At 34.5% G+C, this 144,179-nt stretch overlaps 1 protein-coding gene across 3 annotated transcripts; it reads right to left on the bottom strand.

Moving 5' to 3' along the window:
- Nucleotides 1–43,272: 43,272 nt before the first annotated feature.
- LOC149571803 (hydroxyproline O-arabinosyltransferase 1-like) lies at nucleotides 43,273–132,223 on the bottom strand. 3 transcript variants are annotated; one of them, XR_016359877.1, is made up of 9 exons: nucleotides 131,563–132,223; nucleotides 111,694–111,761; nucleotides 111,245–111,446; nucleotides 110,893–110,990; nucleotides 110,710–110,779; nucleotides 110,398–110,469; nucleotides 110,080–110,190; nucleotides 58,998–59,101; nucleotides 43,273–43,762 (listed from the first exon to the last, which is right to left on the bottom strand). XR_016359877.1 is itself a non-coding variant. In XM_089813216.1 (9 exons), exons 1-9 carry the CDS (start codon nucleotides 131,920–131,922, stop codon nucleotides 43,697–43,699), a joined length of 1,092 nt encoding a protein of 363 aa, XP_089669342.1. In that variant the 5' UTR covers nucleotides 131,923–132,223; the 3' UTR covers nucleotides 43,273–43,696. The 3 variants fall into 3 exon arrangements, 2 of the variants coding, with proteins under 2 accessions (XP_089669342.1, XP_089669343.1); XM_089813216.1 differs by lacking the exon at nucleotides 58,998–59,101 and adding an exon at nucleotides 91,563–91,607; XM_089813217.1 differs by lacking the exon at nucleotides 58,998–59,101 and having other exon boundaries at nucleotides 131,563–132,220.
- Nucleotides 132,224–144,179: the final 11,956 nt, after the last annotated feature.

The raw sequence follows: 144,179 nt of genomic DNA, 5'->3' as shown, positions 1-144,179 counted from the left end.
TACAAAGAAAATTACACAAAACATAACACTAGTATTTTTCTCTTGAGGAAAACATGATTAAGAGAAAAACCCTAGTGGGCATCAAACCAAAAAGATGATGTACTAGCACATATAAAACATTTTTAGAGGTATAGTGGGGAATGCACATGCATTCAGACACTCTCCTAGAGTTTAGTTCTCTAATACAACAAGGGAAATAATCGTTATTGGATAACAGTCCCATTACAATAAGTGAAACAACCCACAAAGTGAACAAAAATTCACTATGGACAACAATCCACTTACATGAACTAAATGAAAGCATCAACTATTGAAGTTGATGAAAGATCAACCCCACATCTCCCAAGAATCACTTGCATGCAAACACCTTTCACATGGAAAGAGAGAAGCAAAAAGCTATGGAGGCTGGAATTGCCAAATCCATAAATGAGACATTCTTGATGAGAAAAAAGAGAGAAATTGTTATTATCAAAAGTGAATTGTCTCAATAATTACAAAGAGAGATCATCCTTATAAAGGAGATCAAAACCCTAAAAGGCTCTAACCTAGGTTGCATAATAATAATTAATAAAAGAATTTATAATAAAGATCAACACCACAACTCCCAAGAATCGTCTGCATGCAAACACCTCTCACAAAGAAAGAGAGAAAAAAAAAGCTATGGAGGTTGGAATTGCCAAATCCATAGATGAGACATTCTTGATGAGAAAAAAGAGAAATTGTTATTATCAAAAGTCAATTGTCTCAATAATTACAAAGAGAGATCATCCTTATAAAAGAGATCAAAACCATAAAAGGCTCTAACTATACTACTATGATGAGCTCGGAACCAACTTTTTGGTGATATCTTGTTTTCGGAAAATGGAGTCTATATGCCTGAGATATGAGCAAAAATGTGAAGCTAGGTCCAAAAAAGCCTTGAAGAGGTGACAAGGTATGCAGTGCTAATGTGGTGTTGACATCAGCAAGTGACAAGCCCAAATTTGATGTTCAAATGGTCATCGAGACAAACAAAAAAATGCCTTCAAAATGTCCCCTGATGTCAAAAAAAAATCTAGTCTACCGAAAAAAAAAATTCGAAAAATAAAGAGTCGGTGCCAGATTAAAAACTAGTGGCCAATAAAATAGGTCATGTGTTAAAAAACAACACCATCATTTCCCATAAATCGGCATGTGATAGAAAGAACTTCATCTCACAAATCCACCCTCAAAAATTTATAAAGTCCACCTAAATGCTTGTAAGACCAAGAGGTTGTGTAGATGAGTAGCATCCCAAGAAGTGGAGGACATGGAAAGCAAGGCCATCTATTGCCTTTGAAAAGTGTGGGCCCAGTAAAAAACATTAACTATATCGTGATGTGAATATCAGAATTTAACTGTGTGATTTTTGAGTCAAACTCGATGACCCATGTTTCATGAGTAGTGATTCAACATGAATCCATCTCTCATGAGAATAAATGGAACACTTAGCACTCATTGGATCTAGGTGATGCTCACAGGAGTTTGACTCAAAAATCACACAGTTAAATCCTGATATTCACATCACAATTTGACTAGCTGTGGAAATCATGTCCTACTTATTAACTATATCATCAGACTTGGAGACCATTTTTATTGCATGAAAACATCTCAGATTTGAGACTAAACCGCCCAAAAAAGAAGAAGAAACCAATCAATAACTACTCCAAAGGGTACCCAAAGCGTAGGAACAAAGTTGCGTAGAGCCCCACGTCGTCTCAACTTTGAGAAGTTTGAAACCACCCACAGAGGGCCTAATCCGCCAAACGCATGCTAAAAATGCAGACTGTTCCTCCAAAAAACACATGTGAAAAAGATTTTTTGTAGCCAAAGAGAAGCCACATGGCGGATCCCATGATTTGCGCGAGTGGCAAAAAGAAGCAGCATGGACATAGGCGTAGGGAAAGTCAGACAAGCAACACACATAGAAAATTCCACTTTGAACGAACAAGCGATTGGCGCAAGCGCATGAGTGGCACCAATATTCAAGGTAGTGTCCAAGTCCCAAACAAAAAATTGCTCCTAATCTAGAATATGTTCCCATAAACATTCAATGAAAAATTTGCTCCAAAGGACTAACATGCCAAGGTGGTTGGAAGAAGGAAATGTGTGATTTGCGGCCTCAAAACTGGCACTAAAAATAGCGTAGTCCCAAACTAGTACATGGGTATGCCGAAAAACAATGCACGAGAATAAACACACCCGAAACACCAAAAATAAAAGGTGCTTCCACCAATGAATGATAGTCTACACAAGATCGCAAAGCAATTATGGGTGTTCAACCATAATGCGGGGGCCAATTGACGTCCTCCAAGGTGTGTTCCAATCTTTTCAAGTCAAATCATAGGTAGAGGTCCCTTAGGGGAAGTTTTCAATCATGCCTCTTCTCTAATTACTTCTTTGATCCAAACTCGTATCCACAGTCTCCCATCCTCTCACCCATATGCATCATTGAATTCATAAATGAATTCACTTACCTATACAACTCTCAAACACTTATTAGGTAGAGGCCTAATAAAAAATAAATTTCATTTGCTAATACAACTCTATAAGTATCAACTAGGACACATATAGAATACCTTACAATAATCATTAACATGCTAATATTCAACTAGATAATCCAAATAACATGTTTCCTCACTGAGTTGGCTAAGAATTAAATTCTCTTTTTTTGTCCAATGAGAAAATTGACTTCCACACAAATAATCCTCAAGAAAATCTATAGAAACATAAGAATGCATGTCTCCATGAAGTATCTTGAATTACATATCATAAACCTACTCCACCAAAACTTTATGAACCAAAATTGAACCACTGTCTCAAATAATCTCTACTAAATATTGGCAGTAACCAATCTTCATCAAATCTTTAGTAACTCAACTAAAATAGCTCACCACCTACTGTGATGGAAAACATAGAATGTAGAACACTCTAACCATCATCCCATTACATTTGCAAACACACATGAATCAAAATATGTCTCCACCAAACCAATATTTGCACTATATAATAATAGGCACACTGTCTGATACATACATATATATATATATATATATATATATATATATATATATATATATATATATATATATATATATATATATATATATATATATATTTGCATTAATGACAAAAGATTAATGTTAAACATAACCAAAAATAATTACAACAATCCAATAATCTCTAAATAATCTCCCCAATAATCATAACCTCTAACAATCTTCTCCTTTACCATTGATGGAAATATATGATGTGAAAAAACTTCAATCCACAAATTAATATCTCTCCCAATATTTCTCTTGTAAAATCTGATTCACTCTCTCCAAACTAGTTTTCACATGATTCTTGATCCCCCTTTGACATCAATGAAAAAGGGCCAACATGCCCTTCACATAGCTCAACAATACTCAATCCTTCAATTGCACAACTAATCCCCCTTAGGATATTCTCTTGAAATATCAAGTGTAGGAAAATTAATTAAGATTACTTGATTGATGTTATCCGCATCATTCAATTTTTAAAAGGAGGGGCCATTTTCCCCACAATACCTCTAGGTTATTCAAATGCATCCTTTGGTAAGGGCTTTGTAAAAATGTTTGTTATTTGTTCCTTAGTATCCACATACTCTAACTTTACTTCTTTCTCATTCCCCTTCTCTCTCAAGAAGTGATAATTGATTGAAATATGTTTAGTCATTGAAAGTAACTCTGGGCTCTTTGAGATATTGAAAATACTTGAATTGTCACAATGTATAGTAATAAATTCATTATAAATAACTCTTATATCTTTCAAAATTTTCTTCATCCAAATAATTTGTGTACAATGAAGAACAACAGAACATATACATATTTGGTAATAGATTTTAAAGTACAATCTTTCCTTTTACTCAACCATAAAATTAATATTTTTCCCAAAAGAATGCTCCTTCACTAGCAGTTTTCTTGTCATCAACATTACTAACCCAATCTATATCAATGTAAACATGAAGTGTGATATCATCAGCTCTATCATACCATAATCCTTAATCCATTATTCCTTATAGATATCTAAATATTCTTTTGATAGAACCCACATTAGATTCCTTCATATCAACTTGATATCTAGCAATAATACCAACTATATTAGATATATCAGGTCTAGTGTGAGTAAGATGTTGTAAACCTAAAATAATAGGTTTGTATCTAGTATGATTAATTCTTTTAGATTCATCAATCTTTCTCAACTTACAACTTGTAACCATCGATGTTCCAACTGGATTTGAGTCTTCTATCCCAAACTTATTCAATAGTTCCTATACATACTTGCTTTGTGATATTAAAAAATTGGTCTCAGTTTGAGTAATTTGCAAACCAAGAAAGAACTTCATCTCACATGTCATAAACATCTCAAATTCCTTCTATATCTCATTATAAAAGCCTCAACTCATCTCATCATTATAACCAAAAATAATATTGTCCATAAAGACTTCAATAGTTAAAATATTCTACGAATTAATTTTGAAGTGGAAATTATTGTATGTAGTGTCTTTACTCAAACCAAGCTTCAATAAATATTTATCCAATCTTGCATACCAAGCTCTAGGGGCTTGTTTCAATCCATATAAATGATGTCCTCTTAATTATCAAGAGTAAATCCATCTACTTTCTCAACATAGACTTCTTCCTCAAGATCTTCATCTGATATACCTTGAAATTCTTATAGGAAACAAAGAAAGAAATAATCTAATAGCTTCAATTCTCCAATACAGCAAATGTCTAGTCAAAATCTATACCTTCCTTTTTTTGTGAACATCCTTTGCAAACCAATCTAGCTTTTTTTTTTTACCACTTCAACATTCTCATTCAGTTTATTCCCAAAAACTCATTTACTTCCACTAACATTTTTATCTTTAAGTCTGGGAATTAAAATCCATGCCTTGTTCTTCTCAATCTAATCAAGTTGTTCTTTTATAGCTTTAATATAGTTATCATCTTTGCAAGCTTCATTAACATTTTAAGTATCAAACTCTAAAATGAAACAAATTTCATCTCTATTAATATTTTCTCTAGTCATAACTCCTTGCTTTCTATCACCAATGATATGGTATTCAGTATGATTAAGCTTTACATACCTTGGAGTCTCCAAACAATGGAGTTCTTCAATCTCAATACCATTATCAATCTCTTCAACCAATCCTTCCTTACTTGTATTTTCCTTTTAATTTTGTTCTTATACGATCTATTACTAATTAACTTCATCATCATCTAAATCATTATTGCACATCCTTTCATGTATCTGAAATCTTTCATCAACTTTCAAATTAGCACTCTCAATAATTTTCTTTAATCTGTAATTATAGCATCATTAGGCTCTTCTATTAGTAGAATAACCAAGAAAAATTCATTCATCACTTTTAGGATCAAGCTTTCCTATGTCTTCATCTCTCCTGATGTAACATTTTCTTCCCAAATTCTAAAATATTTAACTGTAGGCATATGGTCATACCATAACTCATAAGGTGTCTTACAAATACCATGTCTCAACTGAACTCAATTAAATGTATAAACTACAATAGAAATGGATTCTCTCCAATATATATGTGGTGCTTTTCCTTCCAACATCATACTCTTGGTAGTATCAATAATTGTTAAATTCATTTTCTTTTCTATCCTATTTTGTTGAGGGGTTCATAGGGAAAACATTTGTCTCATTATTCCATTTTCTTCACAATAAGCAATGAATTCTCCTGAAGTACATTCTCGACCATGATCTCATATCAAGCATCTTAGCTTCATTCATGTCTTAGTCTCAACTTTATCTTTAATTATCTTGAATTTTTCAAAATCTTCTAGTTCTTCCTTCAAAAATACAAACCACATCATTCCAGAATAATCATCAATGAAAAAAATGAGATATCTCTCACCATACCATGTCTTAGTCAGATGATATAGATCTATATGAACCAAGTCTAAAATTCTACTAGTATAATATATCTTGTTTTTGAAAGTATCTCTAGTTTTCTTTGCCATAGTAAATTCCTTACATAGTATGTTATTAAGGTTTTTCAACTTTAGAGAATATCTCATAGCATTAGCAGAACTAATCTTCACAATGTTATCAAAATCTACATTACAAAATATCTTATACTACAACCAACTCTCAATAATATTTTCAACCAAAAAATCTTTTCTCTAATGCAATGAAATTGGTCTTTGTTCCAGATGCAATCTCAATTCTCGAATTAGTTGTGATAGTGCACATTACATCCTTGAATTGTAAATTGTAACCTTTGTCAACTAATTATCCAATACTCAACCTCTTATGCTTTAGTCCATCACCAAATAAGACATCATCAGTGTCATTTTTACCATCAAGAGTAATTGAACATCTTCCTTTGATCAAACAAGTATCGTCACTGAATCTAACAATACTACCATCATACTTGTCAACTTCAAAAATTTATTCACATCACCAATCATATGATACAAACATCCACTGCCTATCATCCATTCATCCTCCTTTTATATTCAAGTAACATGGACTTTTTATTCAATTGTAAGATTTTCATCTTTTATAGCAATAAAGAAAATCGTATCCTCTCTAGATTTGAATTCACTATCAATGGCACCTTCACTAGCAACATAACAACATTTCTTTTGATATCTAGACTTAAATTTCCTTGGCTTATGTTTAGGAATTATTTCCAAACATCTAGATGCAAAATAACCAAATTTATTATATGCAAATCATTTCAAAGAATTGTTTCTTTAATACTTAACTTCAACTCTCAATAATCTTCTAATATCTTCTAAAATATTTTGCTTCCTTTCTTCTTCCTCATTTTCTTCCCATTCATTAGCATAGCTACAAAATCTTGTAGAACTTTTAGAAACATCATGATCAATCTTATTCTTCCCCTTATAAATAGTAGCTTTAAATGTTGATTCTTCATTAGGTAAAAAATCTCTTAAATTATTCATTTCAAAATAAAATAACTTACCAAATGATTCTCTTTTAACATCTTAAATGGTTTTGATCTCCTCAATTGCAACAACCTTGGTGTCATAGAAAATATGGAAAGGATCTAAGAATCTTTGACTCAATATCATCTTTGGTAATGGTTCCACTAGTAGCTTTGATTCCACAAGAAACTTATGTTATGTTCTACACATATGTCATGATGTTTTTATGTTTACATATTCTCATAGATCCCAACTCTCCTTTCAAACTTTGTAACCTCACTTGTTGTACAAACTTATCTCCTTCATAAATTGATTGCAATTTTACCCAAATCTCATAAGTGGTCTCATGTTCCATCACATATGTATATTCAGTATCTTCTAGGGTGCTAAATAAGGCTTCTTTGACAACCATGTTATAGTAGAATTTATTTTTCTTGTCTCCATCTTTTATTTTAAGATCTAGAATTTAATAAACATCCTTAATAATGTTTTATAACCATGTAAATCAAGTGTGTAAACATCCTTCATTTTCAAATTACATAGTTAGTTCCATAAAACGTTGGACTATCCTTCTTAAAGGCCATAGTAGATCTCATCAAGTGGTCAAGCTTCAAAAAGAGAACCAAAGAACTCTGACACCATTTGTTAGGAATAACAAAGCACCACACACATGTGAGGGGCGAGAGTGGGAAGGGTGAATCAATTACGAGAAGCTTAGAAATTTGAACCATCCACAACATATCACATCTGAAACATATAAAGCAATGAAAAGAAAATTGCAAAACACATAACACCAGTATCATTTTCACGAGGAAAACCTAGTTAAGGAAAAAACCCCAATGGGGATCAAACTCACAAGATGATGTACTAGAAGATATAAACATGTGTTAGAGGTACAATGGGGAATGCACGTGCATTTAGGAACTTTCTTGGAGCTCACTACTCTAATACAACAAGGGAAGAAACCCTTCTTGGATAACAATCCAATTATGATTAAGGCAACAACCCAAAGATTGAACAACAATTCACTATGGAAAATAATCCACTTACATGAACTAAGAGCATAAACTATTCCAATACAATTCCTTTGAATCACAACATTAGATTCCACTCATACCTTTTCTATTATTACTGCTTTGATCCAAACTGGCATCTACTATCTTGCATCCTCTCATCCATATTCATCATTGAATTCAGAAAAGAATTCACTTACTTATATAATTCTCAAACTTATATTAGGTTAGCTTAATATGAGACCCAACAAATGATAACTAGAACACATATATAATGCCTTACAATAATCATCCAAGTGCTAACACTCAAATAGATAATTCAAATAATCAAAACAACATGTTTTATGACTGGATCGGCCAAGATATAAATTTCCTTTCTCTATCCTACAAGAAATTTGACATTAAAGTAAATAATCCTCAAGAAAATTTGCAGAAACATAAGAATATATATCTCTATGAAGTATCATGAGTTGCAAATTGCAAACCTGCTCCACTAAAACTTTCCAAACCAAAAATTGAACCACTACATTTCAAACACTCACAGTAAACATTCTTCATCAAATCTTTAGCAACTCAACTAAAATAGCTCACTGCCATATGTGATGGAAAACATAGATTGTAGACACTCTAACCATCATCTCATAGAATCTATAAACAAAGGTGAATCAAACTGTCTCCATCAAACCAATCTCTACACTAGATAATACCAAATACATTTTCTGATAAATAGATATGTTGACATCAATGACAAAACATTAATGTCAAATATAACTAGCAATAATTCTTGCAATCCAACAGTCTCTATAAATCTCCCCTATAATTACAATCTCTAACAAATCTATGGTGGCTACAAAAGAGAATGACTTCCTAAACTTTGGGACCAAGTATCCTTGATGGTTATAAAATACTTTACCTTGAAGCTAGGTTTAGGGCTTATTACTTCTATCATATGTTTGTGCTTAATCCTTTTTGTTATTGTAGTCTTATTTATTTTCCCTTTTCTTTGGAGGATCTTGAGAAAGAGTGATAGGATAGTGCTAGAAGTCAGGGTAAAACACCTATATCCCTTCACTAAGGGCTGATTTTCCATCTCTACCTTTTCGACATGGCCTTATGCCAGGATAAACAGGCCACCCCACCCTCTATAGTCTTATATATGGATGGTGTTGTCGCAAGAAAAAAGTAATGTATTAAGAATTTGGGACTAAAACTTGACCTAAATAGATTGTGATCTAGGAAGACCCCAGTTTTTCCACCTTGCCCTCTACAATCTTATATATATGGATGCCCCTAGCCCAAGAAAAAAAGGATGTATTGAGAATCTAGGACTAAAACTTGCTTCTTGTCATGGTGCTCTTAAAATCCCCAAAAATTCTGCTAATAAGTTGGAAATTGCTGACCATAAAAGGAAAACCCTACCCTTGTCAAAATAAGTGTAAATCCTTTATAAAAGGGGGGAAAAAATCATTATATACGATTTTTTTTCTAAAATGTGGAAGAAACTAATGCCGCTAGAAGATCCAATAGATTGGCTACTTGTTCTACTAATAAAGGAAAAAAGAAAAAATGGTGGACTCAAACACTAAGGAGGAAGAGAGTCAAGGGATTGAGTAGAATGAAGAAAAAAATAGAGATAAAGATGATGAAAAAGAGGGGTATGTTGAGCTTGAAGGAAGCCAAAATACTACTAATAGTTATGAAATTCTTGAGATGAGACCCATTGATCTAAAAAATGACATGATGTCTAAGGAGGAAGATGTAAGTAAATTGAGTACTACTATGACCTATAAGGACATGTAGATAGGGACTTGTGTTAAGTGCATAAAATGGCAAATGAACTAGAAAATATCAAAGTTAGGGGGTTGCGCTTGGAAGGAAAATTGGTAGGATTTGCAAGTTTAGTTGCAAGTAATGCATAGCTCCACCACCTCCTTGTGCCTCTTACAAAAGAAAATTATTGGTGTCGATGAGAGTGACAATGATAACTACAAGGAATTGTTCAACATTTTACATAGAATTGGTCTAATTTCTATAACAAGAGTGGTGCAAATTCAAAGGAGATTGAAAAGGATAGGACCCCTTTTTTATATTTTTATTCTTAGTAGTCATGTTTGTCATTATGTTAGGACTTTTAAAGTTTTTTATGCTTTTAGCTCTCGTTATGGTTTTTGTTAAGGATGGCCCTATGTGGCTTTTTTATAAGACTTATGGTAGCATAGATGGTTTTTCTAGGTAAGTACTTTGTATATAGGTTATTTGATGATGTTGTAGATAGTTTTGGTTAGTTGTTGTTGTTATTCCCATTGTGTTGTTAACTTGTGGTTACTATCTTTTATGCTAATTGTTTACCATGTGAGTTATTTTATAAAGGGACAACACTCGAGGTTTAGTTGTTTTTATTATAAATAATCAATGTTCCAAGATCTTTTATTTGGATAACACTTTTTCCAATATAAATTGTACATATAATTATTAGGACCATGTAGCACACGCAACTAACTTTGACATGAGAAATTAAATTCTTGTAAGGCTTTTTTTTTAATATAAAGCCCATATCTAGGACATTCTCTAACAATATTTTATTGTAGATAGCAAGAAATATTTCCTAGATGCATACACGTAGTGCCTACAAAGGTCTAACTTCTTTAATCTATGATGCAAATTTAATGATCCGAATGTAGTTCATACCCTAATATGAATCAATTTGCTTCTTGATTTTTACAAACAACTTGAAAATAAGTAATTTAACATTAACTTTCTTGAGTACAATTTATTTGATCAACATCTCAAATTATAGTAGCCCCTACAAATTTATTTCGTCATAAAATTCTCAAATAACATAATAGATTTTTTTTCAAACGAGTAATTGATACCCTCACCTTCTCAATTTGCAATTAAAATGTTCATTCAACTATACATTTAATTTTGGATTTGAGACAATTTTATTTAACAACCTAAATTAATTTCCTTCCTATATTTCTAGTTGTAGTGGGTCAACAAGCCCTAAAATCCTCTCTTTCACTAACCAATCCATCACAATCAAGTAAAACGCCAATTTTCTACTTCCCATTCCTTCTTGCATATCCTTACTAGCTATCTAGTTCAGCACAAAATACCCATGGGAATGAATATTGAAACCTCGTGCCCTTGATATCAATCACTTTGATAGATCGGTATACAACCAAATTTTGTAGAGGGACATTGCACCAAATTCCACAATTGGATTGAAGTTTACTTGATCGCACCATGTGCTGGAGCCACTTGATTTCTTTATCCAATAATCAACCCTCAATATTCCTCGACCTCCTCATATCTGATCAATCAATAGTGAATCTCCATTAGCAAACCTTGAGAATAGTGTGAGCTCTTGGAACAAGACTAATTGATGGAGCAAAAGTGTTTGGTGATATCATGGCCCATTTATTTTTCTGTTACCAATGGCATAGCTCCTTGGAACTTCCTTCTCGGAATCTATTTAAAACTTGTGCACCATAATTGAGAATCGATTTATCCTAATCTTATAGCTCGAAGTCATGATGATGTAGGTCCAAAGAGAGTAACAATTCTTATGTTATCCTTTTCTAGAAAGTGATGTTTCATCAATATGGATTTTGTCAATGACCTCTGGAATTTTACGTTAGTCAATAAATGGAATGGTGCAAGCTCTTAGATTCGAAGTTTATCAACAATTGTCACTATTCTTATGGTAGGGACTTCGTGGTATAGCAATAGATGAACTACATATCCACCAAGTTGGTCCACCAATGCACAAAGAGCAGATAAAATAGTCAAAGTTACCAGTCATCAATGAAATATAACAAGAGGGAATAGGCTAAAGTAAATTTTTCAGCTACTTTACATGGGCACTAGAACTATCTGCCATGAATGCAAACTACAAATTCGCTCAAGACATCAAAGAATAAATTTCACAAAGGCGTATGATTTTGTTGCTAGATGTGTTTCCTCTCATGACTATATTCAACTTATTGAAAAATTCATGGCCAGATTAACTTTAACCAATGCAACTAACATGGAATTGAAGACAAAGCAAGGAACAAATCACATGGATGTAAGGCATGAGAATTAACAAGGCAACCCATAAGACAATAATAAACTCATCTCAGATTAGGTGTCAAAACAATGTTGACTCTGTTGATCAAAACCATATTAATCCAAAAACACCATAATCCATCTTCAGGCATCAATTAGGAAAGATTTGCTTATAAAAAGGGTCTTAACTAGCTAAAAAACAAGAGAAAAAATAGTGAACATGTTGGAGCACTCAGGGTTGCTAAAAGAACATCCACACCCATAGGTAACAAATCTCACAAAACAAGATGTCCATTGCTAGATATTATTGTGATCATTAACACTGAAGAGATCATGTATGATCTTCAATCCCATTTGCTAGCTATTATTGTGCATTGAAAAGATTGTGTATGATCTTCAATCCTATTTTGAGTCTTTTGAATTTGAAAAGGGAGGAACTTTATTCTCAATAATTCCCAAGTTAGAAATTGATTGTATGTCCATCTTTAAGTTGAGGTCCTATAGCAGATAAAATAGTCACAGTTACCAGTCATCAATGAAATATAACAAGAGGGAATAGGCTAAAGTAAATTTTTCAGCTACTTTACATGGGCACTAGAACTATCTGCCATGAATGCAAACTACAAACTCGCTCAAAACATCAAAGAATAAATTTCACAAAGGCGTATGATTTTGTTGCTAGATGTGTTTCCTCTCATGACTATATTCAACTTATTGAAAAATTCATGGCCAGATTAACTTTAACCAATGCAACTAACATGGAATTGAAGACAAAGCAAGGAACAAATCACATGGATGTAAGGCATGAGAATTAACAGGGCAACCCATAAGACAATAATAAACTCATCTCAGATTAGGTGTCAAAACAATGTTGACTCTGTTGATCAAAACCATATTAATCCAAAAACACCATAATCCATCTTCAGGCATCAATTAGGAAAGATTTTCTTATAAAAAGGGTCTTAACTAGCTAAAAAACAAGAGAAAAAATAGTGAACATGTTGGAGCACTCAGGGTTGCTAAAAGAACATCCACACCCATATGTAACAAATCTCACAAAACAAGATGTCCATTGCTAGATATTATTGTGATCATTAACACTGAAGAGATCATGTATGATCTTCAATCCCATTTGCTAGCTATTATTGTGCATTGAAAAGATTGTGTATGATCTTCAATCCTATTTTGAGTCTTTTGAATTTGAAAAGGGAGGAACTTTATTCTCAATAATTCCCAAGTTAGAAATTGATTGTATGTCCATCTTTAAGTTGAGGTCCTATAGCAAATAAAATAGTCACAGTTACCAGTCATCAATGAAATATAACAAGAGGGAATAGGCTAAAGTAAATTTTTCAGCTACTTTACATGGGCACTAGAACTATCTGCCATGAATGCAAACTACAAACTCGCTCAAAACATTAAAGAATAAATTTCACAAAGGCATATGATTTTGTTGCTAGATGTGTTTCCTCTCATGACTATATTCAACTTATTGAAAAATTCATGGCTAGATTAACTTTAACCAATGCAACTAACATGGAATTGAAGACAAAGCAAGGAACAAATCACATGGATGTAAGGCATGAGAATTAACAAGGCAACCCATAAGACAATAATAAACTCATCTCAGATTAGGTGTCAAAACAATGTTGACTCTGTTGATCAAAACCATATTAATCCAAAAACACCATAATCCATCTTCAAGCATCAATTAGGAAAGATTTGCTTATAAAAAGGGTCTTAACTAGCTAAAAAACAAGAGAAAAAATAGTGAACATGTTGGAGCACTCAGGGTTGCTAAAAGAACATCCACACCCATAGGTAACAAATCTCACAAAACAAGATGTCCATTGCTAGATATTATTGTGATCATTAACACTAAAGAGATCATGTATGATCTTCTATCCCATTTGCTAGCTATTATTGTGCATTGAAAAGATTGTGTATGATCTTCAATCCTATTTTGAGTCTTTTGAATTTGAAAAGGGAGGAACTTTATTCTCAGTAATTCCCAAGTTAGAAATTGATTGTATGTCCATCTTTAAGTTGAGGTCCTATAGCAAATAAAATAGTCACAGTTACCAGTCATCAATGAAATATAACAAGAGGGAATAGGCTAAAGTAAATTTTTCAGCTACTTTACATGGGCACTAGAACTATCTGCCATGAATGCAAACTACAAACTCGCTCAAAACATCAAAGAATAAATTTCACAAAGGTGTATGATTTTGTTGCTAGATGTGTTTCCTCTCATGACTATATTCAACTTATTGAAAAATTCATGGCCAGATTAACTTTAACCAATGCAACTAACATGGAATTGAAGACAAAGCAAGGAACAAATCACATGGATGTAAGGCATGAGAATTAACAAGGCAACCCATAAGACAATAATAAACTCATCTCAGATTAGGTGTCAAAACAATGTTGACTCTGTTGATCAAAACCATATTAATCCAAAAACACCATAATCCATCTTCAGGCATCAATTAGGAAAGATTTGCTTATAAAAAGGGTCTTAACTAGCTAAAAAACAAGAGAAAAAATAGTGAACATGTTGGACACTCAGGGTTGCTAAAAGAACATCCACACTCATAGGTAACAAATCTCACAAAACAAGATGTCCATTGCTAGATATTATTGTGATCATTAACACTGAAGAGATCATGTATGATCTTCAATCCCATTTGCTAGCTATTATTGTGCATTGAAAAGATTGTGTATGATCTTCAATCCTATTTTGAGTCTTTTGAATTTGAAAAGGGAGGAACTTTATTCTCAGTAATTCTCAAGTTAGAAATTGATTGTATGTCCATCTTTAAGTTGAGGTCCTATGTGTTGAAGTATAGCATTAGTCGAAGTGATATATTCATTATATTGAGTATTTGTATTCATGATTTATATGAACATTGTTTTATGTCTTATATTATTGATAAGAATAATATATATTATATATGTAATATAATATATATTATATATATTATACGTTATATAATAATATATTACATATATGGTTAATATATTAATATTGCATATATATTTAAAGGTGAGTTATACATATAGTTATTTATTAACTAATGATGATTAACTATAGGGACATGACATGTCTCCTCTTCTCATATTTATATGAGATCGAAATCTACATTTGGAAAGCATCAATCACATTGGCAATGTTACTACGTTTGTAGAAACGGTCCTAGAAAAACAACATGGTATCAGAGCCTACCTGCAAATGTAGAAATGGAAAGAGGCACATATTATGTGTATGTAACATCAAATAAGAGAAGGAAGAGGACAAGAGATTGATCCAATACGTGATCCTGGAGAAGCAATAAATTTCACGTCAGAAAAGATCACGCAATAGCAATAGCAAGCATCCATTCTAGGTGGATATATATATATTACCACCTCTAATACGAAGACCATTGTTGGAGATTTGGGAGTATCATAGATAAACTAAAGCCAACAATAAGATTACAATACCATTGTGAGGACCACATGTCATGAAGTGATGAGCAAGCACACACTATATTCCATACAAACATCGTATGTGGTGAGAGAATAATTTTGTGAAGCATCTAGAGTTATCGAGTCCCACGTTAATTACTAAGGTATGATTAGTATAAAGAATCTTCCCTTATATAATGATATGATTATACTACCATTAGTTTTAGTTTTATATTTATTTATTTATTTATTTATTATGTATTATGTATTATGTATTATGTATTATGTATTATGTATTATGTATTATGTATTATGTATTATGTATTATGTATTATGTATTATGTATTATGTATTATGTATTTTTTAATATGAATTGTATATTGGAGAAAAGATTAAAATAGAAAGACCTAAATTGATCCAAGATAATCTTGGTGGAGAGTGTTAAGTTAAATATATAAATTCATAAACTAGTTGAAGGTCTAATAGCCTCTTAAGGGTTATATATATTTACATATATTGGTTAGTATAAATACTTGGACGTATTTCATAGTGGATTATAGAAAACAGGAATGGTTGTAATCTATATTAAAATCTTAATTACTAAGCGAAGGATGGCAACATGGATGAAAGGTGAGTATAGTGTATGTTCTTGATATTATTATTGAATAATATACACATATATATTTTATTAGATGTTCTTCTACATTATTAAGTTAATGAATATATGATATGCTTTGTATTGAATATTATAAAATGTATATGTATGTATGTATGTATATATATCTATATATATATTCAAAATGATATTTTATAAATCAATATAATGTTTGATAACCATAAAAGAGATTCATTATGAGAATACAAAAGGTAAAGATGAAGTACATTTATATTCTAACTTCTATACATCACTAAGTATTTTTGTTATGGCATGAGTTAAAATACTTTCTTATTTGTATTTCTATATGTACTATTAGAATTATTTTCCTTGATCTTTTCCTCTGAGAATATTATTACAAGAGGAAGGAGATTGAGATTAAGAGGGAGTTGGACAGTTGACATTTCATCAATTGCAACCTTGAAAGAGAGGGAGCAAATAGAGGATATGGTTTCATCAACCTCTAGTGAACTCGATCATATTGATTCAGAGGGAGTAAACCATGTTGTGGTGGAATCTTCAATGATCAATAAATTGTAACAATCAAGAGGACTATAATTCATGCAACTATGTGATTTTAATGAGCCTACCCCTTGTGTGCATCATATGAAAGTGGTGACTTAAATTGAACCATCTACAATAAATGATAAATGATACTTGATATATGAGTTGTAGAGTCATTCAAGTGACACAATCATACTCAATCAAGATATTGGTGTATTGTGGATGAGCATGTGTTAGCTTCTACTATTAAGCTTAATGAATGTTTGGAGCTTCAATGGATGAAAAGAGCAAGTTGGAACTTTGAAAGAAGTTGTCATATTTGATGTGATGTAAAAGTGTTCAATGATATAAGAGTAGGAATTTTACATTGTGGGGGGGAAATAATAGGCAATTTTTCATTCCCACTTGAACCATCCTTAGAAAAGGAGATATTCTATGATCCTCATGGGTAGATAAGTACTTGTATCTTTTACATTTATCATTCATTTATTTGTAATTATATACATACTATAAGGGTTATTTGCTTTGATATTTTTCTATATGTTTGAGGATATTCTTATAGGAAAAGAAGGTTGGTACTTTACATATGCTACCAAATATTGTCCAAACTAAATCTAATGATAGTAGTTCCAAAGACCCTAATGATTAAGATGGAAAAAGTGAGGCTCTTGAAGAAAACATCCTTGATGATTAAGATTGTGAGATCCTTCTACATTAAGAAGAAGTATGGCACTTATTTGAAGGCAATGTGGGAGCTTGAAAGATTGATACTCAGAGGGAGTCTAGAAATACATGTGGGTGACTGCATGATGTTTATGGGCCTATTCCTATGTATATCATAAGGGAGTGATTAGTTATTAGTTTGACAGACATCCTTGGGTAAAGAGAGTTTTTGAGGAAGTAACTAGAGGACCTAACTTCCCAAGATCAATGATCAAAGGGAGAAATTTTGAGATACAATCATTTGTGGATGATATCTTCTCTTTAAGGAGAAGTTCTAAGAGAAATTCTTTATAATGTACTCTTCTCTATGAGAGAGAAGAATGAGGTGAAAACCCTTTGTACCACCCTCTGACTGGGTTCATAATGGTTATTATTTCACATATGATATGTAATGAAAGGTGATGATATTTTATTGACATATGTAAATAGAAGGTAACCATTATAATATGACGATCTTATAAATGGTAGACCTGTTATCATGGTTCTTTGGGCCAAATTTTTTCGGACACCATGGTAACAAATAGAAAGAAGGTAATCTTTGTAAGATGAGGATCTTGCAAATAATAGCCTATTATTATGACAGTTCTTGTTTCAGATACGTCGGAAGTCATTGATAAAAAAAGCATTATGATTACTCTAGATATTGTTTTAGACAATTAGAAATCATAATATAAGTTATGATAGTGTTCATAACATTGTGATTGTAGCTATTTGACAAGTCATTATTTCAAAGTGTTAAAGTCAGATAATATGTTGTCAATAGATATCCTTGATACTGATATCTCATAAAATGTTGTCATCACTTCTCCCTTGCTAAGAGGGAGTGTTGAAGTATAGCATCAACCGAAGTGATATAATCATTACATTAAGTATTTGTATTCATGATTTATATGAACATTGTTTTATGTCTTATATTATTGATAAGAATAATTTATATATTATATATATTATATATATTATATATGTAATATAATATATATTATATATATTATACATTATATAATAATTTATTACACATATGGTTAATATATTAATATTACATATATGGTTAATAAATTAATATTACATATATGCTTAAAGGTGAGTTATGCATATAGTTATTTATAAACTAATGATGATTAACTATAGGGACATGTCTCTTGAAGAGACATGTCTCCTCTTCTCATATTTATATAAGATCCAAATCTGCATTTGGAAAGCATCAATCACATTGGCAATGTTACTACATTTGTTGAAACGGTCCTAGAAAAACAACATTATGGAGGATCGCTTCCTTAAAAATAGAGTGAGTGTGTGTTGAGACATTTTATGAATATTTAAAGTTGAGTAGTCTTATGTTGCACCCTTAATAATGGTGTATATAGGGTTATGAATAGTCAACTTGTAGCTATCTTAATCCTTAATTAAGTCATGTTATCATTATTATATTATTATTTAGGTAGGTAGGTTGGCCTAGGTGTTATGTAGGGTTGTGTTTGTTCAACCTAAGCATAATTAGGTATATATAGGAGGTTGTGAGTCTTATTTCAAGAGGATATTGTGAATTATGTTCACATTGGAGATATTTGGACATTGCCCCCTCGAAGTGGCCTATTACTCTCAGTTATTATCAAGTTATTATATAATATTTCATAGTATTTTTTCTATTGTGCAAGTTATTTCATTACAAGTGGTATCAAAGCATGATCTTAGCACCATAGAGGCAAGATTTTTTCTCAACATTTAGGTGATTTTGGGAAGAGCATAACTTTTAGATTTTAGCAAAATTTTCAAAAAAATTTAAAGGGTTTTTGAAGACCATATTAAAGAAGATATGGTCCAAAATTTAGAGAAATTAGAGAAAATTTGAGAAAATCATTGCAGAATTACTATTTTTATACAATTTATTGAGATCTTCATATCTCTCGCATCCTGCCGAATTGGAGTCTAACTTGTATTGGGTTTTTGAATACATAGTAGAGGAGCCTAAATTCAAAGCTTGGAGAAATTGAAAAAAAATAAGAAAGATATTACAAAATTAGGAAAATTCTATCTCAAGGCAGCAAATTTGCTAAATTTTTTTGGGGATTTTTTTCGAGTAAGGGTATCTTAGCCCTCATAGGTTACAATAATAAATAAATGAATGAATCAGAGAATTTACATTTCATTTGTTTAATTTATTTCAAAAATATTGGTTTCCATCATGAAGGGGCCTTCAACAAGAGGCAAAAACAATGCTACCACACCAGGGAAATCCTCTTATCAAGATTGGAAAGAAACAAAGGATAGTAATCCCAACGAGGTACTTAGTAAGTTCAAGGAAGAGGTTAAGAGGGATATGTGTGACCTATGGGGAGATATATCAAATATATGAAGCATGTTAAGCACCTATATAAATGAAACAAGGAAGGAGCTCTCAAGCAATCAAGGTGAAACCTTTAAGTCAACTAATAATGACACAAATTTTATTAATCCTATGGGATTTAGGAAATATTTTTCCAAAGGTGGATATGCGCAAATTTGATGGCAAGGATCCTCTAACATGGATAAATCAAATGGAGAATTTTTTTGAAGTACATCAAATCCCATATGGACAAAAGGTCATGATGGCTTCCTTGTATCTAGAACCATATCAATTCATTTAGTATCATTGGCTTTGTACTCATAGGAGGAAAAAGGGTCTCGTTGTATCATGGTTAATTTTTGCAAAAGAACTCCAAGCACAAAATAGAAATAGTGTGACAAAAAACTTATTTAGCCAACTTGCTCAGCTTCAACAGACAAGATTAGTTAAGGATTATTTTCAAAAATTCCAAAATCTATCCTTAAGAGTGTATACAATTACAGAGGAGAACTTGAATGATTTATTCTTGGGTGGTCTCAAGGATCACATTTAACATGGCATACGCATGTTTTGTCCCAGCTCAGTAAATGAGTCTTTTATATTGGCACGTAGGGTAGAAGAGAATTTCTTGATTCCTATAAAGCAAGGGGCTGATGTGACAAGAGAAAAAGGATATTCAACACCTTCTCTTCCTCAACCTATTAGGTTGACTCCAAAAAAATTTGAGGATAAAAGAGAAAAGGGGTTTTGTTCCAATTGTGATAGCAAATATAGTTGAGGACATAAATGTAGTGAAAATAAATTGTTCTATATTGAAGGTCCAAGTGAGGAAGAATAGGATGAGCCCATTTCAGAGGAGGATAGGGAGTCAGGTGAGGAATCACATGGTTCTCAACCAATCATTTCTTATCATGCACTTTCAGGTTTTAGGGCACCACAAACTCTCAAGGTAGTGGGTTTCTTAAAGAAGTAGAAAGTAACAGTCATGATTGACTCATGTAGTACTCATAATTTCATCAACAAAAAGTTGGCAACTCTTCTAAATTGTTTTATATATCCATCCCCAAAAGTTTTAGGTTTTGATTGCAGATGGGGGCACATTGTTCAAGGAAGTGTCATAGCATCAAATTATCCATGGGAGATTATCAACTTGATACCCCAATGTATGTGATATCCATGGGTATAGCGAATATTGTTTTGGGAGTACAATGGCTTACTATATTGGGAACAATTTAGATAAACTTCCAAGAACTATTCATGTGATTTCAATCAAAAGGAAAGGTAGTGGAGTTAAGGGGATTGAAGGCAAAATCCCCATAGATGGTAAGCTCTCATCAAATGCAAAATTTTCTTAAGAAAGGTTGGATGAATTTGTGGCCTAGCTATGTTCATTAGAAGTCTCTCAATCTAATGTTCTTACTCATCCAAATTTACCAGCAATAATTGATCATCACTAAGTGATTCTTGGGGATATGCCTAAAGGACTTCCTCCTAGGAGGGATCATGACTATGCCATACAACTAGTTCGAGGGAGCCAGCCACCAAACATTAGCCCTTGTAGGTACCCACACATATAGAAAAGTTAGATAGAAAAAATTGCTAAGGAAATGCTAGAGGCAGGAATTATCGGGCATAACCAAAGTGCTTACTCCTCACCGGTTGTGATGGTGTGTAAGAAGGGTGAAACTTGGTGCATGTGTCTAGATTATAGAGTGCTCAAAAAGTACATCATTAAAGATAAGTTTCATATTCCATCCATCGATGATCTTCTAGATGAATTAAATGGAGTTATGTATTTTACCAAGTTAGATCTTATATCAGGTTATCACAAATTCAATTAAGGAGAAAGATATTTGGAAGATAGCATTTCAAACTCATAAGGGTCATTATGAATTTTTGGTGATGTCATTCGCTCTTACCAATGCACCATCTATATTCCAAAGTTTAATGAATTCCATTTTTAAGAAGTTCTTGAGAAAGTTTGTGTTAGTGTTTTTTGATGATATATTAATTTATAGAAATACTTGGGAAGAACATTTGCAACATGTAGATCAAGCATTACAATTATTCAAAGATCATCAATTCTATGCTAAGCCATCCAAGTGTGTTTTTTATCTTAAGGAGGTGGAGTATTTGGGACACATAGTTTCACATGAAGGATTAAAGGTGGACCCTAAAAAAATTAAGGCTATCATGGAATGGCCTATTCCAAAAAATATTAAGAAGTTGAGGGGTTTTTTGGGATTGACAGGATATTATAGAAGATTTGTAAAGAATTATGATCATATAGAACACCCCTTACCACTCTATTGAAGAAGGACTTTTTGTTGGATACAATTGTTCAATTATGTATTGTCTTTGATGTCACACAAATGTCATATCAGTCATCAGATAAAGTCTCCCGAGCTTAGAAGGTCAGCAAGGAAAAGGACAATGTCTATCGAGCTTAGAAGGTCAGCAAGGCAAACGTCAATGTCTACCAAGCTCAGAAGGTCAGCAAGGCAAAAGGACAGAATCTACCAAGCCCAGGAAGTTAGTAAAGAAAACTTGCAGTATCTACCGAGTAAACAGTTCTTATCGAGCTCACTCGGTCATCAAAGGAAATGTGGGAGAAACAGTTCTTACCGAGCTCACTCGGTCATCAAAGGAAATGTGGCAAAAGTAGTTCTTACCGAGCTCTCATGAAGGAATTCAATTCTTATCGAGTAAACTCGGAAACCAAAGGATTTTATGGATATTACAATGTTAACTGAGTTAAGAAGGTTAACTTAGGAAATTCCTGGAAGCAGTATTTACCAAGTAGGGTCGGCTAGTAAAGGATTTCATTGTTTTATGAAATAGCATTTATTTGTTTAGCATAATATTTGTAGCTGACTGATGTATGGTTTATTGGTAAAAGTAACATGTAAATGGGCCGACTTGACAATCTGAATGGTATAATTAAGAGGTCAAGTTACGAAATCTAAGTGTGAAATGGAAGTGTGGAATTAGTGTGATATGAAGACTGATTATTGTGGAAGCGAATGATCATATATCATTGAGGAGAAAAAAAGCTATACTTGATCAAGGAGGATCTAATGATGCTGAACAGAGACCTGTAGTCAGCAAATTCAGTTGTATCATGTTCAGGTCAATTCATTGTTGCTTTCTAACCATTGTAGCAGTGATTTCAAATCTCTTAATAGAATTGGTTTAACAACCATTTTGTAAATCCTCTAACAAGGTGACAGTTTAGTTGAATTGTTCTAAAGACCTCTAGCAAGGCCACTCCTAACAGGGTGATTAAATCCTCTAACAGGTCACACCTAACAGTGTGTATTGTAACCTTTAACAGGGTTGGCTCCTAACAGGGCTCACTTTAGAAGAGTGAAAAATTGGTGACTAGTTACTTGGTGGTTTTTCCCATATTGGGTTTCCACGTTAAATCTAGTTTCTCTTGTGTTCATTTTGTTTTCAATTGCATGCATGTTTGCTTGAAGATAAGTAATAGTTTAATTTACCAAGTTACAATATTTTTGTTATGTTTACCGAGTATCAGCAGTAATTGGATCTTTAAGACATCTAAGGGATTTGTGGATTAATTTTTGTAAGTAACTGATTCACCCCCCCTCTCAGTTACTCTACCTTTAATTCCAACACTCTTTTCATTAGAATGAATATGCTAATATATCATTTGAGCAATTAAGGAAGGTTAGTGTACAACTCCAGTGTTTTCCACTCCAGACTTCACCAAGGAATTCATTATGGAATGTGATGCTTCTAGAAATGGAATAGGAGTGGTTCTCATGCAAGAAGGTCGACCAATTGCTTTTGAGAGTCATCAATTAAAAGGTAAAAATCAACTCAAACCTATTTATGAGAAGGAAATGCTAGCAATCCTTCATGCAATTAAAAAATGGAGGCCTTATTTAATGATTCGACACTTCAAGTTAAGGCATATCATGATAGCCTAAAATATTTTTTGGAGCAAAGACTATCATCAGAAGAGCAACAAAAATGGATCACTAAGATGTTGGTATATGACTTTGAAATTGTACACGAGAAAGGGAAGGAAAATATTGTGCTCAATGCACTTTCTAAGAAGGATGAAAAAGATGGAGCCTTATTGTGTGCCCTTTCAATATTACAAGAAAATTGGGTGGTAGAAGCCAAAGAAGAGTGGCAAAATGATGTTGCAACAAGTAATTTCATCTAGCAAATAAAAAGTGACCCTAGCAATTCAGATAAGTTTGGTTTAAAGGGGGATATTCTTTAGTGTAAAGAGTTCTTGTATCTTTGCAAGAATTCCACTCTTAAACACAAGATTCTCAAAGAACTACATGAGTTCTCAATTGGTGGTCATTCAGGGTTTTTGAAGACATATCATTAAGTCAAGAAAGATTTTCTTTGGGAAGGGCTAAAAGGTGATGTTCAAAAATTTGTGGCTGAATGTTTGGTTTGTCAAAGAAATAAGGGGGAAACAATTAAGACACCAGGTCTCTTGCAGCCTTTATCTACTCCTAGCCAATGTTGGGAAGAGGTATCCATGGACTTCATCACAGGGCTTCCCAAATCTAAAGGTCATAATGTCATCATGGTAGTAGTTGATCACCTCACTAAATATGCACATTTCATTGTATTATCACATCCTTTTACAACAAGTATAGTGGCAAAAGTTTTCTTGGAGAATATCCAAAAGCTACATAGTACACCTAAGGTTATTATTAGTGATTGTGATCCTATCTTTACTAGTCACTTTTGGAAAGATTTATTCTCATGTTTAGGTACTCAATTGGCCCATAGTTCTTCATACCATCCTTAATTATTTGGGAAAATTGAGGTTGTTAATAAATGTTTGGAAGGATATCTACATTGTTTCACTTCAGAAAAGTAATCTCAATAGGTGGATTGGCTACCTCTTGCAGAATGGTGGTACAATACTTCTTTTCATAGCTCATCAAAAATGTCTCCATTTTTGGCACTTTATGGATATCATCCTTCTTCCATTACATCATCATTAAAGGTGTCACCAAGAGTTCAGGTAGTAGAGGACCACTTGCTTCATTAAAAATAGGTACTTTCAAGACTAAAGGAGAATTTAGCTACGGCACAAAATTGAATGAAACAACAAGTAGACCAACATCGTAGTGAAATAAATTTTGAAGTTGGGGACTGGGTCTTCTTGAGATTACAGCCTTATAAACAAATCTCAATGAAGAAACAAATAAAGTTGTCTCCAAAATATTATGGACCATACCACATCATGCACAAGATTGGTAGTGTTTCTTACAAGCTTGAGTTGCCACCAACAACAAAGATACATCCAGTTTTTCATGTTTCTTGTTTGAAGAAGGTAATTGGATAGAATATTCCTACTCAAACAGTACAACTAGAACTTGATGAAGAAGGAAGAATAATTATGGAACCATAGTGCATTCTTCAAGCATGCACAAAGAAGTTGAGGAACAAAATCTTGACTCAGTATCTCATCCAGTGGAAGAACTTACTAGTTGAAGAGGCCACATGGGAGGGTGAGGAGTTCATTCAAAAAAATCCACACTTGGTTAGCATTGAGGACAATGCTTCTTTCAAGAAAAGGGGCATGCCACACCCTTAATATTGGTGTATATAGAGTTATGAATAGTCAACTTGTGGCTATCTTAATTAAGTCATGTTATTATTATTATATATTATTTAGGTAGGTAGGTCGGCTTAGGTGTCATGTAGGGTTGTGTCTATTCAACCTAAGCATAATTAGGTATATATAGGAGGTTGTGAGTCTTATTTCAAGAGGATATTGTGAAGTGTGTTCTTATTGGAGATATTTGGTGGTTTCCCCCTCAGAGTGGCCTATTACTCTCAGTTATTATCAAGTATTCACATAATATTTCATATTATTTCTTCTATTGTGCAAGTTATTACATTACATCTTATGAATTTTATAATATCTTTTAGCCCCAAAATTTAAGGAAGTTGATGGCCCTATGAATTTTATATTGAAGATAAACAAACTTAATATTTTATGATGTCGTAACAATTATAATGGAACTCATTTAATTTTGGTGGAAAAAATGAGAAGATTAATTATTAACATGTAGCACAATTTTTTTCTAAGTTGGTGGGGCTATTACCAACCCTACCCTATCTCAAATTAGAAGAGTTAAAAAATAAGAACTCCTACATTGTAGGAAAAGATTCTAGATAAATGATCAACCCTCCAAAAAACTCTTATGACACCTCCCCTCCTCGAAAATAGAGCCCAAGCCCAAGATCCCTCCCTAAAACTCTTGTCTTAGTATCGTTCAAATGAGAAATTAATTTCTATTCAACCAAAATAGGAAGAGTTGAATTGAGACAATGTTTTGTTTGCACAAAGCCTCACAAAAATGCTAAGGATTTAGAGAACTTCTACACTCCTTAAACAACCCATCTGTGAGTAGCAAAGTTCCTACATTTGCAATTTTGAATTCCACTTAACACTTTTTTTAACTAAATAGAAATAGAATTTAAGAACTTCTTACAAGAGGTGATACATTGGTTGAGGTCATCCTATTTATTATATAACAACGATTTAGCTTGAACAAGAAATCATGAGTATATTTGCTAACAAGGCATTGAAAAAGTTTCATGCATCAATCACTACCAATAAACTCCTAATAATGTTGTCAATCTTACCAAGATCTACCTGAATGCCCATTTTACCCTTTCTTACTCACATTTTCTACTTGCTCACTCATGTTTTCTACCCTTATCATTCAATGTTCATGTACAGTTTTGGGTATAGCTCTAAAATTATACATCCATCCATTATTTGTGCATATTATTATTACTTTTTTATTATTAGTTGATACATTTTCTACTCACATCTGTTTTCTTCAAGATCCCTCTAGTTTTGTTTTATATATTCTAAGATAATTGTTTTTTAAAATTTCTTGTGGCCTATTTTCAAATTTAGGGTATATTAGGCTACATTTGTTTCTAGTCATCTCTAGGATTAGTAAAAGAGATATTTTGATCTCTTCGCTATAATATTAAATCTTTTCTTTGGATTCATGATATTTATTATGTAAACAGTTTTGGCCTATTGTTTAGGCTGGGGTTCAAAGGAGGTTTCTTTAAAAATAGAGTGGATGGATGCTGAGAGCTTTTAGGACTATTTAAAGTTGAGTGGTCTCGTGAATTTCTTTAGTTTGTCTCCTCTTTAAAATTTAAGCTCCTCAATTTAAGGAAGCTCATGAAAATCGCTATAAGAATTTCAATTTATGATATCATTATTTTATTACTATCATAATTTAATTTTTTAAATGATAAATAGATTGTTGACATGTGACAAAAAATCCCTAAGCGGGTGGAACTAATTCTAGCCCTGCCACATTTTTACCCACTCAAATTAAGGGGGCTAAAAAGTCGAAGCTCCTATTTTGTAGGAAAAGATTCCAAATAAACCTTTAGCCCCCCAATTTTTTCTGTCATGGAGCTACAAAAAAAATAGAGCCCAAGCGCCTCTCATGGGAACCCCTACTTATAATTTTAGCAAATGTAGTCATTATTTTCCTTTCCAAGTCATCATTAGTTATTTTGACAATGTCTAGCTAGATTAAGATGAAGCTTGTTAACCGTTTTCCTTTTCCAGTGCGTACCAAATTACCAATTTCCCTTATTTAGTAATTGTATGTTATCCTCCCTTGTAGCTTTGACCTTATTAAATAGTATTCACGTTTATTCACTAATTTGCATGAAGCATACAAATGTTTACCATGTGTATGTTAAGTCAATATTCTCATTACATAACTAATCAATATATTGATCTTATTACTCAATTTGTGAGTGCCATACAATGTGTCATTTGTAGAATGTAGAATCATCTTCTTGCATATTTAGGTATTGTATATGTGGACACCTAAATCTGATTACATCACTAGGTAATCATATTTAATCATCTCTTACGACATTACTAATTAAATATTTATTATTTAATTAATTACTTGTCATCCCCTAGTTAATTTATTTATTTAATTAAATATAGTTCAATTGATAAAATCAAATGATGACCCAAAATCAATTTATCAATTAAATACCTATTCCTCTATTAAGTTAAATAAATCCTCATATCTATTTAATTTAATCCCACATCCCTTAAATAAATCATTTAATAAACCATTCCTTACCCCTAAAACATCACTAAACCCTATCTTTACCCCTATTCCAAACCATTCACCCATACTAACCTCACTTAGCCTCCTAACTAACCCATCCCATCAAAGCTAAGTCACTTGCCCCCTAACCCCCTTTCTAAGCTAAGTCTAATCCCCCTCCTAAACATGTGCACAACTTTAAGCAAGGGTTAAGACTTGCTAACCCAAGCCAAATTCAACAAGTCTCCCTTGTCCTCTTCCATCCCTATCCAAGAGCATTAATGGCTCTTGCATCCCTCTTAATGCCTCTTACATCCCTCTTACACACGCATCCTCCCTCATTACTCCTCTGGACCCTCCCTTTTGACCACCCAATCCCCTTGTGACACTTGTCACAAGGCTATAGCCCTGAACAAGCACTATCCATGTGCTCCCTTTTCAAAGAATCCTAGCCTCCCTCAACATTCATCCATCCTTGCATCCTGACCTTCCATATCACTACCCCTTAGCCTATAAATAAAGCCCTTCCCTCTCACAATCCATCATCAAATTTCATGCAAACTTATAATGCTCCACTGACCACTACATCATAGTCATTTTACACCATCATAATGCTAATATCCATCCACACCTCCATTGTTAAAACCCTCACCCATCTACACACTTGGTAAAAACACCTACCCATTGAAAGCTTGAGCACACCGTGAGCATACATCCCATATCCATCAAGGACATATCTACGTTATCATACGTTACACCTAAGGAGCTTACAATTCTTGGTTTGCCTTCCTTTTGGTGATAACCTCGTTCTATCATAAGTGTTAACTATTTTAATTTTGTATATGTTTTTGTTAGCATTAGTAATCAATATTACACTACTAAATTAGGTGATACATTTTGGCACGCCCGGTGGAACCTCGCATTTGGGTTGATCTAATCATTTTTTTGCTATTATTTTGTTAAGTAACTAAACTGACATATTGTGATGGTTTCTATATGTAGTTGGTTTCTTAATATTGTTTGCAAGTACCAAAATCCCCAACTAAGAAGTGCACTCCCAGCCATCCAATCAAATTCTTGTTAAAACACCTTGCAAACACCCTGTATTTGTGATCTTGCAGCCACGAGATCGCGAACCCATAGTTGTGAAATCACGATCTTTTACTGGTGGGATTGCAATTTTTCAATAAAAACCCTCTCCATCATTCTCACTAACCAATCCTCTTGGGAGAAGACGAGTTTTTACTATTGGGATCGTTGTAAAATCTGTGAGAACGCTTGACCAAAATAGCTAAGCCCAAAAAACCAGTTTTATCCTTTCGCTCTCAATCCTGCAGATGCACTTGCTAGCAGGAACTCATGGCATCGTTGTTTTTATGTTTATTTTTATTTTAAAGAAAAGACAGTATAAATCAAATTTTGACTTTTGGTGGTTATGTAGGATAGGGGTTATTGTAGGCATTTTTATGCCTATGAAAAGAATTTAAAAAGTTTTTTAAAAAAATTCCCATAGTCAAGCTTCCGTTTTGAAATTTTTTTTTTGTGACTAATCACATTGATTTTTTTTGTAGCATTGCAAATTGGAGCATCTTGAAAACGTAACCATGTTTTTTGCAAGTTTTTCTTAGAATGAACTTGAATATTTAAAAAAATTTCATTGAATGAATGTTTCTAAAAGCAATCTTGAGTGTCATGGACTAAAATCAAGTTTTTCATTGGAAAGCATGATTAAAACAAAAAACACAATCTTGAATGCCAAGGATCAAATAATCATAGCTATACCTCACACTTCAACTTTGGGGCTTAAAAAGAAATCACTCAATCTTGAATGCATAAAGGAATTGCCTCATTCCTTATCAAATTTACTTATGTTGACAAATGCTTGATTTACTTATGTTGACAAACTCTCGACCTTTATCATGTTGATGAGATTGTCAAGTTGGAAAGAACATTGTATGTCATAAACACGCATGTCTTCAATAGTAGATTACAAAATCTAAATCATCAATTGGAAACAAACTGTAACGCCCTGCCAAGGGATCCAAAAGAATTAACCTAAAGTTTTACTAAGTTTGCTAAACATTTTTTTTTTTTAAAGTAAGAAAGTATAACATACACATCAAACACATAGTAGCGGAAGCAATAACATGTAATCATCGACAAACATACATTGTAAGTTACATTTCTTAAAGATCCCAAGACGTTGAGTCACGTTTAAATTTAATTAAATCTAAGTCTAACAACTATCACATACATATGAAAGAATAATCAGAAAGTCCCATGTCCATAATATTCATTTGTTCTGAATGCCTCTTGGCAAATTAATTCGGAATTCATCCACTGTACAAGTCACAGGGTATGAAAGGCTTAAAAGAATATACATATGTAAAAATAGAAATACATCAACCTCCATGAATCCATGATACAAAGTACAGTAAAGATATATACAAAACTATTCACCATACTTGATACGTCCATACATCCATAATGATAAAACATCTAACATAAAATCTGACCATCCATCATAATAATCCAAGGACATAGTGAAGGTAAATGCCAATCACAAAAACTCCAGCCACGGTGACCACGGAACGGATCTCAATGGTAAGAGTAAAAGCACTACCACCCGACCGTGTCGAACCTAAATGGTCCACTCCCACCGCGCTGAGGAGATAGTCTCAAGTCCCAAATAGGATAACAAAACCTATAATCATAAATACTCTCTAAGCCCAGGAAATCCTATAAGTATGCTAACTCAAGGGTTCCTAAAAAGATCGACATCTAAAACCCAGAGGTACCACAAGACACGTAGGAAACCTAATATGCAAGCGGGAAAGTGTCATCGCAAAAGTCATGTAGAAGTTACCCGAGCAATCCCTTAGGAATCCCGGGTCCCTACTGATCCTGCGGCCACTAGTATCCTCTCGTACTGACGAGGCCTACTATGGAATGCAAGGTCGTAACCAAGCGTTCTCTCTACCCCATCCTAGTCTGTACTAGCACTCAAGGCATAGGAGAGAACATACAATTATCTTGTTAGGTTCATTTTCTCTCATTTTGTGTAAATGTTTTCACTTATTAAAAATGACTTACAATGGGTTTCTCAAGGCAGCCTCTTAGGGCTCCGACCCCCATTGCAAGCCACTTCCCGACTCTACACATAGATAACCTACCCTAGGCTCATGAAATCATAAATCAAAGAATCATAATAAAACCACCTCAGTCCTATACAAGCAACTGAAAAACATCATAAAAGATAATCCACAAAATTACATCAGTTCTTCATGAGCAACAGATAATATCAATCAGTAATCATATGATCACGACAGTTCTCTATCAGCAACTGAAGGCATCAATGATAAATCACAAAATCCAATGGTTCTCCAATGAGCAACCAAAAAGTATCCCAATAGTAAATTACAATACTGATCGAAGACTCCAAAAATGGTCAAGTCAACACATGACATCATCAAGAACATAACAAACACTTCAGTCCTTTCAAGTGACCGAAAAGCAATCCAAGTATAACTGATCGAGACTCAAAAATGGTTATCAAATATAACTGATCGAGACTCGAAAATGGTTAAGTCAAGTATCTCAAATACGTACATCTCAGCTTCACACAAGGAAACTGGAAAGCAATAACAAACAGTAAACACAATCATGTCATAGAGCACTTCATCACATTACCATGGTCGGGTTAAGAAAGATCGAGACCAAATCATCATGACATCATATTCACAACCCCGAGCCTCTGGTAACAACCTAAACTGGTCAACGCTAAACCAACCCCAAAACATTCAAAGCACAAAGACAACATCAAAGTCTCAGAGATTGGATCTGAAAGTATATTATTTGAGTTAAGGTAAGGTTTATGTTTCAGTTTAATGTCGAATTTCAAGTAACTAAGTTTTCATAACTACCCCTTACGATTAACCCATTTCTATAATAACTTCCATTAAGTCAATATTTCAAATCTACCATTTAATCAATTAACATTCATTATTAATTAATTTTAATTAAACTAATTTTAATTAAATTAATCAATAATCATTTGTTCCAATTACTTATTTTAATCTATCCATTAATTGTTAATTTATTAATATTTAACCAACATTATTTATAAATTAATATTCACAAACTATGTTAAATGTATTATTATTTAACTAATCAATATTAATCAAGATTAACAATATTTATTAATTAAAATATATTAAAATATTATAAATTGAAAATTTTAAAAAGTAATAAAATTTATACATAATAAAAAAAAAGAATTTTAAAAAAAAACTTTTTTAAAAAAACGTTTTAAAGCTCGTTGGCTGAATAAGACCCTGCGGTCTGCTGCAGGCCTGCGGTCGCAAGGACTGCGGTGGTAGGTACTCTGTACCTGTCGTCGCAGTACCTGCAATGCAGGTACTGTCGACTCCGCCGACCGTGGGGGTGGGCACGGGATAATTCCCTCCCCCCCACTAATAGCATATGAATATTTTTTTTTTGTTTTATATATATATATATATATATATATATATATATATATATATATATATATATATATATATATATATATATATATATATATATATTTTAAAACAAAAGAATACCATTTCGTTATTAATAAGATTTTTATTAATAAACAAATTAATTAAGAATATATATATATATATATATATATATATATATATATATAATTTCTTTTAATAGATATATATATATATAAATAAAAGCATTCAAAAATTGGTTCCCTTCTTTAAATTGATATAGAAAATATAGTCAACCATTCGAACTTCTAATTTAGAATTTCGGTACTAGATTCAACCCTTCCCATTTAAATCTTATGTATACAGAAGTTTATTGACAAGCATCTGATAAATTCCAATATCGTAATGTTTTAACATTCATCACAGAGAATTCCAGATTTACAAACCCCAGACACGAAGAAGACAGGAAAGGATAATTGCGTATTTAATCGATAATCAAAAACACAAGACCCTACCTGAACCTGATGCTATTATGCAATCTCCAAGAACTGTAAGAGAATTTGCTCCTCTCAATAACCTTCTTTCGAGAATCTTCCTTTGGTATTAGCCTTCTAAAATTCGCTTCCAAAAGTTGTCTCCCCAAAAATTCTCGTCCAACTTCGTATATCTCAAAAATGAACCCCCAAAGTTGTGATAAGCAATTTCTCCTCAATTCGGGGCACTAATTGTGCGTTTACCCGAGAAGACTCTTTGCACAACTCAGTTAACTCCAAATTAACCTTTATTATCTTTTCTTATTCTTTTGCATTCAACTTTCATGCACATTAAGTTGAATTATTAAATAACTTTATTTAATATTCCACTTGACTTCTATTTTAAATTAATTTATTACTTTAATCTTATGTGCACTTTTAAGAAATTAAAATAACATTATTAATTTCTATAATTTAATCTTTTAATTTAATTCTCATATTTAAACTCATGCTTAGATCATGTGATCTAGAATTCTTAATAATTTAATATCTTTCAACTTTTAATTTATTTTAGAACTTAATTGATAACATATTTAATTAATTTAAATAACAATAATATTTAGCATTTATTTAAAAATGAACTCCAAATATATTATTATTAAATTAAATAAATATTATCCTGTTCTAAATTTATCTTTGAACTTTAATCTCCAAATTTAATTCTTTTATGTAATTAATTTCTCAATTAATTAAATATAAAGATATCATAATAATTCTCTATTAAATTAAATCATTAATTAATCTTTTTAATTAGACTTAATTAATAGAAAACACATCAAGGACTCATATAACAACATACGAAAACCCAACATAGAAAAGCATATACTAAATCAAAACAAAAAGGTTATAATCCCGAAATTACATCATTTGATGCATTCAGAGGGTACTTAACTCAGATACTTTTCCTAATTATCAATTAGGACAATTGGCTAAAGGGTTTAGGAATTGGACTTAAGAGTTTATCTCCCCTCTCTTACCATTGAGACAGTGCGATAGGGTACGCTCATCCTGACAATTCAGGGAAGTCGATACTCGATACCTGCAACCTGCATAAAAATCCACGCATGTACAAATGCAATATTCTAAGCTAAATAGACAATGGCAGGAAGTGGTGCATCGTGTAGATCCCGACTAGCAGGTGACTGCGACTCCCTTCCTTAACCACATCAGAAACACCATACATAAATAAAACAACACGCACACCATACACATGCAGTATGGGGTAAGTATCCATAAGAAGCACATGGAATAATAAACCATCTAACTAATCATCATCGATAACTGAAACCATTGAATAATCATCATACATGCATGAAATATAGAGTACCAAGTAATCTCATCATATAATAAACTGAGTGTAAAACAACATCTGATAATCTCTAAAATAATAATACTAATTATCAAACATAAATTGGCCTAAAAGAGTTTGGCAATGATATCAGAAATGTAGCTCAAAATGTAGACTAGGGCAGGCACTACACAAACAAGTGTCTTTTAAACCCAAGATCACTTATGTGGTCTTTCTTTACACTTTTTAGGAGGTCTTCTAGGACATTTCATCACCCCTTGGGATGAACTCAACTCTAGCATTTTGGTGGAGTATAAATAGTAGGAGGTGAATCGAAAGACACCTCTCTTGAAAGCATAATCTTGTTACTCTTGGCTAAGCCCCAAAGAACTTTATACTTTTGGGAAGTGAAGGTGGAGATTTGGGTTACCGTCTCCTCTTGGCTATGTGGCATTATTTTCTTTCATCTACAGATTTGGGCCTCACATACCTTATGTATATCAAGGAAGCCCCTAGCTGAGCTTGTATATCCTAGTAAAGCCTTATTCAGTTATTGATGTGTTTGACATGTTTGAGTGTTCCAAAACCCTCCCCACGTTTCAAAAAAAAATCAAGTCCTTTTGCTAAAGAGATCACTTATATGTCCTTTGAGACGATTGTTAGCAAGTCCATTCGCAACAACCCTAAGTCTAGTTTTCTCTGCCTTATCCATTGGTAAATCATTCAACCCAAATGAAAGGCTTACTTAACGTAGTCACTGCCTCATCAAAGATTCATCCAAACTTCCAAAAATATTGTCATCCTAATCACATCCTTTCTTACATCATTCTAGTCTTCCATTTAGTCTTCCTTATCCTAATCTAGCTCTATCTTCTTAGCCATTCTACACCCCATTTCCATATCCTCTAGAGTCAGTCTTTCCTTCTATCATGAGCCTAATCCACATCCAAATCCTAATCTGCATTTTTGTGTTCATCTATATTCATCCTTCATCTCCAAAACAACATGTCGCAATCCTATTATGATGAGTTTGGTCATCCCACCTTTTCTCCCAATGATGATGACAATCTTGTCGACTACAACAGGTATATTGAATACATTAGAGATATTGCTCCCAACATCCTCCAAAATCCAAACATTCCTCCCAACTACTCCATCATTTTTTTGTGCATACCCACTGGTACTCCTTAGCATGCCTTTGACAAGGGGAATCCATTATTGTCCTCATCCACACCTCCTTCCTATATTGTGTGCACATATTCCTCTTATGCATCAGTTATATCTCCATCTTCCTCCACCTTCATATCCCAATCTCCACCCTTCCAAAACAATGCTGGTAGCTACATCCCTAGTCCAAGCCCACCATCCCAACATCTTCCAAACCCATTTCCAAATCCTCCAACCAATCCTATTTATGCAATACATCACCCTAATCCCCTTACTCTTCCCAGTCTAACACACACATCTCCAAGGAATTTTACAAGGAAACCCAAAGAAAATCCATCTCCTCCACCCATCATTCCTCTTACATCATCCTATCGCTATCATCCTTATTTCATCCACCCCACTTATCAAACCCCTTCCATCTCCTACCTCCCATCCATAGAATCCCTCCAAATCCCATCCACATCTCCTCCTCCTAACATTACCCATATCTCATATAATGAACCCAATGAGTCCCTCCCCCATCAACTAATCCCCATTGAAGAATCTCCCACCCATCCATCTACCTCACTTAAAGAAACCATTCATACTTCTCCTACCATACCATCCACTCCAATCCAATCATGTCAAGATCTTGTCCAAAAGCATGTTGAAATATCCCATGACACAAACGAAGATCCCACCATCCCACTTATTCCCCTACATGATCCACTTTTACCATCCCCTCCATATCTGAATCCTACCATCTAACCTACTCCATCTCAAGATCCATTCCCATCAACCCATCCAAATCAAGATCCTATCCTTCTATCCCCTCTATTCCATGATTATACGTACCCTATAATCCATGATGATAGATCCATAGAAGAAGAACTATCATTTCCGAAGCTTCGACTCCTTTAGCTAGTAATGGACTCACATCTTGTGTTCCAAATAATGAAAATCATATTGAAGAAAGAAGTAAAAGTGTATCTTTGGATGTTGGTATCCCTTCTATCCCTACATGGTCATAAGTCCTTCCCTCTTCAACCCAAAGTTCCCATCCATCTTATTCTACATCTATTTTAGGCCCTTATCTTATTACTTCTTTCCAACCCTCCATTTTGGGTCCGTATATCCCTTATCTAAATCCCCCATCCCTTCCATCCATTTTGGATCCTTGTGTACCTAATATGAATCCTTTATCTCCTCCATCTATTTTGGGACCTACTCCTTCCTCGCTTCCATCTATTTTAGGCCCATTTCCTTCATTTCCTCCATCCATTTTGGGAAATTATATGCATCCATATCTTTTATTCCAATCCATCATTCCATCCCCTCAAATCCACAAGCTAGATCATCAAAGGTACTCATCCTTGAATCCCTTCCAACCTTGAAACTCTATCATTCCGTCCACAATCCCTCCATATCTTCCATGCTCTTGTTCCCATACCAAGGCTAATAAAAGCATATTCAATGCCAAAATTAAAAAGCATAAATCCAAAAATCCAAGTATCAACATGTCCCTTCTAAAATACATGTTCTAAAAGAGAAGAATTTGATCCAAATCAAAGAAAAAGTCAAGAGGCCACAAAGACCCAAGCTACAAAAATAAAAAAGCATGTGGATACCCAGGATGATCATAAAAGGAACAAGTCTCAAAGAAAAATCTCAATTGGCATCCATTCATGCTACTTAAAAAGCCTCATCCATTCATACTCTATCCAAATCTCAATATATACATCCTTCATTTCCCCAATCCACTTTTGCTCCCTATGCTTATTATCCTAAATTTCCCATTTTCTATCTTCCAACTTTACTTTTAGTCCTTATATTTCTCTTCCTCCATTTTCTCCTTAACCTCATTCAATACCATCTTTCTCGCTACTTCATCACCTCTCAAGGTGTGTGCCAATGATGATCTTTCCATTTTCGTCATCCATTTACCCACAAGTCTTATGTCTTCCCATCCATTATCTTCCAACTTCTGCCCACCATTCCACTCCTTTAATCCAATCTTTTTCCACCCATCCTACCAACATCTATGAGTAAAATGCATCGACCAAAAAAAAAAAAAAAAACTAAGCGCCCACTGGTGAAAACTTAGCAATTCAAGTGCCTTGAACAAGAACCATGATGAAAATTTGGCAAACAAGCGTCATGCATAATCCCTTTATCCACATGCTCTATATACTAGGGGGCAGGTTCCATCACCCACCATACCCATCTCATCCCACCATACCAACCCCATCTTATCCATTTCATCCGCCATCCTCCTTCAAATATTGATAAAAAAAAAGTCCACCACCAGATACATGTTTTTGGTAATCCTTTTGACATCCATTTCCCATCAAAGTTTGTCTCTACCCATCCTTTATCCACCCACTCTTCCTTCCATATGATACTTCCCCCTCCTCTTTTTCAAACCTCGTCCACTAACCATTACTGTCCCCTATCTTCCCTACTCATTCACCTTTCCTATCTAGCTTCCCTCTACCTCATTATTTCATTATCCTCCAACCCTCTATCCTATCACACCCCTTATAAAAAACTCCTAGCTTCCATCTATCTCCCTCATCCTCTTATTGACCAATCTTCCATCCTATCACATCCCTCATAAAACATCCTCTTGAATAACCTATGATAACTGTGGGCACTATATTCCTTGGAGATCGTGTTGTTTCCATCTTTCCATCCTCACCATTCTAGCTCTGTTTTCTTCTTGTCATCCCCAAAACCAATCATACTTTTACCTTCTATCCTTGCACTTCTCAGCATCTCTCCATCTTTCCATCACCCGGTGCGTCCCTTATCATTGGTATCTAGCTCTAGGCTATCCCCATATACCCCAATGTCATCCATTCATATCCTAATGCTCCTAGAAATCTACCATCCACTACACCATCCCATTGCACATCTTTTTAACTCATCCAATCACCTTCTTAATCTTCTACCCAACCTTGTTGCAAGCCTTGGTCACACCCCAATTATCATCATTGGGATGCATCCTTCCCACTCCTTGTATTTAGGCATATCATTCCCTTATCCACATCACCCTATCCACCCTCAATCCGCTATCTCCTCATCCCGAGCTTTTCATCTGCTATCTCCTCATCCTAAGTTTTTCATCCACTATCTCCTCATCCCAAGATTTTCATCTGCTATCTCCTTATCCCGAGCTTTTCATCTGCTATCTTCTCATCCCGAGTTTTTCATCTACTATCTCCTCGTCCTAAGCATTTCATCTGCTATCTCCTCATCTTGAGATTTTCATCTGCTATCTTCTCATCCTGAGGTTTTCATCCCCTTTATCTACTCATCCTGAGGTTTTCCTCTATCTCCTTACCTGAGCTTTTCATCCACTATCTTCTCATCCCAAGCTTTTTATTAGCTAATCTTCTCATTCCAAACCTTTCATCCACTATCTTCTCATCTTTATCTTTACTGATGCTATCCTATCATGTTGAGCTTTTGTATGGTAATCCCTTGTACATACTTTGGTCCATCAGTTGTATATTCCTTGTGTGTCAATTCTTTGCTTGGTACCATTGTATATCTCTCATTTCTTCATGTTCATTCATGCTTGATCACAAATTGCAGTTCTCTTGGTTAGGTGCTTTAGCGAATCCTCGTACGAGATCCCTTGTCATCAAAATGTTGTCCTAAAAATTTATGATTGCCCAGCTCATCCTAGTCCTCAATATTACCAATAGATCCTTGTAGGATGTATCCTTTCTCTCATCTAATCTTGGTCCGTCAATATCCAGTCCTATCGATCTCTTTGGCAAAAGGTTACTTTTTTTATGGATTCACATTTTCTTTCAATTTATTTTCTTTTTAAGATTTCAAGTTTGGTTCTTAAAGTATCTCTTCCAAGCAATTTGAGTTGTTCCCTCCTCAAAGTTGCCACAATCTTTTATATCATGGTGTGCTACGAATGGGGCAATTCGAGGGCAAGGTCTTGATCAGGTCTTTCAACTTTTCTTTTTTCTGCTTGTAAGTCAATCGGATATGACCCTTGCATATTACAGACATGTGACCACTTGTGGTTACATGGTGCACTTGGGAAATATCATTTGCTTGTGGGTTACCTAGTATCGTTTCCACCCCGATTCTTCCAAGATTCATACATGATGCTAGGGCAATCCTTGTGTGTTTGTTTCACATCAGTCCCATGTAATATTGGTACAAAGGCCTTGATGTTCTTTGTAACCTTGGCATATCCCCAATATTCCTATATTAAAATAAGTGCTCAACTATATGGTGGTGCTCCCCTTTGGAACACTCTCACGCTCAAGCTTCAGTGGATTCCTTCACACTTCCATCCTATCCAAGCATCCCATCCTATCAAAACATCTCATCCTATCCAAGCATCCCATCCAATCAATCCTACAATCATGATCCAGCCAATCTATCAATCATATAGTATCCAATCTTGTATCAATCATAATCATAGCTCCTGAATCAATCATAATCATAGCTCTTGCATCAATCATAATCTTAGTCATCACCAATCATAATCCTAGAATCATAATCTCCCCAATCCTACCATCTTCTGAATCACTTCCCTCGATTTAATGTAGAACAACCAATCACCCTCCCCCCTCCCCCTGTAACCAGTGTTCTTAACCATTTGTTATCCTTGCGCACAAGGTTTTCCTTTGTATCATTCTCCCATAGTGAGAGTATTCCTTAAACCCCCTCTCTTAGCCACTCTCAGTCCTCCTGCTCGCTCTAGATGCTTATACTTTTGAAGAAGCTATCAGGCCTCACCTTCTCTCCCTACCACCTTCTTGAGGGGGCATCACATAGTCCATTCTCTCCTCTTCCACTTGAAACTAGAGCAACCATGTTTCTTTAAAAATCTTCTTCGCGTGGTTTATATTCAAACTTCTTTGAAATAATGTTGTTCCAACATTATGTCAAAGAGCGGCAAACTGTAGACACCTAAATCTAATTACATCACTAGGTAATCATATTCAGTCATCTCCTAGGACATTACTAATTAAATATTTATTATTTAATTAATTAATCATCATCTCTTAATTTATTTATTTATTTAATTAACTATAGTTCAATTGATAAAATCAAATGATAACCAAAAATTAATTTATCAATTAAATTCCTATTCCTCTATTAAGTTAAATAAATCTTCAAATTTATTTAATTTAATCCCGCATCCCTTAAATAAATCATTTAATAAATCATTCCTAACCCTTGAAACATCTCTAAACCCTATCTTTACCTCTAATCCAAACCATTCACCCATACTAACCTCACTTAGCCTCATAACTAACCCATCCCATTAAAGCTAAGTCACTTGCCCCCTAACCCCCTTTCTAAACTAAGCCTAATCCCCCTCCTAAACATGTGCACAACTTTAAGCAAGGATTAAGACTTGCTAACCCAAGCCAAAGTCAACAAGTCTCTTTTGTCCTCTTCCATCCCTATCCAAGAGCATTAATGGCTCTTACATCCCTCTTAATGTCTCTTACACACTCATCCTCCCTCATTACTCCTCTTGACCCTCTCTTTTGACCACCCAATCCCCTTGTGACACTTGTCAGAAGGCTAGAGCCCTTAACAAGCACAATTCATGTGCTCCCCTTTCAAAGCATCCTAGCCCTCCCTCGCCATTCTTCCATCCTTGCATCCCGACCTTCCATATCACTACCCCTTAGCTTATAAATAAAACCCTTCCCTCTCACAATCCATCATCAACTTTCATTCAAACTTATAATGCTCCATTAACCACTACATTACAACCATTTTACACCATCATAATGCTAATATCCATCCACACCTCCATTGTTAAAACCCTCACCCATCTACACACTTGGTAAAAACACCTACCCATTGGAAGCTTGAGCACATTGTGAACATACATCCCCTATCCATCAGGAACATATCTACATCATCATAGTTTACACCTAAGGAACTTAACATTCTTGGTTTGTCTTCCTTTTGATAATAACCTCATCCTATCATAAGTGTTAACTATTTTAGTTTTGTGTATGCTTTTGTTAGTATTAGTATTCAATATTACACTACTAAATTAGGTGATATAGTATATATATTTACAATTTTCTTGTGTATTTAGCTACTGTACATACATTTTCAAATTTAAAAATGTCTTTCTTAATTACAAATAATGTTTGTTAAGGGAAGATATTCAGTAGTGGCTATAGCTAATTTTGCACGTTTAATTGAGATACCAAACTATCTCAAAAATAAAAACAAACAAAAAAATTGTTGTTCTCATATGTGACTAAATTGCTTAAATCTAAAGTTTCAACTTCTCACCAATAACGATGCACTCTATAGGAGACATTATGCACAAAAAGGTCAAAATGGTCCAAAAAAAATGCTCAGCAATACTTGACCCCATTGCACCAATAATGATTCACTCAATCATCAATAGTGACTCACAAAATGTTCACTAGTATTTCACAAATCTCCAATAGGGTTCATACATCACTAGTAGTAATGCACAAACCAATCATAGATAATAATAAAAAAGACCAAAAAAAATACGATCGGTATATAAATAGCCCATTTTTGGAAAATTCATTGTTTAAGAGTGACTGAATTTCTATTAGACCCCGACTCACTACTGGATATCTTCCTTTGGTACAGCCAAGTCACCGTGCTTGAAGAGTAACACAATTCTTAGATGTGAAATTCATTTTGCTTTCAAAATCAGCATCTTCGGATCCTTCCATTAACTTTAATCAGAGAGTTGAAAATGTCAAGACAATATGTGCAAAGCCGAAATAAATAGCAGTCTACACGTACGACACTTCATCTAAATTATTTCTTGTCCTTGTTACAACGTGGAATTGTAGTAGCAAGCCCATTCATTCAGAGTGACTTTATTGTTGCAAACTGTAACATGATTGAAAATATTAGAGGTTGGTGATTATTCCAAACGAAAAATTATGTACCCCATTTTTTAAAATGCTTCATTTATTTATTACTTACACAAAAATGTGCAAAAATTGTACCATATGTAGATATGCCTGAAGAATTGCATAATGATAAATTATTTCTTGTCCTTGTTACAATGTGGAATTGCAGTAGTAAGCCCATTCATTCAGAGTGACTTTCTTGTTGCAAACTGTAACATGATTGAAAATATTAGAGGTTAGTGATTACACCAAACGAAAAATTATGTACCCAATTTTTTAAAATGCTTCATTTATTTATTACTTACACAAAAATGTGCAAAATTGTACCATATGTAGATATGCCTGAAGAATTGCATAATGATAAATTATTTCTTGTCCTTGTTACAACGTGGATTTGTAGTAGTAAGCCCATTCATTTAGAGTGACTTTCTTGTTGCAAACTGTAACATGATTGAAAATATTAGAGGTTGGTAATACTACAAACGAAAAATTATGTACCCAATTTATTAAAATGCTTCATTTATTTATTACTTAACACAAAAATGTGCAAAATTGTACCATATGCAGATATGCCTGAAGAATTGCATAGTGATTTTTCCTTGCAATAAAAATTTGCCGATATTATATGAATTTGCATTTATCTCAATTTAAAGGGGTATGCAAGGCAAAGAAAACATTGTTGATTTCATCCTTTGACCAATCAAATGCATTTGCTAATGTTTTCCCCACAAATAAATAGCCACTTGCAATTAAACATATGAGAAGGATTCGAGAAAGAGGCATTGATCTTCTTCAAATATAGTACACCCACAACGCTTCTTGTCTTGGCCACATTGAAAAGTTGTAATCAATCAAGAATGACTTGCACTTCTGTTGATTAATTGTTAGTTCTCCAACAGGAACCCAAATAGGTTAATGATTATTAAATTCATGCTTCTTGTTTAAAAACAATTGAAATTCCTTAAAAGGTTAATGCACATCCTCCATGTCTTTATATTTCAAATTATTACAATTAAAGGACCATGTGATGATGCAGTTAAGCAGATTACTTTATTTTCCAGCAAACCTCGAATTTGCTTCTTAATATTACCAGCTTCCAAAGTAAACTGTCAATGGAGACCATGTACAGTATTACAAGCAATGATAAGTAGGTTTAATTTTATTTTCTCCAACAATAACATTCGCATAATTATCATCTGCCACTTAGACAGCATAACGAGATACAAATGTCTAGTTCTAAAATCTTTGTCCCCGTGAATTTGCATCAAATGAGTGTGTACTAAAAGTTGAAATCATTCAGTCCTGGGTACCTATCATTAACCAAAACCATTGACTTGAATAATTTTCCGCTAACCATGGATAAAAATTTCAAAACATTTATCTAGCAGAAAGACTGATTACGGCATAATTTACATCAGCACTGATACCAGTGACTTAACATTCGACTGATAACTTCCACTATCAGAAAGGCAATGAAAAAATGTCCACAGCAGAAACGATCCCATAATACAGCATTTGGCAAAGAAACCCATGTCAAAGAAGCATTTGAAATCAGTTACTCCCCTTCTTTCCAATTAGGAATATTAGACGTTGCTTCATTCACCATTTTTACCAAGGTCACCTGAAAAGATTGGACAACCCAGTCACAAACTTGTAGCTAATCAAATGGAAAGTCAAGTTCAACCAAACTTGTTGAGTACCACAAAAGAAAACTATTCCTTATAGACAGCACCAAATATGCATGAATGAACAACTGCAAAGGTAAATTACAAAGAAGAAAACAGCTTCCCTACCCTTGTAATTTCTATAGGTGAAGAAGATATATAGAAACACTTGAAACATTCTAAGGGAAGGGAAGAATCTTAAAATTATAGCCATAAACTCAAATATTGAAGTGCACGAGTCATTTTAGTTGTGTTACTGCTTATCACATTGAAAACCTGTCTGTTTGCCAAGCCACGTGGTTGACAAATTGACCATTCTATAAACTAAATCAATGAAATCTATAATTATTAGAAAAAAATTAATTCAAGAAAGATATTTTACGAAAACCTTGAAACCTGTGAAATGGCAAAATTTTTAATGAATACTGCAATCAAGGGACAATTTTAGCAGATGACTACAAACAACAGTTCACCAGTACATGCACAGAATGCTCAACCAATTGCAAACTTGCAGGGAATCAGGAGGTGGTGCATGAGCCAAAGGGAAATAATTTCTTGTCATAACACTACAATAAATACATTCTATAATTCATGTCATATATATAGTATTTACAAAAATTCAACCAGTACATAAAAAATAGACAAATAAATTTTTCAACATGCACACCACAAGGATCTTTCAATAAAATAAACAAGATTAGAATCATTAAAACTATTCAACTTTACTAGGGCTTCCATCAAAAGAGATAGTATGTTACTATTATTTTTCAGCTCGCTATTCATACTTCTATTTCGTGTCTACTTCATCATGGTTTAATTCTATCTTATATCCAAATGCAAGAATTTTGGTCAATACCATCAATAACCACAGTTCAATTTTGTGTCTACTTTTCTATTCCAAATGTCATCGTCATTCTACATTTTCTGCACAACTAAATTGTTATTGTAAAGATTGGTTGGTTATTTGGTCCAAAACATTTGATAGTCTATCTCTTTCTATAGTGGTAGCCCTGCAAATCAGTTCTATGGAAAGAAATAATTTGTACTGCTGGCCAAGGGGCTTGAATTTAATGCTAATGTAGGTTCTCCATTATATTATTGCTTTCCTTGCTGATTATGACAATGATATTGTTTCATTATTTTTACCTAGTCTTATTACTAGAAGTGAAGGGGTAATGTTATGTGTAGATCATCTTTGTCTTCTTAACAGTGTTACCCGGGTGCGTGCTGGGTCAAAACCCTGAGCACTGGGTGCACGTAAGTCCCCGGTGCGGGTGCATCGCACACCCGAGCACCTCCACCAAGTGAAAATCGCGGTCACACTGCACAAGCACACAAGTGGGATGCGGAGAACCAAGTGCATCACAGGTGCTGGGATGAGGTGGTATGCACGGGGTGCAGCCGGCACATTGACTTGAAAGTCAAAAAAAAAACTTTTTGCCATTTGTTTTTTATTTGCTAGGGAACCCTAATTGGGTATGGGTTCCATGTGGTCTATTTCAAGGCTTAATTAGGCCAATACACCTCATTTTCATTTCATTGTTTTGGAACAACAAGGAGCAAAGTGAGCAAAAGAGGTTGGAGGAGTTTGTGAGTGCTTAGTGGGTGATTTTGCAAGGGATTGCAAGATCAAAAGGAGCGAGAGGAGCAAGAAGATTTTATTTGGCAAGTGTCTCACCAAGTTCAAGGTAAGTTTTTTTTGTTTTACTTTTTTGTTTTAGAAATCAATTTATATTATATAATTTTCTTTTAGCTTTAAATTTTTGAATGTTTCATTCTTGAATCTTGTTGATAGTAGATAGTTGATAATTCTTAGATTCTATGATTTATCATTTTTATAATTTAATATTTATATTAGTTTTTTGCTACTAAAATAGGCTGAAAGGTATTTAGCTTACTTTTTTTTATATTTTATTATTTCTAAATAGTAAAGTTTTAAGTAGGCTGAAACTAGTGTTTTTATGTTATAATGATTTTTTAATAATTCTTAATTACTTGGGCTGAAAATTGAAATGTATCACAATTCATAATCATCTTTATTTTATGAAATGCAGTTTTATAAATGGCATCTAGATTCAGTCAAAGTGCAGAAGACATGGAAATTAATGAGAGAAGTGCACCTGATTATGAGCGTAAGCCTAAGAGAAGTGATCATGGAGCTAATATAGATGCCCAATCTGAGGAGGAGCCTCCTTATGTTGCACCAGGGGTGCCTTCTATTGATTGTCCTTCACAGATTTTGGCGCACCTTGCTAGGGGTCCTTATGATCCAAAGTCCCCTCTCAAACAATTTGCTACGAAAATTACATGCTCTACACCTACAGGTGGTGGCACATGTAAATGGAAATGTAATATATGTGGCGCACAATGGTTTGACAGCATTACGAGAGTTAATGCACACCTTTTTTGGATTGGTTATGGTGTGAACCCATGCATATTCTTGACAAATCCTAAAAATGTAAAAATACAGAACTGAAGTGAACAAACTATGGGGCATTTCTGATGATATTGAAGTCCCAGTGCCTAGATCTTTGGCTGTCAGGCAACAGGTACTGGGTATACAGTAGTTACTGGGGCAGTGAGATATATCTACTCGTATCTTGCATCAGAGAGCAAGGACTATGTCACCTACACCATCATTTTCCTCACCTACACACAATTCAGCAGGAGATAGCAGTAGTGGGAAATGGAAAGCAACTACAAGTCGTAGTGGTAGTAACCCCATTGCTCATTTATTTAACATGTATGCAAGGGAGTGGTTAGATGATGTCGTTGGTGATTTCTTCTTTTCCAGTGGCATCTCTATGCATGTGGCTCGATCTCCCTATTTTGTGAGGATAATGTTCATAGTAGTAAAAGAGGGAGAGCCATCATATGTGCCAGTAGGTGACCACAAGTTGAAGACCACAGTGTTTAATAGAGCCTATGACAAGGATGGGATCTTGATGGAGCAGATGAAGGCATGTTGGATGGATTCAGGCTACAGCACTATTATGGATGGGTGGACGCACATTAGCCATCATCCACTCATCAACATTATGGTCACATGCACCAAGGGCCCATACTTTTTGAAGACAGTTGATTGTTCAGGGCATCATAAAGATGCTGATTTTCAGTTTCATGTGCTTGGGGAAGCCAGTGAGGAGGTTGGGCCACAAAATGTGATACAAGTTGTGACAGATGCAACACATGTGCAAAGCTGCAAGGAGGCTTGTTGAGTCAACCTATAGGCATATTTGGTAGACTTCGTTGTGTGCATGCCATGAACAATGCACTCAAAGACATGGGGAAAATTGACTGGATTAGACAGTGGTTAATGATGGGAGAGAGGTGTAGATGTTTATCTGCAATCACCATATATCACATGCACTTTTTAGGAGCTTCGCAAAGAAGCAATTTCTAAAACCAATTGAGACCATATACGCATCATATTATATTCCCTTGGAGAGAATGACTGAGTTGCAAGAGCCATTGCAACTCATGGTTATGACACAAGAATGGAATCGACGGCCTGAGTCCAGAATAGAGCAAGGGAAGAGGGTAAAGGAGATAGTGACGAGTGATCAGTTTTGGAGTGACGCAAAATACATAGTCTCCATCATTACTCTAGCGTTTTAGGTGATTAGATATGGAGATGCAAATTCAACTAGCCTTGGAGAGGTTTATGAGTGCATTGATTCCATACTTGGGCAAATGAGGGTTGTTGTACATGTGAGGGACCCCACTCTAGCATTCTATACGGAGCACATTGAGCCTATCATTCACCACAGGTGAGAGAAGATGAACACTCCTTTGCACATGGCTGCCTATGCATTGAACCCGAAGTGGTACATACCTAAGCCTGGTAGAGTCACACCACTTCAGGATGATGAGGCGAAGAATAGGTTCTTTCGGTGCATTGTCAAGATGTATGATATTGAGACTGCTAGTGAGATTCGTACCAAGTGGTCTGAATTTTCTAGTCTTTTAGGTAATCCTTAAATCTTGATTCAATGCTCTAAACTCTTTATATTATTATAATTATAAGTTCTTATAATTGTTACTTATAACTTTATAAGTTATTTTAATATTATGTTGTAAACTTGTAACTTGTTACTTCTAGGATACTCGGATATTGCAAAGGTGGATCTCAAAACTATGGCACAAAAGAATCCCATTTTGTGGTGGAAATGTCACAGGTCACAGAAGTCAAAGATCACCTCACTAGCCATCCGACTACGTTCTCAGGTTTGTAGTTCCACCCCTTTATAATCTTAACTTTTAGAGTTTTACTTTACTGATTTATGATTCATTGATTCAATGATTTAATATTTATCATTTATCATTTGTTACAAATTGTATGAAAGTTTGTTTGTAGGTTGTAACTTTCAACTTTGTTATCTCAGGTTTCTAGCTCCTCAGTTGCAGAGAGGAACTGGTCCACCTATAGCTTCATCCACTCTGTTAAGAGGAACAGACTTACCTCTAAGAAAGCAAAGAAGTTTGTTGCCGTACATGGTTTCTTGCAGCTCAAAGATCACAAGACGGGTGAGTACAAGGAGAGCCCAACAACACGATGGGATGTGGAGCCAGAGGATCCAACTCAGATTGATGAGGACCTTACCCACGAGGAGTCTAGTAGTTCTAGCGATGAGGACTTCAATATAGGGGATGAATAGAGAGCACTTGGGATGATTTCATTCTCATCATTGACATTTTGTCAGTTTGTTGATTGCACTCACTTTGATATGGCTATGATACATTATTTCATTTCAATATTTCATGCTACTCGGCTCATTGTCATCATGAGCATCTTTATGATATATGATATTCATATTTGAACAATGAATTTTGAATCTTTTATCTTTGTCATTTGATAAATTGATAGTCAATGGTTGACTTACATGGTACTATGTGTGGTTTATATTTTACTAAGTTCAATGGTCATTGGTAATAGTTATGAAGTTGCAAGTTTGAACTTATGGTTAGTGGATCGTATTTCAATTTTCTATATTCAACTATATTTGGTATGATATATTTATATTGAAGTATCATTTCATAATTAGCATTTTCAGTGTTATATATATATACACACACACACACACTATGCAAACCCCCCCCCCCCCCCCCTCCACACCCCGCTGCTGCACCCCCACCGTCCCCAAATAGAGGCCATTTTTTTCCCCGCACCTGAAACTCATCCCAATGTCCCCCGCACTGCCGCACCCCCACGCCGGTGTAAAACTACTTCTTAATATATTATCCTTCTGTCATATTGTAATATGAATTTTCTTGGCTGCTTAAAACAATGATATTGTATCATTTTTTTTCCTAGTCTCATTACTAAAGTTAAAGGGGTAATGTTATGTGTAGATCATCTTTGTCCTTTTAATATATTAACCTTCTCTCATGTTGTAATATGAATTTTCTCGGCTGCTTAAAAACATCAGTCTGATGTTTAGATGTAACCCAATATTACACCACAATGTCCAAGAATCTCTTTCATTGTGATTTATGCTTTTGTGAAATTATGCATATCTATCCTAGTATGTGTTTTGTGTCCATCTTCTACTTCTACTTTATATGTGTCAATACTTCAACTAAAATTGAAGGTTGGTTGAATATCAAAGCTTTTGAATGTGGCGTGGTATTGTATCTGGAATCTTTGAAAATACTTAATTCATACCCATTTGACACTGTTAGTTATGAGAAATGATTTCTCTTTTGTCAACTGATTAAATTTTTATTTTGATGATATTATCCTTCTCTCGTGTTGTAATATGAGTTTTCTCGGCTGCTTAAAAACATTAGTCTGATGTTCAGATGTAACCCAGTATTACACCACAATGTCCAAGAATCTTTTTCATTGTGATTTATGCTTCTGTTGAAATTATGCCTATCTATCCTAGTATGTGTTTTGTGTCCATCTTCTACTTCTACCTTATATGTGTCAATACTTTAACTAAAATTGAAGGTTGGTTTAATATCAAAGCTTTTGAATGTGGCTTGGTGTTGTATCTGGAATCTTTGAAAATACTTAATTCATACCCATTTGACACTGTTAGTTAGGAGAAATGATTTCTCTTTTGTCAACTGATTAAATTTTTATTGTGACGATATATTCTTTAAAGTTTCCTATTTGAAGATTTTCTCTGTGATTATAAAATATTTTTTACTTTAATCCTTCTAAAACATGCAAACATGTTTATTGTAGTTGTTTTTATGTCTTACTAAGTTTTCGAAGATTTCATGATTTGTTATGGTAATACAAACTCTATGTTAACTTTCTTTTGGTATTAATGATAAGTTGGAATGCAATGTGGTATTGTAATTTGTGACCTTTGTTAATGTGATAGCATATGTCGAATTGATTCGTCATGTAAATTATAATGATTATGTCTGTATATATATATATATATACACACACACAAATGTGATCAATCATTATAAACCAATGTATTAAATCAATCTTTATATCATAATGTAGTGATTGTTTGAAGCCTGATTAGTTAAGGCCCAATGCTTTCTTTATAAAGACCCGATTATGATTGGGATTGTTTTATAGATAAAGTCAACACAAGACCACATAAGGTCATGACCATACGTTAAGGCCCAATGCTTTCTTTATAAAGACCTGATTATGATCGAGATTGTTTTAGTTAAAGTCAGCACAAGACCACATAGGGTCATGACCGTACGTGGCATAGGCCACACACGGTCATGCCCCTATGTGGGTGACCTTTCTAATATTATATATGTTGTGCATTTTGCATTTAGAAAAGCATCAACAAAACACATGCAAATACCTCTACAAACTCACATTTGCTCTACCACTTATTATTTAGCATATTTGGTTCTTTCTTGGTAAGAGTTTTATCTATATATATATATGAGAGATATAGATGGTCTGTTAGAATATTTAGAATAACTGAGAGAGGGGGTGAATTAGTTATCCTCAAGTCCAAATGTACCAAATTCAACATTTACTAACTTCAAACAACTTTATTGAATTCATAAACCCACTCGGTCTATAGAACATACCACCAACAATTTAACATTCAGTTCATTACTTAACTCTACGTTCCAATGTATGTGCCGAACAACAGTAAAATAAACAACTATAAAAATAGCATGCATAACATAACATTCACACAAGTAAATGGCACCAGGATTTAACATGGAAATCCAATCTGGGAAAAAATACCAATAACATGCTACCACTTTTTTCACTCTTCTGAAGTGAGCTCGGTTAAGAGTCAACCCTATTAAAAGTTACAAAACACAATGTTAGATGTGATCCTGTTAGGACTGGCCTAGTTAGAGGACTTTGGATCATTCCATTAAAATGTCACCTTGATTAAAGGATTTACAAAATGACTGTAAGGTCAACCTTGATTAAAGGATTTTGACTGTCACAATGGTTAGAAAGTAATAGCAAGTTTGCTCTGTAAAACACAACTCACTTTGTTAATTCAAATCTCCATGCACTCATTTGCTAGTTCATTGATTGGCCTTCATTATCATCTCCATCACTGATCTGCTTGGCATCCCTTCAAGCAATCACACTTCACCAATCTTCTCACTTTTCCTCTGCTACTCTACTCTTCATAGGTTTTCCTTAAGATCGCCAATCAACAACAAACCAACCTTAGAAAAACTCTCTTATGCCTCCTAAAACAAGTAGCTTTGATCTTTTGCCACTTAAATATGACCATAGATATTAGGGTCAAGTTAGATCCATTGAATATATCCATCATTTTGTTCATCCTCTCCTTCTTGATACTTCTAGAAACTTTCTCATCAAATCCTTACCTTTGATCGCATAACAATCTCTATTCCTGTATTAAATACACTAGCTCATCAATCCTTATCATCCACGCATTTTGACTAGTCCGAAAATTCAACTATGTTGACCTCAAACTCAATTCTTTCACAAACTGTAACTTTTGCTAACACTTGGTCAACACTGTGTAGCTTCAATACTACGGTTCTATCTCGCACGGCTTCCACTAGCTCACTTGGTCAATACTGCGCTCGGTTGCTACTCCAACTTGCTCATCCATAACTGTCACTCAACTAATACTATTTGTTGGGCTAACCTTTAAGTTCATTAATCTTCTGCTTCAACTCCTTCATTGATCAACCATTGTTTACTCGATTTTTCTTGTGATAAACTTAACACCTTTATACTTCATATGATGATTGAACAATACATCATCTTATCAAAGACTAACTGATCAAATGCCCATTGCAATTCCATCAAACTTTCTCCTCATCACTCAACAACTTCACTAGTTCATCTAGTTATCTCTCTTTTCAAATCCTCTTCATCAATCAATAGATATGGCACTCAATACAGGTAGTAAATATATTACCAATAAGGTTTTATATCAATGACAACACAATGCTTGTTCCAATTGTAGTTTCCAACATGGTCTAATACCATAGATCAGAAATACATACATACATACATACATACATACATATATAATAGAATTGTTATTCAGATCAAGTCTGAAAATTAAAGTACGTCAAACATATTTGAATTCTATCTGAGATCCTATTCCTTCAAATGGTATCAGAGCCTAACTGATAGAGTGCAAATAAATATTGCTTGAAATTATTACTCAATCAAGAAACACATATAAAATCTATTCAAAAGAGAAATCATGGTGAACGGTGTCAAACTAGAGGACAGACTCAAAGGTGTATCAAACTTTGTATCATGGAGAATATACATAATGATCATCCTTCAAGAACTTGAATTGGAGTCATATGTAGAAGAAAACAAATCGATGCCTGAAAATGAACCAAAGAAAACAATATGGAAAAGACATAACAATAAGGCCACGAAAATCATTATTGATGTTGTTAAGGATCATATCCTTCCACATATATCAAAATTAACAATTGCTTATGAAATGTTCATGACCATTCAAAATACATATAAGATCAATAATACAAGTAGACTACTTACATTGAAAGGACAACTTTTGCATATCAAGATGAAAAATGGAGAAACAATTGCATCTTATTTTATGAGAATCTCATAACCAAAACATCAACTTCCAACTATTGGAAATAATGTGGATGACCTAGAGTTATCCTTAATAGCTCTTAAAGGGTTACCAACTACTTGGGAATCCTTCATTCAAGGTATTAGTGCAAAACCTACTTTACCAAATTTGACTGGCTTAAGAATGATTGTACTCAAGAAGAATCTAGACCGATTACGAGAGGGATCAGTCCGAATAAAGGGGGAGAAATTCAAGCCCTTTATGCAAACACAAACAATAAAGCAAAGAAAATGAATTTCAAACAGAAAAGAGGAAAGAATAATCAAAACTACAAAAATAGAGATTTGTCTAAGGTTCAATGCTACAAATGTGATAAGTTTGGACATACTCACAGATATTGGCCGGAAAGAAAGAAAGCTCACACCTCCATAGCTGAATTAAAGGAAGCAAAAAATCTCTATTCTTCCTAGCCTAATCAAGTAAACTTGACTCAAAGAAGAATACCTAGATAATTGATAGTGAGGCTTCATGGCACATAACTAGATTTAGAGACTAGTTTGAAACTTTTGAAGGACGCTCAACTGAAGAGGTTATTATAGGGATAATGCAACATATCCTGTGGAAGGAATTGGAACCTGCTCAATTAAATTAAAAACCGGAGTTACCTTACAATTAAAATATGTTCTGATTGTACTTGGCATTAAAAAATAACTCGTCTCCATTTCTGGTCTAGCAGATCAAAGATATCACGTCACCTTTCAGGAAGATAAGTACCATCTTGGCCTAAAAACTCCAACATCAAAAATGCAATCTCCATAGGATTTAGAGATGGAAATTTATATAAACTTTGTAATGTTCAAAATCAAGCCCTAAATCATGAAGTTTCACAAACTAATGAAATTTGGCATAGAAGGTTAGGACACCTCCATTTTCGTGCCCCGCCTTCTATAGAGAAAATTGTGACAGGATTACCTTATCTAAAATCTGAACATATTGGAACGTGTAAAGCTTGTGGCCTAGGAAAGAACTCCAAAGGATCTTTCTCTCGTAGTTAACATAAACCAAAAGTTGTATTAGAACTTATCCACGCTGATTTGTATGGTCCGATGTCAATACCCTCTTTAGGGGGATTTTTGTATTATGTGATTTTTGTTGATGACTACTCTAGGAAAAGTTGGATTTATTTCCTAAAACTTAAAGAATCAAATGAAGTATTGTTGAAATTCAAAGAATTTAAAGCTTTACTGGAAAATCAAACTAGGAAGAAAATCAAGACTCTAAAAGATCTGACAATGGGGTGAATACATTTTTGAAAACTTTAAAGAATTTTGCACTACTGTTTGGGATTCAAAGGAAGTATATTATACCTTATAATCTACAACAGAATGGAGTGACGAAAAGGAAAAACAAAACTATCATTGAATCTATTAAGCCATGATGCACGATCAAAACATCACGTCTCTTTCTAGGCTGAAGCCTCAAATACAACTGTATACATCCAAAATCGACGTCCTCATTCAATCTTAGAAAATGTAACTCCTAAAGAAGCCTTTTCAGGAAACAAACCAGATTTAAGTCACTTGAGAATTTTTGGTTGTCCAGTATATATATATATATATATCCCTAAAGAAAAGAGGTCCAACTTAGAACCCTCTAGGAAGAAAGGCATATTTGTTGGGTATAGTGAATTCTCTAAAGGTTACAGAGTTTACATTCCAAGACAAATAACTACTGAAATCAGCAAAGATGTTAAAATTGAAGAAGATATTGCATATAACCTTTCTAAAAATATTGAAGAATCAAACAAGGAACCAACTTCAGAATTAGATGAAAACCCTATAGCTGAGATTCAAAGGGTTGTTTAGAAGATCATACCCTTACCATCTAATACTAGAAATATTGAAATCTCTAACAACAAGAAAAGGCCACTGTTGGCAAGAAAGATGATTGAAGGAAACAATGTAGCACCTGATAAAATCTTTAGAGAAAGTAAGAAAACTAGAAGTCGTTCATGCTATGTTACTCTTATATCCGATCTCCTCAAATCCGAACCATCTAGCATTGAAGAGGCCTTAACATGTCAAGCATGGAAAGATGCAATGGTTGAAGAATATCAATCTATATTAAAAACTGATATATGGGATGTCGTACCTAGACTTAAGGACAAATCATTTGTCTCCTCTAAATGGTTATTCAAAATCAAACATGCACCAAATGGTAGTATTGAAAAACACAAAGCCAGATTTGTTGCCACGGGATTTTCTCAAAAGGCTGAAATTGACTATGAAGAGACATTTGCTCTTGTTGCTCAATACACTTTATTGCTATTGCAGCATCCAAAGCATGGAAGATACATCAAATGGACGTAAAGATTGTTTTTTTATTGGTGTTATTGATGAAGAAGTATATCTAGAACAACCAAAAGGCTTTGTCACTCATGACAAAAACTCTTGTGTGTGTAAATTAAAGAAGGCTCTCTACAGCCTTAAACAAGCCCCCAAGGCATGGTACAAAAGGATAGACGGTTATCTTACCAAACTAAAATACTCCAAAACTGAAGTTGATCCTAATATATACTTTAAAATATCAAATGGTGACATGCTAATTCTTGTTTTATATGTTGATGACTTACTAATAACAGGGGAAGATCATCTTATTGTAAAATGCAAACAAGATCTTGCATCTGAATTTGATATGAAAGATCTAGGTCTTCTGCACTATTTTCTAGGTCTTGAAGTATGGAAAAAGGAGAACTAAATTTTCCTAAATCAAGGAAAGTTCACTATTGACATCTTGACCAAATTCGGAATGATGGACTGTAAACCATTATCCACACCGATGGAAACAAATCTTCGTAAGTTTAAAAGTGATATATTTGAATCTAAACCTACAAATCCTACATACTATAGATAGATAATTGTATCTCTAATGTACTTGGTTGATACTCGCCCTAATATTTGTCATACAACAAATGCATTAAGCCAATTCATGTGTGAACCTAAGAAGACTCATCTCATGGCAGTCAAGCATATTTTGAGATATTTGTGTGGTTCCATTGGACTTGGTCTAAACTATTACAACGTTGAGATCCAACTTCAAGGGTATTCAAATTCTGACTAAGTTGGCAATGCCATCGACCGCAAAAATACTTATCTTGGTTTCGCAAGAAGCAATTAGTAGTTGCTCAAAATTCCACTGAGGCCAAATACATAGCCGCCTCTAAGGGAGCTCGAGAAGTAGTATGGTTAAGGAAGTTATTGGTTGGACTATTCAGGAAGTCCTTGAATCCCACATTTATACACTGTGATAATCAAAGCTGCATTAAACTGTCAATAAATCAAACATTCCATAACAGATCCAAGCACATAGAAATTCCCTACCACTACATCAAAGATATGGTAAAGAGGAATGACATCAAGTTGGTATATATCAGCACTAAAGAGAAAAATGCCAAAACATCTACCAAACCTCTTGCAAAGTTGAAAGTGGAGTACTATAGAGGTAAACTTGGTATGATTAAAATGCAATTGTAATTCCTGAGATTAAACCTCACTCATGTTCAAATTTAATATATATTCATTTATATTTTAAATGTTAAAAGAGTTACGATGATGCATATGTGGTTTATGTCATGAAAGGTGATGACTTTTCATTTGATGTATTTATGAGATCACTATGCAAGGTGATGATCATAGCAATAGCTTGACCAATTATCATGATAGACTACATTAAGTTGTCCCAGAATGATACACTACATTAAGTTGTCCGGGAATGTGCCGGAAAACATTATACTTAGGTTGTGTTCTTGAGTTCTTGATCTATTATCATGACACACTATATTAAATTGTTGTCATGAAATGTGTCAAATGTCATGCTAATTAATGTATCAAGATGGATTACTTTAAGTTGATGTCACGGAATATACCGGAGATCGTGATACTTGTGACATAGAAGACTACTGTGTTGTCCCTAAGATCAAGATTGTTATCTAATAGACTATACTCAGTTTTGTCCTAGAATGTGCCGGAAATCAGATAACTTATATCCTTCTATATAATGATTTACTATGATATTATTGTGCCCTAGAGTGCATGTTTAGGCATGCCAATGAACATTTAAAAACATGAAAGTCCTTCTCAAGGTCTGATTTGTGCCCAAGCTTGGAAGAAAGGCGCATTGAAAAAATAAGTTTGGACCAAAGGAGGAAGATAGAGGTGTAAAAGTGAGTAAGGCATGGAAAATCATTCACCCACCTTAAAAAACGCCTTAAAGTATCAATTGCAACATGGCATGGAAATTTTCAAAAATGAAAATTTTGTAAAAACCCGAACTAGTCTCTGGCTGTGATACTCAAGTGAGGACTGATTTCTTGATTTAAAATGTTTATATTAAATCCTTTTGATGATTTTTGCGATTTTGAATAAAGGAATTACTTAAAAGAAAATAATTACTTCAGTCCGAACTTCACACCACAGGTAATTGAAACATCAAATAACTTTATTTATTGCTTGAAAGAACAAATTCTAATGAACCTGATTTGAAGAGTACTGCAATATTTATTAGTTTGATCATATCCTGGGCCAAAACGCTGAATTTGGTATCTTCAATTATGCTGGAATTAATTCAGAAAAGGACCCTAATTTGTGTTTGTTGATCCCTAGCCGGCCCTCTATATGGACTGTCAATGTGCTATCGTGATTTAAATGTGCAAGCCGCAGCATATTGATCAGTTACTCCAAGGAGACCCCCGTCACCAATTCCAAACTGACCCACGGCTATCAAAATTCACCCAGAAGTAGATTTCAAGGTGTCCAGACTAGCATCAGCCTCCCCTAAATCCTCCAATGCAATACCTATATAACCCTGCGATTCTCCCAAAAAATAATCGTAGTATACTAAGGAATGGCCGTCCAGCTCTATAATGACTGCCAAAGAAAATTTAAATGCCCAATGTCTCCTGTTGGAAGTCAATGGCAATTTTCCCACCCAAATTACTTCGCAGTGTGCAGTCTTCAGGTTGTGAGATGCCACTGAATTCAATTCCCAAACAAGCTACCTCAATCGATCCAATTCTCAAAGATATAGTATGAAACAATAGGAGAATGTGTAATTTGTTATACCACAGCAACAAATTCGAAGAAACACTCAGAACAATGCTCAAAAACTTCACAGAATCCTTCAGCCAAAAATTCAATTTATAATGTGTATTTCAAAGTATTCTCCTTAGCTACAGCAAGAACAGTAGGAGATGTTGGCCAATTGTATACTTCAACACAATTGCCAAAAACTTCTCAAACGAGACCCTTATTCTTCAGCAAGGGCTCACAATTCAGAACTCAAGAAAAAGCCACAAAGGCACAAAAAGTAAATATATATTCAAGCATACCTTTCCCAATGCAATGAGCTCTCATTTATAATCTTCCATTGGCCAGAGTTTCCTAAATAACTCCACCTCAGAAATTATGGAAGTTTCCCAAAAAAACTCAACACTAGAAACTTTCCAACACGTTTTTTTAAAAATATCTCTTAATGTCATTATTATAATAATGCAACTCAATGATTAATAAATAAATAAGAACTCATGCAATTATTACTTTATTAACTACAAATAATGACCAACTGTTGAAGCCACTTGTTGCACTACCAAAAATAGCAACTACCAAAAAAAGGTTTACTAAAAATAGTAGGTTCACAACTGAGAACCCCAAAACACCCTATCAGCTCATGAGGGTCGCTATGATGAGCTAACTCTATCAACTGCATAGACCTGCCAAAAATGGGGACATTACAAATTCTTCCACAAGCACTAATATGCACCCAAATTTAGGAGGGAAGAATGTTGAGAAATGACTAAGTCTAGGAGGTAGTGTGTAAAAACAGCTAAGACATGGAATTGTTGCTAAACTTGAACCTAAGAATGCTAAATCTTGAGAGATTGCAGAATTCTCTAAGGCATGAAATATCCTTGTTAAAGTCTAATTCATGCACAAGAGCATTAATATGATTAAAGCATGGAATCATTGCAAAGTTTGAGATCCTCCATTGAAGGCAACTTACACCCATGAGGAGATTTCAAAATAACAAAGAATTGCAAGGAGAAATTGAAATCCAACATCCAAAGACATGGAACTAAGTTAAGTGTCCAAGAATTTAAATGCTAAAATCAAAGGAATTGTTTCAAAAGTCAAGAATCTACCTCAAATGCAAGTGTGCACTCTAAAATGATATCCCATAGTATTCGGGAAACAGCCCTCAATGTTTGGAAATCTCATCACCAAGACAAGTAAAGCATGTGTGCTCCTATAAGCGTCAAAATAATTCTACTTCAGAATTTATTTCAAATACAAAAACTCGTCCTCCAAGAACACCAAAATGCTAAATTTACTAAGACAAGGAAAGTCTAAAGATGCCAAGGAAATACTTTGAACTATAAAAAAATCCACCTACATGTGCAATTTATGCCCATAAGCATTATTTCCCAGCATCAAGGAATATTCTTTAAATGAACACAATCCCTTCAATATGTTGAATATGCACTCATGAGTGTTGATCTTATGTGGTTGAGGAAAATTCAAAATGAGAAGAAATCCATCACAAAGCTTGATGTCCGCTCAGGAGGGAAATTCCAACTATACCAAGGAAATTGGCTCAAATACTGAAATCCTTTATAATTACAAACATTCGCTCAGGAGGGCTATTTTGCTATGCTTAAAAAAAATTTCTAAAGTTTCAAAATCCTCAGCAAATATTAATATGCACTCACGAGCACAAATCCACGAGAGTCGAGAATTACTCCAAATATTAAAAAATTTAGCTATGTCTAAATTCACGCCAAGGAGGCTGGATGGGAGCATTTAATTTTATTTTTTAATGTGATTTTCCTATCTATCTAATTAACACCCATGGAAAAAAATCAAAAATGCTTTTAAATTTTATCAAGTGTGGAAGATTTAAATTCAAGGTGGTGGTGAGGATTTGTTTAAGTAACCTCATGGAAAAAATTGCTAAATATTGTTAAATTGGTCGAGGATATTTTTTAAATGTGGAATAATTAAATGTGGAATAACAAAGATGAAACATTGGAAATGATGGGAATTTATTGAGGTATTAAAAATCCATGCCTATATTCAATATTTCCTCAAATTTGGGACCTGATAAAACATTGGCAACTGAAAGTTTGTCCATGGAAAGGATTGAATGGGAATGTTCTAATTCATCTATTTAATTGGAGCAAAACATTGGAAATATTTTTAAATCGTTTAAGTATTGAAATTCCACCATCTTCAAGTGTGTTACCATGAAAAAAGAGTAAGGATGAAGTTACACCTAGAATGGAATTTTTGAAACAATCAAGTGAAAGAGGTGTGATAATTTTGGATATAGAATGAAAGCATGAAATTTTGAAGAGAAGTAAGTCTGAAGTGGATTGGATAAATCAGAAACAAGAATGAGGATTTTGGGTAGAAGATTTTTAAAGAGAGGATTTAGAGAGAACAAATTTCTTTTTAAGGGAGAGGAGGAAATTTGTAGTGAATTTTCGAAGTCAAGAGGATTCCTTCTTCAAAATTCAAAATTCAAAATTCATTCTAAATATAGAATGAAAAACATAGAAGAGTTTTTATGTGTTATATTTTCTTTGCATGATTCTTATGTCAATTATTTTATTTTGTAGGAGGAATATTTCTAGTTCCAATGTGGAAAATGTCCAAGTTCAAGCAATCTAGTTCAAGGCATTCAAGGTTCAAGACCTCAAAAGATCAAAGTTTCAATGTAAATGTAGAAGGAAGAATGTAACATTTTGAATTTCCTCCGAAAATTCAAGAGCATCTGTGTAAAGAAAATCCAAAATGACAGAATCATCAATGAGAGAATCCAATCTATTTCAAGTAAGTGAACTCTCAAGTGTATAGAAGGATGAAAATGTTCTGAGAGAGAGAATATCAAAAGAGTAGAGCAAAGTTGGGACCTTGGAGTCAAAAAAGTGTTGCTTGTGATCAATTACCAAATTTACATGGCACCTAGTCATCTGTACCAACAATCAAATGTATTTTTGTCAACATGTCCAAATTCACTACATTTAAAGAAGGGAATCAAGCATACTCTATTCTAGATAGACGGCCATTTAATGCTTAGTGGACATCTTGCCAATTATGGGTCAGCTAAGACCACTCTCCCACAAAGTAGATGGGCTTCTTCCTAATGGTTGTCATAACCCCATATTGATGTATAACTAATGTAAATATCTTCAAAATATACATTATTCTATATATATATATAACCTTATTTGTCAATATTTTGAATAAATAACATTACCTAATAATAATATTGAGCTTACTATCTAAATAACAATATAATTAAATAATAAATAAAAATCAATGTAAACGAATTTGAAAATCAATAATATTTATAAATTAAATAACATTAAATGAATGAATAAATTATTAATCCATTAAACATCACTTAGTATTATGGGGTCCGCCAATAGAAGGCCATGCCCTTTTTTACTTCACCACGAACCATATATTAAGGGGTATAGAAAAACCGATATTATAACGTGGAAGCCATCCTATATATAATGCACCATGCATTATATAAGTAAGAATATATAAGTTTCAGAGGAGAGTACAAATTAAGGAGGGAGAATTAAAGCTCCATGCAAAAGCACTTAATAAGGAGGAAAATCGCTGAAATTATAAGGATTACATAAGAAGAGGTATGTGAAACTAAAGTAATATATTTGAATATTTAAAAAAACTATCCATTGTAGTAAAGAGCTTTATTTAATAGTTTTTCCATTACATTATGAATTAGGATATATATATATATATATATATATATATATATATATATATATATATATATATATATATATATATATATATATATATATATATATATATATATATATATATATATATATATATATATAGGTATGTGTGTGTGTATGTATTTGAAATGTATCTTTATTTAATATGATATTTAATAATTTAATATTTTATTTGGTAAATATAAAGAATCAATTGATGTGTTGCAATATATTAATATAATTCTTTATGGATCTAAGTAATTGATTAAACTTTCATGGTGCCAATGTAGGAAGTGAGCTCCTCATATGAGTGGCTATCGTGCTAGTGCAAGAGATGAGTAACCCTGCATAACTAGTTAGATAGGTAATAAATGGAACCTCATAGTGCCAGTGCACGAAGTGAGATCCTCTTATGAATGGCTATCATGCCAGTGCAAGAGATGAGTAACCCTATATGAATGGCTAGATGAGAAATGGATAATGGCCAAAATATTTTGATGACATCAACATATGAATATGTGATTGGCCTTGGATAGAGGATGTCCCATCCAAGAAGAACCTTAAGGGCAGCACTCCAGAGTAGACAACAAAATAGCTAGGGGTTAGGAAGCCCGATCTGGAGACGTCTTTAAGGTTGGGGGTTAAGTTAGAGGGTAGAATAGTATGTTTAGTCTTTCTATTGTTGAATTCTAACATTTATTTTGCAAATAATAATCGTCCCAAGATAACTCTAATAGAGGGGGCATTATAGTGGTATTAGAGCATAATCATGTCATCCTATAAGGTAAAAGGATAAAACAAGAAATAATTTAATGACAAAACTATAAATTAGTATTATGTGTATGCTTGGTGTCCTCACACATTAATCTATTTTCTCTTTATATACTTTATGTTTTTATGCATTTATGTGGATACGTCTTCTTATATTCCTATCTATACTTAATATTTTAAATACTTGATTCTAGTTTTGAAAAATCTAGAACAAAAGAATATCTAAGGATGAGCCAAAAGATGTGATCTCAGAATCACTTATGAGATGGTCTTAAGAAAATCATTTAAGTACAATATTTAAGAACAAGTTATGTAATAAAAGGCACTCACATTAAAGGATTCATATAAACCGGAATCGCTCGAGGACAAGTAAATTCAAGTGGGGTGGACTAATGTAATATCTTCTAAATATACATTATTCTAAATATAAATATATGTACCCTTATTTGTCAGTATTTTGAATAAATAATATTACCTAATAATAATATTGGACTTATTATCTAAATAACAATATCTTTAATTAATAAATAAAAATCAATGTACACAAATTTGAATATCAATAAAATTTAGAAATTAAATAACATTAAATAAATTATTAATCCATTAAACATCACTTGGTATTATGGGTTCAGCCAATAGAAGGACGTGCCCCTTATTACTTCACCACGAATCATATATTAAGGGGTATCGAATGAGTTTAGAGAAAAGGGAAAGTAACAACAAAACTTGTGAAAGAACAAGTGTGACTATTAATTGAGGTGGTCGCTAAATTGGACATTCATACAAAAACCGATATTATACAGTGGAAGTCATCCTATATCAAATGCACCATGCACTATATAAGGAAGAATATATAAGTTTTAGAGGAGAGTACAAATTAAGGAGGGAGAATTAAAGCTCCATGCAAAAGCACCTAATAAGGAGAAAAATCCCCGAAATTATAGGGATTGCATAAGAAGAGGTATGTGAAACTAAAGAAATATATTTTAATACTTTTAAAAAAACTATCCATATTAGTAAAGTGCTTTATTTAATAGTTTTTCCATTATATTATGAATTAGGATGTATATGTATATGTATATGTATATGTATATGTATATGTATATGTATATGTATTTAATAAATATTTGAAATGTATCTTTATTTAATATGATATTTAAATCATTTAGTATTTTATTTGGTAAATATAAAGAATCAATTGATGTGTTGCAATATATTAATATAATTCTTTATGGATCTAAGTAATTGATTAAACTTTCAGAGCGCCAGTGCATGAAGTGAGATTCTCGTATGAATGGCTATCGTGTTAGTGCGAGAGATGAGTAACCCTATATGAATGGCTAGATGAAAAATGGATAATGGCCAGAATATTCTGATGATGTCAACATATGCATATGTGATTGGCCTTGGATGGAGGATGTCCTGTCCAAGAAGAACCTTAAGGGGAGCACTCTAGAGAAAATGGTGGAATAGCTAAGGGTTAGTAAGCACAATCTAAATACGTCATTAAGGTTGGGGTTAATTTAGAGGGTAGAATAGAATGTTTAATCTTTTTGTTGTTGAATTCTAAAATTTATTTTGCAGATAATAATCGTCCCAAGATAACTCTAATAGAGGGGACATTACAAAGGTCCATGTAACCCCTCTCGTTCATTTTCAATTCTCTTGCCATGCCCTAAACATAATAAGGGTTGAGCTTACAAGATCTAGACCATTGAGTTTTCTTCAATTTTGGCCACCCATTGTAATTTGAGGCCTATATAAAGAGCTCACTTCTCATTTGTAAAGGATGGAATGTTAGAGAATGTTTCTTAAGAGCTACCAAGATGATAAAGTCGTCATTGAAGTTTTGGTAATTTTTTGAGGTATTTTGTATTATAATAATAGATAGTCGTCTATTATTAGTTAATGGTTATCTACTGTAAATATCTAGTTAGCTTTAGTTTGCTTTCATTTTTTAGCTTTCTCTGTTAGAATAGAATGTTTCTATTCTTTACGATCGTTTCCTAAGGAAACATTGTTTTATTCTTTTGTATAAATTGACCTTTCAATCTCTGTTAATAACAAGCAAGTATTTTACCAATTACTTTCGTAATATAGTATTAGAGCTAATACTTCAAATTTTTTCGAACATTCTATAATTTCTTTTTGAAATTATTTGCTTCAAAATTTTCAGAATTATTTCTGCGATTTCTCAAAAACCTGTCTAGGGTTTTCCATTTTTGTGAATGATTTGTGTGTTTCCTATCCTTTTTTAGGGCTTTTTCAGAAGAAAACATCTACTGAAAATTGCAGATCCGGTGGTTTTTTCTGAAAATTGCACCCTCAAAGCATCTGAAAACCATGAGCTCCAAAATCGTGTCTAATTTCATACAGTCACGACTTTCAATTCAACATTCTTTGCACACCGCGGGCATCTGTTCAACATTGCTGAAGGGGTGTTGTGCTTTCTCTACAAACCACGAGCGTCTGAAGAAAAAAAAAGATTTCAGCTTGCAATGCCTAATGAAAATCACGATTTTCTGCTATGAATGGTGTCGATTTTTGCTTCATACAACCTAGCCGCCCCTCTTTGCAATCAAATCATCCATTTTCGGGTGTTTCTTTATCAGAAATCCGCCATTTTTTCTGCTACTATCAACCTCCATAGCTGTCGACTAGGGTTTTCTTCGAAACCCTAGTTTTTTACCTCGGAAAATTTGTTTGAATACAGATACGTGGTGGATTTTTCGAGAGCTCAACTGGGTTGTCAGATTTTTATGGGTGCCTCAATTTTAGTGTCTCAATTTTCAAGCTAGCGGATCCAAAAAACGACAACATATTCCTTCTGGGTTTTTCGAGCTCTCTTCTAGGTCACTATTTTTTGGGTCATCTTTTGTTTGCCTCGAAGAACATGCCTTCACAATTTTTTATTGTTTTTCATTGAAAAACGTGTCATGGCATCTCTGACAAACATTCTACACAAGAACAACTCCAAATTCAATGGTCGAAATTATGGCACTTGGAAGCAGCGGATCATCGCAATTTTTGAATATCGAAACACCAATCAACTTGTTTAGGGTGTTACGAACTGTTCGACTTCTCTTGGTCCCGATCAAGATACATGGGATCTGAATAATCGAGAGGCAATGATGCTTCTCAAATTATCTGTGGCTGATGATCAGCTTTCTCAAATTTCATCTGGCAAGACAACTATCGAGATCTGGACACATCTCAAAGGTCTTCATGAGACTTCTGACAAAAGCAGAGCCTTCTTTCTAAAAACACTATGTTTTCCATTGTCATGGATGAGCGCACCTCGCTCCAGGCATACCTAAATCGGATTCAGGAAATCCATGAACAATTACTTGTCATCGGTCGCAAGATGGAGGAAGAGGATATTGCGGTAATCACTCTTCGAAGTTTACCAAAATCCTATGAGCATTTTATTGAGACTCTAAACATCACATCTTCTGGTGTTGATTTAAAGTTCACTGATCTTTGCACCCTGCCGCTTCAGCAAGATCGGTGGAAACAACAGTTCGGTAGCAGCTCCAATTCCACCTCCACAGAGCAAGCCTTTGCTATGAAATCCTTTTAGAAGGATAAAAGAAAGTTTCAACAGCCATCTCAACAGAAGTCTTTTGCTCTAGCATCAGATGGTTCCTAAAAGAAGAACATTCAATGCAACTACTACCACAAGTTTGGACACATGAAAGTTGAATGTCGAAAATGCTTAGCTGCACAGTCTAAGCAATCAGGTTCGCAGCCCAAAGCGAGCAATGCAAAACACACTAAGCAGGCGGAATCTACCTTTTACGCCTTCATGGCTAAAAGACCTACAAATCATGTGAAGTTGTTTGCCTGGTACATTGATTCAGATGCCTCTCATCATTTCACTCACCGCAGAGATTGGTTTACTAACTACCAGCCTTATTCAGACTCTGTTATTTTTGGTGGTGGAGAAGAGTACATAGTTGTCAACAAAGGCAACATTCTGATTCAATCTGCTGGGAGGAATCTTATATTCCTTGATGTGTACTATATTCCAAGGATGGAACTAAATCTAATCTTAGTTAGTCACTTGCTGGGACATTCTCCAAACTTGGCAGTCACATTCAGTTCACATCAGTGCACCATCACTAATTGGGTGACTAAGTCTACTATTACATTGGGTCTTGAGGATCATGGTCTTTTCAGACTTACTAATTCTGGTGATTCCCAGGACTTAGTTATGGCTGCTCGATGGTCTTCTATCAGCACACTTTGGCATCAGCGATATGGGCACTTAAATGTGCATTATCTCTCACAGCTTGCTCAAGATGAGCTTGTTCTTGGATTTGCAGAGATTTAGACTCAACAGCTTGGAGTTTGTGACGCATGCCAGGTTGGGAACCACCATCACACATCTTTCACCAATAGCGATTCATGGCAAGCTTCTCAGGTGCTTCAGCTTGTTCGTGTTGATATCTACAGCCCTATAGCCACTCCTCCTGTTCTTGGGTCCTGGTAATTTTTGTTGCTTGTTGATGATTTTAGTAGAAAAATGTGGGTGTATTTCCTTAAAAAGAAATCAGATGCATTTCCTGTATTTCAAAAATTTAAACTTTTAGTTGAAAAAGAGTCTGGGAATTCTATTATTACTCTTAGATCAGACAATGGGGGGGAATTTTGTTCTAATATTTTCTCTAGCTTCTTGGATACACATGGAATGAAATGCCAATTAACCACAGCCCACACACCACAACAGAACAGTGTAGTTGAACGTTAGAACAGGACAATCAACAAGATGGCTCGATCCATGGTCGAACACAGACATATTCTGAAGAAGTTTTGGGCAAAAGCAGTTAACACTGCAGTTTATCTGTTGAATCGGTCACCCACAATGGTGGTCAAAGGTAAAACTCTAGAAGAGGCGGGGTCAGGTCACAAGCCCAGAATCAGTCACCTGAAGGTTTTTGGCTCCCTTGCTTTTGTTTGGGTCCTTGATGCATCATGCACCAAGTTGGATGCCAAGAGTCAGAAACTCATGCTTGTTGGATACAGCAGTCTTCACAACGCCTACCACCTGATTTATGTTGAGACATCTCGTCTCATCTACAGTCGAGATGTAGTCTTTGATGATTCATGCCTATTTCTCCTGTTCCCAATCCAGTAGACTAGCCTTTGATGGCTCATGATTTGGGAATTCAGATTCCATTAGGTCCACCTGATGGGAGGGCTCCAGTAGCTCTCGCAACTCCAGTTATACCAATGATACCTGTATAGACACCTCTGGCTTCTCCTACAGGATCACCTCGTTTTGTAGATGCTTCACCTGAGTTTAATCCAAATTCTTCTAATGAGAAACCTGATCATCATGCATCTCCTGATACTCATGTTGGTCATTCTCCTATCCAAACTAAGTGATGGGCTAAGGCACTTGCTGATCTTCGTGATGATAAGCTCATTAATGGGAGAACTGCTTGGAAAAAGAGCAAAACTACACATTCTGTTGACTTTGCTCTCGTGGCCAACATTCACAGTGTTTTTGAACCTCAAACATACTCTGAGGCTAAAGGAATTACACAGTGGAAATAGGCCATGCAATCTGAACTCTAGAGCCTGCTAAAGAACAATACTTGGGTCCTTTCTGATCTTCCATCAAAGAAGAAACCCATTGGCTGCATATGGGTCTACAAAATCAAATACAAATCGGATGGTACTTTGGACAAGTACAAAGCTCGTTTAGTGGCAAAAGGCTTTTCTGTTACATCCCAATTTTTGACCTAGCTTGAAAAATAGCCGTTGAGGTTTGCATTAGGTCAGTTGGTAGTTTAATTTGATATAATCTGACGAAATGGTAAGATAGTTGGTCATTATAATTTCAAGTGAAGATGACATGTTAGTTGATTGTTAATCGCAAATTCATGGAATTAAGATGAAAGGTTAACTGTTATGATTATTTATGATTATATAATTTATAATTTAATTACAGAGAAATTCCTTATAGGGAGCATATCGAAGGGGTGGAAACATTGTCAAAAAAGAATTAGGCAGGGCATCACCATCACTGGGCAAACCGGTAAAGAACCCAACAATTTGAAATAGAATACATTTGCAGGACTTGCATGAGTTATTTAATAATTTAATTTAAATAATTGAGTTAAAATATAAAATGTATCTTAAAGGATTTTAATTTATCTTTCGTTATATTGTTTTTAATAATTATTTATTACGTACATTTAATTATAAAATCATTTAGCACCATTATAATTTAATAATCAATCAAGTGATGTACATATTAGATTTTAATGATTATAATAACCTTTAAAAACCTTTCATATTCTTTCTTTCTTTCTCTCTTTCCCTCCTTTCTCTTTTATTTCTTTCTAACCAATTTGATAAGATTTCGAGTATGATCTTTGTAACTGTTGGGTAGTCGTAAGGTCAGTTCAAGTTTATATTAAGAACCATTAAATGTATCTCGGCATTCACCTTGCCTTCAGCATTCCTTTCTTATAATCCTGGTCGGGTTGTTAATCCCTGAACTTCGAATTCTTAAAAACAGTGTTTATTGAGCCAACAGAAATTTGTTCTAATTGTCCTTGAAACGTTATCATATACTGTGGATATCTGATGTGAATCTCAGAGCAAGATAGGCAGACTCATCCAAGCGACGGCCCTTTTAGATTGCAATGACAGAGAGTCACGCAAGGTTCTATTTGTATTATTTTTTCCATTTCCAACATGATTGTTGAGTCAGTCATAGAATCTAGACCAATGCAAATAAATATGTATATATATATATGTGTCTGTGTGTGTGTGTGTGTGTGTGTTTTCTTTTTTTTTCTTTTTTTTTCTTTTTTGTTATTGTCATATGCAAGTATATCATTTTCCTTCTATAGTAGAGAATACGAGCTGAGAAGAAGTCATACGTTTTCTATATTCAATCTGCCTTTTATTTAATAGTGTTGCAAGATAAAGGTTGAAGCCGACTATCGTCTTTTTCCAAGTTCATTATAATCTTTCAAGATCAATCGACTGCCATAGTAATTTTCCAATTTGAGTCTGTTTATCATTATAATATCCGAATGTGCAATATTCTGTAAATCTTCTTTGAAATGCTTTTATTCTTTGATAAAATTATTAATCAATCTAAAATAAAATTATCATCTAGTTGGATGTCAATTACAAGATATTAGGTCACCAAATATGTTCATATCATTGATTGTCCCTTTAACCATAAATTGTCTCAAAATGATGATTGGAAATGCTATGAAGTTTAGAATCTAAATTCTTCCATTTATACTCAATCCGGGATGAAAAAGAAATCATGAAAAAAATCCAATGTACTAGAACTAATATAACCACAAACTGAATCATGGTGGACAATAATAGATTTCTAGTTATTGGAAACCGTTCTCATATCATAGATGTTTTCTTAATTCATAAGAGTGTATCAATCATGCATAAAAGAGATTGAAAAGCAATGAAAGTTGTGAGCAATTAAATTTAGCTTAGAATGTTATACATTCAATCATACCATACAAAGATGAAAATATTATCTTGAATCCAAACATCATGGAACTCACCAGGCAATATGGTGAAGAGGTGGAGTTAATTAATTAGACATTCAATTAAGAGATCTTTTAAGAACATAATTATGTGATCATAGTTTGTGAATGTTGAGTGCATGTATAATTGACAAAGTCGTCAGCTCTGAGAATTCCAAACATTTGGGACTTATCATTTAATATGAATTAACTAATAGCTCATGTATATTCCTGCTATGGCGATCTCTTGTTGCCAAGTCGTATAGTGAGTATATTACCAGGAAGCCTAGAGGATGGCATGATGACCCCTACCTATTCCGGGTGGGGAGGGTCTTTCTCAGTGGAGATTGTGTGGGGATATATTGTTCTCCGAGGTTGGGTGGTTAAGCCCCTGACAATGTTTCACCTCTCTTAAGATGTCGGATTTGCGTCAAACGGATATAAGCTATGCATTCAATTGTTTATCGAAAAAAGGTATTAACATTTGTAGTTATGCGGAGGTAAGATTAAATTGAGTTAATTTATTGTTACCGTTATAGAATCGTGGATTGTTTTTCATATCAAATATAAATATATTTCTAACCTTGAATTACTGTCACAGTTAAGCAAGCGGAAGGAAAGGAATCTGAAGCCCTATGTGATTTCGTCGTCGCGGAAGCCCTAAATTGTATCCGTTGTCGTAGAAGCCCTAAATTGTATCCGTCATCGCGGAAGCCCTAAATTGTATCCGTGGTTGCGAAAGCCCTAAAATGAATCCGTGGTCATGGAAGCCCTAAATTGAATCCGTGGTTGCGGAAACCCTAAATTAAATCCGTGGTAGCAGAAGCCCTAAGTGATATAGCGGTATCAGAAGCCCTAAATCAACCGATGGTAAATGATGCCCTAATTGATAGTGGTAGATGATGCCCTAATTTAAAATATAGTGGTATTTAATTGTAATTATCATTTGATTTTAAGATAGCAGTTTGTAGATGATAGTCATCATATGAAATTGTTAAAGTGTATTTGTGAACTAACCCGAGTGGTTGCAAAAGTATCCCTAGTTTGATTTGAACTCAGTTTTACAATGTATGTGGTTTTCAATTTCTATAGTAATTTCATTCGATGGTAATTCAAGTTTTAAGTTAAGAAATTTTGGTTAACTGTTTTTTAACAGTAAATCTTATTCACATGAACATGAATGATATAACTATCTTCCTATGAAACGAAGTAGTAACTGTATTCCTTGAGTATGTTGAATGATAAATTAGACTCAGGAAAACGAGATGTTACATATGGTATCAGAGCGCTGGGTTCAACGCTAAAACCTTGGGTCCAACACTGTTTCAGAGAAACTGAAAATGTAAATGTTGAAAAAGATTTATTTTTGCACATCCGGATATTGCAATCAAAATTGGAAAATCATTCAAAATAGCCAAGAAGGCTGCAATGATATAAAGTGGACAAATGTATAAACTATTAAAAAGATAAAAAGGATTGGCAAGTTAAGTGGTGGAGATCGGGTTGTAAACCCAAATTTTGAAATCCTTGGCCAGGGTGAAATTAGATTGTCTACACGCTTCAGTTATTTTGTCGAATAATTGTTGGGACTTCAATTAGGCAGATTTGCCAGAACAAGTGATCAATGTTGATTGTCCAGACACTTCAGTTACTTTGACGAATAACTGTTGGGACTTCAACCCACCTGAATACTCAGATGGCAGGACCAGAATGATAAATATGCCTTATCCCTGGAGGGAGGGCCATTCTTTGTCGAGAATGAAAAGGTTAAAAAGGGTCCAAATGCCGAGGCTTGCGCAATCCAAACACAATTTATATAATTTTGATAAAATGTTATCTAAATCCACCATGATCGGGTTTGTCAACCCAAATTAATAACAGAAATAAATTGTTACCTATTTGAACTTGAACTAAATGAAAACAAAATTGTGAACCATGATCCTTTCTGATGTTGGTTAAACGACAAGATCATTATGTGCTCTAGTAAGGAGTAAACACACTTGCATATTTAGAACTATCAATGCTTGTTTACAGACGTAAACTTTGGTGAAATGGGCATGGAAGCCTGAATCACAGAAATGGAAAAGATGAACTTCCAAATACTAGCGTATGAATGATGAGTCACTCGATAAGAATCTTATGAATTGTTTCAGATGCTTTTGATCTTGATTTGATGATGATCTTGCATAGTATATCATGTTTTAACCCTTTGACACATTGCTATACGTGTATAATACACATGCAATGTTGACTTTACATCTTGAGCTGTTGTATATTGCTTTGGAGATGAAGTGTATATTCTATCATGAAATAATTGTTCAAAGAAATGTTATTGTGATAAGATGGGCAAAAAGGCCGAGATTACATAAATGGAAAAACACGGATCTAATGATCTTTTTCAGGTAATCTGTAAGTTTACCAAGACGATCTACCCATTAATAAGTGCCTTATGACAAATGGAACATGAAATAGAATCAACTCAAATGATGCTAAGAAAACCACAAGTACGGTAAAGAGAACTCAGGTGAGTAAGTGTTCAATTTTATGTGACCATGCAAGTATCTTTCTGGAAATTGTAAAGTAAAAATGGATCTTGAGTTTCGATTATGATTTTCATTCTGACCCAATTGAGAAAAGAAATGATATCACAATGTTATCTATATATATATATTGTATGTGAAATATTCTTTTAGTGTCTAAATTGCAGAGGTCATCGAAGACGATGAACCACAAGGGGAATGGTACGTTACATTCCAATTTTAAGATACTCCTTTATAATATTCATTGCAATTTCAAGTTCATCGAGGATGATGAACCACAAAGGGAATGGTATGTTATATCCCAATTTTTGACCTAGTTTGAAATATAGCCACTGAGGTTCGCATTAGGTCCGCTGAGGTTCGCATTAGGTCAGTTGGTAGTTTAATTTGATATAATCTGGCAAAATGGTAAGATAGTTGGTCGTTATGATTTCAAGTGAAGATGACATGTTAGTTGATTGTTAATCGTGAATTCATGGAATTAAGATGAAAGGTTAATTGTTATGATTATTTATGATTATATAATTTATAATTTTATTACAGAGAAATTCCTTGTAGGGAGCATGTCAAAGGGGTGGAAACATTGTCAAAAAAGAATTAGGCAGGGCAACACCATCACTGGGCAAACGAGTAAAAGACCCAATGATTTGAAATAGAATACATTTGCAGGACTTGCATGAGTTATTTAATAATTTAATTAAAATAATTGAGTTAAAAATATAAAACGTATCTTTAAGGATTTTAATTTATCTTTCATTATGTTGTTTTTAATAATTATTTATTACATACATTTAAATATAAAATCATTTAGCACCATTATAATTTAATAATCAATTAAGTGATGTAGATATTAGATTTTAATGATTATAATAACCTTTAAAACCTTTCATATTCTTTCTCTCTCTCTTTCCCTCATTTCTCTTTTATTTCTTTCTAACCGATTTGATAAGATTTTGAGTATGATCTTTGTAACTGCTGGGTAGCCGTAAGGTCAGTTCAAGTTTATATTAGGAACCATTAAACGCATCTCGGCATTCACCTTGCCTTCGGCATTCCTTTCTTATAATCTTGGTCGGGTTGTTAATCCTTGAACTTCGAATTCTTAAAAACAGTGTTTATTGAGCCAACGGAACTTTGTTCTGATTGTCCTTGAAACATTATCATATACTGTGGATATCCAATGTGAATCTCAAAGCAAGATAGGCGGACTCATCCAAGCGACGGCCCTTTCAAATTGCAGTGACAGAGAGTCACTTAAGGTTCTGTTTGTATTATTTTTTCCATTTCCAACATGATTGCTAAGTCAGTCGTAGAATCTAGACCAATGCAAATATATATATTGTTATTGTCATATGCAAGTATATCATTTTTCTCCTATAGTAGAGAATACGAGCTGAGAAGAAGTCATTTGTTTTCCATATTCAATCTGCCTTTTATTTAATAGTGTTGCAAGATAAAGTTTGAAGTCGACTGACGTCTTTTTCCAAGTTCATTATAATCTTTCAGGATCAATCGACTACCATAGTAATTTTCCAATTTGAGTCTGTTTATCATTATAATATTCGAATGTGCAATATTCTGTAAATCTTCTTTGAAATGCTTTTCTTCTTTGATAAAATTATTAATCAATCTGAAATAAAGTTATCATCCAGTTGGATATCAATTACAAGATATTAGGTCACCAAATATGTTCATATCTTTGATTGTCCCTTTAACCATAAATTGTCTCAAAATGATGATTGGAAATGCTATGAAGTTTAGAATCTAAATTCTTCCATTTATACTCAATCTGGGATGAATAAGAAATCATGAAAAAAATCCAACATACTAGAACTAATATAACCACAGACTGAATCATGGTGGATTAATAGATTTCTAGTTATTGGAAACTGTTCTCATATCATGGATGTTTTCTTAATTCATAAGAGTGTGTCAATCATGCATAAAAGAGATTGAAAAGCAATGAAAGTTGTGAGCAATTAAATTTAGCTTAGAATGTTATACATTCTATCATAACATACAAAGATGAAAATATTATCTTGAATCCAAACATCATGGAACTCACCAAGCAATATGGTGAAGAGGTGGAGTTAATTAATTAGACATTCAATTAAGAGATCTTTTAAGAACATAATTATGTGATCATAGTTTGTGAATGATGGGTGCATGTATAATTGATAGAGCCGTCAGCTCTGAGAATTCCAAACATCTGGGACTCACCGGGCTGTGTAGCCAAGAAGATGGGTGATGAGGTGTGAGAAAGGAATCCCAAAAATGTGAATCAGTATTAGTTATGACAGTTCAATACTTATCATTTAATATGAATTAATTAATAGCTCATGTATATTCGTGCTATGGTGATCACCTGTTGCCAAGTCGTATAATGAGTATATTACCAAGAAGCCCAGAGGATGGCATGATGACCCCTGCCTATTCCGAGTAGGGAGGGCCTTTCTCGTTGGAGATTGTGTGGGGATATGTAATGGTCCAAGGTTGGGTGGTTAAGCCCCTGACAATGTTTCACCTCTCTTAAGATGTCAGATTTGCGTCAAACAGATATAAGCTATGCATTCAATTGTTTATCAAAAGCAAGTATTAACATTTGTAGTTATGCGGAGGTAAGATTAAATTGAGTTAATTTATTGTTACCGTCATAGAATCGTGGATTGTTTTTCATATCAAATATAAGTATATTTCTAACCTTGAATTACTGTCACAGTTAAGCAAGCGAAAGGAAAGGAATCTGATACCATATGTGATTCCGTCGTCGCAAAAGCCCTAAATTGTATCCGTGGTCATGGAAGCCCTAAACTGAATCCGTGGTTGCGGAAACCCTAAATTAAATCTGCGGTAGCAGAAGCCCTAAATCAAACATTGGTAAATGATGCCCTAATTGATACAATGGTATGTGATGCCCGAATTTAAAATATAGTGGTATTTAATTGTAATTATCATTTGATTTTAAGATAGTGGTTTGTAGATGATAGTCATCATATGAAATTGTTATAGTGTATTTGTGAACTGACCCAAGTGGTTGCAGAAGTATCCCTAGTTTGATTCGAACTCAATTTTACGAGGTATGTGGTTTTCAATTTCTATAGTAATTTCATTTGATGGTAATTCAAGTTTTTAGTTAAGAAATTTTGGTTAACTGTTTTTTAACAATAAATCTTATTCACATGAACATGTTTGATATAACTGTCTTCCTGTGAAACGAAGTAGTAACTATATTCCTTGAGTATGTTGAATGATAAATTAGACCTAGGAAAACGAGATGTTACATTTTCTCAGTGCCAGGGCATTGATTATGAGGAGACTTTTGCTCCTACCGCAAAGATGAGCACCATCAGATTAGTCCTAGCCATGGCCGCACAGTTTGGCTAGAAAGTCCATCAAATGGACATCAAGAGTGCTTTCTTGAATGGTGATGTCCATGAAGAGGTCTACACGACACAACCTCCTAGTTTCAAGGTTGTCGGTAAAGACCATCAAGGTCTCAAATTGGTAAAAGTTGTCTATGGCTTGAAGCAAGCCCCCCGAGCATGGTACATCAAAATTGATAAGTACCTTAGTGATCAAGGCTTCAAGAGGAGTTCTTTAGACTCAAATATGTACATCAAGACTACTAACAATAACATCATCCTTCTGGTTATTTATGTGGATGATTTGATCATCATTGGCAGCTTGGCATCTTTGATTCAAGGAATCAATCAGAATTTATACCAGTCTTTTGATATGACTGAACTTGGGCTCATGCATTATTGCCTAGGTGTTGAAGTTTGGCAACAGTCTTCTAGTATATTCATCTCTTAGTCCAAATATGTTCGGGCTCTGTTAGACAAATTTTGTATGCAGGATTGCAAACCTACATCTACACTTATGGAGAAAGGTCTCAAGTTATCCGCAAAGTCCAATTCTCCTTCCGTTGATGATACTAGATATAGGCAACTAGTCGGTAGCCTCATCTACCTCTTTGCTACTAGGCTTGATATCAACTTCGCAGTTAGCTATATTTCATGCTTTATGACAGCTAAGGCTGATCATTGGATGGCAGCAAAGCGTGTGCTTCATTATGTGAAGGGCACTTTCGATTATGGACTTCTGTACTCTCGAAGTTCTAATCCTAAACTCAGTGGGTTCACAAATTCGGATTGGGCAGGCTCTGTTGATGATAAAGTCAACATCAGGATAAATGTTCAGTTTGGGATTCGGTGCAGTCAAATGGACTAGTAAGAAGCAGCAGGGAATTTATCTCTCCTCTTCAGCGGCCAAATACAAAGGAACTATTAAGGCAGGATGTGAAGTTGTTTAGCTTCGTTGAATGCTTGGGGATATGCAGATGTCACCAACAAGACCAACTACTCTGTTTGTTGATAACAAAAGCATTATCAAGTTAGCACGAAATCCAGTCTTCCATGAACGAACCAAGCATGTGGATGTTCACTGTCCTTACATACAACAGCTTGTTGAAGACGGGACTATAGATTTGCAGTATGTTACTACTACAGATCAAACTGCAAACATTCTCACCAAGCCTCTTGGTCCTGATAAGTTTGTCAAATTCAGAGGACAGCTTGGTGTTCTAGATAGATTAACCATTAAGGGAGGGTATTAAAATAATAGATAGTCGTCTATTATTAGTTAATGGTTATGTACTATAAATATCTAGTTAGCTTTAGTTTGCATTCGTTTTTTAGCTTTCTTTGTTAGAATAGAATGTTTCTATTCTTTACGATCATTTCCTAAGGAAACATGATTTTATTCTTTTGTATAAATTAACCTTTCGGTCTCTATTAATAACAAGCAAGTATTTTACCAATTACTTCCATAATATTTTGGTGCTTACATGTTGTCTTGTTCCTTCACTTAGAATAGATTTACTTTCAAGTTGCAAGTTGTCGAATGAGATCAATAGCATTGTTGTGGTGAAAACAATTTGCTCATACAAATTTCTATTAGACAATTTATGCGTGTTGTGTAGGCTGGTCCAAAGCATATGTGGGTGCTTAACTTTTGTCACTGAATTTTCCATGGTTCCGTGATGGTGTCTACTCGTGATATGAAAACCATTTGTACAACCCTTCAAGGTTGCATCGATTTGTCTTTCGAATTCATCTAAATTAGATTGGAACTCCTAAACCTTTATCCCATTTACTTTTTGCAATATTTGTGAAAACCCCCCAAAATGTACATTCATTGCCATATCATTCAAAATCTCCCAAAACCAGTAGTGTTTGAAGTTGACTCAAGGGAATTACGTCCCTTTGTGATACCAGCATATCATATCAACCATTGAGCTTATCCACATCTAGAAGGAACTTGGAAATTACCTGTATGATTTTTCTTTCATTCTTAGCATGCATGGAATTTTGATCAAGAGTATAAGATAGCTTGGTATTTTATTCCATGTTGGTGTGGTCATAAAACAGTTATCAATTTGTTGTTAGTAGGATTCTATAATCCACTGCCTCTGTACAAGACTGGAGGTTTACTTACATATCGTTCAGTGAAATCTTTTAGTAGCGATATTATGTTTCCACAATCCATAATGTTAACCATTATTGTTTCTAGATTCAATTATGAGTGAGTTTTTTTAATCAAAATTCAATATCTAACATCAAGGTGATAGATGACATAAGGAGAAGGAAGATTGTTAATTGCAGCCCAAGATTGACTAAAGAGAGGGGAATGTAGGGGGAAAGAAGGGGTTGCATGTGACACAATGTAGGAGTGTGAGAAAAAAACAAACCAGAAAAAGTAACAAAAATAAATGCATTAGTAGAGGACATGTCCCGAACCAAGTTGGGGACACCCCTCTGAAATGTTCCCAATGTAGACACATAAAAGTGTCCTCATGATTATCTTAAATTCGTCTATTAATTAAATGAATATTTATATTTATTTAATTAATTCACTGAAATTGTCTTCTATTATTTAAATAAATTTTCATATTTATTAAAATAATGTATTAATATTTCAACGTGTTTATTATAATCAAAAATCAATATTATTGTCTTAAACTATAAACATCCTCCACTCATCTTATTTAGATCTTTCCAAACCCATGAATCTCATCCACTCAACCAAATGGGAAATAAAACTATCTATAACTACCCTCCTATAATCCCACATTTATTTCTCAACTTTCTCTAATTATGAGGACAACTATACAAATGCATCTCACCTCTTGTGCAATGTGCTCTAAGAGCAATTATATTTAAAAACACAAGATTTTTTTGATAGGATGGCAATGGAGTGTGTTTTTATTGAATACATTGATTTGTTTAAGATTAAGGTCATTTGTATTTTTTATGAAAGAACTCCATTCTTGGCTGCTAGAATCAATCTGAATATATAATTCAGAAAATCTATTTCCTTTATCTACACAACGTGGGGATAGCTTGGAAATGTCCCCTATTGTCCCCAAAAAGCCTAAAATATGTGGAAACACCCTTGAAGATGTCTGGGATTTTGCAAGAAACAATTGGGGGCAACTATGGCCTAGCAACAAAAAAATACATTTTTTGTTTAAACAACACACAACTTATGAAAACTAAAGTGTGTGGGGACCACAAGGGCCCTCACACTCCTCTGCACAAAACCTAAACCTTAAAAAAGCATTATAACATCCAGAAAAAGAGCTCATTCATTGTTAGGATGTAGATGCCATCAACCTCATTAACTCTTTAATTAGTTTCTCCCCTAACATTATTTGTAATTTACCCATAGGAGGCTAAACCTTTAACCAATTGTGGTGAAAGAGCTTATATAAAGACAAAGTTACTATCACCATTTGAACTTTAGGAAAAGGACAAAATAGCTAGGTGTCTCATTTGAGATATTTCAATTTCAAGTTGTTGGATACATGTAAGGGGTTGTAAATGCATGTATGACAGTCATGAACAATGTCATAGGTTATCGTGAGTCACTATGAGTGTATTTATAGAAAAAGACTGCTATATTGATCTCCTTTGGTCAAATGCCTTATGATAAAGTAAGACTATCTATAAGTGCTATTTCAGGCTACACTCATGATTCCAAAGAGGTAGGCATGGGAATTTTCTAGGTAATTTTTATGCTCTTTGTATTGTGATACCATGGTAGCATTCACGCCAAAGAGTTTCTATAAATTGGGGCCTTGAACTAGTAGTTTGCATCAAGTTTCTTCAATTGTACTGGTAAAAATGAGTTGCTGGATAGTATAAAGCTCTTTAGAGAAGTGTATTGCTGATGCAATCTATTACATCCCTTCCTTGTGACCATTTTATTATATAACCATAATAACTATTCCTATGAACTGTGACAATGGTTAGTTAATAGATTTTAGTTAATTTTGGTTATGCACTTTTCCTAATGAAAATAGAAATATATATTTTGTTTTGTTAGTGAAAACAATATTAGGAGGAACTATATTTTTTTTATGTGGAAGTTAGAAATGATTGTTGACACATATTCGTGTTTGTAATATTCCTTGCCAATTCTTCCCTCAAAATGTTGATTAGAGGCTCAAGGAATATCGTCAAGCACTTTGCATGCAAACTAATAAGTTTGTTTCACTGATGATCTGATTTTCAATGAGATAGACTTGCAAATGGCTATGAAATATCATTCAAATTTTCTTAATATTCAACACGGCATTCTATGTATTATCCCCAATGGATATTATACCCAGATTTTAACACGGAAATTCAAAACATAATTTTGCATGTGTGCTTTAAACTCATCAAGCACAATGTATAGAAAAATATAAAATACCTAGCTGAAAAAATAGCATTTGAAATGGTATTGCATTTAAATCTTCAACAGAACAAAAACAAAAATCGAAACATAGTTACAGAAAATTACGGCAAGATCTATTACCAGAAATATGCACCTAAAACACTAAGTGAGGCACCTGCATGATATCTCTAATCGGCAATGGGTTTTCAATCCACTACCTCCAAGCTTGAGCATTTCCATCATCAAACCTACTGAAAGTTGAAGCTTCCAAATTCTCCAAGAGAATCAATAATCAAATCATAAGCCAAGCATAATGAGAATGAGCCTCTCAATCTTATTTTAAAGCACAACCCTATGACTATTCATTTTCCTTTTTGTTTGTCTCTTCATATTCCTTTTTTATGCCTCTTCATGCCATCTTTTGAATTAAAATGACTTATTAATTATTTACTAAGCTCCATCAAATCATTTTAATACTTTATTAAATAATTAAACTAAACTGTCATTTGATTTGATATAATTTGACAACTTAAAATTTAATTATTTAATTGACTTTTCTAATGCCCCAAAAAAGGGACATAAGAATCTTGCCTTCGTGGAGATTGCTTGTCCTCAAGCACTCTATATCTGCATCCTGAAATCAAATGCCACAATCCAATATCAACCTCAAGAGTACTGCTCCACCAATCTGTTGAGCTGCTCTAATATAAACAACACCATGCTTGTAATTATGAAGCCACTCATTAGAATCTCACTAAAATAATACACTAAACATACCAATACGAGGAACTTTCAAATATGATCCGATAATAGTGTCTCAAGGAGCTACCAACACTAAAAAACTCTCCAATTTTAAATGATCGCCCCAGGAAGTGCAAAACTCTCATCATGGGCATGCAATAAAATATATCATCCCATCCTAAGCCATTGGTGTAAAAGTCAAACTGCTCAAAGGCTGAAGTCAATGCCAATAGTGCAAAGGAACTAGTACAGTAATAATCAATCTGATATAGCATTAAATAAATAGGAATCATGAGTAAAGGAGTAGCTGAAATCTCTCTCCTATGCTCAAAATAAATCTACCATCGATTCTCAACCAAGAACTACTCATCTGCAAAACCAAAGAATCCATCTAGCTTGCATGTACATCAAAAATATGAACTCATATGTAGGCTGATCAGCAAGTGAGCAAAAGTATTTAACGCTAGAAACTAATTCACTACTCCAATCTTGTGACCAAAACTCAATACTAGAAACTACAATTGGCTCCCAAATCCTGTAGTCAATTTCATTCTCATCACTGGAGTCAGAAAAAACTTTATCATCTAACTCAAAAAGTGTATTATCAATTGTCCAATCAACATCCACCTCAAACAAAGGATTGTCAACAACCTGAATATTATCCTTTACTCTCTACTTATACTAAAATTAGGAGATATAAGTGTAGATTTCATGATAGGACACTTGGAGAGGCAGAAATAAATAAGACCACCCTAGGATTGAAGTTGGAATATATAAGTGTAGTCTATCCTAAGGTAACAAAGAGGCAGAAATAAGTGGTAGTCCCACACCTAGGAAAGAAGGTTGGAGATTGATAAGTGTAGAGATAAGACTTGGAGAGGCAGAAATACGCTTGATTCCATCGATAGAAAGAAGGTTGGAGATTGATAAGTGTAGTCCATATCGTTTAGAAGGAAGGGGCAGAAAAAAGTGTTTAGGATGGTAGATGTTAGTGCAAGCAAGAACCCAAAGGGAACGAATACCAAAAAGGACAAGGAAGGCATGATGCCTAAGACCACCTTCTTCTCGAAAGTGAGGCAAATAAATTATACCAATATTGGTACAATGAACATGATACAATTGAAGGACAGATTGAAAGAAGGACGATCCCCCATGGCAAAGAAGATCTACAAGAGCGGAATTGTACATGCGGCGGCTTTCCCTCCTACCTTGCCTTGTCCAGAATTGGTAATTGAGTGTGCATCCCGGTTTGATATTGTTACCAAATCCATCATTTTCAATGAAGGGAAGAGAGTGTTTGCTAACATCAATGGACAAGTGATCGAAGAAGCATTTAATATTCCCCAGTATAAAGGCACGACAGTGGTAATGATAGATCAAGCAGCCAAGTTATTTTAGGATAATCAGGAGGCTTACTTCATTCATCTAAAGCAGAATTGGTTACACGAGGGCAAGAAGGGAGTTACCAAGTCATCACGGCTCACCAAGTCAAATTTCAAATCAGAATATGGCAATCTTATTGTGCTTCTCAACCAAATCATGGGCATGGCTCAAGGTATGCAATTTGAGAACTGGATGTACTACTTTATTGATGAAATTGAAAATGGAAACAGAAAATTTGATTGGGCTAGAATTATAAGCGAAAATTTAGAGTTGCAACTTAGGACAGTGCAAAATCAAAAGCAATTCTATATGGGATCCTATCTTTTCTATCTGATTGTGAGACTATATGAAAATCCTAGACTTAAAGGCCTTAGGAGTGATTGGCAATGGGTTGGGGCAATGTTTGGTGCATGAGTGCTATCCACAGCTTCATTTGCACAACACCAAAGATTATAAGATGTTTTATGACACCTTTGCCATGAAGACGGTAAGAATATTAAAAGGGACACCTGCTAGAAGGCTCTCATCGGAAGCAGAAGCAAAAGTATAGAAGTATGGGAGTTGGTTCATCCAATTTCCGCAATATACATACATTAGAGTGGCAGGAAGTACAATTTGTCCCAAGAGACTTCCAAGGTACCCAGCTGACAAAATAGTTTTGATGGAATTGGCTAGGCAACTTGAGCATTATGACAAAATGATGAAACTTAAATGTGAAACAAGGATTACCTTCTCATTTGGATAGGCAATGATACTTACCCCAATCTTGTCGCCTATGCAGCTGCAGAGAATGAATTAGAGCGATATCATCTAGGATGGTATAGAGCAAGACAGGGATTCGATCTTAATGGTCTCATGAAGGCATCTCATGAAAACACATTCAAACATATTCGTACTATACAAGATTTTTGGGCCAATGCACAGGATGACTTTCATGTGAGAAAGCTAGCTTTCTCAAGATTGTCAATGGGCATGATGAGGGCAATTAGATGGAGAGGCCTTGATATTCCCGATCAACTGGAAGAGGATGAAAATGTGCTAAGAGAAGATTATGATACAGTGGATGGAACGGAATTGGGTCCAATGGATTGGGATGATCATCAGGATCCTTCTTTAGAGGCAGTTACAAGGACAGTTGATCTACACATTGAGTTGTGGTACAATGGGAAGTTAATGCAATTACAAAGTTGGAAGGTATGCCTTACGAAAAGATGAAGGAGGAATGAGTACGTTGGAGTCTTGGTTTGTTGCCTTGACCATCAGATTGAGGATACTTGAAGAGATATGGAACTAGATTGCACAGTATAGCCCAGGCGTTGACGTTTCCATTTCAACCATGATGAGCAATGTTGGGGTTGCGCTTGATTTTGAAGATATAAAAGAGGAGAACATAAATGAGACAGAGTTTGGATCGAGATTGGATGAGTTGGGGAAGGCTGCCATCAAAAAGAAGCATTTGGGCACCCTTGCCTCCCTCAGTGCCTTTATTGGATATGTGAAAGAATATGAGAAGGGTCACGAGAAGACACTGCAAGCGGTGAGCAACATGATGAATTCAACTGAGCTCAAGATGAAGCATGCGCTTTGCCCTCCCATGAAGGAAGTCAACGACAAGCTAGCCAAGTTCATTGCTTTGGCTAAGATGATGAAAGAAAATGGTAGAATTATATTAGAAGATCATTTGACATAAGCCCAAGTGGCAATTTCTCCTTCTTCTTGGGTAGGATAGGTGTCTGATTCTAGTTGGCTACTATTTTGGTGCCTTCTCATTGGTTGCCACTTTTTCTTTTTTTTTCATTGGTCCATTGATGAGGTGGCATCTTCTCATTGGTCGATGGGATGGCAACCGTAATTAGGGTTTCTAGGATCTAATCTAGATCATTGATTTTGCCTCTTAATCTCTACCGTTGGTTGTAATTTTGGCCTCCATATAAGGCCATTTGCTCTCATTTGTAAAGGGTTGAAGAAAATTGTTGCTAAGATAATACCAAAATTGCTTCTCTTATCATTGTTGTGACTTGCATGGTGATAAGAACACTTGGTGTTATTGCATGGTTTCATCTTCCAATAGTTAGAGTTAAATTTCCTTTAAGTTGTTAAAGTAGATTTCATTTCAAGAAAGTTGTTAAGAGTAAGAGTAGATGGATAGTTGCATGGTGATATTAGTGGATGTTTAATAGGGATCTATAAACTAGGCCACTAGCATCCTAGCGGCTTGTTAGAAAGCCTTGCATGGTAATCTAATCTTTTTCCCTTGAATCATTGCATCTATGGAGGTAGAGCCATTGGTAAGCTTTCATCAAATTCGGTCCCCATCCATTTGCTAATCTTTCCATTCATAGGACTAGGAGTAAAGTAGCAAGTAGTTTAGTAGTTGGAGTTCAATCGAGAAGGAAGTTAGAAGAAGAATCATTGGCAGACACACCCCCCATCACCATCAACATCATTTGGCACTCATATACTTTACAAAGCTAGACATCATCACCATCATACAAAAAGTCCAAGTTATCCTCGAATGAACAACGTAAGGCCGCCTGCATGATTAAGCAGCAAATCACATTAATATAATTGAGTTAGTATCCACAGGTGTAAGGAACATTGGAGTTTTTCTCATGTCTTCATGAGTATTTACTTTTCAAGAGAGGGATTGAGTGTTTGATATTCCATGTCAAGTGTTAAATCACTATATGTTATGTAGTGGTACAAAACTGACATCAACAATAAGCATTTGTGATATTTTGTTGGAACAAAGCTGTGACAATCCTTTTTTCTTCATTTCTGGTCCATTCCACTTTGGCTGATTTATCAGCCTTCCTTTCCCCCGCAAGTATAATTAGGTGTCCAAGTCTATTGGCATGTAACAGTAAAACAAATCTGCTCCTTTCTCATACAGTTCTTACTTTTGTTGGAAGACATTGCAACCTGTAAACCAATTGAGATAAACTCATTATCAGTCATATGTTCCTTGGACCTTTCAATTTTATGTTCAACCAATCTTTTTGAGAACTCATGAGTAATAGGTGATACAACTTGTTCCATCCTCCAGATGACTAACAAATCTGATTGAAACTTCTTGCAGATATCATCATCCTTATCTAGGATTAAGGACAAAATGGTTTGCACACAAGCTTTCACATTGTCCGAAAGATGCTTCTTGATTTCATTTAAGAAGCAATGAGACATTTGAAGATCACCTTTTCACATTTCAAATCCAACCTTATGATGAATAATTAGTTCTTGCCATAATTTCTAAAATCTTAACCCTTTTATCAAAAGTAGGGGCTTTGATATCCTATAATCCATGGAGGATCTCCATAATTGGTTGTACGACCTTCTTCAATACATCATCATTATGCATTGCTACAGGAGCTGTTATCCATGTAATCTCACTTAGACAGTAACAACTGCAAGTCTAAAATCTTTGTGGATGTTCCATAAACCTGTGACGGACCAAGGAAATTATTGAGGGTTTCAAAGCCCAAATCAAAAGCCTCCAATCAGATTGGTCAACTTCAGACAAATATTAATTTCATTCCTCCAACTTAGAAAGAACGTCATCTAGAGAAATCATGGACTCTAACTGTAATCCAATCAGATATTCCCAATTCCCTAATTCCTTTTCTTTCTGCAAATCTCTTAGTTGTTCACCATTTTAGGCATCATTCAAATCCTCTAAGAAAAGGACATTTTTCAGTTTTCCATTGTCTTCATTTCGCTACCCAACTAATTTCCACCAAAATCTGTTTTAAAAGCTATAGAAGACTTGTGTTTTTATTGTCTGACCTAAGAAATGCTACTGTAAGATGCTGCCTTGTTCAAGTACTATTTTTCACACCCTACTAGAAATATTTTCATCTAGCACTTTGCATACATAACAATGTTTGTTTGATACAAATCTCTTCCCCATTATGCATGAAATGGTTAGCAATTAAAAAAAACACTTAGATGACAATGTCAATGCTGATTAAAGGAATCAGAATTTCCAGGGCTAATCTGATTGCAACTGCTTGGATCCTCATCAAATTTTAAACGGCTGTGAGCACAAATAAGATTCAGACATAACCTATTTACAGCATTTTTAACCAGTTCAGCATATAGATGAAATCTTCAGATAAACCCGAAGGGACATAGACATCCAGACACACCTTTAACACTCTTTTGCAAACTCAGAAAATGAACCCCATTTTTGTCAAATAAGATTCTATTCATGCCTTGCAGATAATGACAGCACAGAGAAACTTACATCATTATATTTAATGCAGGTACCAACATGGAAGTTTAGAACTCTTCAATCTCAGTAGAGCTTGAGGAATCTAACTTTGTAGTCCCAGGCTCACAGCCATTGTGTTTACTCTTCCCAAACTCAAACATTTTCCAGAACTGTCATCTTAATGTATTCAATCATGTATGCTTCAAGCTTCGAGCCTCAAACAGAATTGAATGGCTTGTAAGATATTGGAGAATCAACTCTCCAGAATCCAGCTCATGGTCTCAGAAAACTTTTAATAAAAACCACTTTAAGAACCCCTAAATGTTCTTCACCAAAACTTAAGCTTCAAGAGTTTCTTAGCAGTTGGACTCACATTGCTTGTTCAGAATTAGGGAGAAAAGAATAACATTGATTCACCACTTAATAGATAATAAAGAGATATATTAAAAGATTCAAGTCATCAATAGAACCCAACTCTATTATTCTATAAAAAAGAAATTACAGACATTTATGATCACCGATCCAATGTAAATTTCCACAGAGCTCTGAAAGAGCAGACATTATGAATATTTATGCACCTAGTACTTTAAAACCATTGGTCCTTTGACTGTGCAGTGATCAAAAACACTTACTCAAGAAATAGATACTGAAGAATTCTTCGGCTTCTCTCAGAATAACTCCCAAATCATTTATTCTCTACCATTTCTAATCAATGATGCGCTGAGAGTTTGGTTCATTCATCAGTTACATGTATTGCGCTAAAACATGAAGGCTCAATAACTCTCTCTCCTGACGCTGGTTTAATATCGATTATGTGTTGGTCAGAAAATTACTATGCACCCACAAATCTCTGTCGGTGTCTTCAGAAACTCCCAGTTATGCTGCCAAAAACTAAGATACATAATATTTAAACTGCCACTGTATAGTGTATTGGCTCACCAAATATTACTCATGGCATCCAGGACTGGTTATGAATTGGCATTCTAAGAAGTTGACACCATTAGCGAAGAATGCAGATGGTGATTTGAATGTTTGTCACTCATTCATGGGAGGCTTATTTAGTCATATCACTAATCTCTGACAGGTCTAAGCATACACTACACCCCTAAACTCCTTTTCTTTAATGACCAAAAAGGCAGTCAAGGCACACACAAACAATATTAAACAATCTCCACGAGAACTAACAACCCCACAAACTAATACCTGATAAGGGATCTATATGTTGTTAAGCTTTAAAAAACTTGTATTGTGTTCTTGATTTGTCTCCAAGGTTCACATTTCCTCCTCTCAACACCAGCAATAATGCTCAGCTCAACCTGTATGCAAATAAAGGGGAAGGCCAAAAAATAAATCAACGATTCTTGAAGATGGCTCTGCATTTTCTAGATTGGTGATTAGAGATTCCTGGGTGAGAAAGTTTGTGCCGAACAAAGGTGCTGAATAACCTGAATTTTCAAGCACTGGAATATGCAGTATGAACCGTTACAACCTTTGGTGTTTTCCTCCAAATTCGTAAATAAATCAGGCTAAAATTCTTATGCCAATGATAGACTTTAATTTTATAAACAAATAAATTTCCAGCTTCTTGATTATTAACTGACAAGAAATCTTTTAAAATATATATATACATATAAGAGGCTGCTGGAAAATATAAATCACTCTTACGAAAAAAATTCAACCACTTTACTCAAAGCCAACAAATAAAATTTACCGTTTATACTACCCAAAAATATCCTGGGCACCACTCTAATGTTTCTGGGTCAATATTTTAATATATCACAGATATATTCTGTTGCTCCCTCACCAAAATAATATTTATTTGCGTGAAATTTCCTTTCAAAGTCGGGCACTAAGAATATAATCATTTGCCTCCTCACTATTAAATATAACAATATCATACAAACTTCTGCGAGATTACTGTTTGAATATTCTGCAATATTAAAGTCAAAATCCTGTAAACTTGGGAAACCCGGTATGTAAAGCAAATTGAAGATTGGATAGAATTTCTTCACCCAAACTCATATAATATTCAGCTACTCTGCAAGTTCGTCTCTGCAAAGATTTTAGAAATTTGTAAAATTTATTTGATTAAACCTTCATGATATTTTATTAGTTTTGGTTGAAACCTTCAATCTGAATTGTTCAACCATTTTGTACCCACTAGGATAGCAGGATACACTGTTTTGATACCACTGTATTATCCCCAATGGGTATTATACCTAGATTTAACACATAAATTCAAAAGATAATTTTGCATGCAAATGTTTTCCACTATCCAGCACAATGTATAGGAAAATATAAAATACCCAGCTGAAATATAGATTCTGAAATGGTTATGCATTTAAATCTTGAACAGAACAATAACGAAAAATCCAAACGTAGTTTAGAAAATTACAGCAAGATTGGATACCAAAAATACAAACCCGAAACACTAAGTGAGACACCTGCATAATATCTCCAACTGACAATGGGCTTCAGTCCACTGCCTCCAAACTCGAGGGTTTCCATCCTCAAAGCTACTGAAAGTTGAAGCTTTCAAATTCTCCGAGAGAATTAATAACCAAATCATAAGCCAAGCATAGTGAGAATGAGCCTCTCAATTTTCTTCTAAAGCACAACCTTGTGACTATTCGATTTCTCTTCTAAACAAATGCATTTAAACAGAACTTTATTTGCAAGATCAAAACGTAAAGAGTATCACAAATATTAATCATTGGCACAAAATGGACATAGGAGATATCTGATGTGCTCTTTGTCCTTAGCTGTCAGGGTGGAATGGACTGTTGGCTTTCCAAACCCCAAAATAAACCAACTCGACCTCTAACGTCACCTACTGGTGACTCACATGGCTGTCTCTAACCCCTACAACTGCCTCAATGATCATACACGCTAGCTATAGAAGGCTGTGATTAGTATTATTTATGCAGTCACCAAACTCTGCAATTAAATCTGAAGAAAAACCTATGAATTCAAACACCAAACTCATCACCAATCAATCCATTCATGGCCTCAGTTAGCCATCACCATTGTACAAACCATTGGTTATTTCACCAGTTCAAAGTGCTGGAAAACTTTATAGAATTATCAATTCCCCAAGCTTGAATTCTGCAAACCCTTGTTGCAGTATCTCTTCACAGAATCAACAAAAAGCAATAGCATGGAATGAATTAATTTTGGCTTTTTGGCTTTGTATATTTCCCATGTACAAATTCATCATGAGTCTTCAACTTGACTCTTCACATAACTTAAACCATGCTTCCTTTTGATGAATTTGAGTTATAATATTAAATTATACGCCCCTGCAAAGCTAGGAGTCATAATTCAAATTCATAAAGTAATCATTAACTATGGTGCCAAAACTATATAATAAGCTATTAACATTATTATTAATTAAGTAGAACTTAATTAATCAGATAATCATGGAATTACCTTATTAAATTCCTCCAAGTGGTCAACTCTGAATCCAAATATATCCTGCCAAGGCCGGACAATCAAGTGCTCTGCCAGAATTAGCAACTATGTGAAATTGACCTACAATAAATAGTAAGTCCTTGGATAACTGCTCAAGTGTTACATCCCAATTTTTGACCTAATTTAAATTATTATAGCCGTTGAGTTGAATGGGTTGTCTTTCCTATTCATGTGAAGAGGGTAGTTAAATATAACCGTTGTATCCTATGAAATTGTTTAACTTTTTATGATGATGCCGTTATCCGTTATTTGTCATATGATGATTATAGTAGTTAATAGTTACTTGATTTCGAGATTATGGTTATAAACTAAATTTCTTGTTAAACATAAATGTTAAATGTTATTATGGATTTATCATGGAACTTGGTAATATTGTGAAAAACTATTGCACGGGTGATTGCAGGAGCAGACGAAGGGGAGAAGCATTGCTTAACGGGATCTACGAAATGGGGTACTACCTTAGTCCATTTATCTGATCAACAGATATGACCTCTAACTATCATGGTAAGGACCTAACGACTTATATAACAGGATACAATCATTGGACACGCATGAGCTATTAGATAAACCTTTAAAAAAAATATTAATCATTTCAACTTAATTAAGGTACATACCTTTTAAAGGCTTATGGTTGACATTTCTATCACTTCATTACAATACATATTTATGTATGTGCACATAGATATAGAAATAAAGGTGACACCATAGTATTATTTTTATATAAGATTCTATCTAATTAATACATACATTTAAATACGTGTACAAGAAGATAAAATAAACTTTCAAATGAAGCATGTATTTAGATATACATATTTAAAAGATACGACTTTGGATAAACATATAATATGATGCCATCTTAATAAAATACATTTACGTGCAAGTAGATAAATATGTTTATAAATTATCCTTTTGATTTATAACCTTCAAGTTCTTTTCCATATTTATTCATTTCTTTATAAGAGGCTGAAATGTACACTTGACATAAGATATTGGTGTTTCAAGAAGACAAATCTTTTAACTCTTTAAGAGTTACAGCTTCTTGGAAGCCTTTGATATATCGAATGCCTCTATATACTTGGAAGTCGAGAGAAGTCAAGGATATGAATATTGTTCTCCACACGATTTACCTCTGCATTTTCTACGTTACTTCTTTCATATTCTACCCCCTTGCCGAAGGTGGGAAATCATATTTATTCTAGAAATTGCATACGGATCGTTTCCGTTAAGGAACCGCTTGTTTAGCATCAAGCCAAGGCTCACGTTTCCAATTAAACAGACCAGGTTAAGTGGTCATCTTCCTTTTCGAATGATACATATTCATCCTTTTTAATCCTGCATTCAAAATTATAGCAGCAGGAAGTATGTCCATGAAATTTTGTATTGTATTACCAATGAATCTAATCTTTTTGTATTGAGTCAAGACCAATTGTACATTGATAAGTTTATACATCTTTGTTTTATTGAAGTATATCAGAATGTATATCCTTGCAAACTTATTAAGATCATTCTCTGTTATTTGATATACTAAAAAATGCAAGGATCCTACCCCTACTGGGGCTTAGCAAAAGAGTTTGATATTCTAAGATTATAAACCCCTGGGACTCACCTGGTTGTATGGCCAAGGAAGAGGGTGAAGAGGTGAGAGAGAAATCTGCAATAACATGAAAACAGAATTAGTTATGACATAACATACATAATTTTTAAAAAGGAATCATATGATAGCTCATGCATGTCCATTTATATTGTTTCCTGTTGTCAAGTCGAGCGGTGGCGATCGGGTAATAGAAACCCATCCTAAAACCTTGGCCAAGGTCGTTAAAGGCATGTTTGCCTTCTTAAGATCACATGATGTCCGTAGTGCTAGTTATTCAAACATGTTCGTCCATAACTGTGCAAACAAGCTAAACACTAGTATTGCTCGGGTGGCTGGACTAGTAGTGCCCCAACCTGATCCTGAGGTAGGTATTCTGAAGTTTTCACACCATCGCCCCAAAAAATTTGGGGACCCCCCTTTTTCTCGGTCATATAGGCAAAAAATTTTGAAGTTGTCCAAAAATTTCCAATTCTAGAAAAATTTTACTCCTTGGATGACTTTAGGCCCGAAGGGAGAAAGGTTTAGGTTTATTTTTCACCTAGTTTTAAACTTGATTTTCCAGAACAACTAATTTTATCCTTCTGCCGAACAAGTTTCAAAGAACAACACTTGGCAAGATAAAATTGTGAATTTTGTACTTAGACAATTTTTTTTTGAAAATTTGGATATAATTGTATAAACTTGAGTAATTTTCAAAAAATGAAATTTTGCGATGGTGAAGTCAAATTGGAAAATCGATTTTAGATTCTAGAGAAATGATTTTATTTTTGTTAAAATTAAAAATTAAAATTGCATAGCAAAATTGATTTTGGATTTAAATTGCAAAAAATTAGCATTAAATGGGTTTAAATTTGCCATGAAAATTTGTCTTTAAAGAAATTAGTAATTTAAAATTGAAAAACTTGCTTTTGGCTTGCCAAATCCGATTTTTAATGATATTTAATTACTAAATCGTCATTAAATGGAAACATTTAGCAATTTTGCAATTTTATTTATTTTATTTTTGCAATTTTGGTCTAACCGGCAATTTAAAAATGCAAATTTCATTGTGGCAAAATTAATTTTTAGCTTACCATTTAATCTGGGCTAGAATTGTGCATTAATTAATGTTTTTTTTGTCCTCCTAGGTGCAAGTCGGCCAGCTAAGGAAGGAGTGTGGAGTTGAGTATAAAGGGGTTTCCCCTTTTTCTTCTCTCATTCCATCAAGCAGCTTCTTCCACTCTAGGCGATTTTGGCAAAGGGCAGTCTTCTCTTGTCTTTGGTGAATTATATCTTGGAACAGCTCTTTCCTTGCTTGCCAATTTTTGGGAGCTGCCTCCTACCTAGCAATTTTGGAGCAGATTTGTGTGTTTGAATTCTGATTTATTTTTTATGCTTGGGCAAATTTTGAGAAAGGCAGCTATTTTTCTTAAGGCGATTTTTTCCAAATTTCGGCATTCTTGCAAAGGTGGATTTCCATTGTTGGCGATCTGATTTTCTTCCATGAAGGCTGCAATTCTGCCCTAGGCAACTTTTTGTGGCAAATCAGAATTTCTTGCCCTAAGGCGATTTTTGTGGTGTCGAAATTTGTGGAAGACAAAATTATGATTTTCTAGAGGGACTGTGATTTTCTCCTAGAGATTGGACGATTTTGTTGCTGAGGAAAACAAGTGATAAAGTATGATATTTTGGCACATGCATGGGCAATTTCAAGAGGACAGAATTCTGATTTTTAGCTAGGGCATCAATATTTGCAAGGGGCTTGAAATTCTTTGGTCTGATCCGATTCAAAAGAAGACTCGGCCATTGGTAAAGATAAATTCAATTCATTTAGAGTTGAAAGTGGTCCTTAAGCGGATTTCGCTCTTTTGTTCTTGTTTAGTTTTGTTTCTCTTAATTCTTCTTACATTTATCATCCACCACTTCATCATCTCATCCTAGGTTGAAGATTGGAGATTGATAAGAGTAGAATCCATGATAGGACATTTGAAGAGGCAAAAATAAGCTAGACCACCCTAAGAATGAAGTTGGGAGATATAAATGTAGTCCATCCTAAGGCACGAAGAGGCAAAAATAAGTGGTAGTCCCACCCCTAGGTTGAAGATTGGAAATTGATAAGTGTAGTGAAAGGACTTGGCGAGGTAGAAATAAGTTAGAATTCATCGATAGAAAGAAGATTGGAGATCGATAAGGGTAGTCCATATCACTTAAAACAAAGGGGCAGAAATAAGTGTTTAGGATGGTAGATGTTAGTGCAAGCAAAAACCTTAAGGGAACAAACACTAAGAAAGACAAAAAAGATATGATGCCCAAAACAACTTTCTTCTCGAAAATGAGACGAATAACCAATACCAATGTCGGTACAGTAAATATGATACAGGTAAAGGACAGACTAAAGGAAGGACAATCCCCCATAGCAAAGATGATATACAAAAGTGGAATTGTGCACACAGCAACTTTTCTTCCTACCTTGCTTTGTCCAGAATTGGTGATGGAGTGCGCATCCAAGTTTGATCTGATCAGTAAATCCATCATTTTTTATGAAGGGAAGAGAGCATTGGCCAACATTGGCAGACAGGCGATTGAAGAAGCATTTAACATTCCCCGGTACAAAAGCATGACAGTGGTGATGATGGACCAAGCGGCCAAATCATTTCAAGATAACAAGGAAGCTTATTTCATGCATCTAAAATAGGATTAGCTACACGAGGGAAAGAAAGGAGTAACCAAATCATCGAGGCTCACAGTGGCGGACTTCAAATTAGAATATGGAGATCTCATTGTGCTTCTTAGCCGGATCATGGGCCTAGCTTAAGGTATGCAATTCAAAAACTGGATGTACTTCTTTATTGATGAAATTGAAAAAGGAAAAAGAAGATTTGATTGGGTTAGGATTATAAGCAAGAATCTAGAGTTGCAACTTAGAACCGTACAAAACCAAAAGCAATTCTACATGGGATCCTATTTGTTTTACCTAATTGCTAGATTGTATAAAACTCCGGGACTTAAGGCCTTAGGAGAAATTGGTTGTGGGTCGAGGCAATATTTGGTGCATGAATGTTGTCCACAGCTTCATTTGCACAACAACAAAGATTACAAAATATTCGGTGACACCTTTGCCATGAAGACAGTAAGGGTATTACAAGGGACAACTGCTAGGAGACTCTCATCAGAAGCAGAAGCCAAGATAAAGACGTATGGGAGTTGGTTCATCCAATTTCTGCAATTCACCTACATTAGAGTAGCAGGAAGTACAGTTTATCCCAAGAGGCTTCCAAGATACCCACCCGACAAGGTAGTTTTGATGGAATTGGCTAGGCAACTTGAGCATTATGACAGAACAATGAGACTCGAAGGTAAGATAGGGATTACCTTCTCATTCGGAATTGGCAATTAGAGTTGCCCCAATCGTGCCACCTTTGCAGCTATGGAGAAGGAATTGGAATGGTATCATCTAGGATGGTACAAAGCAAGGCAAGGATTCGATCCTAATGATCTTATCAAGGTATCTCACGGAAATGCATTTTAACATGTTCCCATTATAGAAGACTTTTGGGCCAATGCCAAGGATGACTTTCATGTAAGAAAGCTAGCTTTCTCAAGATTGTCGGTGAACATGATGAGAGATATCAAATGGAGAGGCCTTGATATTTTCGATCAACTAGAAGATGATGGAGATGTACTGAGAGAAGATTATGATATAGTAGAAGGAACAGAGTTGAATCCAGTAAATTGGGATGACCTTCCTTGGAAGCAGTCACAAGGACAGTAGATTTGCATACCGAGTGATGGTATAATGAAAAGTTAAGGAAACTACAAAGTCAAAGGATTCCCCTTACTTATGAGAAGATGAAGCCAAAAGGTCTAGCAGAATCAGTCGGACAAAAGGGTGAAGGAAGTAGCTAGCAACAAGAAACAATTAGTGGCAAGAAGAGAGCTTTGGAGGTCGAGAAAAGTAAAGAACATCCAGAACCTCCAGCAAAGAGACAGCACGCAACACCATCAAGGGAAAGTATAATTGAGGCTAGAGGTCGAGAAGATAACACAAGTGAACAAAGGACTGCAGTAGAAGTGAGCTCTAATTCAGAGTCAAGTGGTTACAATAATAGCACTAAGTACTCTCCTCTCTTAGAAAATCAATGTGGAGATGACATGACAGTTACTAGTGAAGAAGAGGATGGACCAATTGATATTGAAGATATAAGTCAGGCGCCCGAGGCCACTGGTGATGATCGGCTAATTGAACCAAATCCAGATTTGAGGAGATGCACCGCACCACTATGGTTAAGGCAAATGCTTATGCCAAGGGGCGAGATAGTAACTGCCCGAACAGTTGAAGATATCCAAGGATTAATAAAGAAGGGTGATAGCAAGAACCAAAAACAAATGGCAAAAACGGTGGCAAAGGTAATCAAGAGCGATAGTGATGGTCACCGAAAGGTTCAGATTGCTATACCAACAGTCAACAAGGCATTGGATGAGATTGCAGCTCAAGAATATGAAATAGTAGAACATAATTTGGGAAGAAACATAGATGACATGGAGTGTGAGGAGATTCAAGACGACATAGTTTCAATCAGAGAAAGGTTGAGGAAGGCAAATGAAAGGATCATAAAGCTGGAGGCCGAGAACAAATATTGGAGAGATTGCTAGCCCATTCAACAGCTGCACCAGGCAGCCCTTCCTCAAGACAGCGGGAGCAACATAGAAGAGATATCGGCTCAACTACTTGAAGTCAAGGATTGGATCCATGATACAATCCAAGATGGGCTTTCTTGCCTTCCTTTATCTCGACATTCCGGCCAATAGTGACTGTTAGAAACAAATTCAGAGTATTTGAAGAGCAGTGGAAGGATTTTCTTCTGGTCAAGGATTTAGCTATTCCCAGGCTACAGGCATTCATTGGGCTACTAGAGACATATTTGGAAAGGGCCAAGTTGGTTGATGAAGGAGGATTGAGTACGGTTGAGTCTTGGTTTGTTGCCTTGACTACCAGATTGAGAACACTCAAGGAGATACAGAAGGTAGTTGCATATCACAGCCTAGGGTTCAACACTTCCATTTCAACCATGATGAGCGACGTTGGGGCAGCACTTGATTTTGAAAACATCAGAGAAGAGGACATCGATGAGACAAGACTTGGATCAAGATTGGATGAATTAGGAGAGGTTGCTATCAAGAAGAAACATTTGGGCACCCTTTCCTCCCTCAATGCCTTTATTGGATATGCAATAGAGTATGAGAAGGACCATGAGAAGACACTGCAAGCAGCATGATGAAATTGGTTGAGCTCAAGATAAAGCATACACCTTGCCCTCCCATGGAAGAAGTCAATGAAAGGCTAGCTAAGTTCATTGCCTTAGCTAAAAGAATGAAAGAAAAAGGGAGATTTATATTAGAAGATCATTTGATGTAAGCTCAAGTGGCAATTTCTCCTTCTTCTAGGGTAGGACAAGTGTCTAATTCTGATTGGCCACCATTTTGGTGCCTTCTCATTGGTTGCCACTTTTCCTTTTTTTCCATTGGTCCATTGATGAGGTGGCGTCTTCTCATTGGCTGATAGGGTGGCAACCCTAATTAAAGTTTCTAAGATTCAATCTGGATCGTCGGTTTTGCCTCTTTATCTCTATTGTCAATTGTACATTTTGGCCTCTATATAAGGTCATTTGCTCTCATTTGTAATAGTCGGAGAAAATTGTTGCATAAGATAATGCCAAAATTGCCTCTCTTTATCACTGTTGTGATTTGCATGGTGATTAAGAACATTTGGTATTGTTGCTTGGTTTCTACTTCCACTAGTTAGAATAAGATTTTCATTTTAAAGTTGCTAAAATAGATTTCATTTCAAGTTGCTAAGTAAGATTAAGAGTAGATGGATAGTTGCATGATAGCATTAAAGGATGTTTGATAGGGACCAATAACTAGGCCACTAGCATCCTAGCAGCTTGTTGGAAAGCCTTGTGTGGTAAACTAGTTTATTTTCCTTTGAATCATTGCATCTATGTAGGTGGAGCCGCTAGTTAACTTTCATTAGATTCGATCCTCGTCCATTTGCTAATCTTTCCATTCATAGAAGTAGGAGTAGAATAGCAAGTAGTAAGGAGTTGGAGTTTTGAAGAGGAAAGTTAGAAAGGCGTAAGTCATAAGAACATTAACCCTCCATCACCATCACCTTCTCCATCAACATCATCTGGCATTCACACCGAATCACCATCACTATCATTCCACCAAAGACCAAGTTATCTTCGAATGAATAACATAAGCCTGCCAACGTGATTACCAGCAAATCACATCGATAACTGAGTTAGTATCCACAGGTGTAAGGAACATTAGAGTTATTCTCATGTCTTCATGAGTATTAACTTTTCAAAAGAGGAATTGAGGATTTGATATCCCATATCAAGTGTTCAATTGCTATATGTTATGTAATGGTACAAAACTAACATCAACAATAGGGAGGGCCTTTCTTTTCAAAAGATTGTGTGGGGATGAGTATGGTCCGCGGTTGGGAGGTTAAACCTAAGTCAATGCTTCTCCTCTTACCTGAAAGTCGAGGCTTGCACAACCAGTTAAAGGCTCACCAATTATTTTTTAGTATGTTCTTTCTATATCCTTGCTATGCCTTTGTTTCCTCTTACATTATAGTAAAATGGCAGTAATCTACTTTACTTGTTTACAAGATAATGATTAAGAAATGGTTATCTCAATTAATCATTATTTCAGTTATTCAATTACTCCAATTAATCATTATTTCAATTATTCAATTACTCCAGTTAATCGTTATTTCAGTTATTCATACCAGTTAATTGTTATTTCAGTTATTCATTACTCCAGTTAATCGTTATTTCAATTGATCGTTATTTCAGTTATTCATTATTTCAGTTAACTGATATCTCATGAATTGGATTATAGGATGTCATGTTTCGGAAGTTAGTTGAAGTATTATTTTCATTTCTACCTAGAAAAAGATGATAGTTGTTTTCCTTTTATGTTAAGAAAATTCATTTGTTACATCAAGCCAAGGATGCCAAATTACAATATTGCCACAAACATGTTCAGGTGCTCTCCCATAGATAGAAATCCTAAATTTCTTGAAATAGGCACCTACTACAAATAGTAAGTGTGCCAAACTAAACCAAACAAAAAGAAATCCTGAAGTCTCTTGTCCTCTAAAATAGCACTTAACCTCCTAATTCCACCAACTTAGACCCTCTAACCAATTGACTTAGCCTAAGAGGGTGACCGAAAGGCTAATCCAAACCACCAACAACGGTGAGCTAAACAGGGGACATTACAATGTTATTCTAATAATATGAGGTTATTACAATAACTAGGATATCTAATCCTTCCATCTTAATGGATGCAAGGGGAGAACCATCCCACGAGCAAGGAAAAAGTCTCATCAGCATAGGACTGCACGAGCAAACAATGGAAGTCAAGAATGTCATTGAACTATAACCATTCTTGAACTAGAACCTCAATCATTGTCAGCTCCTTTGGATGGGGCATGTGGAAATTAGATGTCTAGATAATCTAGTTAACCTAGGTATAGAGTTTCCTCGTTATTTTTAATAAACAATCTTGGTAATCATTACTTAATTATCCTTTGCATTTCTTATTTATTTGATTGCTTCGTTGCAAAATTAAATACACACCGTAGACGTATATATATTATGTATTTAAATATATTAACTAAGTGTTTTGATTAAACTCTTATTATGCATTTGGCAAATATACCTTTATGTAAATGTAATCTCATATATATATATATATATATATATATATATATAACTTATTGTTATTATGTTCATATATTGCATTCTCTTGGAATTAATTTCTAATCATAGTGTAATCAGGATGTTATGCTTTGTGCATGTCTCTTGTTAGACAGCTCTTGCCAAAGGTGGCAAGAGTAACTCCCTCTTTCCACCTCGTCAAGGAGTTACCCTGCCACTCTAAGATAAGAAGCTTGGAGTCGGATAAGGGGAGCTCATTCTTTCTAATGAAGTTTAAAAAGCAGCGGTGTGTGGAATGTTGAGCATTATTCTGTCTTGTCTTTTCTACAACTTTGTCAGCTCTAAGCTGGTTGCATTACCTATGGCTCGACTCTCCTATGATCATGTGTAAAAAGCAGGAATTTGTTCTACTTGCTGTCAGTTTTATTTGGCTTTGAATGATGGATTTCGTAAGGCCCCTCTAACCCTAACAAGTATTTTAAAGAACTAGGAGATGTGATTAAAACTCTGGGGTTATTTTGCTAACAAATGTGCAGTTTTGTCTGAGTTGCTTGGTTTTACTCATGGTGTTCTACATATGATTTAGCATGACAATGATAAATATGCTTTTAGGTTTCCCTTGACTATGATGATGAGATACTATAAGAATGTGCTCGATGATATATTTTCTAATTATGATCCTAAATATCATTAGTTAAGTATCATTCTCAGTGATTTGTATTGATGTATATTTCTGCTTGTCCACACAATCAATAGCGATGATTTATCTGATTTACTTTGTTTACAAGATTATGATCATTTATGGGCTAACAATAATAACCAATTATGTATCATTTAGCGTGGATCCTATATAATGTGCCTATACAATGAGGGGAGACAATTGTCTATACAATGAGGGGAGACAATTGTATTCACTCCTGTAGAGATCTACACGATGGCGCACTCCTCCTTCCTTGTATGTTATTATTTGCTTATGTATATATGCATGTATATGTTTTGTTGTCTAGGTGATGCAGGAAATTGCAGGTATTGGGTATTGACTCCACCTGGTTACATAGGCTTGAGCATTCCTTGAAATCCTCAAAATTTGTTGATTAGGAGGTAGCACCATGATTCCCGACAAGCTTTTTCTTTTTGGATAGACTTTTGTTTAATGGATTCACACTTCACCTAGGATGGGCTTGATTATGGCCTTACATTCATACTCGTTCTAGATTGGGAGATTTGTCTATGGTTTAAGTTGTTGTCTCTTTTGGATTTTCAGTTGGCTAGTGTATTGCTTCTTGACCAATCTCAAATGATCGGTCTAGTTCTTGCATGATAGTATTGCTTATGATTTGCATATTATCTTAATGATAAAGTATAGTAATAGTTTCATTAGGCGATGAAGATTTTGTTTGTTAAAGCATCTAATATTAATAGAGCAATAAAATATGTATGTCTATGATTAATTAGTATATGTAGATATACATTTGAGACAATAGCTAATATATATAAGTATGCATGTATGGGTGCCCATCTATATGTATGCCTATTTATATGTGTATGTAAATATGTGTGTAGAATAAAATGTTAAAATGGGCATAATCTAACTGAAAATAGAAATAAAGAAAATGAAAGGGTAAAATAAAAAGAAGAGCAATACCTAATACCTAATTAAGCTCCTATTGCGACATAAATTTAATTTTTTGCAAAATTTGAAATCCCTCTAATATACAAAGGATGGTATTAACATGAATTCAAGAGAAAAAGGTATAAAAAAAATGTGTTACCCATGTGGAAGAATGTGAAATGAAAACATAAATACAATGATGGCCATAAAGAATGGACTGAGAAGAACCAAAGAGGGAATTTACATTATTTCTAGACCATTTATCCATTATATACTGCTAATATACTTAATATACCTCTATGCCGAAACAACTTGTAAAATGGTAGTTCATTGCATTAATTAAGGCATTTTTGGGATTTGAAATTAATGTTATCTAAAAGGGTGGTGACTTTTGCAGCTAATGGGGTATGAAAACTATTTAACCACATATATATGTGGTGTAAAATGTAAATACAAAGGAAGTGAAAAAATTATTTAGTTTTTTTTTTAAATGGCATCAAAGAGAAATGTAAATATTATGAAGAAATAAAAATGCATGATCAGTATCTTCTTTTCTCAATGATGTGGATGATATATTCAAATTAATTAGTTCTTTTGTGATTTCTATTTCCAATAGATAAAAGCTACCATGAGTCTTTTTGAGAAAAAAAAGAGTTACCGGCATCAAGCAATTCTCTGGGTTAGAGAGAGAATTTATAGAGGCGCAAATTGTATTCTAAAAGTAGAAACACTAGTTGAAGAAATCCGGTTGTAGTTGGGGTCTCCTGGGAGCTTGCAAAACATAACAAAGGACCTAAGAAGGATTTGACAAGTTTGGCGCCAAGGGGAAGAACAAAGTGCAACTTAGGCTTCGAGAAAGGATCTTTGCAAAACTCCAAGTAAAGTCTAGAACCAAGAAAACTCTTAAATGTGTGTGTGTGTGTGTTTGCGATTGAAAATGTATAATGATATATTTAGCTAATAGTTCATATTACATCCCAAATTTTTGACCTAATTTTAGACTTGCTCATAACCGTTGGATTTAACGGATTTTTCTTTCATGATCATATGAAGTAGGTAGTTATTTATATCCGTTATATTAACTATTAATGAAGATGGTCGTTAACCATTAATTGTTATATGATGTTAGAAGTTGCTTGATTTTGGAATTATGATTAATATTTTAAAGTCTTTTAAATGTTTATATGAAAAATATTATAGAATTGTTATTATGGCAAAAGTGTTTTCATGGGTGATTGCAGGAGAAAATGAAGGAAGGAAGCATTGCTAAACGGAATCATCGGAATGGTAAGCTCGCTTAGTTCGGTCATCAAGATTGACAAGTATGACCTTAAACTTCTTTGGTAAGGACTCAACGACTTGAACACAGGATACATTTGTGAGACCCACATAAGCTATTAAATAAATAATCTAAGAAGACATAAAATGATCTAATTAAAATATAAAACGTACCTCAAAGGATTTTAAATGATCTTTCATCATATTATTATAATATATATGTATATACGTACATATAGATATAAAAATGAAATGGTACCATTATATTATAATAACTTAATAAAATGATGTCACCCCATTGATATATTTACATGAATGTATGTAGATATAAATTATAACAATAATTGAATTATAATTTTCCAACTTTTTCTTCCATCCTTTCTATTTTTCCTTTCTTTTTGATTGTAACCGATTTAACACTTGGCAAAATTAAATTGACAAATAATCTTTTAAGTTTGCAGAAGCCAAGAAGTCACAACCATTATTCTTATTTGAAGTCGTGTGTAGAAGGCGGATACTACATATTCACACTTAACTTCCTGTATGCTACAACTTACGTCTTTCCAGTATTTCCTTCCGCCCCTCATCACACCCAATTTCATATTCTTCTTGTGACGATTCCTTGCAATACCATTTTTAAAGCTTTGTTCAAGCAGCCCATTTTGGACTCCCTATCATATAAGTATTCTTGCTAAGGATAAAAGTTCATATACACTATGTTGACGTCTTCAAGCAATTGGAGGGAAACTGATTTCAAATCAATTTGCAAGTTTTCAGACCACTCCGAATTTTTATCAGGTCATGTGTTAATCATTTCAGATTGTGATATTCCAATGTTTTAACTCAATTTCTATAGCAGTCGGCTAGGCTTAGAAACTTCCTTCTTGTCCATGATTACATTATAGGCTTTGTTGAATAATCCATGTCATTGATAATGATTTTCTTCTTAGCTTTCATAGTTTCCAAAATCATCATAAAGAGTCGAATAGTATCTCTTAAGGAAGAATTTTCTAAGTGCAATAAAACCTGGATGAATTATATTGGTCCCAAGAACATTTTTTTTTTAGTCATAGTTCATGATAAGATATACAAATCGATGAATCCTTTTAGAAACTATGCCAAGAGTAGATTGCTCATAATTTTCCAAACACCTAGGATTCACTGGTTGTGTAGCCATGATTGGTGAAGAGGTGGAAAGAGTAGATTGCTCATAATTATCCAAAATACCTAGGATTCACCAGCTATGTATCCTTGAATGGTAAAGAGGTGGAATGAATCTGCAAGAAAGCGGAAGGGAAATCAGACATGATTAAATAAATTAAATTAAAAATACTTAATAGCTCATGCTCATCCCTGTAATGAAACCTATTGTCAAGTCGAGCGGTGGTGATCGGGTCGATGAACCCATCTGAAATCCTTGGCCAAGGTAGTTCAAAGGCATGTTTCCCATCTAATGATCACTTGATGTTAGTGGTGTCAGTTATGCAAACATGTCTGTTTCATAACTGTGCGGACATTCTAAACACCAGGATACTCAGGTGGTTGTACTAAGAACATCTCAAGCCCAATCCCGAGGTAGGGAGGGCCTTTATAATTCAATAGATTGTGTGGGGATAAGTATGGTCTGAGGTTGGGAGGTTAAGCCTATGTCAATGCTTCTCCTTTCACCAAAGTTGAGGCTTACACAACTAGCTAAAGACCCTCTGGTTGATACTTGTATGTTCCTTCCTTCTTTTCTTGTTAAGCATTTACTTATTTGTATGTAGAAAGGATAATTAATTTAGTTATTTCAATTAATCAGAGATACAGTTATTTGCAATTGATCATATATACAATTATTTTCAGTTGATCATTAATCTAGTTATTTTTAGTTGATCATAAATACAATTATTTTCACTTGATCGTAAATCTAGTAATTTCAGTTGATCCTAAATACAGTTATCTTCAAATAGTCGTTAAACTAATTATCTTCAGATGATCATTGATATGGTTATGGTTATTTCAGTTGCTTGTTAAAACAGTTAATGTCATATGAATAGGAATTTCAGTTAACTATCAACGAATGTTGAGTAATCTTTATTTAAACTGTCTTTGTTTTTTATATGAAAAACCATTTGTTAGAATTCGTATGATTGCAAAATGTAAATACCTATATAGAAAGAAAATTCATCATATTTGAAGAATGAATTAAAGGAGTAAACTTTCACGTGTCTATAATTTGAGTGTATAAATGTGATGTGGTTTATAAGTTGGTAATATATTTGCCTATGTTTATTGCAAGTGTGTTATCTTTTCTGGATGATTATTTGGAGAGAGTTTAGTTGGGTTTGAATGCTTCCCTTTCCCTTTTGAGTCTATGTGTATGTTCCTTGATTGATCTAACAATCTCTCCAGATATGATGATTAATCTGGATAGGTGAATTGGATACTTGTCTAAGTATGCCCCAGATACTTCCCCAGACCTTTTATCATGTACAGAATTGATCGAAGGATCAATCTAGAAGTTTCTATTTTTTTGGTTCATAGACTTGTATGAGTTAGGATGACTGATAGTATGAATTGTCATATGGCTTCTGGATTTTTGAGAGTGGTTTCAGCCTCATAAGAGTTCAAATAAAGATTCTAGATTTTGAGGGTTTAAGGAAATTTCCGACTTAACTGATTTCAGGAATCAACATGATTTCTTCAAGTATGATCTTGTTAGGATGTGTTTGTGGCGTTGATTCAAGTTGCATTGGCTTTTATGGATTTATTTTGGTTTAAATTATGTCGGTATTATGTATGGTGCTTTTGAATGCCTTTTTATGTGTTTAGATCAACCTACAGAATCTCAGTGGGGTATCTCAACTTGAACTTTTAAGTAATTGAATTGATTTGGACTTGTTTATGTTCATCTATTTTATGGAAGCGTGTGGAGCAGCATCTCTTAAAGGCTTTGTTCAGATATTTTTTCTTGTTTTGTCATTATTTTGCATTTTAGGGTTAGAGTTTGTCCTGATGATGTGGATCACGAGAAAACACCTGAGAACCCAAGAGGGGGGTGGCTTGTCGTAGAGTACTCAATTCCCCTAGATGACTTTTGTTTGAGTAGGGTTTGTAGGTACACTAGGTGAGTGGCTTAGTGCAAGATCCTGGGCCAAGGATAAGCTTTAAGTGAGTTTTGTGTAAAGAAAATTTAACATAAATTAAACTGGTTAGGAATGGGCAAGGGTTAATTAAAAATTTATAACAAGATGAAAGATTGATTAACGGACCGCATAGGTCCTGATGAAGTATCGGGGTCATTGTAACCACTAGGGCAAGTCGCATAAAGACATCAAGGTACATGACTACTAGGCATGTACCAACAAAGAGGACTATGCAATGACAATTACCTAGCTTATACCCTAGAGAACTTTTGTGCTTTTTATGATGCTCTATGATGTGTGTTTTGGGCTTTGACATTGTGCCCTGATACCTGTGTTCAGCCTTGATGTTTATTGATGCTTTTATTATTCATTGTGGGGCTTTGTATTTTGAAGTTTATGCTCTATTTTACATCTTGTTGGGGCTTTGATTTTCGTCGTTGTGTTGGGAAGGGATGTCCCACAACCTTAGACAGCCCTAGTTTCACGTATGGACTTTGTTTCTATCTCCTAGCATGGGGGAGTGGACCTTTGTGGATCCATGTGCTTGTATGGCAAATTATATCAAGGTATATCTCATGGTTCTGTGGATGGCTTGCATCCAATCTCTATTTGAAGCTGCTGAAGATCATTCTTTATACCTTACATTTCAAATTGTTGTATTACAAAGTGATGATTCTATGTAAATGTTGAAAACGGTTTTATTTTATGTATTGGTTTTGTAAACTCCTGAACGAGACTCAAGATTATATGTAAGTTGTAAAGTTATGGGAAAAAGGGTATCTCTAGGAGAAAGAAAAGGGATGAAACTGGTATATTTAAAGACGTAAACCGTCTTGTAAGTCCTTTGATGTTCATAATGCAAAGAAATAAACTTGAAATATTGTAGAGCATATGTTTATGTAATGTAGAATGTTGTCACATGTGTGTGGTCTTTAAGCATGTGGGATTCAATAAAAGCTAAGTTTCCTTATTCGCTCCAAAATCCTCAAATTTGACATTCGATTCCTTGAAATTCGTAGTTGGTTCAAATTTTGTTCAAATTCATCTGTTGCCTGTGAAATTCCCTACAGATTCGATATTTTGAACCTTGGTCGATTTTGGGGGAATTTGTAGAGAATGTGTTAGACGTTAGCAGAGCCCGGGCAGAATTTGAACAATTTTTTTTCCAATTTGTGAATTTGATGCAAATTTTCTCAAGCTGTTCACACCGGAAACAAAGAAGATTGATAGTCACTACAAATATAAGGAGCCTAAACTAATGTTTTGGTTGAATATTCATGAATTTAATTTTTTAATTGACAGAGAATTAAGTCTTCTAGAAAAATATTAAAACCAAACTATACAATAGCTAGATATATTATATCAGCATAATTATCAGTCGTCGTTCAGAAGTCTGGGATTAGAATTTATGCAGTAACATTATTTTGGCTCCATAATAAACCTGGCAGAATATGATAGAAAACACTGGGATTGTTGACAAACAATGAAAGACATTTTTTCTAACACTCCCAGCTGGAAGTTGCGGTTGTAATTCCAATTAAAAGATGCGATTAGAAGATAATTGGTTAGTTTCAAACTTTTGATGATGAATAATATTGATGGGCATGACTGAAATTTTTGGTGTTACTTAAGTTTGCAGAATACAAAAGTTACAATGTTATTTCCTAGAGTTCAGGGCAGCAATCATTATTTGTAGGAATCTTACCAAGTGTCTAATTTCTGGGATTCAAGATGGTTCAAGATTGCTCTGTAGACTCTTCTTGACTTTTGTTTTAAGGAAGACATGACTTGATGAATGTTTGTCATTCTAGAAAACACAATAGCTAGTCTGTGTATTCAGTAGTAATAGTGGTGTATGAGCTTATTTGCTGCAGCATATTTCTACATATATATATTAAAAGAAATTAAAAAATTCTTGTACGGACGAACCCAAAACGAACTCGAACCCAGTCCAAAAAAATTTTGAGTGAATTTCGAACCTGAATGTCGAACCCGCATCCGAACAAGAATCTGAACCGGCAACTTAGAATAAAAGCAATAATAGTTCCTTATTATAAATGTTAAACTTGATGAGTTAAATATCTGCACATGTAAACTTAGGAACAAGGGGTAATCTAATACTTGATCAAAAGCTATGATTTTATAAGTGTAGATCTCGGTGCAAAGTTTTCACTCATATGTAATGTATAGAATGTTTAAAGATGAAAGCAACAACAATCATAATAGGACTAGTTGAAGGGATAAGTGTAAACCATGTAACTTGTATTCTTATGGCATGTGTAACTTATGTAATTCTTAAGTTGATGGATTTCATTTATGCATCAAATTAAGTAGGCATGCATTGACAAATTGGATTATAGCATTGGTATCAATAGCAAACCTAAAGGGATGTCTAATCTCACCTTAAATTGTAAATGTGATATGCATATTTAAGTAAGGCTTCAAATAGAAAATTAGTACAGATTTTAGTAATTTCAATCTATGCCTATTGGGTTCCTTGGTGGGGGCATTACAGGTTCTATCAATGGACGCTTGAAGTAATATTGCATTTCAATTTGGATGATTATGAAATATCATTGACTATTGTTGTGATGATGTTATTTGAGATGATTTTTAATATGAAATATTAAATAACATGTTCTTTAACTATCTTTGCGATGATGTTCTTTGATATGAAATCATTTTAAACTAGAACATATCTAATTTGTCATTTGGGTACGAAGCCTAGATAAGGAGACATGACAAGTTGCCCAAAATGATCCTCTACCCTCGGCCAACAAGCAGATATACCATCCTTCTTGGCCTCATAAGGACTTTTGCCATCACATATGAGATGTGGCGTAACTTGTGAGAAATCCTATAGATGTTCCCCCTCATAATGCCACCCTTATTCATTCTCATGCAACTGAGATTCCTTTGAATACATCCTAACAATCGCTCAATGTAGAGGTGAGAGGAGAAACTACAATAGGGTGCCCAAGTGAACCTCTACCCTAGGTCCAAGGGCAGATATACCATCCCTCTTGGCCTCATGTGTCCTTCCGCCATCTCAATATGAGCCTAGTGAGGCATTCTATAGCCATTTCCCCTCCTTGTACTCACTCCCTCATCTTGCCATGATTGATTGTTGCTATTTAAAGATCCATATTATTACTTATATGAATATCCAATATATGGATAATGTAATGTGCCCAACATATATTATCCTATAATAATATGTAAAGAACTGCACATTTATTGCTCCATATATCAGGCATACACATATAGACCTATATTCATGCATACCACAAGACTAACAATTTTACTGCCTTCTGATCAATAGAAGGATCAGATTTAATCCTGTACGCTGCTAATTGCTGATGCTTATCGATGCTATGTCTTGGTGCCCAAACAAACTTAATTCAGGCTAATAATATCAGATCAGATTCTGCTCTTCTTTTTCTTAAAATGCTTATTTTTTCTTGACTTGATGCCCTCCTCCAATGAAGTGATCCAGCATATATCCCCTCAATTGAAGATGAAGAGTCACCACTCTTCAAGTCATCTCCTCCTAAATGAGGTGTCCCTTCATACTCATCACTGCCCTTCCAAAGCTAAGCACCTCCTTCTAACAATGCTAATCGCTGCTTATTCAAATCCTGATCACACCCTTTTTAATATCCGAAACTCCTCATTAACTCACACAATATACATGTGTGCTATTTATTTGCTCATAACGAAGTCAGCCAACATAGAGTGGGGTCGGCCAACCATATAAAGGAATACTCAAACAGGCCGGCCAGCAAATAAAAGGGTGTTAATTTAATTTAATTTAAGTTTTCCCTAATACTTAGTTGTGCTCTCAAATTGCCTTTATTTAATTATTAAAGCTACAATTTATATAAACCCTAGGCAGGGCATGACAACATTTTGCAGCAGTATATTGGAATGTAAATAATGTCCAGGTTAGCAAGCTATATATGTTGGATATTTGTTTGGCACTCCCCTTGGGATTTGTGACAAGGGCTAACCGCCTCCTGTGTACTATAGGTTGAGTGGTTCTATCGGGCATTGACAGATCAGTCTTTTGGTGCAACAGCAACCCCACTCTAACAAGTGGTATCAAAGCTTGCTCACAGATTTGAATCCTCAAACCCTCAGGTAACGTTGGGGGGGAGATGGTAAAAAATTTGTTCAGCGCTCCCCTCGGGATTCATGACAAGGGCTTAACCGCCTCTTGTGTACTAGAAGTTGAGTGGTTGTATCGGACATTGACAGATCAGTCTTTTGGTGCAACGGCAACCCCACTCTAACAATAGAGCGGCTAGTAAATTGTCAACATTTTGTGGTGATGTAAATATTACGAGATTAAGGTACAACAAAATGGCAATATTCTGTGAAATGTGGCTGTATCGCATGGAAAAACTGGATTTCACAGCATATCATTTGTAAAATGCTGCAGTTAACTCGATGTTTAACACATAAAAAGAACAAATGAAATAGAAAAAGGATTAAACATTATTCAAATAATCAGTGTTTTGAAGCTTCCGAAGTCCATAATAACAATGACACAGGTTTCTGGAAGGCCCTGTAAACCAAATTTAACAACAAAATGTTTCAGCTTACCCTTCATGATCCATCATTAGGAGCAAAAGGACAAAGGGTGATCAGAAACATAAATAGACATAAAACTGGTTCAAAGTTCTTTTCATAATCTCTTTGATTGCTATCAAATAGTGTATACATTGACAATATCAGCAATTAATAAGTGTTTTAACCATCGCTCTGCCTTGTAACAGTGAAGCGTAGTAACTTACCACACTTTGAGGAACTCCAGGTGGTGGAAGTGGCAAATTTCTTGGAGGTGCATGTTCAAATGACCTTTTATCAAATCTCCATTCCCCTATTTTTCCATATGTCAAATGACCCTAAAATAGGCAACAAACCCAATGAGTTAGAGCCAGACTGTAAAAGATAACAATCCTGAATAGATTTCCTCCAATGCTTCCAGTGCAATGTGGAATCAAAGTTTCCACAAAATGAGCTCTCTTTTAAAAGTATTAAAAGAATGGACCATTGTTTTACTGAATCAAAAGTACCATAAAATAAATCAAACATTGAAAAAGCGATAATACCTTCATGTCATAGTCACATCCATACGTATAATGAATGATGAACTTCTCAGCAACCTCCAGATCCCAAGGGGGCTGATCGCAGAGGCAATTATATACAAGTGAGAAGATCAGTTGAAACAGGCAAAGACAAATCCTACTTTGCATACGTGCATCCATCCATCTATCATAATATGGACATCGAAGCTACTGGCTTCGTTCAGAAATGTTTTTATCTGGACAATCGCTTCAATAGCTTTTACATAGTTAACCTAGAAGAGCTTTGAAAAATTATCAGTAGCTACTATTAAAATGGAAGTGGAAAAAGATTGAAACCTGGATCATAAAATCTGTTCGAAGGGCATGTTGCACCCCATGCAATGCTGATGCAATTGCATAACCATACCTACAAAATAAGAAAAAAAATGAGTGAAAAAGAAACACTGAAAAGCTCACACATGATAAACATAGTCTAACTTCTAAACTGAAAATATATTTGACCAAGGATAATGGTCTTACATCTCAAGAACCCATCCAAAAGCTTTGTCTGCCTCTGAATCCATCTTCATTGCCAATGAGATATTTAGCCATGTAGGTGCAATCTTTTCTAGGGATTCCTATGTTATCAAACAATTGGGTCTCAAGATCCAAATACTCTTTCATTTGAATTTCTTATTTTAACATATAAAGCAGCTTGTTCATATTAGAAGACCATGTAACATCAAGTAATTGAAGGCATTTCAGTCACATATAATGACCATGTAAAATGAGTGTGAATATCACAAAAGGAACTGAATGCCCTTGTAGATAATGCTTTTGAAAATGCCAACGAAAACTTCTAATGCTAATTTAAAAGCCGATTAGAGCGTACCTTTTTTATAATGACGGGAGAGTTTCCTATGGGATCAATCTTTGTAATAGGACCTTTGTCTTCAGGGAAGAACTTCCGAATGACATTTTCATATTTTGTAGGCGTTATGTAAAAGAAAGGAAAGGCTGCTGGTAAAGAGCCTTTTGCCAAATTTGGAATTGGCTTGACAATGATATGGTCAGGCTCTGCCATCAATATGTACCTTTCAAAAACACATCAATTCTTATTTTACCCTCCATCTGTGAGGATCCCATGTGACCCACTTAATCCAATTTACTTTATTAAGAAATGTAAGCACTTATTTTTAAAAGAAAAAACTAATGTCGTATGTCACTAACACTGGACCTTCAAAAATGCATTCTATTACATTGAAAATTTGACATAGACTATTAAATGACAGCCATCAAAAATAATAGTCCGATAAGTTAAAGTTTTCATTCCCCACATACTTTTCTTTAATGTCAGCCTGGCTCAGCCACTGCACAAAAGCCCATGGTCTGTTCAATACGACATAACCCTGGAGACCAGTATCAAACAATTTATTGATTAGTTTAAACAGTTCAGTTTTAGGTGCCATAAACACAAACTCCCTAGGGAAATTCCTCAAATCCCTTGGCACCCACATAATCCCCTCTACAATTCACATTATCTCCACAAACAGTAATTATAACAATAAAATTGGGAAAATTCATAGTAAAAAGAAAAAGAACAAAAAAAGACCAGTGACAATGTGCTTGAAATTTAAATGGGTTCTTGCTGATCTTACTAAAACAATAAAAAAGTGAATGCAAGTTTTAAAAACACCTGCCCTCCAGCTAATCCCTTCTACCCTAAAAAATGTCTGCCACTAAAACATATCATCTATAGACAATTCTCACAGGATTTTCCAATTCACATGTAAACAGGTATGAGAAGATTAATAAGGAACAAATGTTTGACTTATGCATGTTTTCTCCTTGCTTTGAATACAATGAAATTAAATGAATGTGATTACTCAAACCTGCTATTACCACATACTTGTCACACATTTCTAGTGAACTCACTCGGCTTACAGTTGGGTCTGCAAAAATTAATTGCAATGTGCTTGAAACTTGAGAGGCCCCTTTGTGCTCTCAATAAATCAATGAAAAATAAAAACAAGATCCTCAAATTGTGATGAGCCCTGCTGGCTCAATCTCTATCCACTTTGGCAATTGACTAGTTTTTGGTGTTTTTGCAATGATTTGTACCTTCCTAAGTATTTGAAATATATACTTTCGGTTTTTTTGAAATAATAAACAGTAATGATGAAGCTTGCATGAAATAAAGAACGAAACTACTTGCAAATTGTAGGAAGGACTTGCTTTCAATTTATTGAGTAATTATTACAATGCAAACAATTACAATTATCAAATAATAAAATCAGTTTGCAGCTAGAATAGAGAAACCTGGATTGTGCTGCCCTATTTGAATATCATCAAGAAAACCCCTTCAAACTGCAAATAGAAATCTGCAATAGGCATCCAATATTGGTTGAGAATGGTGCAAAAAATCTAGGCATTAAACCCTAGAAACCAAAACACAAAAACTAAGAGTCTCACGTGGCCTGATAAACTTGTACAGACGCCTTAGATTCTCACAAAATCAGTCAACATATCGCTGCTAACAGCTGCCTGTAGATGTATCCTTGAATTATTATTCACTTCTCCAAAAACTTCAACCAATTTGCACAATTTGGACCTCTGAATGAAGCCCACTAATTAGCAATAGTTCAACTCTTCTTTCACAATCCCAGAATTGCACAAATACTAGCAATGCTGGAAAACTCAGAAACCCTAGGTTTCATGGCTCAATATGAAAGAACTCAAAGAACTCTCAATAACCAAAGCAAATAGTCGATAGCATAATGAAATCAATTTCCCTTCCTTGGTATATAATTCTTTCACAAGTTCGATCCATATATCTTCTCAAATAAGTCACCTAATTGACTTATATAATTGCTTTAAATTGACTTGACAAATAACCTTCAATTGGGCACCAACTTTGTTTAGTCAATTAATGTTCTTTAATGATGCCTCATGACCCCCTTTTACTTTATGAACTTTACAATTAACACTTATATTTGCTGTGATTTGCTGTCTGGATTTGATTGTGTGACCAATTTTTTTACATCAACGTTTCGGATCACACTCCGTGATCCATCATCAAGATGCATACACTCCTTTTCTCCTTCTCTTCTTTTGTATGCATCCTAATGATGGAACACAGAGTGTGATCCAAAACGTTGATGTAAAAAAAATTGGTCACACAATCAAATCCAGACAGCAAATCACAACATTGATGGATTGTGGAAATCTGATAGCTCTTACTTATATTTGCTTTTACATTAACCAAAGGTTATGTCATAATAAAGCTGCACTTTTTCATTAGATATAATGGCCCTCACTTAATAACACTTTATAAAGCTAAATTAATAACTTTATACATATAAACCTTAATAAATAATAAAATTAATGCCATTATAATTTTAATATCTCATTGATTACTCATTATCTCTCTATCTCTTTTGAGCCTATAGGTCAAACATTGTTCCAACTACACAACCAATTGACTTACTAAAAATAATAAAGGTCCTTCACTATCAACCAAGGACTTATTATAATTAATAAAGCCCTAAATACCTAATCAAATCAATGGTGCCAAGGCTCTCAACCATTGTTTCCACTGTGCAACCAATTGCCATACTAAAAATAGTAAAGGTCCTTCTCTATCAACCGCTAACTTATTATGATTAGTAAATCTCAGAATACCTAATCAAATCGATGGTGCCAAGGGTCGTTACTACAATTGAGACCTGTCCAAGTGCCCTACCAAAAATAGAAATGTTGGATAGATGACCTATAAATATTAAGTGTACCGAGCTGACCCAAACAAAGTGTAATCCTAACACTTGTGACCTCGAGGAGGGAATTGGCTCATTAAACTACCACCTGGGATCTTCTAGCCCATGAGGCCCAATGATAGGCTAAACCAAACCACAAACCATGTCATCTCCAAAAGGATGAATTAAAGTCAGCCCTCACTGAAATTACTTGACCAAAGTGCTTGTCCCTGAGCAATCTCAAAAACAAAATAACACACCAATCCACCTAGATCCTAAGGGTAGAAGTTAGAACTATGTAATGTCTTTGTTGTTACCAACAAGCTTCTATAACACCAACTCCAAAATAATTGACAGTATCTACCAAACCAAATCAATACCAACCACTGGTGTCACAAGAGGAAACAACTCAAAGGGCAGCAACTTGGAAGACTAACAAAGTTTACTTCCCTAAACTATGCAAGGTGGACTATCATACACACTATCTAACAAATGTTCCACTGAATTGTGCATCTGAAAGAGGTCATGCACATGAGGGTCAAAAGTAAAACTTTCCCTACTCGACACCATGTACACATTCAAAAACTCCTCTACTAGCCCTATCAGAAATCTCGATGCACTAGAAGGATCCCAAATTTTGAATAGAAGCCTGCCAGGAAGAAAATCCTCTGACTTCTATTACTCAAGTCCGATCTCAACTTCATCATACCAAAAGTGGTGAAGCCAACCCATAGGACCAAGCCAAACTATAGCGCTAACCTTGTCATCATTTGGGTCCCAAAGCAAACTAAACTTACATCCATCTACTATGTGGAGATACCAATTGCTAGTGTCTGCAACACCACAACTACCTTCATCCTCTGCTAAACAACCATGGATGTGTTGACTCTACAAGAAGTCCCCTACCAACTTGCAGCTACTAATTCCACCCACTAAAGATGGTGAATATCCATCCCACAAAGGATGGTACAACCTCGGAGCCAATCCACATTGATGCATCATCAATTCCTCCATGTATAGATTAAAATAGAAGTGATGAATATTCCTCCCTATATAGTAACGATAAAAACACATCACCTCGGTCAATGCCTAATTGTCCTAGTTCTAAATATAACCCCTATTATTTGACTCGTCATTGACAACATTTGTAGTGGATGCAACCACAAGAGAACCTAGTGCAACATGTGGTTCTCTACTGCTCCCAACAGATGCATTCGCCCCATCTATTCAACTACGCCTATAACTGTGATATATGTGACCACATCATCAACCTGCTCACAACCATAACCTGTGGATATAAGATCATCACCAACTACTATTGTAGAAAACTGAATTATCTACAAAACTGTGCTAAACAAAACTCCATGATAAGCTCATCAATCAGTGACTGAGTCTCACAAAGGGCCAACTTGCACTCTCCAAGGAGCCCATAGTCACTTCAAGCTCATGAGCGAGCCCGTCAACCTCCTTTTCCTTTCCCCTCAGCAAATCATAACAAATACAATCCCATTCAAAAAGGTAATCCCTATCGGTAATTGAAAATAGTTACATTTTGTTATTCCAATGGCTTCTCGGAGTGCATGGAACTCTACCAAAGAAAGGCCACTGTCACTGTGCTCATCTAACATACAAGTACTCCAAGCAAAAGTAGATAACATTTGATGAGTAACATCAAAATGCTCTATGGTGGTGGAAATCATGCTATGATTAACCTTAAGTTGCCCAACCAAGGATGAGGAATCTAAAACCAATGACTCTCATGTAAGTGTACTGACCCAAAATTTGCACTGTGATATGATGTTGCATCTACATCACTCACCTCATGGTCAGTAGCAATGTGTGTGCTATCATCAGTGCACACATCAACATCCAAGGTATTGCTGCTAAGCACCACAACAGATGGCTCGACTAGTAAGGTAGAAGTTGTTCATATGATAGTGTCTTCACACAACTTCTTTCAAGGTAGCTATGTGCATATCCAAAACCCAATCCTGGAACTCATTGCCTACCAATGAATTTTTTTATTTTTTTCCACGATCTGATTTGCAAAATCCAACTAGTTGTGTCATGAATCTGCATGATATAATTTATTTCTAAAACCCAAATTTGGAGTGTCAATGCTTGGGAACTCCAAATATCCTTCACACAAGGAATGACTGCTATACTCCAAACATCCTTCACACAAGGAATGACTGCTATCTCATGAGTAGGTTCAACATCATGACTGATGTCATAAAAATCAGAACTGTTAAAAAGTGTTGATAACAACTTCATGGGTGTTGTTAATGTCCACTTCCTCCTTAACTTTCACCTTCCTATCACAAGACACCATTTGCTTGTGACAACGTGAACCAACTCTTCTTGCAAATAGATCACGAGCTATCCTATAACATTATCTCTTTACAAAACCTATCTTATTGCATGGCCTTGGATAGAAGTCCATAAAATGATTGAAAGATAAATATTTCTTAACATATCGTGGGAGAATATTATAGTCTTCAAACATGCTAAGTATTTCTTCCCTTCTATCACCCATCATATCCCGTGCTGACCAATCTATTGCGGTTGAATCTAAAATCCCAATCCTACAAGATGGAAAGAAACCTCTCTAATACCACTGTAATGAGCCCTACTGACTCAATCTCTATCCACTCTAGCAATTGACTAATTTTTGGTGTTTTTGTACCTTTTTGAGTTTTTAAAATATATGCTTTTGGATTCTTTGAAATAACAAAATAGTAACAATGGAGCTTGCATGAAATAAAGTATAAAACTACTTGCAAAGTGTAGGAAGGAATTGCTTTCAATTTATTGAATTATTATTACAATGCAAGTAATTACAATTACTGAATAATAAATTCAGTTTGCAGCTAGAATAGAGAAACTTGGATTGAGCCGCCCTCTTTGGAAATCACCAAGAAAACCCCTTCAAACTGTAAATAGAAATCTGCAATAGCTGGCCTCCATTACTGATTAAAAATGGTGCACAAAATTCTAGGCATTTATCCCTACAAGCCAAAATGCCAAAACCAAGAGTCTCACATGGCCTGATATACTTGTACGGATGCCTTAGATTCTCAGAAAATCGGTCAACAAAATCACTGCTAACAGCTGCCTTTGGATGTATCCTTGAATTAGTATTCACTTCTCCAAAGACTTCAACTAATTTGCACAATGCAGGCCTCTGAATGAAACCGGCTGATAAGCAGTAATTCAACTAATCTTTAACAGTCTCAGAATTGCAAAAGCACTGGAACATTACCATCCTCCAAAGCTGGAAATCACATAAACCCTAGGTTTCGTGGCCCAATGCCCAAAAACTCACAACAACAAAAGCAAATAGTTAATAGCATGATGAAGTCAATTTCCCTTTACTTTTATAATTCCTTCACTAGTTCAATCTATATATCTTACGAATAAGTAACATTAATGACTTTATAATTTCTTTGAATTGACTTTATAAATAATCCTCAATTGGGCACCAACTTTATTTAATCAATTAATGCTCTTCAATGATGTCTCATGACCCCCATTTACTTTGAGCTTTATACCTTCCATTCTTCCATAACTTCCACGCCAAGATTAGCACGATTAATGGTATCGGCCCAAGTATTAATTACACGACCTTGATTGTCGACAATAGGTCGATTGAAATTTAATCCAATTAAAGTTGAAAGCCATACTGTTGATGTCCAAAGTAGTAAATCAGAAACATACTACTGGCCAAGCAGCAAAAAAGAAATGTAGAGAGTGGTAGTTATTGAAACTAGTGTATTGGAAGATCAATCGGCTGAAAAAACCGTGAGCAGCTACAATATTGTTTCTTCTTCTTGACCAAATTTGTAACCTGAATTAGTAGACTCATTTTTGGTGGTTTCCCAAATCAAACTCGAGGTTAACAAGGAACCATGCATAGCACTAAATAGAGAGCAGTCGAATATGCCAACTACACCTAACATAAGAAATGGATGCATAAGAATATTATGTTCAGCCTGGAATACAATCCTGAAATTGAAAGTACCACAGATTCCTAGAGCCATACCATCAGAGAAGCTTCCTTGACCAATAGGGTAATTCAAGAAAACAGCAGTAGTTGCTGCTATTGGAGCTCAATATACAACAGCAATCCAAGGATGCATAACTAGATGGAAGCTAAGCTCCCACTCACGACCCATATAGCACGCTACACCAAGTAGAAAGTGTAGAACAATCTCATAGGGACCACCGTTGTATAGCCATTTATCAACAGAAGTTGTTTCCCAGATGGGATAGAAATGCAGAAAGATGGCTGTAGAGGTAGGAATAATAGCACAGCAAATAACATTGCTTCCATGAAGAAGAGAACTGGAAACAAGTTCATGAATACCATCAATATCTACTGAAGGAATGCAATGAAAGTGATTATGAATACAGAAGTTGCAGTCAATGGGGTAGGAACCATCAACACACAAAAACAATTCCATAGGCTTGTGCTTTCGCATCTTCTAGAAATGCGGTCATGGTTATAACTTGGTTTATTTAAAAATTAGAAGCTCCCAAGCATACACATAAGGCTTGTTTTATGAGTCATATCTGCATGTCAACCAATATTTTGAAATTGTTATGAATATTCAAAACATTCATACTATCCTCTTCCATAAACTATATGTAGATAAATATTGAAATGCTTTTCAATGGTATCCGTAGATATTAATACTGGTATTAATGCTCTCTATTACCATTCCTTCTTTCTTTATGATTCAAGGTAACCAATATTATTACATTGAAGTTAAATGCGATTAAAACTCTTTCGATGGGTAAGAAAGACCTTATTATTTCTTAAGGATGATTCCTGAATATTGGGATGCTACCTCTCTTGCTTGTTAAGAGAAATGGATAACATTGAATTGCATTGGATCTGGAATAATTAGACAAAACACCTTTAGGTGCTAAATTTTGGTGCTCTAGGTTGCCCAAGACTCAAACCAAGAGCTCTAGATGGAGTGGATTATCCACTCTTTTTAATAAGAGCAAGAAATCTCTCCCCAAGCCGCTTACAATTTTCATTGCACACAGCTTTCACCATGTAGTGATTTGATAAATCATTTGGTTGAATTTCTAGGTGGAAAAGATCTATAGCATCATTAATTGATCTTGGCAATTGCTCGATAAGCATTTCATTGGTCAAAATCAGTTTTCTATTTGTTTATTCTGCATCATTTGCCAGAAATTAGCCAGGGGGTTTATCTGGCTGATTTCTGAATTCCAAATTTGTTCTCTCTGTAAACAAGTTTTTGAAAAGGATGAAGAAATCAATTTTCTTTCTTTTGAAATGATTTTGTAAAGAATTCCAAATCTAATTGTTCTTGAACTACACGTATAGTACTTTTATGTTTACAGACCAAAGTTTTAGCACATGAAGTTAAAAGTATATACTTTATATGATATAAAACATCTTTATTGATGGATCCATTGTAGTGATGAAAAAGATATATCTAAAAGCAATCGAATTGATCGAGAATATCATCATCTAATAGACTGGTCCAAGACAATTTACTAATTGGCCACCCTAAGATGTCACAAAACTTTTCTTTAGTCAAAGAAAAAAGAATTGATTTAATTCAAGCTGTTGAGTTTAATTCATTGATAATAAGATTGGTGATAAATAAATCATCTAGCGTTTTGGCTCTAATTTGCTTTTGAGTTGACCACAGGTTATTTCATAATAAAGGATTACTTTTTCCTTGAATATAATGGCCCTCACTTAATAACATTTTTACGAAGTTAAACTAATAACTTTATAATATAACCATTAATAAATAATATCATTGTATTATAATTTTAGTATCTCATTGATTACCAAGTATCTCATTATCTTGTCTAAGCCTGTAAACTACTATTTTCACTATGCAACCAACTGCCTTGCTAGAAACAGTAATCTAAGGGTCCCTCTCTATCAACCACAGATTTGCTATAATTAGTAAATCTCTAAATACCTAATCAAATCAATAGTGCCAAGGGTTGTCACTGCAACTGAGTCTGGTCCAAGTGCCCTTCCAAACATAGAAATGTTGGATAGATGACTTACCATAAATATTAAGTGTATAAATTGACCCAAATGAAAAGCAATCCTGACACCTCTAACCTACGGAAGGAAATTGACCTACTAAATTGTAAATTGGGACCCTCTGACAAACTGACCTAGCCTATGAGGGCCAATGATCCACAAACCGTATCATTTCAAAAAGGGGGCATTATACAAATGTCCTACCACCCACATAAACCCATCTAAACTATCATTTACTCTATAGCCCAACTAATCATTTATAGACAACTCTCGTACAATTTCACTTAAGTTAGAACTAGACCTAGAAAAAAATCCCAACATTTTAGGAATCGGTAAGAAAAATGCATGAAAGATGAATGGGTATTCATTGATCTTAAAAAAACAAGGAAATAAATTTTACACAGTCATTGAATTCCGTTGCACACAAATTAATCATTTTCCCTATAAATTATTCTCCACCTAGTAAGCATTTGTTTACAATTTTCATCTCTTGTCACATTTGCTTAGATCAGGCAGAATATGGAAGTAAATTCACACCAAATTCTAATATAGTGTGAATTCAATCAAAAGCCCCTACTAATTTGAGAAATTTGTTGGACATTCACCCAGCAAGGCCCTCAAAGAATTTCATATGAATTTGGCAAACATTTCAAACAACCATGTGACCCCCAACGAATTTGGACAGAATTTGCCTCTAGGCATCAATTTTGTTGACTTGTCAATAAATTTGTTTAGCCTCTTTAGGTCTATTTGACCCTCCAGCCCTAAAAGTGACTTCTCTATAACAAATATTGTTGTTTTATATGTCATTTGTGCATTTGTGACTGAAAAGAAAAACAAATTGACTCCATTGCTAAACTCTCTTCTTTGGTTACCATTGTTGAAGGAGTGTCGACAGGTGATTGTTGCAAACTCTAAGTTTGTTTGTGAGTTATTCCTACTTGGTTGCAGGTTTGGACAACTCCTCAAAGACATTGAAGAGGAAGAATTTCAACAAAAGAAGTAGGGTTTTGTTTATTCTATTTTTTTTTATTTTTTTTTAAATTCCATTATTTTTACAAAATGAAATGAGCTCTCTAGTTTTATTTTATTTTTTCATTTTATGTAATAACTCCAATAGGTTATAACTTCTTCAAACACCAAAAATCTTTATATTTCAGTTGTTTGACATTTCGTCAAACACTTTGCAAGCAAGCTCTGATACCACTGTAACAACCCTCCTCAAATCTGCTCTCAAAAAATGCTGATGAAAGCTCAAGGAATTTCATCAAACAATTCACATGCAAGGGACGTATAACTGATATAGTTTTTCAGCTGGCTTTAAATGACTTTTTCTTCAATTTGCATCAATGAGATTCTTATGCTAAAAGACTCCAAATGGACTACCAATGGCCTAACATGAGTGTGCTACTAATTTTGACAATATTCAGTGCATATATATGATCTAAGCATGAGAAATGAACACCTACAGCCAACTGGCATTTTTACAAACAGTTGGTATGCAAACTAACTAGCTGATAAATAATGATATTGTATTGCTTAAATGACACCAGCAACTATTATCTTATTAATTTGCAATGAAATTTCTAATACAATGCTCATGAAATATGGCCAAGACTTTGGCATTTACATGGATTACAAAATGACAATGCTGGTATAATGCACATTTACAGCTGAAAGCTTATAACACCCTAAAAAGCAATACTAACAAAAGAACTTGGTTGTAGATGGCTGTAATAATTTCCTTCAATGCTGCCCCTTCTACTTTGCTTTTTTGATTTGCTTTTTCGGCCTGCTTTTTTTCAGTTCTGCTGTTTCGGACTACTTTTTCGTACTCGCTTTTTCCGCCTGCTTTTTCGGTTCTGCTTTTTTCGGACTGCTTTTTCGTACCCGCTTTTTCAACCTGCTTTTTCGGTTCCGCTTTTTCAGACTGCTACTATGTTGAATCTCAAGACCATATCTTTCAATGGCGTCAAGATTTTCAGCTTGAAGGGATTTCGTCCTCCAAACTATTGAGACATAATCTCCCAAAAATTTTCCAAGTTCTTTGATATTTCCAAGCCTGCTTAAAAGAAGCTCTTCCATTTCATTTATAGTGTTCTCACAAGAGCTCCATCCTTCGTTTTCTCAATGTGGGATAAAACATAACTTCCTTTATGTAACTTATGTCTCCAATGTGTTATAAAATAAAGGGGACTCTTTTAATTTAAATATTTCCCACAAACTATAGTCTATGCATTAATAAAGTTAAATATTTAAATTTAATTTTATAAAATAGCTTTATCAATGCAAAACAAATCTTATCAATGATAAACAAGTCTTCTTGCCGATTTTAAACAATTACCATCAACATACCGCTGTCACTGGATGTCCACCCATGTCCAAGATGACTTACTATAAATAGTAAGTATGCTCAAAGTTGCCTCAAAACCCCTCAGAAAGACCTGCAACTGAAACTATCTAGGCCAAATGGCCTCTAAGCCCCTTTAATGTCCTGGTTAGCCTATGGGACCGTAGGGAAATAGGCTAACGACAACATCATGCTATGAATGCTAAAAAGGGGACATTACATTTTAGTTTTTGACTGTGTGTTGTTTGTAGATTCATAGAATGGCAAGTGTTTCTAGCATGGAGAATTCGTGCTACAAAATAGTCAAATGCTCTCAAGTATGGAAATATGTGGAAATGATTCATCCAATGCCAAGTGGAGGAGGCTTTTTGTCCATCAACAGCCATTGCAAAGAGGAATTTGGTAGCTCTTAGAGTAGAGTGAAAGCACATTCATATTTTATTCCTCAAAATAGCATTGAGTTTTGTATAGAGAAACCAAGAGTTAATGGGGTACTACATGAAACCCTCCTTCCAAACCACATTGTGAACAAAAATATTCAAGGGCAAAAACAAGCGAACGAAGCAGCTGAGGGTGCACATTCTCATCCTTTGCAAAAGTCTGGAAATAAAACAAAAACAACATCTATGGCTTAAGTTTCCACTCTCAATGGACCACCCACAGAAGACCATCCATTCTTTTGAGCTCCTCAAGAACCGGTGTGAAATAAAAGAGCAAAAGGGCCCTTGGAAATATCATTTAGAAACTAGAAATGTAGTTGAAGAAGACATAGCGAGATGCATCTATTGAAATGGATTGTCATTTAATTTTGTTTGCTCTCCCTATTGGCAAAAATGGTAAGTTCAATTAATGAGGCTCCAAGGGGGCTCAAAGGCTTGTGTTATGAGAAGGTGTGCACTACTTTATTGAATAGAGAGGTGATCCATGCAAAGGCTCTCATGCAGCCTATCAAGGATTCATGGATTGAAAAAGGTGTGACCATAGTATCCAATGGATGGAAAGATGCGAGAAATCATCCTTTGGTCAATGCTAGTGCAATGTCCACAAAAGGTGCAATGTTTTTGAAAGTTGCAAATTGTGAGGGGGAGGTGAAGGACAGTCTTTTTTCATTGCAAACATTCTCATCCAAGCAATTGAGCAAGTTGGCCCTCAAAACATTGTTCAAGTAATAACCAAAAATGCCAAGAATGGTAGGGTTGTCGAGTTATTGGTTGAGGAACACTTCGAACACAAATCTTGGACAACTTGTGTTGTCGACTAACTCAACCTAATGCTGCAAAAAAATGTCACTATTATTGGGTGGATCAAAAAAATGTATGAAGATGCATAAGAGATTTGAATGTTCGTCACTGAACACCATATGACACAATCCATATTTAGACAATTCTCAAAATCGGATCTCTTGAAGGTAAGATAAATTATTTAAAATTTAAATATGTTTTAGAAATTTAGACTAACTTTACTAATCTTTCTATGCTATTATATTTTTATTTTAATCTTGATTTTAATTTATTATTGTTTTGATTTTAAAATAGGTTGTTGAGACGCTTTGCCTCCAATAATATTGTTTTGAGGCGCCTTGTGAAGGTTAAAGAGGCATTGTCAAGAATGGTAATTAGTGCTAACTAGAGCATATGGAGGCAATCTAATAGTACCAAGGCAGCTGCCAATAAGGCAATGATACTAGATAACTCTTAGTGGGAACATGTTGAGTACATCCTGAGGTTCACTAAGCCTATATTGAGCATGATCCAATAAACTAACTTAAATAGGCCATGCTTGAGTGAAGTGTATGACGGCATAGACTTCATGATTGAGGATATTAAAATATCATAAGTGAGACAGAAAAATTTTGAAGAAAAGTTCTTAAACAAACTACTAATAATCAAGATAGAGAGATGGAGCAAAATGAATACTCCTTTGCATCTCTTTGCCTTTGCATTAAGCCCTAGGTTCTATAGTCAATCAGTCCTTAGCGCGAGTACCACTAGATTTGCTCCATATAGAGATCTTGAAGTTGCTCACAAGTACAAGGAAGCCCTTCAAAAACTCTTTCCCGATCACATACGACCTACAGTAAAGTCTGAATTCATGAGTTTCGCAAGCACTAATGATTGTAGTATTGAGGCTCTTGACGACAAGAACAATGTTGATGCTTGTGAATGGTGGTACTTGCATGGCCTAATGTACCAAAAGCTACAACCCATTGCCATCAAAATTTTGTCACAAGTTCTTAACTCTTAAGATTCTACTTTCCAAATTCTTATTGATGAATACTAAATTTATATTTTATATTTTTTTATTCAAAACTCTTGACTCTCTAATTTCAAAATCAAAAATCTTGTAGGTTGCTAACTCATCACCATTCAAGAGGAACTAGAGCACATCATCTTTCATCCACTCAATAAAACGCAATTGACTAAATTCCAAGAAGGTAGATAACTTGGTCTTTGTGCATTCAAACTTGGGGCTTAAAACACACAAAGAAAATGCTTACAAAAAAGGGGAGGAAAAGCATTGGGATGTTAAACCAGAGCATGCAAAGTTGGAAGATTCAATTTCCCACTTTGATGTACTTGCGCTTGATAATGATGATTAAAAGCTACCTAGTAATGTTGAGGATGAGCGTGACATTGCTAGTACCAATGCTAGTGGCATTTTTTGTGTTTCCCATCTGCAACAGAAGAATGATGATGATTTGTTTGATGATTTTTTATAAAATTTGATCAGTGATGGCGGATTAGTAATATTGACATTATTGTTTTTTAAATTTTGAACCAAAACATTGATACAGTTGTGTTTTTTGGCAATTTTTTATGTCATTTGGACTAAAACCATAGTAACACAGGAACACTTCCCCGACATTCTTGCCCACCGCACCCAGGACAGGGAGACGGCGTTGCCACATCCCCAGTAGCGCCACCAATTCGTCATTGGCAAGGGGACATCCTTGCGTCCTTGTTGGGGACAAGGAGACGGGAACGCATCCCTCAACCCAGCTAGGGATGAATGGTCGTCCCTCGTTTTGGGACATTAAAAAGAGCAAAAAGAAATTATTTTAAAAGATTTTATTATATTGTTTTTTATTGTTTGCTAACCCTAGGGTTATAAAAGGTTTTATTATATAGTTTTTTATTGTTTGCTAACCCCTGGGTATGTGGGGCCCATTTAGAGGTTGATATCCCATTAAATTTCTATGTTTTCTAATTTCTATTCATTTCATGGTTTTCTAGTTTTTGCCACAACAGCAAGAAGAAGAGTGAAGAGCTCATAGAAGGGTGATTATTTGAGTGAAGAAAGTGTGTGGAAGGCAAAGAGGAATAAGGAGGAGTAAGAGAAAGAGGAGAAGGAAGATTTTTCAGCTTGTTCAAGAGATTTGTAAGGCAAAAGGTAGGGATTTTCCTGGTTTTTTAATTTTATTTTCTGATTTTTCAAGTCAAGATCGTTGTTTTTTGTTTCTAGTTTGTATTTTTCAGTTCTTAGCCGAATTTCATTTCTAGATTTTAGTAGATATTTCTTGTTTCATTTCCAGATTTTTGTTGTTTAAATTTTAATTAAAAAATTTTGATTTTGAAGAAGGGAATAGACTAAAAGCATATATTTATTTTATATTTTTTTTCATTGTGTGAAATGCAGTGTGAAAATGAGCTCCCAAGGTTGTGACTCAAGCGGTTCAAATCACAATGATGATGAGATGGATTTAGAGGCCCATTCTCATAGCAGCCAGGAAGATTATAACCCTGAAGCTAAGCATGATAAAGAGAATGAGGAAACAAATTCACAATCAATAGATAATTGGCCACCCAATCCACCAGCTATAAATTGCCCCTCCACTCTTTTGGCAAAGTGGGCTAGGGGTAATTATGACCCTAAGTCTCCTCTCGCACAATTTGCAACAAGGATAATTGCACGAACAGCTACAGGCGGTGGTACAAGGAAGTGGAAATGCAACATTTGTGGGAGAGAACAGTTTGGGAGCATCACTAAAGTAAATGCGCATTCCCTCGTTTGGAGAGGAAAAGGTGTGGGTGCATGCAAGTTCTTGATGAAAGCGAAAAATTTGCATTATAGAATTGAGTTCACCAAGCTTTGGGGTGTTCCAAATGACTTGAGATTTGAGGTACTTAACACCTTGACTGGTAGGCAACAGATTCAAAGTCTTCAGCAGGCTTATCAAGAAGGGCAGCCACGTTTTCCTACTCCTACACCACAACAGAGAGCTACATCATTTGGAGGGGCAGCCTTGGATCCTTCTTCTCCATCTAATGTTATGCCCGAAGCACAATCCAGCAAGGAGAAAAGAAAGGTGTCATTTAAAAGTAACCCCATTGCTGATTTATTTAATGCCCGCCTAAGAGAGGAGATAAAGGATGCCATTGGTAGATTTCTTTTTCCCAATGGCATACCTCTTCATGTGACACGGTCTCCTTGTTATAAGGAGATGCTGCAACTGGTGGCAAGGGAAGGAGGACTGTCATTTGTGCCACCAAGTGAGCACAAATTGCAGACTATGGTCTTGGATAAAGAGTATGCCAAGATTGCTATAGAAAAGGAGAACTTGAGGCCAGTTTGGGAGGAGTATGGTTGCAGCATCATCATGGATGAGTAGACGGACATTAGGAACCATCCACTCGTCAATGTCATCATTATATGCACAAAGGGGCCATTTTTCTCAAGGCTATTGATTGTTCAGGGCATCAAAAGGATGCTGATTTTCAGTTTAATATACTCTGGGATGCTATTGAGGAGGTTAGGCCACAAAATGTGGTACAAGTATGCAGCACCTGTGTGTAGAGTTGTAGGGAGACTTGATGAGACATCTTACCGACATATTTGGTGGACTCCATGACATGTACATGCCAAGAACAATGCACTAAAGGACATGGGGAAGATTGTTTGGATTAAGGGAGTAGTGAGTGATGCTAGAGATGTGTACATGTTTATCTGCAATCACCACCCATCACATGCCCTTTTCAAGAGCTTCGCAAAGAAGGAGTTCCTAAAACCAGTTGAGACCCGCTATGCATCCTACTTCATTCTTTTGGAGAGAGTGACTAAGTTGCAAGAGCCATTGCAACTCATGATTACGAAGAATGAGTGGAATAGGTGGGATGGGTCTAGGACAAAGTAGGGGATGAGGGTGAAGGAGATAGTGAAGAGTGATGTATTTTGGAGTGATGTAAAATACAATGTCTCTATCATCACTCCAATTTTCCAGGTCATCAAATATGGGGATGTGGATGCAGCTACCCTTGGAGAGAATGCTTGGCTAGATAAGGGCAGTTGTTCGAGAGAGGGACCCCAGTTTAGCATTTTACACTAAGCACATTCAACCTATTATTTAGCGTAGATGGGACAGCCTCAACAATCCATTACACATTGTTGCTTATGCATTGAATCCAAAGTTTGTACATGCCTAAGCCTACGAGAATTACACCACTAAATGATGATGAGGTAATCTATTATCAATTTAGTACACTTGCACTTGAAAGTTAAAATTTTCTACACTTGCACTTATGAATATTTAATTTTTCAATTTATTAATTTTTAAAATTTGAATTCCAAGTGAAGCAAGGATTCTTCAAGTGCATTGATAGGATGTATGACATTAAGACAACAGGGAAGGTTCACAATGAGTGGACCATATTTGATACTCATAGGGGATATCCAACTAGAACAAAGGCCGACATAAAAACAATGGCACAAGAGGATCCTATTTTGTGGTGGAATTGTCATGGACCCAAATCAACAACTACCACACCAGCCATCTAGCTCCTATCTCAGGTTTCTTGCTCTTCAACTTTAGAACATTTACTTTTCACTTTCAATTCCACTTTTACTTTTAGCTATGAATTTCAATTTTTTAATTCTCATACTAGTCATTTGATTGCTATTTTAGGTATCTAGTTCTTCAGCTTCTAAGAGGAACTGGTCTACTTATAGCTTCATTTGCTCTCTTAAAAGGAATATACTTACCTCTAAGAAAGCAAAGATGCTAGTGGCCGTCCATTGTGCCTTGCGTATCAAAGATTACAAAACATGTGTGTACGAGGAGAACCCTGCATCACGATGGGATGTAGAGCCAAAGGAGTAATCACAAGTTGATGAGGATGCAAATACTTCTGATGCAGGGTTGGTTGGTATTCCTCTCACAACTCCTATCCTTTAAGAGGCCGAAAGTTCGAATGATGAGTTTGTTGAGCCTGAACCTCAGATTGAAATGGATGATTAGAGGCCTCTAGGCAGCCTCTACTGCATTTTCCTTGGGCCTTTAGTACTAGACATTTTGTCTTTTGATTTTGTAGTTTGTTCTTGATTTTTATATTGAGACTTGGATATGTGAAGTTTGAAACATTGAACATTGAACATTGTGATCATATCATGGTTGATGCTACTAGATGTAACTAAGTTTATGATGTCATTGAATGATTGATAATGATACTCATACTTTTGCTAAATTGATAATAGATATATATGACTTCTGAATTTGAATCATCAATCTTTGAATATTTAATTTATTTGATAGAAGTTAGAACTTAGAACTTAGATCTCTTATTGTACATTGTTCAATGTTCTATTCGATGTAAAACTAAACTAGCAATAGCGGTCTTGACAAACTTACACTTCATATTTATGTCTTATATTGTTATACATCTTTTCATAAATAGCATTTTAAGTGTCAGATGTATAGTATATACTATATAACCCTCCCCCCCATCCCCCGCCGCCGTCTCCCCACTGTCCCCAAATTGAGGCCCCTTTGTCCCCCCGTCCTTGTGTCCCCGAGGCCGGTGAAACTATGACTAAAATGTTAGTGGTGGTGTATTTTTCTACATTGCTTAAATATTAACATAGTGTTGTATGAATTTTTGCTGCTGCATATATATTTTCCAAAAACAATCTTGTACAGACGAACCCAAAACAATCTGAAGCCAAACCAAAAAAAATTGGATGAATTTTGAACCAATTCCATACTGGCAACTTAGCAATTTTCAAGAAAACATTTCACTTTGTGATCAATCAAACCAGCAAAAATTTACTTGCAAACAAACTACTGAAAGGAATGTCCCAAATTCTAAACATGAGGGTCTGCCAGTCATTTTTCATTTTTCAGCCCCGTGCAGAATTTCAGGCTTTCTCATCCTGTCATGCCTTTCATTCCCCACAACCCCATTTCCACTTCCCCCACATTTTAAAAACTGGAAATTTCCTCTATCATTTTCCAATTCATTCCTGCATCAGGTATCGCCAAAGCCAGGTCCCCATTTTTCTTTGCATTGGGAATTTTTGAAGCACAATCCATCATCTCGCCACTCTGCCTGTCTAGGCCCCCAAATTGCATCCCCTCACACCCTACCATCCTTTCATTTTCCCCAAACTCTCAGTTTCAGCCCTACAGAGAACACAATAAAATATACCAAATGAAAACACTTCTGAGCAACATCCTAAACCCGATTCCCCAAACCCTCTTACCATTGCATCCTCTTAGTGTGCATTTTTTCAGACACCAACCTTCTGGGATTCCTTTCCTTGGACTCTTATTGTCCAAACAAAGAGTTTCATTAATCAACATAGCTGATCAAAGACACCATTAATGGGCCCAAATTTGAATATGATAAAATGGTGGGAAACTTTCAAATATATATTAACACGTGTAAGCCCATGCTAGGACTTCAACCTCTGTATAAGGCAGACATCTTGGTTATCATACCAACAAACCCTAATTGGAAAAGTCACACACTAGTGTTCACTTGTTGGACTTGAGGATGAAACCCCCTTTGGTCTTTTGGGATGATTTCATTCAACGATTGCAATTGTGCTCAAGACTAAGTATTTTTCGCTATGTTCCAGCTTTTTGCGTATGTGATTAATACAAATCTGCTCCGGTATATTTATGAGATGTGTGCTAATTGTTTTATTTGTTGTAGATGTTTCAAGTCAAAGGCATTTCATTTGAATATTTTTATGAGCATTCTAGAGCCAACTGTTTTACATATATATATATAGTTTTTTAGTTTTTTTTTTAGCAAAGGGTCATTACAGAGAAAATCCCCTTGAAACTTAGAAGGATTCTCTATGTTCTTCATAAAACAATGAAAGTGGATATACAAATCCCTTGTTGCCAATAAGATCCCTTTCACCTTTTCAGTTATTCTCCACCCCCGGCAAGAAAAGCTTTCACTTGGATAGTAATCATGTCTGTCAATATCAATCAATAACAGAATGCAGACCAGTGAGGGCAATCAATTAAAACTTAAGGGGGATCCACCCTGCTCTCACCCAAAAAAACTAAATAAACTGAGTGTGGCTCCTCAAAATTCCCTCATACCTCCATAAAGCCTTTCAACCTATCATTCACTCTCCAACCCAAATAATCATCTCTAAACATTTTCCGGGGGGTTTCATCCTGTTTACAATCAGGTACCAAAAAGTTATTCATTGAAAAAAAAGACCAGAGGAAAAATGTTGAAACTTCAGAGTGACTTCCCTGCTCCACAAAATCCATTCTTCCCTATCAATTACCCTCAACACGAAATAACCAGTAGAGACATGTTTCAGAGAACAGGAATGGAAGACAAACAGGAGAGAGAGAATACTTGCTTCAAAATTGGTTGGCTTCTCTTCATCAAACAATAAACTAAAAACTCTCTGCTAATCACAAACAATTTTTACTCTTTACTCTCCATCCCAACAAAGATCATTGCACAGAATAATGAATTTCACTCTTACTACGCTCGGGTAGAGGAAATGTACTTACAAAAATTGGGAGGGTAAGTGGTTTTACCTTATCCTCACCCTCCACCCGGACCATACACACTGAACGAATTTGCGTGAAACTCATTGAGCGAATCCGGCGTAAGAGAAAAAAAACACTTTTAAAGGGTCCTCCGTAGGCTTCATCAAACAATGAAACAAAATCCCCTGCTACCCACACAACCACTCTAACCCTATTACTCGCTCTCGACCCCACATAATTAATTTTCATGGATTTTCAATCTGCATTAAATTCAGTTTCCTCATAAAACGGTGAAATTCAAAACAAAAACCAATGTACAACTTACTTGATCTTTTCCTTGAGGAAGTGGGTCCACTACATATGTCGGGATCTCATCCATGAGGTTATCGGGCTTTCCAGAATGAAGTACTCTGGTGAATCCCCCCATGTCTGATCCAGGCCTCTTACTCTGCTTCTTGTGCCAATAGTACATGACTCTACATTGCCATTTATTGTAGGCAGAGTCTGTTGCAGTGACTGCGGTGTGAAAGAGCCTCTCTTCATTGGGTTTCCTAATTATGGAATCTGATTCATCTTCAATGCTTGGATTTTGATGAATGGCAGTGGTAGTAGTGACAATGTTGTAAGTAATTAGAGCTACTATCAGAGTTAGCAGCAAGGAATACAGGAGGCTTTCGAAAGCCATCCCTAACTTCTAGGAAAAAAAAATGTCGCTGAATTTTATTTCAGTTTCACTGCACAGAATTCATGGACTTTGTAGTTCGATCATTTCATCACCAAATACGAGTTGACTTGGTATTTTACTATTAAATGGCATCTGTTAAGGCTGGGATCTGCCTGTCAGCATGTCCTTCGGTTTACAGGAAAAATTGTATTCGAGAAACGTTGTTTATTGTTTTAAAGACCAAGTCCACAAATTTCAGCGTAGGGCAGGGTGTAATGACAAATGTGCATGCATTCTGTTTTAGCACTTCCTTTCTGGTGTTATTGTGTGCGTATTTAAACGTGTAGCATAGTAATTCAATTTGATCTGTTTGGCTCGTTAAATCATTTTAATTTTGAGTTGAGTATTTAGACTTTTTATTTTTAAAATAAAATTTAGATTTTGGTAGAAGTCTTTTTATGTGTAAGTCATTAATTTTTATTTTAAAAATTAATTGTTTCATTAATTATTGTTATAGCAATTTATGTTTCAATTGGATTTTCAAAGTTTTGAATTGTAATTCGTAGGTTTTTTTAATCAACATTTTGGAATACTATGTATAACGAGGCATTACTTGAGACAAATGAATACAACACAAAACAAGACTTATATTATCTTAAATAAGAAGTTACTACTGCATTACAAAAAGAAACAGACTAAACTACATACCCTATGGACATACAATATGATCAAATTTTAAGAAAAACTCTTCTCGCAGTACTCCCAAACTCCACCAAAACTACCTTTACACCTCAAGAATGGGCCTTAAGTAATATGTCTTAGGTTTGGGGTTAGGAAGGCATTTTATATTTTGGACATTTGGCAGTCAGCGTCAAAAAAGAGCTTCTAATAGTCACATTAGAAGTTGGTGCAAAAATAGAAGGTTCCAGACAAGGTAGTCCAACTTTAAGGAGACATAACTTTTGATTCAAGACTTTGATTGATAAATTGTTTAATTTTCAAAAATCTCTTTGAGCACTCTATAACCCTTACAATTCCTTACAATTATTCCCCATTTTTTGAGGTCATACGAGGTTGTTTAGTGTCTTTAACTGGGCTCTAGATTGTTTCTAAGAGGTCTCCCAACAACTTAAAACTGTCATGACTTTCAAATCATGAAACCTTTTAATCTAATTCTTTTTTAGCGCTTGAAATTTTAATTAAAAACTTCCCTTCAAGTTACACTCTCTCACTCTTCATAATTATGGTTTCATAACAAAAAGAACTTATTTTCTACATCTGCACGTATCTCAAGGTGCATAAAAACACTTACCGAGAAAAGTAACAAGGAAAAATGGAAAGTTGGAATCTCTATTTTTTCCAAATAGGTATCCAAAAATATAAACACATCAAACAAAAACTATCACTAAACATATTTTTGGGTGATATAGGATTGCCCTTACACCACTAAGTGCTCCTGCAGCAATGTATAAAATCTTAAACAATTAAAACAAAACTGCAAAGCAGTGAAGTTCATACTAGACATTGAGAGGGTTGTTTAAATCATAAATTTCATAAATTTAAACTTTTTTGGGGTAGTTGTTAAAGTTGGGATTCAAAAAGGGAAGTTCATATAGTAATTTTTAAATAAGAGTTAACTCGGGTGGATTATTGATTATAGAAGCTTGTGTGAATGATATCATTTTTGGAGGAAATGATGAGGTCAATAATAAATTTTCTAATGAAATGAAAGGAAAAATCGAGATGTCCATGATAGGTGATATGCCTCTTAAAGAGGTGTTAGTAAATTTTGGAATGGAATATTGCAAAGAAATCAAAACACCTATGATTATAGGTTGTAAGTTAACTAATAATGATGTTTGCCCTAGCATTGTTTAGACAAGATATAGATCTATATTTGGTGGCTAATATATTTGACTCGTACTAGGCATGTCATAACTATTGTACTTGGTATTATGGAGAGATATTAGGCAGATCTTAAGGAATCACATCTAGTAGAAATAGAAAGAATATTCGAATATTTGAAAGGGACTTTGGAATTTGGTTTATGGTATGATAGATCAAATGATTTCAAAATTTATACCTATAGAAATGTGGATTGGGAAGGAAATATTGATGACAAGAAAAGTACAAGTAAAGAAAAAAAAAATTCATGGAGAAAGATAAGTTCCATGTTTGATCAAGAAATGAGATTGTATATCACAATCTACAGCAAAAGTTGAATATGTAAGAGCATCAAATAACTATAATCGGTTAATATAGATAAAACGTATGTTGAAGGATATTGGTATAACATTTTATGAACCTATCATCATGCATTGTGATAATACAAGTACAATTAACATGTCCAAGAATCTAGTTTCACATTCAAAAACTAATAATAGTATTGTTTTATTAGTTTAACATTCAAAAACTAATCATATATTCAGTAAGCCTTTTGCTAAGGATACCTTTGAGTACCTCTAAGGTGTCCTTCGGGTACTAACCCCACCCTATGAAGAATAATTCATGCATATATGCATCAATACAATGTATTGTAAGCACATTTATTCATTTGGACATGATGCTTGGTATTGTGCCTTAGGGGGATTGGTTGCATGGTGCAAAGCTAGTCCTAGAGATCTTATATAACAATATCTGATGGTGCTTCACAATATTTTTCAATGTAGATTAGCTCGATCCAGTGAAGGTACTTTGATGATACTATCATGAAAGGGGGAGAATACTTTGATGAGAATTTTCTAGAGAGATTTGGTATTTAACATATTCGATCCTTTTCCATTGATGTCAAAGGGGAAGAAAATTAGTGAAAACTCTTGCAAGAAAGTATCAAAGATAATCAAGGAAGGTATGTGCACAATAAGTTTAAAATTTGAAGATTGCATATGTTGAGGATATTCACAAAATTGTATTATGATGTTTACTTTTGGATTGATGTATTTCCATCATATTTTCCATCAATTTCAAAAGGATGATGGGAAAAAGCACAAACCTGTGTCACCTTTTATAAAGAAAAGGGATTCAAATGCAAACTGTTCAACTTTAATGACATAAAAATGGTATTTGAGTTTAGAATTTGAAGATGATGTAAAGTGATGAAATGTGTGAAATTGGATGAATTTTATGCCTATAATTTTTTGAATTTGTTTGAGTAAAAATTTATTCATCATTTTTAATTTTCAAGTCCTTTTTTTTACTACAAAAAATATAGGATGTATTTCCCATCGAAGAAGTATATGCAAATCATCCTTTTTTTCTCTAATTTGAAAATGTGTTATAGATGACATGCATAGCTAGGGAACAAAAAAAGAAATATCCGTTTTTTATGTATATTTTCTTTGGTATAAGTACTCAAGGTTGACCTTATCAGAAACCAACAATTTTTTCCACCCGTTACAACTTCCCTATCAAATATGCACCTCGTTAAAAATAAATTACATATTCTTGAAGAGGACTCTCTCCCCTAGGGATAAATATAAATTTATTTATTTTTAAAATGATATAATTTACTATTTTTTCCCTTTTTTTAAGGGAGCATCTTCTCAAATGTTAAAATATCTACTTATAATATTTTGAAATTATAACATATTATAACTAATTAAAACACTATAAAATTTATATAATGATGATATTGACTCCGAGATCTATAAAAGGGTATTTTTAGTTTTTGACAAAAGTTGAGTTTTGATAGAGAAATGAGATTTAACCAAAACAGGTTTAGAGGTCCTAAAAGGTGACACACATATGTGATTTTACCCTGATTGTTAGCAATGAGGATACTGTTGTAATTTGGATGAGTTGATGAGATGTTTTATTAATGATAGATTTGTATCATTCATGACAATTTATGTTCTTAAGTTCATGATAGACTCATATTTCATATATCGTAAGCTATTTATCAAATCAATAAGGATAGTGGTTGACACATTTAGATATATGAGCTTACATATGCATAGTTGAATAAGTTTAGACATCATTTCTATGATCTCTATACTTTGTGTGATGTTTTCGTCAAGTTACAGATTGATTAGTGAAGACTGGCAAAAGACTAGTGTACAAGAAATAATGATGAGATAGTTGCAGGTATATCTTATTGTGAGAGAGAATTAAAGCTAGTGAGCATGAAACATGGTAGAATACTTGTTCATGCATGTACATTTATAAGTTAAAAGCATTTGGATTATTCTAGAAAAAGGTTGCTAGTGTGTAACGTGTGATGTATTTTACTAGTAGGTGGTTGTTTTATTGTAGTATATGATTTATCATTGAAAACACAATATTCACATTGTAACATGTGAGAAACTTTATGTAATGGTTGTATTGACACTTATGAAGGTGTGTATGCCTTAGAATGGCCCTATATAATTAATTATATATTGGGGGGGAATCTTTAATAGACTGACCTGGCTAAATATTTGTAAGGGTATAAAGGAAAGTTGTTTTCCTTGTTTGGTATGTATTTATAGTACAAGAGTTGCATTTCTTGATACACATGATGTGATCCTTGATATTCGATCAACAAAGCAAAGTAATGATAATGTTGGATGATTAAGTGTACTTCAAAGGAATTTTTTTGGAAAGTAAGTTACAGATCAGTTAATTCATGTCCATTGGATATGTTATTCTAAAAGTATTATATTTCACTATTATTGAAGCACTTAGACAATGGGTCTACTTGTTCTTTTCAACATTTAAAAGGGTTGTAACCTTCTAAAAAGGGTTCAATGTCTCTTAATAGGGTCATATCCTTTCACAAAGAATTTATATTATAGTAGATTATCTTGTGGGTACCATCCCCACTAGGATTTTCCCTAGTCAACAAATCATTGTGTTATGGTGTATGGTTTCTTATTATTGTGCATCATTATTTTAATTATTGAAGATCGTCTTTATAAGTTTAGACTTAATTATATTTGTTCACAATTAGTTCACCCCCCACCTCTTAGTAGTGTTGGGATTTTTTTTCTTAATACCTTATGCCTACATGGATTGAACCTCACCTAAGTAGGCTTATTGGTGTGTTTTACTATTAGAATGTTTAGAATAACTTGGGGGGGGTGGGGGTGTAAATCATTTATCCAACGTCTAGATGCTAGATGTACCAATTGAACAAACAATTAGTTAAACAGCTTCAGATCTTAACTTTTGTTAGCTCAAACTCTATAATAAACTTTTAGTAAACATAAACTAGCAATCCACTGTCCTAAATATAACAAACTTGCAAAATGTAAACATCAACATTAAATCACCACAAATAACATCCACACAAGTTTGACACTAGGATTTAACATGGAAAGCCATTTTGGGAAAAACCACTAGTAAAATATCACCAATCTTTCACTCTTTTGAAGTGAGCTCTATTAGGAGCCAACCTCGTTAAAGATTACAAAATACATTGTTAAACATGACCTTGTTAAAGGATTTAATCACCATGTTAAGAGTGGCCTTGTTGGAGGTCTTTAGAACATTCCATTAGAATGTCACCTTGATTAAAGTATTTACATATGACTATAAGGTCAACCTTGATTAAAGAATTTCACACTGTCACAATGGTTAGAAAATAATAGCACATTTTGATTTGACAAATGCAACTCACTTTGCAAATACAGCTCTTAGTTCAGCTCAAAAGTTGATCCAATGACAAGCCTTCATTGTCATCTCAGTCTCTAATTCTCTTGGCAACCCTTCAAGAAATTGCACTTCTCCTATTCTCAACTCTTTTCAGCCTTATGCTTAAATTCGCCAATCAGTAGCATCAACAAAAATTCCAACCTTCAACAACTTTTTTAAGTTAGCTCTTGTACCTTCTTAAGTAGGTAATTCTGATCTTTTGCAACTTATTGACCACTGTAGATCTTAGGGTCGTGATTAGATTCAACACATACAATGAATCAATCCACGTTCTTGTTCATCCTTTTCTTTTCTAGAAACTTCTCCAAACTTCTTTGTGAATCCTTGCATAGAAACAAGCAAACATGGTTTCCCTTGATTTAAATGTTCTAGGTCATCCATCCTTATCTTTGACATGTTTTCTGTATTCCAAGAAATCAACTCTATCGGCTAGAAATTATGATTTCTCATAAAGTGTCAAGATATTTTCCCTTGACCAACACTATGTTCTGACACTCAATCATCACTAGGTTACTCGATCATTACTGAATTTTTTGTTTGCCACATATATTGATGCTCAATCAATATTGATGCTCGGTCAACATAATTTTTTCTTGGTTGATATTGTGGCTCAAATAACACTAGCATCATTGGGCATATACTTCAAGTTCCTCAATCTTCTACTCTGTTGTTTGGTCAAGCTTATGCATTTGGTCAATCTTTGATCACCTCTTCAAGGCTTTAGTACAACTGTCTTCTCCACTTTCAACATGATTTAAACTATCATTTTATCTTGTCAAAGTCTAACTAATCAAGTGTCCATTTGTAGTTTCTTCCTCATAACTCAACCTTTCCTCTAGGTGTTGTTTCTATGACCAACTTCTCAAATCCTCTTCCTCAATCATATAGATATGACACTTAGATCAAATAGTAAATTGTCTCACAAATAAGGTTTGACATCAATGACAATATGACAATTATTTCAATTACAGTTTCCATCATTTTACATGTATAAATGATTAGATCACCTTTCCTAATTGAATCCAAAAGGAGAAACATCATCCAAACTGAGCCATTGAATTTTTTTAATTGGTATCACTTCATTATGTTTTTCCATATAAAATTAAAACAAATACAAAGCTTTTAAAAAATCTTAAAAAATTGAAACTTAAAAGTCAAAAGGAGTCAAAATGTCATAAAAATTGAAATGTTTCAAAAATCAAACAATATATCTTTAAGTCTAAATATTCTTTAAATAAGTCAACTCTTCCATCTATCAACATCTTCCATATCATCCCATTTATTGTAATCATTCATCCTAATTATTTCATGACAATCATATCCCTTAACCTAATTATCACTCTATCATATTCCAACATTATCTTCTTAATCATCCCCTTCATCATTCTGACTATTCATCTTATCTAAATAATCCTTAAATATTTTAAACATTCAAAGTATTCTTAATCTCCATAATCCAATCAAATCATCCACCTTATTCCAATAATCCTTGATTACTCTCCATGTTTCGACCATCTTTCATTTTTGTTCTAAATCACACATGATCATTCTGTCTATATCCCTAACCTTCCTTTTTATCCTAATCATTTCATCCCTCTTGTATCAATCATTCCCAATTCATTCACAAAACCTTATTTAAGAACCTGACCCTAATCTAGTCAAGGTCCTCATTTATCCTCTTCCCATTTATCATGTATATTTATTTTTATTTTATACCCTACAATCCATAAATCTAAAATTAGTCTAACTAGATGTAATGAACCTAATCCATGTGATCCATATGTACAATCTAGCCTATCATCTTTAGTTAGTCCATCATCTTACTACAAATCAATTGATAATGTATTGATCAAATGATTAATCCAATCATAATCATGGTTTTATCATTCCTAATTCTTTGGGTACACATTTTCTTATCATTATCATTATTTTCCTTATATAACCTAAAACATTACTACCCAAGAGTGGAGGCTCCATAACCTATCAAACCATGTTTGGGTTATTTCAAGGTCTAAATGTTAGTTATGCTTGATCTGAGCAACCAATAATTTCTTCTTGAAAATTATGTCACACTCCACCGAATCCCAAAAAAGTTCAAGCCAATTTTACTTAGACTAGGTCAAAATGTCGATCTTGTCCTTGGATTAGGTCAACATATCAACCTTGTCTTGGGCTTTTTAGTACAAATTTTGTTTGGGGCCTAATAGCATGGTTTTCTTCCATGGTATTTAATTTTTTTCAGCCTTGAATTACTTTGAATCAAAAAATGAGTATAAAAGGTGACACAGTACACGGCAGGAGAATCCCCATTGGAGATGTCCTAGCACCCAACAATAACCACACAGTAGAATATAAACAATAACACAAAGATTTAGACCCAAAATAATGCCAATTCTTACAATAGAATCATAAGATTTTCATTCAACATGCCTAGTTGTTAGACCTTATGGGTTACGACCAAGTACATCAGAAATTACAATAGTAATTTTGCAAGTTCTCACAAGATCCAACTCCTAGCTAGCCCAGATTCGCAATCTGGTAGAAACCCCAAGAAGAATCCAAACTTGTGCTCTCAAGGCACCAAGCAACCTTCTTGTTTCGCAAACCCACACTTAGCTACTAGCTCTTCTCAACTTCACTCCTCTCAGCTACTCCATGTTGAATGATCAATGATTCAAGACTTCACAAGACCCTTTAGTTATACCCAACTAAGCCACAAGTCAGCCTAGCAAGTTACAAATTAAATAAACCTCTGCATTAAATAAACACTTCAGCCACAAGTCGACCTAATGCAATTATAACACAATAAACATAAACTACCTTACTCGGCTTATAATGAGCATTAAATATAAATAGCATAAAGATCCAAGGCCCAAATAAATCCACACACATCTCTAGATCGATCCACATCATGATTGCATGTTACATGCATTAAATGCACCAAATCAGTAGATCCAATCTGAAAAAAAATCATTCGGTAAACTACACTATCTAGCATTAGCAAAACCTCTAGCCAAGCACTATTGATCTCCTTCAGGTGTCGAGTACCTTCAATGACCAAGCACATCAGGCATAGTCAAGAAACTTTTTAGGCTAAGCTCCTTCGTAGACCGAGCCCCTCAACCAACACTACAACGAAGAACTACTCAATAGCAACCGAGCATCAACCTTCCTATGACTGAGTCCTCCAACTCCAAGGTCAAAACAACTCCAGCATGTAGGATTTTCAACTTACTGTATAATACCCCTCCTTTTCTATCATTGAAGAGTTAGTTTTTAAAGTTATATATGACTCTTCTATAGATGTGTTAGCCCTTATTTGATATTTTAAATTAAATACTTTGATATTTTGACTAATTGATAGTGTTAGGTTGTAATAATTTCCTACTTACAAGGATGATGCTTTAATTTCTCTTAGTTGGTTAATGATATTACTTTTATGATGATGTCATATGGTGTGTTTTAGAAAGATGTTTATTATGTCCTCATGATGATAAGATGTTCATATTAGAATACAATGTTATTTATATTTAGGACTTACTATCATCCTTACCCCATACTTGCATGTGTGTGTGTGTGTGTGTGTGTGTGTGTGTGTTTGTTTTACATTTATGTTTGACGTGCCTAATATGGTTGAGGGAGGTAGTCGTAGTCACCTGCTAGTCGGGATCTACACAATGTACCACTCCTTGCCATTGCTTGTTTAGCTTAGATGTATATGCACGTGTAGATGCTTGTCTTTTATACAAATTGGTAGGTATTAGGCATTGAATTCTCTGAATTGTCAGGATAAGCATGCCCTATTACAATAACTCAATGGTAAGAATGGGGAGATAATTGTTAGAATATTTAGAGTAACTAAGAGGGGGAGTGAATCAGTTATCTAGGGTCTAGATGTACCAATTGAACATTTAAACACTTCAACTAATCCAAATCTAAGCATCCAATAGCTCGACCTCTATAGTAAAAAATCAACAACTTAAACTTGCAATCCATTGTCCTAATACTTATCAAACTTGTAGAATGTAAAACATTAATAGTAGAACATCACAAATAGCATCCACACAAGATGACACAAGGATTTAACATGCAAACCCAATTTGGGAAAAACCACTAGTAACATGTCACCAATCTTTCACTCTTATGAAGTGAGCTATGTTAGGAGACAATCATGTTAAAGGTTACAAAACACACTATTAGGAGTGGCCTTGTTAGAGGACTTATGAACATTCCAATAGAATTCCACCTTGATTAAAGGATTTATATGTGATATCCCTATTTTGACTTATAATTTAATAATAATATCAAGATAAGAATAAATAAATGTTATAATTACATTATAAAACAATAAGATGATAATGTATTTAACTATCATCACATTTGAATATAAATACTATTAATAATTAATGATAATAAATTGATTAATAAATTTAAATAATAAATATATTAATTGATATAATATTATATCTATTAATAAATATGGTACAATAATTAATATAAAATAGATATATAAAATATAAAAGTAAATAGTGTAATATACTTAAATACTATATATAATAATAGCAATAAATTAGATAATATATTATAAAATATATTTCAATCATAACTATAATGAATTGATTAATTAGTACCTAAGGGACATGACTATTGGCCACCACTCCAAGCAACATGTATAAATAGAGCTATTGAAAGATGTAGAGTGAGGAATATACATGGAATCAGGTGGAGAGAATAACATACACTGAATCACGTAGAGGGAGGCAATCTTCGAATTTCATTGACCCAAGCGCATAAAAACAAGGAGGTATGAGTATTCAAGAATCCCACATCGGCATTAATGGGAATGATTTGGTATGAAGTCTAAAGTAGCATGCCAAACAAGCATTGGGAAATTGTGATCACGTTGAAACCCATCAACCCCTTAAATCGAAACCATAGGGCACTGTACATAGCATAGCTTTTGCTAAGTGCATGCAAGTGGAGTGTTAACAAACATCGATGATAAAGGTCAATATAATAAGGAGGAACCGTAGATTAAGAGAAAATTGATAATAAGTATTAGGATGATATATTAGGAGAAGTTCCTAATTTAAATTACATTTTATTTTATATACAAAGTGATCATCTCATATATATATATATATATATATATATATATATATATATATATATATATATATAATTTATTATTCAAAAGATTGGAATCCCATAAAGATAATTACCAATTCCATATATTTCCAAGTATATAAAAAATACTTGAAATTATTCACAAGACCTTAAAATGGAAACTTAGAGTGATTTGAAGGACATCCAAAATGGGACATTACAAGTGGTATCAAAGCCTCTTTCTTGCTGGCCTGTGGAAAGAAGTTAATGCAAAAACACCAAAGGGATTAGAGAGCATTAGAAAAGGTAAGGAAGGAAACAGTCCACCAAAATGAACAATCAAATAAATAATGAATTGAAAGCTTTCATGGAACAAACGAACCGAACTACTCAAGCACTCATTAAACAAACTGAAAGAAATGCTTGAGCTTTAACCGAGCAAAGTGAAACAAACTGACTCCTCTTAGAAGCCCTTCGTAATATAAACAAAAATGGGAGAGATACAAACTATCACCAATCTAAAGATGATAATCAACTACATACACCAGAATCAGAGCATAGACCAACAAGACCCCCCTTCCTACCTAGAGAAGAACAAGAAGAGGACGGATTAAATGAAGTAAATAATATAAATGACATTATAAATGAGTACTCTAGAATTGATCCTGAACTTAGAAGGGAGATACCATTTAAAGACTATTGTGATGCTTGGGTGAAGTCACTATCTAATAGAAAGAGACAAATACACCAAGAGAAAGGACTGAGAGAGGACATAAATAAAGTGAGTCTCCAAAAATTTGATCAATTAGAAAAAACTATAGCACACTCATGGGTACAACTGTTGGACACATATCTTTCCTTAAATCCTAAGACAAAAAGGTGATATTCAATTTGTTGTCCTTCATTTAAGAGGAGTAGCACAAGATTGGTGGTAACATGGCCTTAACAACCATGGACATAAACAAATTAAGAGTTATGATGAATTCACCCAAAAACTCATAAAGCAATTTGATCAAATAGACACAGAATGGTACATCAAAAGATTAACCCAACTTAGACAAGAGGGATCAGTGATGGAATTTGCTAGGGAATCTGAAAGGTTATTAGCCACGGTACCTAAAATATCACAAAAGAGACTCACCTATTTATTTACAAATGGATTGAAGGAATCAATCAAGAGCGCAATGGGAGCACATGAACCAAAAAAATTAGAAGATACCATCCAAAAGGCATTAAAATTTGATACACACCAAAGAAAGGATAGGTCCAAGAACCATGCACCGAGCACACATTCTAGACATTATGAAAAAGAAAGAAATCACTCCAAGGAATTCCAAAAGAATGAGTTGTGTTACCATTGCAAGGAACCATGGGAATGTGGCCATAAATGCAGAAGAGAGCTCAAGAGTTATCGCGACGAACTAAAAAGAAAAAATTTACGCTTTCATTGCAAAGAGAGTTGGGAACCATAACACATATGTGGAAAGAGAAACCAAGTTTGAAAAATGGATGCTACACTTGATGGGGAAGTAGAGGGAAAG

This window comes from Cupressus sempervirens, chromosome 2, assembly GCF_028749045.1.
Source record: "Cupressus sempervirens isolate cs-2001-9-10 chromosome 2, ASM2874904v1, whole genome shotgun sequence".
Taxonomy (NCBI): domain Eukaryota; kingdom Viridiplantae; phylum Streptophyta; class Pinopsida; order Cupressales; family Cupressaceae; genus Cupressus; species Cupressus sempervirens.
The sequence above is the reverse complement of the archived record's forward strand: the minus strand, read 5'-3'. Positions and strand labels throughout refer to the sequence as shown.

Excerpts from the sequence above, each read along its gene's own strand:
- LOC149571803 (XM_089813216.1), bottom strand. The coding sequence starts at position 131,922 with ATGGCTTTCGAAAGCCTCCTGTATTCCTTGCTGCTAACTCTGATAGTA. Across the intron at positions 111,762-131,562 it reads TTCCTCAAGGAAAAGATCAA|GGTTATGTCGTATTGAACAG; the intron begins GTAAGTTGTACA and ends ACTGGTCTCCAG. Across the intron at positions 91,608-110,079 it reads CTGGAGTTCCTCAAAGTGTG|ATTTCTCTCTCACCTCTTCA; the intron begins GTAAGTTACTAC and ends ATGTTATTGCAG.